Source organism: Rhinolophus sinicus, linkage group LG05 (genome assembly GCF_036562045.2).
Source record: "Rhinolophus sinicus isolate RSC01 linkage group LG05, ASM3656204v1, whole genome shotgun sequence".
Lineage (NCBI taxonomy): Eukaryota > Metazoa > Chordata > Mammalia > Chiroptera > Rhinolophidae > Rhinolophus > Rhinolophus sinicus.
In genome coordinates, this window is record NC_133755.1 from 70851492 (window position 1) to 70995670 (window position 144179).

The window sequence follows — 144179 nt, forward strand, 5'->3', positions numbered from 1 at the left end:
GGCTGAATGAAATCAAACAGTCAAGATGTAGATAATACACCCGAGGTAAAATTTTTATATATTTTTAAAAATCAGAATTGTGAGCTCGAGTATAATTTGTTTTATATCTAAAGAGGATATAAGCATTTAAAAATACAATTTGAAGAGCAAGATTCACAGAACACCCCTTCCTCTTACAAAGTCCTAAGAATATTAAAGGATATATGCGGTGAAAAAGTTTCTGAACACATTGCAAGGGGCGAGGTGGCTGCCGTGTTCAGTTCTGAGTGTCCTCACGTACACACTTCATCACAAGCCAATTGGGAGGACTGCAGGAAGGTTGTGTGTGTTGGGCTTACTGTGGGTTTTTTTGTGTGTTCTTTTTTTTTTTTTTTTTGCCCTGTTTCAAATTTATATTCATGAATCTAAATTTTTAACCAAATCTTTGTTCTCCTTCCTCTGGAAGATGCTTCACACTCCTGCCTACCCACCCAGCTGCACCCAGATCCATCACCCTCCCTCCTACCCCGACAGCCTGCACTGCTGTTCAGCCACAGGGTGAGACTTAATGGAGCTGAGCACACTTCCTCTCAAGCTTCCTGTGGAAAGCCAGTCAGCTGAGACTGGGAAAGGCCTGCCACCACATGCCAGAAGCCCCGTGGAAATCAAATGGGGAGCCCGGCATGGGGGCAGCTGGCCCTTTCAGGCTATTACTTTGATACCTTTGATATGGGCTTGGGTTTCTCTAGAAAACACTGCCACTGTCTCACTCACGCAGCTCTGAGAGGGCGCCCAGACCCAGCGTCGGGGCCAAGCGTGTCCATTGAGTTGTGAATTTCTGAAAAAGTAGCAATGGCTAGACTCAGGAAACTAAGAAAAATCTGTGGCGGGTTGATACATCAACTGAGCCCCTACATTAAAGCAACACTGTAACAATCACAAGGCAACAGAGACAATATTCTTATGATTTTATTTGAAAAGCACCATTCTCGACAAACGGGAACTAATTGATATAAATAGATTACGTATACACACGTATGTACATATATTTGAGAGAAAAGCCCACCCTGTTCTCAGGAAAGGTGACACTTGGGAGTGGGCACTTTCAGACTGATTTATGAGCTGGGTAAGTACTTCTGATTTTTAAAAAAAATTTTTTTTTTGCCCAAATGATCAGGAGGTGATGAAGACTGACTGCCCAGCCCTTCGCTGCCAAATCTTAACCGCCTGAAAACTTACAGAAATGCTTGATTAAAACTAGAATAAAAATCTCCAGTCGCCTTCAGCTAACCACAGCACAAGGGTGGGAAAAAACAGTGCCAGGTTGCAGTTTAAGTATAGTTACTTGGCGCCTGCTGAAAGTTCTGCTCCCTTCCTGTTTAATAATTAATTCAACTTTAAAGCCCCAAGGATCTGGACTCAGCACCAGCTTCACAAAGCCGTACAGAAACAAAACGCTTCCAGAACTGAACAGGGGACACAGGAAGACAGAATCTAACATTTCAAGAAACATCACCACATGGGGCCGGTGAGCAGGGGGTGGGCTCTGGAGGTGGAAAGAACCAGGGTGGAGAAATTCAAAATAAAATAAATACACACAAAAGCAAGGTTATTCACGGCCACTGGCATGAGGACTGGGAGCGGCACAGTGAGCCAGAAGTCATCCATTCGGGAAGCAGGCTGGGTGCCCGCAGGCTAGTGGGGACCAAGAGGGTAATGGGCTCAGTCTCTGGAAAAGGAGAGACCCAGCCTTGCTCTTCATTAGTGGCCTCTGCTCATTAGTCAGAGCATTGCCCTGGAAAAGGCATCAAAGGTAGGCAGTCCTCCCTGCCTGAGCCCCCCTCATCCTCCACCGCACCCCAGCCCCACGATTCTCCTACCAGGGGATGGTCAGGAATGCACTGATTGGGAGGGCACCATGGAGGGAGATGTGGACACACACACACACACACACACACACACACACACACACACACAGAGCTGAAGGAAGAGCGGCAGGACTTATTGAGCGGTAGCTGTCCTGTGTATTAAGAACAACATAGAAAACCAAGCAAGTTACTGGACTTCAATATTCAGTTTTATAAGTTAATGCTCAACACAGCAGCAGGCCACTGTGGAAAGGAGCCAGCCATCCAGCGGGGTGCCTTGCATTGTGCTTTGTGATTTTTTATAAATCACTTGCTTTCTGGAAGCTGGGGAATCCAGCACAGAACGCAATACACTGTGGACACATACAACCAGCAGAAGCCACTAACAGCTCATCAAGTCTCTCATCACACACAGGTAGGAGGAAGAATGTTTCCAGAATGACTGCATGCAGACCCACCTCCAGCCACACAATCCAGGATCAAACCACACGAGCCTTTCTTTTGTACACCAGGAAACTGAAGTGTCCCAAAGCATCGCAGACAGGTGGTAAGCACCAGCAATGAACACATTAATTAAGCAAAATGAAGGCCCGGGTGGCCCAAGAAAAGAGGAAAGCTTATTTAAACACTAAATTGTATTTACTTTTTGCTTATTATTATTATAAAGAAGACATGGCTTGGAACACTCACACATATCCTCTGAGACTGTAGTAGGGTATTTTGAAAAAGACATTTATGTGATTAAATGGTTGAGTTGAACAAATAATGATCTGAATGTTTTTCCTAATCCCTAAAACGGGGTGTTTTTAATACTCTCCAATTATGTATGGATTTCTTTGTATTTTACTTTATACGTAAGTTAGTTGTAAAATGTTGAAATTACACCTCCTTCCTATCTGTTTCCTCCAACATCAGACTGATGGCGTTGCCTAGAAAATGCAGCAGCTGACTTAAAAATAAGCCTTTTGTTTCTGTTGACTGACCCCTCAAAACTGTACCAAACTCAAGTTTGAAACTAGCTTCCAGTTATTAAAGAATTTCAAAGATCAATACATTTTCTTTATTTGTGAGTCAGTGAATGTCTAGCTGCTGTTTATTATTATTATTAATGTCAAGATCAGATTCAAGCTAATGTCGCTGTTTTCTTGTGAAGCTTATAGAGGGTTGGATCACGGAGGGACTTGACCTCAAGCAAGTTATAATACTTGACCTTGCCAGGCCTCAGTGTGTTGGGGATAATCACCTGTGCAATGGGGATAATCACCATTCTTACGTCACCAGGCTGTGATGAGGTATAACGCATGTGGGGTGCTGAGGACCATGCTTGCTGCACACACAGCTCCCTCAAATTTGAGAGCAGTGAAGTCCAGCTCTTCCTTGCGTGCCTGCAACACCACCCTGAGCCGACTCTCTGGGGTGTGACTGTTTAGCCAACTTGCAGTGTTCTGAATCCTTGTGTGCTCCCTTTCACTTTACAAAATAGGTGAGTTTTAAGGAGTTGTAAATTGAAATTCTGGAAAAGCCAATCATATTTCCAATATACAGGGGGCGGGGGGAGGGGCTGGCTTCCTATTTAAAGGAGCCACCACAGTGCATCCATTCTTAGAGTAGCAGCATCCTTTGTTGTGAGCATAATTATCTATCAGCCTGTCTTTTTTTTTTTTTAATAATATATCGAGATGCTTGTATGACGCAGAGTGTTATAGTGGAAAGAACACTAGACTATGACCCAAGCCAGCCTCTAGGTTGGTGTAGCCACTAATTGTGCAAACCCAGGCAAGCTACAAACTCAAGTAGAAAGCCCTGGGTGTCAGTTTCCACCACCACTTGAGGAGGATGACACCACGCTTCACTTCTCGGGGGCACAAGTATTTGCTGTGTAGAGTAGCCCTGACGGCACTGTGGGGAACCCCGTTTATTGGGGCGAGTAGTCATATCCACACCCACAGCCCACACTGAATTGGTCCAGACTGAGATAAGTACTGTAATAGAGCCAGGAAATAGAGCCAGGAAATAAACAGACCCGAGGATTTATAAGGCCCATCCAGCCCCACAATTCTGATTTCACGTGAATCATTCACCAACATCCAGGCCAGTGTTCCAATCACTGACCTCACTCGCCAAATGTTGACTTTGACCCATTAAATCTTGTCCAGCCTGGCCTTTTTCATGCAATCCACGAGGAATTGGTGGTGGTAGGTAATTTGGAAGGTTCCACCCATGGATATGAATGTGCCCTAAAGGAGAGAAAAAGGGGATTCCATGATTAAAAGAGTGGACATCCATCCAGCTTGACTCTGGGTATACACCTCAGGGCAGGTGTATTCTATTCAAAACTTACCCACACAGGTTTAAAACACTTTGTCAGAAATTTGTGGATAAAAGAGAGGACTACAAAACAAAAGCCACCACATCTTTTCTACCTAGCACCCTTTTGGTGATCCTCCCATCCTATGGTTTGTGTGACGGCCCACTTTGCATCGCAGCTGAGGGTGGGCCCTGGAGTCTGACAGGGCAGGATTCGTCACCTTGGTTTTCTCTTCTGGAAAGTGTGGATAACAACCTCAGACAGTTGTCTTGATGATTGCAGACGCTGATTTATAAATCTCCTACCAAGTTCTCAGTTGGTGACAGCCATTATTCCTAAGATGGAAGCGGCATGGCATGTAAGCATGCAACCCCAAGAGCCTGTGATTAGTACTTGTGTTACCAAGCTGGGAGAGTTTAGAACCTATATTAGTTTGCTAGGGCTGTTACAACAAACTACCACAGACTGGGTGGCTTAAACAATAGGAGTTTACTTCCTCACAAATCTGGAGGCTGGAAGTCTGAGATCAAGCTGTTAGCAGGGTTTGTTTCTCCTGAGGCCACTGTCCTTAGCTTATTGATGGCTGACTTCTATAGCCAGCCATCTTCGTATGACCCCCAGTATCTTCGTATGATCATCCCTCTGTGTGTCTGTGTCCTGATCTCTTCTTAAAAGGGCTCCAGTCATATTGGGTTAGGGCCTACCCATTTGACCTCATTTTAACTTAATTACCTCTTTAAAGACCCTATCTCCAAATACAGTCCCATTCCAAGATACCAAGGGTTAGAAATTCAATGTATGCATTTGGAGGGGAGCGCAATTCAGCACAAAACAGCCTCCATACCAATAAAAGCATTGTTTACATTCTGTTTTTAAAAATAGAAGTTCAGATTTGTACACACGGATATATAAATGAAAGAATGGGAAAACAGGCTCCACCCTAACACTTGATACACCATCCTGAAAACCATATGGGCTCTCTGTTTCCTTGTAAAGAATAGACCCCCAGTCTTTAGACACATTACAATCAAGCAAAGGTGAAGACTATGATAACACCAGTAGCGCTGATACAGGCAATAATATACTCGTTAACTCACAAAGCTTCGATAACATAAACCAACAGGAATTCTCTTGAACTGGGTGTATCCCGACCAGAAAGGAAGCAGATAAACTACCTTGGTCTTTGGCTGGCTCGACCTAGCCTTCCCAGTCACCTATATGTCTTTCATAGAGAATTTTGTGACTTATCGACTCATGAAGAGACAGAAGAAATGTTTCACAAATGCGTTCTCACTCTTGGTCTCCATCATTTTCAGTGCCTGATGGACCCTCGGCTTCCCACTGAGCTCTCCTCTGGGCGCGGCCCCTTAAACACCTTATCCATCACTGCCGTTTTGCGCCATGACTGTGTCACCCCTGCCTCAGTGCAGGACAGAACTGGGCTCATTATTTAATTGATGTCTATTTTTAAATATCTTCCCTTAATAAGTTTAAATGTCTATTCCTATCCCTTTCAATTTTTTTTTTTTCTTCTGGGCTTTTTTAGAGCCTTATTTGGAGATTTACTGAATATCCAAGTCCAAGGGAGGTATGCGAGCAGTATACGATTCTGTTAGATGCTGGGCTCCACATTGCTTGAGCATGAAACTTTCAAAGAAAATTAAAGTGAAAAAAAATCAGATCTGGTATTGGTTATTAACTTCACCTCAGGGTGACTCCTCTTCAGGGGCAATTAAATAACAGCTCTGGGCTGTTAAGTTTAGTGGCTTTACTTGTATGTGGTACCTCTTCTTCAAGGACAGCCTCATTTCAGATCTGCTCTGATTTTACATGATGAAGCTGATGCGGCCCCTGCATCCCAGATTTTATTTGAAACTGTGGGTGTGACCATACAGATGTGCTTCGACCTTTGTTCTTTAAGGAACAAGTTTTGCATTACCAGGTAAATGCCCTTTCAGTGGAATTCTCATGGAACACTGGTGACATCCTGTGGTCAGTTGGGTCTAAGGCAGCCAGACTTTCTCAGAAACTATCTCAGGAAATAAAGAAGTAAATGCCCCACAGAAATCCTAGTGTGTTTTGCAAAACCAAAGGGGGGAAAAACAAAATAAAACAACTCTTATACCTAATCATTTTTATAGTATGAATATCTCCTTTCTTGAGCCATGCAATATCTCAGTGAATGTGAACAAAACAAGTTCTGGCAAGGAGTATTTTTGGTAAGAATGGACATGGAAACAAAAGACAGTTTCATCAAAACTGAGGATGAGTGCCATGATGTCAGGCGTCACTCTGCGATCATACCTGTTCTTACCATCTGCTGTTGTAGGTCCCCTGTACCTTGGCTCACTGTTGGATTCTCGCAGGAGACAGACTTCTGCAAAAGATCACACAGCGTGGCTTAAAGGGAAAACAGTGGGTGTTTTGCATTTTTGCACCAATGACAATAAATTGAAGCCATTTAGTTGTAAATGTGGTATTACACTTGATGGTTTCCCCTGGCAAAGCACTGAGTGGCCCATATTGAACAGGCAAAAAAAAAAAAAAAAAAATGGCACTGGGGGGAGCAGAGTCAGTCACTAGAGTAGCTTACCAAAGGGGCTCATAAAAGCATTTGTCAGTCGTTCAGAACCATAACTCAGCTCAACACTCATGGTACCGGGAGCAACTGGCTTGGTTTAAGCTGAGGAGAGAAGGCAATGGAGTTTATGTTGTTCTTCTGTTTATTAAAAACGGATGGGAGCACTTGACAGAAAAATCAAACTTCTGGTCATGGCTCATTAATCCCAGTTGTATCTGTCAAGGGTATGTGTGTGTGGAGTTCCAAGAAGCCTCTAGAAGTAAGATCACTGCTGAGCTTTGGTATTTTCTCTCGTTTTGAATGGAAAAAGAGATGCCAATCACCTTAAAGGGGAGAGAACAGGAAGTTATTTTTAACCCACCCACTTGGAGGACTTTAAATATAAGCAAGTTGGTTTAAGATAAAAATGATTTTGATTAATTTTATCGCTGATATTTGTCATAGAGCTTTCTTCAGAAGAAGCAGAAAAGTGAAGATGAATGTGGAATAAAGCCTAATATTGTGGCTTTTTTAAGAAAAGCATAACTCTTGGAGATAGATCCTTGGGGGAACTTTGCAGACTCCTTATATTTGCATATGGCCATTGAAGTGTAATCCTCTATTGAATAATCTGTCTCCTCCCTGGAGATGGAGATAAGACTCCGGTCAATCCAAACTGCTTACATCCACCCAGAAGAAAGAACTAGCAGTATTCTAGTCCTTCCTTTGGGAAAAACGATCATCTGTAAGCAAATGCATGTTTCAAAGCCTTCACTCTGTGCCCGACGCATCTTACAGTTGAGAAAGACCACAGGACGAGCAGAAATGCTGTTTTTCCTGCTGATTTGAGGTCTGAACTGTAAAGTCACATTTCTGAAATCACCCAAAGCCTCAGCTTCTTTGTGCGTAAAAGGCGTATATGGACAATCATTTAGCATCTACCCCAGAGGATTTCATAAGAATTAAAGGAGATAATGCATGTAAATCACTTAAACGCAGCCCCTGGCTTATAGGAAGCACCCAGTAAAAGATGTTCCAGAAATGATTATGACAGCAGCATCATCTTCATTATGGACAGCATGGTTTGCTCTGAGTTGAGCTCTCTCCACCTCCCACTCTCAAGTGACGTGCCAAGAGTACATGAGGTGAAGTAGTGTGAGGTTGGACAAAGGTTCTGCTATGTCAACTTATTCTACCATTTGGGGCGGTTATTAAACAAATAATTTTGAACATTTTCTGGGCTAAGTGCTGTGAATGATACAGAGAAGTTTTAAATGTAGTTTCTGCATTTAATAAACTGAAATCTAATCATGTGTGTGGATGCAAGAAGTTCTCTATGAGTCAATCCTAACTCAGAACCTTAAAGCAAAGTAGGCGAAGCCCCCAAAGGGAGACCAGGACTGAGTAGAGTGAGAATTCAGGTGGGAGCAGAAATAGAACCTGGCCCCGATACACATTTGGGGTCACCCCCTGGGAGCTAAGGATCAGCTGACCTCATGCCCCCGAGGGTTTCCAGTAGGGCTCACGATCTCCTGTGTATCCCTGTAAATTTGTTTTCTGTTTAGAAACACAGTGGGTTCTTTTCTTTGCCTAATGTTCTCTGCCCACGGATAATTGAAACCAAATCATCTGAACATGGAGCAAGTCTGAGATACATTGGGCCCCTTGTCTATGGGGACACGTTCCAATGAATGACTGAAACCTCGACTGGTACTGAATCTTATACATAGTATGTTTTTTCCTGTACATACCACCTTTTCACTTAAAAGAAGCACTTTACGGCTTCTTTCTGGCATACCCAAATGCCAGCATCACTGCTCTGGCTCGTTGAGGACATTATTAGGTAAAATAAGGCTGACTTGCACACAAGCACTCTGATACCACAACAGTGGATCTGATAACCGCGTTGGCTGCTGAGTGACTACCAGACGGGGAGTATCTATCGCGTGGAGACGCTGGACGAAGTGATGATTCAAGTCCCAAACAGGACAGCTTGACATTTCACATTACTGACAAGGGCATGTAATTTAAAACTCACAAATTGTTTATTTTTGGAATTTTCCATTTAATATTTTTGGACTTCAGTCAACCACAGATAATTGAAACCCTGTCAAGCAAAACTGCTGATAAGGAGGGACTACTATAGAAGTTAGTAGCTCGGATAAGGTCTACTACTGTGGTCCTTTCATCTACCACCTAAATTCCAAGTAAATCCTTCTAAACATAGTTACTGAACACCCAGGATGGTGAGTGTAATAAACCATGATGCCAGAGACCCAGATGGCAGGGTTTCTCCATCAGGGAACCTACATTTCAGGCAGAAAGGAGCTTCACATACACAAAAGAGTACGACATAAGACAGTAAATGTTGGTGACACACAGGAAGAGCCAACAAAACAGGACAGAGTTCAGAGTAGAGAGGGAGCCTGTCTCTTGAAAGCCATTAGGAAGCTTTCCAAATTAAGAGATTTTGTTTTAACTGGGCCTTGGAAGGTGACAATTAGGATGTGGACCTCCTGGAGATAGAGGCGTCTAGGGAGGGTAGTCCCAGTAGAGGCACTAGCAGAGCAAAGGCCTGGCACCGAGACATCATGGGGTTTATGCAGGAAGAATATTAGGAAACCTACAAAGCATGCGCTGGAAATCTGTGCTTCATCAGGACAAACAGAAATATTTCAAGTAATGCGCTGCAAGGCAAACTTTATCCGGCTCATCTTTTTGGAACCAGTTCATCCCACTGAAAGAGGTGAATCAAGATTAGGGAATCTAGTGCCTGCCCAGTGGCTCAGGCTTTAGAGCTCCGTGCTCCTAACTCCGAAGGCTGCTGGTTGGATTCCCACATGGGCCAGTGGGCTCTCAACCACAAGGTTGCCAGTTCAACTCCCACAAGGCATCACGGGCTCCGCCCCCTGCAACTAAGATTGAACACCGGACCCTGAGCTGAGCTGCCCTGAGCTCCCAGATGGCTCAGTTGGTTGGAATGCGTCCTCTCAATCACAAGGTTGCCGGTTCCACTCCAGCAAGGGATGGGGGGCTGTGCCCCCTACAACTAGCTACAGCAACTGGACCTGGAGCTGAGCTGTGCCCTCCACAACTAAGACTGAAAGAACAACAACTTGAAGCTGAACAGCACCCTCCACAACTGAGATTGAAAGGACAACAACTTGACTTGGAAAAAAGGCCTGGAAGTACACACTGTTCCCCAATAAAGTCCTGTTCCCCTTTCCCAATAAAATCTTTAAAAAAAAAAAAAAAAAAAAAGAAAGTTAAAAAAAAATCAGGGAATCTAATTAACCCTGTGGTTTTTATTTATGCTGTGACTCAAACTGCTCACCCCTCCCTCGCTGGCTGGGCCAGAATGCGCGCGTCTAAGGACCCTGCGCAGCATCGTAAACAGGAGCATCTCGGCTGTGAGCCGTATTTTCAATTTTTATTAGCATTTCTTATTTGCCCACAGCCTGATTTCTTTTAGGCTTGACATAATTTGCATGATTGAGTTAATCCAAGTGTGAAATGCAGTAGGGACCCGATTCAATGGGTGGCCGGAAAGGCAGCATTATTAGGACATAAAAGAGATGGAGCAGGGCGCTGCCTCCAACGTCAGGTGCAGACGGACTATACAATAGGACTCTCAGCCTGATCTGCAGGACGGAGGCCGCAGGAGAATAAACTGTGCACTCGGCACCTGACATGCATTTTGCAAGGTCCGTCTTCACAGAATATATTACAGGCTGGGCGCGATATTTGAGCTGGGCAGACATTCTCCGTGTGCCATCAAAATGCCTCAGCCTAACTCCGCTAGCAGCCCCTGTGAACGGAATATTTTCAGCACTTTACTTACTTGTTAACCTTTCGTTTCAAGATGATTTTACATTTACAGAAAGGTACTACAGACAGCCCCATATCCCCTTCTCCTGCCTTCCCCTGACGTTCACATCTCACGTTACTTCCGCACGTTTGTCAAAACTAAGAAATTAAAATTCGTACAGGCCTACTAACTCAACTACAGAGTTCATTCAGATCTCCCCAGTTCTCTCACTAATGTCACTTTACTCATTTTGAAAGAGAAATATCACCCCTACTCATTTGGGGAGTTACTGTGCATCAACAGAGAAAGTCGTTCTTGATTCAGTTTTGCAACCTGAGGGCCCTGCTTGACCTTTGGGTTGATCAGGGAGCAAAGCACATTCGTCCACACAGCGGAGCAGGGCCCCAGGGCCCCACGTGTACCCTACATCCCTCCCGGAATCTCTGAGGCAGGTTTCCTGCTCAGCCATTCAGGGAGCACTACGAGTCCAGGAAGCCAGCTCCAAGAAGCAGATGTTAGTCCCCTGGCGAGGAAAGGCCTGGAAGGGTGGCACAAGGACGCTGGAGGAGGAGGGAGGGCATTCGGTGGAGATCTTACCAAGCAGCAGTTCTTGCCTTGTCCTTTTTTATTGTAAACTCCTTTAACGGTAATATAATAGTACTTTTAATCATAATCCTTGGTACTTTTTTCTACATAATTTCACTGTTCTGTGATGTTTCAGTTAAAAATATTTTATATCAATGTTATTAAAATCATCTTAGGATTCATATTTTACAATCTTTAAATATTACCTTTATTTAAAATATAAAATACATTACACCTTAATTTTATCAAGCTATAAATGACATGGGATGTTTCATTGGTTTTAAAGTATCAGTTTAAGGAAAAGCATACTTTATTGATGAATTAATTTTGAAATGATATGTTGTTTCATCCTTGGAGACTGAAGGTTGAGATTCTTAACACACTACTTTATCAAATGTACGAAAAATCCATTAAATGGCCCAATATTTAGAAATCTTGTACATTATCCTTTAAAAATTAACTGGCTTATTTTTATAATTTTTGTTTTTTATTTCTCAATGACAACATGAAGGAGAACATTTCACACTAATATCTATAAAAACATTGCAAATAATACTTGAGTGTATAAGTAGTTTTAGATTTTTTATTCCAAGTCAATTAAAAACCAAACATGTAGTTTTATCTTTTTAACATTGAATTTTGAAGTACTAATGACACAGTTGTGTGCAATTTAAGGCAGTCCGCAGATCAAAGCAGATAATCATAAGAGGAATTTGCAGACTCATTGTTATTTTGTGCTTCTTATTAATATTAATAAGTATTTTGCAATATCAACATCCCTTATGTTTCTCTTTTTAGCCAAATAACCAAATATAAGTATAAACTGTACAACATGTGACAAAGAATAAAAGTCAGTTAACCCTGCACAGTGGTGAGAAAGTCTGGAGTGAGATGTGTGCAGGGGGGTGACAAATCAGTTGGGTCATGAGCATGCAATCCAACGTTATCCCCAGGCATGCTCACTATATGCTCGTCAGAGGACTCACAAACTCTTTAAACAGAAAAATATCCCAGGAGTTATTTTATCTATTAAATCCATTGAACAATGTGACACTCTGGGACACTTGTGCATAGATGTCACGCCTTGGGTTTTGGAAAGGCCCAGGAACAGGGATTGCAAACTTTGGACATTTGGGGACAGGGAAGGGAGGAAAGTGGAAGGGAAGAGGAATAGGTTGGATGTTTAATATCTTGCTGTTGATAGCCTGCCTTCAATTTCATCACCTTTGACCCTCTTCTCTCCTCTGGTTCCTGTATGTGAATATCCTTATCCCCCAAATTCATAAGGGTTTCCTACCAGAACTTTCTGACAAATCACTCCACATGGGGAGAGACAGGTGGCCAGGTGGGGAGAAAAAAAAAGCAGATAGAAACCATGTAAACTCAAGGAAAAACTTACTGTAGTCTCTTGTCTAGAGAAAAATATGTATGAGCATAACCTACTTAATCTGGTAGTAAAGCCATTAATGATCAGCATGGCTAGATGCCTTCTTTTACTTGGGGTTGGAAAATAGTGATATTCTATCTCTACTATTTCTTGCAAACACACATTTCTTGAAAACAAGGTACAATTCTGAGTCTCGTCATCTCAAATGTAAAACGGGAATAATAACACCTGCCTTACCTACATCATAGAAATGTTGTGGGGTAGATACAAAAAGCATCAGGTAACTGAAGTCACCATACAAATATGTGGTAGACATCATGGTTGATTCCCTCCAAATCCATTCAACTTCGGAGGAAACACAAAAACCAATCATGCTTGTAACTCACTTGGGAGCGGGCTTGTGACCCAACTCTCATGGATGGGTCATGCAGGGAAGGAAGCATCCTGAGAAGCTTCTGGGGAAAGGCCCCTTCTCCTCATATAGAGCTGTAGGAAGAGACAGTAACTATTCTTTCCTCTAAACAATGTCATAGCTGGAATATCACCCAGAATGGGTGCTGTTACTTGTGACCAGCCTTCCTACTCCACTGAGAAGAGGTGGGGAGAACTCAGATCCTGGATGACACTATTAATCTGCTGAGTCAACCAGCCTTAGAGTCCATCTTTCCAATGAATCTCCTGCTTTGGAAGATAAAATATTTATTATTTATCGCTAGTTTGTGTTGGGGTTTCTGTTGCAATGGAAACTATCCTAACTAGTACAGAAGGTCAGGAATGATTGTGACGGTGATAGTGATGAATACAGAATTCTAAACAAAGTGCCAAGACAGACAGAAGTCAATATTAGAGGTATTCAATAATATTTGAACATGTAAACATTCACTCTTGTCAACATATATTGTGTATATACTCTGTACAAAGCACTGTACAAAACTACCAGTGAAATTTTACACAGAGATTTCCAGGAATGGTCTACACATGATTTCTAGCTAAGACACGTCAGCTCTGATTTCTCTTCTGGGAAATGGTACCAGCCCATGACTTCATGGTCCTTCTTGAATTTGGTTTTCTCTTTAATGAGGAACCATCTTGAAATCTCTTCGAAGGGTAATAATATTTATAACCAGAGGAAACATTGAATTCTGCGGCACCTCTGCACAGACTAGATGACTTCCTAAAATTGTGACTTGCCACCCATGACTTGTAAGACACTGTCAAAAGCACTTTCAAATGTACAATGTCTTTCTCATTTGAAAAATAGCTTCTTTTCAGAACACTGAGTAATAAAATTCTTCCTAAAAGATATTTTTAAGTCCCAGAAATATTCTGTATGCACATAATCTTGCATCTAACTTATCTGAAACATCTCCTCATCTTAGAGTGTTTTCCAAAACATATCATAAAACTGTATGTTTTGGGAAAAGTAGGAGAATAAAACTAAAAGTCCTTCAGAATATTCTTCAATCTCCAAAACACTGTTAAGAGGTCTTACTGGATGTGTGGATGTGTGTGTGGATGTGGGGGGTGGGCGTGGGCTTGAAACCACCACCAAGCAGAAAATACGAACATTCATCTCTTTATCTGGGGTGGGAAATACTACACACCTAACCCAAATGAAAAGAAAGGGTCAAACAAGGAAACAGTAGTGGAGGTGAATGTAAAAAAATGGGAGGAAGAAAAGGTAGGGTGGGAATTAGGACTTGGCTCCAGATAATGCCACATTTCAGGGTTAAGAAACATAGATGAAGCATAAAAATGGACACCAGGGTCCCTAGAACAAAGCAAAGCCGACAGTAAAGGCAGGACACATGATCAAAGATGTCTTGAATGAAGTGGAATGGCTCATGTTTGATCTAGGGAGACAGGGGCTTGTGGGGGTAACAGAGTTACCTAGGAAAGGAAACACAGAGGCCCAGCTAAGATGAGGAAGAGACTCTAAGGTTAGTAGAGATTTTACTTTGAACCAGTGTGACGATCCTGGACCTAAGGAAGTAGCCCTACTTCCAGGGCCCAGGCCCAGCATGATTTAGAGAAGGTAGTGAGTGTGAGAATGGGTGAAGCCTGAGTTAAGGCTCCCAAAGCATAAAGCCTGTGAATAGAAAAGCCTTGTCTCACTGTTTGGTGGAATCAAACCATTTAGGAAATCATGAGAGTGTTGGATTCAGATATCAGGAGAGCAAGATACCAAAAGAAGGCTCAATGACAGAAAAGATGCAGGCAGAGTCAAGGAGTAAGCCAACTAGAGGAAGCCAAATCCTTGCAGAACAATCTTAAGACAAGGTGCAGGGGAAAGCTAAAGCCACGGTCATTGGGCACCAACAAGAAAGAGGGCTAGGGCCAGGATGACTACACGGTCAAAACGATAACTGCTGTGGATGCCTGTTTGCCAGCGGACTCCCGTTGAAGGCATGGCACCTCAACTCTGCAAGTGCCTTTCTCTCTGCCTTAAAGTCCTTGGCAATGGAAAGAATAGGTAGTGTTTTGGACCCTCAAATCCTATGGCAAAGAACATACATGGGATTGGCCTATGACAAGCCTAGCAAATGTGACAAAGTATGTGGCGAGATTTGGGCTGAGAAATCTTCCATTCTCCCCCTTCAGATCCACTCTTGAGCCTTCTCAACCTGCTCAGTGACCAGGGAGGCTGACCTGCATGGACTGCATTAATGGGCTCCATTGTTCCCTGAATTCTGTTTTTTTTAGCCATTAGAAGACACCAGCAGGAAGTCAGAGGAAGGGTAAAGAGCGAAGGAAGGGCATGTATTCCCTCAACATCTTCCTGTCAAAGTCTTCTACAAAAGGCTACAACTCCTAACCAGATGGCTTACTCCATTCAGCCAACTTATACCAATACTTTCTATGAGCACCCCGCCTACACACACACACACACACACACACACACACACACACACACACACGGCAATCACCCTGCCCTTGTCACTATTCAAGCTCAGGTATGGTAAAGCTGTTAGAAGCCACAGATATGACACCATCCATTATTGCTTTTCCTAAACTTTACCCACGTCTTTGTAAAGAACCCCTGTATTAAGCTGTGTTCAGTTACCCAGCTCTGAATGTGCCACGAGACAGGATTCTTACTGATTCTTACATGGACTAAACTAACCATCATCAATATTTTGGGGGGTTGTTTCTTCACTTGCAGGATGAATTTTTAAGAGAGTTCATAAAGCAATCTCCTTGCTTATGATGAAAAAGAAAGGGCAAGATGACCCCCTTGTGGGAGTCAGTGGGGGGCAATGATTGAGGGCTGAGCAGACAGCCAGGCCCCCTGCCTCCGTGCCATGCCAGAGTGATAACAAGAAAAGTCAGCCTGGAGACACAGCTGCCGGCTCCAGAGACCGTCACATCCAGTACACACTTTGGTGGCCAGGCAGGTCCATTCTTGCCCTAATGCCTGGCAGGTATTATTTTAATTTATACTATGTAGACCATTCTTGCATTCATTCACTCATTCGACAAATATTTATGGTTTTCTAGATACCAGAACTGTACTTTATTTTGAGAATAAATAAAGCCATGATACCTGTCTGAAAGAACTCCAGCTCTGCTCAGGAAATGGAAATATCAACAACTGCCTGGAACACAGTGTTTTCAGGACCCAGGGAGCCTGTGAACAAAGAGCAATGGAAGAACAGAAAAGGGAGTCACTGATTCTGCTGTGATGGGAATGGGGCCAGTGGAGTCAGAAAAAGCTCTCAGAAGTGGCAACATTTCAACTGGGTCTTGAAAGATAAATGGGATTTTACCAGGCAAAGAAAGAAGAGAAGGGCATGCCAGACCAAGGGAATGGCAAGAACAAAGGCATAATGATGCACCTAAGCCAACCCACCTCTCGTCCTTCTCTTCTATACAAACTTCAAACACTGAAGGCCCTTGAGCCTTCGTCCTGAGTTCTCTTCTATTCTCTCTCTCATGTGTTCTCACTAGTGAGCATCGCTGATCTAGTGTCTTTAAATCTCGATCTCTACAACTCTCCTCAGTGCTCTAGATGACATATCCAACTGTTGACTTGACATTTCCATTTGGGTGTCTACATGCACCTTAAGATTATCCTACCCAAACTGGCTGTCAACAAAGGGCCATACAATTTTGAAGAAATCTGTCTCCTTGCATTCCTCTCTCATCCTCCGTCACTCCATCTAATCTATCAGCAGGACCTAGTGGTTCCACTGCCAAAATATACCTTAAATCCGTCCATTTCTCTCCATGCTCATTGTCACTCTTTGTGTCTAAGCCACCTTCATAACTTGCTTGGACCTTTGGAATAGTCTGACAACTGGTCTCCCCAATTCTATGCCATACTCCATATGGTATCCAGGCTGATGTTTTAAAAGCACAATTATTTTACTCCTGGCTTAAAACCTTTTAATGATTTCCCATTGCACTTCAGTTAAAACTCTGCACTCCGCAAGCTGGCTTATGAGGGCTGCAGAACCTGGTCCTGCCCACTTCCGTCAGTTCCTAGGATCTATGGGGTTCTTGCTAGCTTCAGGGCCTCTGGGCTGTGTCTCTTCCTCCCAGAGCTTTATGTGACTGACTCCCTCTCACCTGTCATGTGTTAACTGAAATGTTTCCTCTTCAGAAGGGTTTTCCTTGACCACCTTGCCTAAAATACTGCCCTCTCCACTTACTCTCCATGATATCACGTTGTTGATTTCCTTTACAGAACTCACAACAATACAAGCAGTGTATGGATTTTTAGCTCAACAATTACCATGCATCTCCCTCACTAGAAGGCAGGTCCCTGGGATGGAAACCCTGATTGTCTTGTGCTCCATCCAATTCCTAGGCTCTGGCTCAGTGCCTTGCCCAGAATAACTGTACATAAATACTTGTTCATGAGAAAATGAATGAATGAATGAATAACAGCTTTCTTTCTCTCAGCTCTCCCTAGGTCCTTCATCACTGAACCCTTACCCTTTCCTGGGAATTCAATCCTGCACCAGTCCTGCATCAGCTGATGAGGCAGCAATGGGTTCCCTTCCACATTGCAGGTGTGGGGCTGACATCACAACATTTGAAGTTCGAAACTTCTTTCCTTGGCTGTCAACTTAGAAAAGTCCCAGTGCCGAACAGAATATCTCCTGGGTTTGCTTTTGGTTTTTAAATTTTTAATCTAAATCAAAGTTTCCCCCTCTTTCTGTTCCACATATTCCACCCACTTTCCATGATGGCTCTGGGCCAGGACTAACCTACTGCCTTGGTTCTATGCCCGACCTGTGAGATTGAAGTGCTTTTGATGAGAGATAAAAAAGGTGGAAGGAGCTGGTGAGTCACCTGTCTACTGGACAAGGTCCCACCAGGCAGTTGGACTTTTCCGATTCCTGTTCTCACCCTGGCCCAGCTGAGTAGAAAAGGATGGCAAAAATAAAGAAGAAAGGTGAGTAGATAAGGCAGGATAGTGGATTTTCATATAATTATTTGCTCCCCAGCAAGACCTAAGAGCAGGCTTCTGCTGGTTCCATTTCTACTTCCAAATTTTTTCAAATATACTTTAATTTTCAAGGTGATCATAATGAACTGAGAAGAGGGAGATATCTGTTTGGAAAATATGTAATTAAATACAGTATTTAATCTAACTATTGACTGATAGTCTCCTTTCTCCATTTATGTTGATTATCACCTATTTACTGTATGTGTGTATGGTGTAATTGACCATGGTTCAACCTTCATCGCATATACATTATATGCTGGGTAATAAGCATATCAGCCATGAGGCATCCAAAGATGAATGAAGTCCAGAGGGCAGGCAAACATGTAAACAATTAATTAAAACAGTGTGCGGCCTACAGTGGTAGGAATGTGTGCAAGAGAGGGAGCAGAGAATGTATTTTGCACATGAGAGAAATACAAATAATCTGTGGCCAGAGATCAGACTCTGACCTAAAAATAAAAGGCCTTTCAAAGTATTTGTTTGAGACTAAAAAGAACAGCTTTTTGGGAAACATTGATTCAGGCAGAAGCCCAAATAGTGTTCCAACTGGTAGACAAAGGCAAGAGGTATTTATGAGAAAGGGAAGGGGAACAATTATATCCATAGAAGCAAGGCATTTCTATTAGTGCAGGTAACATAACAGAGTGGTGTCAATTCTAAACAATGTTTTTAATTTTCAGTCCGGTCGTCATCAAGCCAGAAGTCATAATATCTGCTTTCTTTGCAAACAGTTCTTTGGGACACAGTGTTGCTTTAGGTTATTTTGCCCTGTTTTAACATTCCAATGGTTTGAGGCATAAGACATGCAAGGCAATTCCTCTGTGATGGCAGTTCCAACTCCATCTTAAAGTGGTTCCATTTATATTAATTTTTTAATAGCAGTTTTCAAACATGGCGCCTGAATCCTTTGAGACATCTCCTACTGAGAGAGAGGATCTGTGTCTCCTGCCCTCGAACCCGGGCTCTGTGACTGCTTAACTGATATAGAAGACAGTGGAAGTGACACTGTGCCAGTGTCCTAGCCTTAAGGAACAGGCAGCTTCCACTTCTTGTCTCTGAGGATGCTTGCTCCTGGAAGCTGACTCCATCCTTAGCCCACCTGGAGAGAACATATGCCCTCGGACCTCATGAAGAGAGAGAGATGCTGGCCAGCGCCCTGCTGCTCCAACCCCTCACAGTTCCGGCGTCAACCACTGTCTGACTGAGCTCTACCAGGGAGTTCTGCTGCTGTCACTGGGGTTTCTCACATCGTTACAGTCAGTAGGCAGCTGGGGCTGGAGTCATCTGAAGGCTTGACTAGGACTGGATCTACCAACCAAAGCTGGGGTGGCTGGTCTCTCTCTTTCTCTATAGTCTCAGGACCTTTGCCTTCCTTGCAGGATGGTAGTGGTATCAGGGTAGTTGGACTTTTTACATGGCTGCTGTCTTCCCCCAGAGTGGGTGTTCCAAGAGAACAAGACAGAAGCTGCAAGGCTTGCTGTCAGTCTGGATTCAGCACCAAAGGAACTACACAGGGCATAACTACCAGGAGATATGCGATTGGGGGGACATCTTCAAGACCACATGGAAGCTTAGATATTATCTGTAGAAAATGGGGAGTCACTGAAGGCTTTGAAGCAGGAGAGGGATTTGATTCGAATTTTGTTTAAAACATTTATCTGGGACTAAGTGGACTAGATCAGGAGGGAATGACCTGTTTCCTTTCCGGTGACACCAAGGGTATATGTGGAGGCTTGGAGATCTTGGAAGTGCCTGGAGAGGGTGCAGGACTAGATGCCTTGTGGCCCCAAAGCAGAAAATCGCTGCCCATATAAATATGGCAATAAGAATGCCTGGCTAGAGAAGCTTAGGTATGACACATTCTCTCCACCACAACACAGTGTAACTTCCTCATTCCCAGAGGAAGCAAAAAAATGGGTGACAGTTGGAAACAAAGTGGGATGAGAAACTAGCTACATAAAATGTAGAATGTTTTCTTATGAGAATACTGCCATTTACGACAACATGGATGGATCCTGAGATTATTATGCTAAGCAAAATATGTCAGACAGAAAAAGTCGAGAACCATATGACTTCACTCATATGTGGGATATAAAACTAAAAGCAACAAAGGAACAAGACAAACAAAGAAACAAAAATTCATAGACACAGGCAACAGTTTAGTGGTTACCAGAGGGTAAAGGCGGAGGGATCATGGTAGAAGAGGGAAAAGGGGGTCAAATATATGGTGATGCAGTGTAGATGTGTACACTTGAAACTTATATAATTTTACTAACCAATGCCACCCCAATAAATTTAATTTTAAAAATGCAAAATATAGGTCTTGGTTCTCCTTGTCGCAAGACAGTATGAACATGGTAAAGATAGGGTTGGGCGGTAAGATAAAGACTAACAGCAAAGGACTGTTGTGAACCCTAACTCATGGTAAGAGTCTGCACCTCATCCTCATACCAACCTGGTCTATTTTGCCTCTGAGGAGGTGTCAGTCCAGTGGGGACCCAGGTGGATGAGGGAAGATGCTGGGGTGGGGGAGGGCTGCAGGCAAGTATCACTGTTGTGATTTTTCAGGTGAGGAAGCTGGAACGTCACTCATTCAAGATTATCCAGCCGGTAAATATGGGAGCCAGAAACCACGGCTTTCTGACCCCACCTCCTTGCTGTGGACTACATGGTTTTTTATAAGCTCCTCTTCAGCATTTTGTTGTCAGATTGTTTACAAATGAAGAACAAAAGGACTTTACAGCAGTTCTCTGAGTTCTAACTCAGAGAACTCTGGCCACAGGAAGTATAATGACGGCTTCTGAAAGCTAACCTAGGGCTTGGAGCTGTAGTCACCCAAACCCAAAGTTTAAAATTATTTTATATTATCAGCTCCTTTAAGAAAAGAAACCCCTCTATTCTCCTGCTTAAGAATTCTCAGCAGCAGCCAGCTGGAAAAATTGGCAAATGCAACTTTTATGGCTTCAATTTCTATCATTTCTACAGTTCTTCTTTTGCTGGACTTTTTCAGCCTATGAAATATAAAGCAAAGTTTGGCCGGGCCAGACATCTACTGCACTAGGCGGCCGTGTGTCTTCCTCGTCACGGAAGTGACAAGTTTCCATCTCAGGGACACGAAGTTCTGATCATCACGGTCTCGGAATTCAGAAAGAGGCTGAAACCTCAAAGCCCACAAATATCAGTCACTCTTAGTGGTTCCACCGGACCTATGTGACATTCAGTGTGCACCCAGGAGGTGGAAACCACATCAGCTATTTTAACAGAGATAATTTAACATAAAGAACTGTTAACAAGATATTGAGGGAGCTGAAAATGCGAAGAGGGAACATTAAGATGTCGTAGAGGTAGCAGCTTTAGGAAGCACCTCCTCCCCTAGGATTGGAGGTTGAGATTATTTCAATGTAAAAGCTTGAAGGAACGTCCCCACAGAGCTGGGACTCGGGCTTCCAGGAGGGGGCGCTGGCCGGCTGGTGCTGGCATGTCTGAGGGAGTGAGATGAAGCTGGTTCCGGGAGTGTTGAAAAAACTACAAACTAGATTCAACGGCTGCTACTTGAATGAACAGCTGCTGCGTGAGTGACGAGATGAGGCTGGGGTGACATTACAGGAACAGGTAGCAAAAGGAGAGGAACCAGCATTCACTTCCACCTCCAACGCACCTCTAGCACCCCCTATTGGCAGAGTGTATCAGGGAAGCACCGGGAAAACCAAACGTGTGGTTGGTTTACAGAATCCCAGCTCCGGTACCATAAAATAATATGCAAGTGGGTTTGAGAGGAGTGGGTTGACAGACAATAGCTTAATAACTGCACATTTAGTGAGACTTTGAAAATAAAGTTGACACCAGAAACGCAGAAAAATCAGAGCATTAAAAGACATTCATTTGGGGGAAATGTTTTGAATTTAACCACTTGCTTTTTATATTAAGCCATTGCCTTGCTACTGGAAGGGAAAAAAAAGTGTTCCGTTATTATTGGAAAACCTGCATTCAAGTAATGCAAATCTGTCTTCAAGTTCATTTAACAAAGTGACATTTAAATTACTAAGAAGAATGGAATAAACTCTATGTTATTTGCACTCTCCCAATACAGTGGGATGAAATTGTCCTGGGATCAGCAACTGATTAAGCTGATTATATACCTTATACATGTAGGATGTGGTTTTTCAACCGGCCACAATCAAAATACAATTTACTTCTGTTAGTATAATAATGTAGATGCTATAAAAGGCATCTCTCAGTAAGTGTTTTCCATTTACATTTCCACAGTCTCGCTTTATCTTCTCCCTGCCATCAACTCCACATTCTTACTGTGGAAATTTCTGGACTTCTCTGGGTCAATACTATATGAGAACCCTGATGTATGATGGGAAGAGAGGGGCCCCAACAAGGGCTGCTGGGAAACCACACAACACATGCTAGTCTGGAAAATGGTAGTAAAAGGTGGGTGGTTCCTAAAAAGGTGTTGAGTGAAAAAAGGTATAGACCAGCAGAGCAGCTCAAACAGAGTCAAGCGGAAATGAAAATACCAAACGAAAAAAAGGCACTCTCTGTGTGCACCTGTTCTAAAAGGAACATGGTCATGAGGGCAGGGATCCCCATGGGCAGTGGTACATCAAAAAGGGAGGAAACTGTATTTACTCACTCTTCATTCAGATGACAGGTCTAATGTCTATTGTCTCTTCTCTAATCAGTACGGCGGTGATAGGTATACCGCAAACCTCCTCAGATTGTATAGCGGAGATGCTGCAAGAAGTTATAAACTGTGGGACAACTCTTCTGATTTACTTCTAGTCAGCCATGCAGGGCCATGTGTGTATTCCTAAGCCTCTCAGTCTCCACAGTCACAACTCAGTCTTACCTATTGCATGATCCTACACTTGTCCCTTTCAATTGTTCTCCATAAAGCAGCCAGAATGAGATTTTAGAAACTCAAATTGGATCATGCCCCTTATTTAAAAGCTTTCAGACAATTCCATTTCGCTTAAACTAAAATAAAAAAATTTTTAGTAGAACTTATGAGGCCCTGCATGATGTCATCCCTGTTTAACCCCATGACTTTATTCGGTGCCATTCTCCTTGCTGCTCATTCTGCTCCAACTGCAGGCCTGTTGCTCTAACCCACTTCCATGTCCTGGGGATGTTCTTCCCTCCACATCTTGCTTGTATAACCCTTACTCATTCTTTATTTCTGAGCTCAGAAGTCACTTCTTCAGAAAATCTCCCCTTGTTCCACACTTTCTCCAATTCAGAGAAGGTCCCCACATTGTTGATTTTCTTCCTGATCCTAAGACTAACTCATAATGCAAGTGCATTTGTTGAGTTAATATCCTGCTATCTACTAGAAATTAAGCACCAGGAAGATAAGGATGCTGTCTTTTTCTTTTTTTAAATAATTGTTGTATTCCTGGGGACTAACATAGGGCCCTGACATGCAATAAGTACTCAGTAAGCATCTGCTGAATGAATTAGTGGTACAATAACATTTTGCCTGACATAGCTGTCTTCAAAACCTATTGTCAGCCCCTGACTCGGAGAAAGCCAAGTTTGTCCCTTTGGGCCCAACCTGTTGGTATCTTTTCAACCCAGCTTTCCCTTTCAGGCATCCCTGTTCCCTTTCCTCCACTCTCTGGCTGCCAGCTGCTAACGTCAAAAGTCGTATTAATTTATTCTCTGCCTCAGATAGGTGTTGCATTAGGACCCTAAACTGAGCACCGGACCTGCCTCTCCACATTAAAAAATCCATTAAGGTGATTTGCTAACAGCTCAGTCTTGTGGTCTCCACCCTTTAACACCGCTGGGAGAAACCTGAAACTGAGAGTTTGTCCTTTAGCTGGGGTTCCTCAACAATATTTATGCAAATAAACAGGAAACCTGTGGTTTTTAAAAATGATTATTAAGTTCTTTTCCTTTTTTCAATTTCCAGAGCAATCTCATAGAGTCATGAAAAATTTTACTTCCCGTTACATGTGTAATCTGTGGGTGGTGCCTGGATCTAGTCATCAAGATGCTGCTCATAGGACAGGAATTTCATCCCAGAAATGAGAAAAGCTTAGCCACTTTGAGTGGAGCCTGGGTCCACTTATTCAAAATGCAAGGCACAATTCTGGTAAACCAAACAGACCTGGCCGCTGCCACCTGGGGCAGGCCTTCTAGTGGGTGATGGAATAGGGGGAGGGGCTTTCCTTTCCCAGGTATTTGGTGAAAAAATGGAAAATCTGATTTTCAGCAAGGAATTGACCTCTGTTAAAATTCCTAAAATATGCCCAAATATTTTAAAATTAAGAGCTGTATGCTTTATGTCATGAATATTTCTCTTCTTATTTTTAAATATCCTAGTGAACATAGGTGCTGTGGAGACTATTTTACCCTTGATAAGGAAAGAGCACATTTGCATACACATAAAAAAATATCTAAGACATGCATGGGAACCTTTGTTACATCAATAATGATAACAATTTCTCTAGTTCTGTGGGCAGCTGGCAGGATCATTATATCTCCAAAAAGAAGAGTTCAAGGCTTTATAAATTAATGGCCGAGGTAGGATTAACACTTCAGTATTAACTAATACTAAACTAGTAATAATTCCTTCATCAAAAATCGGATGTGCTTTCCTCTGCTGACCACATTCCCACCGGAACTTGTCAAATGGACTGCAATCCCATATTCACGGTGATATGAGCAAGCTCCTCCATGAGAAATCTGCTGGTGTGATTTTCTGTGGCTCTGGATCCTAAATGCAGCAAGGACAGTGACAGAATTCATCAGACCTGAAAACAGAGAAAGAATATGTCATTATTTTTAAGCCACCATAAAATGGAAATGTTTGGTGCAACAGCATTGCAAAGGCCTGGGACCACTATACTGTTCACCTGAAGCTAATATTGAATATTATTGAATATTAATAATATTAATATTAATAAAGAAAGGGGGCATTTCAAAATAATATTGAATGTCAACTGTAATTGAAAAATAGAAGTAGTAATAACAACAATAATAATGATGATGATGATGATGATGATGATGATAACATAATAATAATAAAGGCCTGGGAGTGGAGTGTTCACTGTGACTACTGTAAATGACGTGGGGTTTTTTTGTTTTTTGTTTTTTTGCTTTTTTTTAGTTTAAATGCTTAAAACAGAGACAATCCGAATGGGACAATCATACATAAGCCCCTTTCTTTCAAAGCTTTTTGCTCTCTTGATGCTGTCTTGAGCTCTAGGTAGGCAATATGAGCGAAAAAACCGTGATCCTTCCCAGGTCACCCGGTTATCAGCTGAGTTGGAGGCAGGACCGTGGCTTCTCACCTTTAAGCAAACACCTTGGCCATTCTTCACTGCACCTGCCATCCCTACTTCCACAGCACTCAGGGAGGAGAAAGGGGGCATTTCAAAACAGCCCAGGAGAAGCCTGAGTGGTGTATAGAGGCTGGTTAATTGCATATTCTGCAAGTTAAGAGAATTTTTAAAACAATTTTTTTATTAGGAGGATTCTTAATTTAAAGAGGTACTAGTTCAGGAAGTAATCAACTATTTTACTATCAAATTGAGATAATAGCTACTTCTCAGCCTATATAAATTTAAGTAATATTCACTGTGCTAAGTAATATTCTTGTGCTAAGCACAGGAGAATGAAGCATTTTAGAACATACTAATGGGAAAGGGATCTTTACAGCTACAAACCTGCAAGACTCACTGATCAGGAGAGAACACGTACTGATCAAGGAGATGAGATAAGAGGCGAATTTTATCGACATCAGTTTTTTTCTGATTAGTCTGTAAATGAGAAAGAGAAAACAAGAGTAAAAGGAAGCTAGAGCAAGGGCAAGACAGAGAGAATAAGGAAGAACAGGGGATGTAAAACAACCCCACAGTGGTGTCAAATGTAAAACATGTCTGTATTATTCAGAAACTCCAGGTTAATTTAGACAATTTACTCAATTTAAAAGAGTCATTTCAAAATACTTTTGTCAGTATGCTTCCTTTACTGATGATTTAATTTTCTACCTATTTCTAAAAATATGTCCAAATTTTGAGATGCAGAGTTTTGGCTCTTACAATGTTGATTCATTTACTGAAAGTAGGTCCATTAGGATGGAGCCAGACCCATAAGGCCTTGAGAAACATTCCACCACTGCCGCCACCACCCCAGAGCTTTTGCTTGAGTCAAAATTAAAGCAAAACAATATTTCTTTTGTTTTGGCTAAATGTCTCGTAGGTTTGTTTCCTCAGGGAAGGACATAGTTTCCATGCAAATAAGCAGAATGTCTCAGAATGGAGTCACACGGCAGGTGTCTGACAACTGCTGAACGAGGAGGGCCACCACTCACATGGGGACGATCAGGACGCTTTACAGAAGGAGTTACACAGGTAAGGCTGACTGAAAAGATTATAATCCAAAACAAGCAGCAACCCACATGTAACCTGAATGACTTCTTTAGCCCTCTAGGGTCACACTGTCCTTTACTATGTAGATAAAATGACTGGAACTCCCAGTCACATACTGATGTATGACAATTAAGTTCGCGAACTTGTTGCAACAATGTTGCTAAGCTTTTTTTGCCATCAGAGGGATTATTCATTATGAATTTGTACCAGCTGGGCAAACAGTTAACTAAGTTTACTATTAGGAAGTGCTGAAAAGGCTGCAGGAAAGTTAGATGACCTGATCTTTTCACCAACAATTCATGGCTCTTGCATCATGACAATGCACCAGCTCACACAGCACTGTCTGTGAGGGAGTTTTTAGTCAGTAAACAAATAACTATATTGGAACACCATCTCTAGTCACCTGATCTGGCCCCCCAGTGACTTCTTTCTTTACCTAAAAATAAAAGAAATGTTGAAAGGAAGACATTGTGATGACATTCAGGACATCAAGAGTAATATGATGACAGCTCTGATGGCCATTCCAGAAAAAGAGTCCCAAATTGCTTTGAAGGGTGGACTAGGCGCTGGCATCGGTGCAGAGCTTCCCAAGGGGAGTACTTCAAAAGTGACTGTAGTGATATTCAGCAATGAAGTATTTAGCATTTTTTCTAAAATGAGTTCTCAAATTCAATGGTCCGACCTTGTATGAGTCCTAACAATTCCCTCTCCTTTCACATCTGGGATACATAATAGCACTTTACATTCACTTGTAAATTTCTTCCTCAGATTTTAAAGTATTTTTACCTTTCCCAGCATTTGTTTATAAAACATGACAACATTCCTATAAAAGACCAGTAATTGTTCTTCTTCATATTTTGCAGCCTGAAATAAAAAAAGTGATGGGAGTTCCTTGAAATCTCTGATCAAATTATTGGCAAAGGCAGAAGGGGAAAATAAAAAAAAAATACACCAAAGCAAACAAACAAAAATTCCTTTCCACCAGAACATATGGCCTCCAAACCTAATAGCATCATTGAAATTCTATTCTGAACTCAAATTAACATAAAATTAAGAATTCTGTACTTATAGAGAGCTTTGAAAAAATGAGACATGTTTCTTACTTAATTTAAAAACTTCCTAAATGCAAGGAATTGCTGTATAAAACGTTTCAGCTCATTTTTCATTTAGCAAGTAACAAAAGTGGAAGGATGACAAATTGATACAACCAAGCCATAGACTCAAAAATAAGACTTCTCTTGCCTTTCAGGTTCTATAGACATATTGTACGTGCCCCTTTAATTACGCTTCAACACATAGGTGAGCAAGAGCTTAATGCAAATAACTACCTTTCTTTCTGATGAAAATAATGTTTACATTTCACGCTGCAGCATAATATGTTGGTTATATTTACAGCAATAATCATTCTAGAAATTTTGACTTAATTTTTTTAGCAGTGGAAATGTTTGCAAGAGCAATTACATATTGCTTATTTGTATGAGGAAGGATCATTACTTCAATCAAAGGAAATGTACACTTTCACTCATTGAGCCATTCATTCATATATTAATGGAATGCCTACTATGTGTTCTAGACCCTAAGGATATTGCAGTTTGGGGAGGGAGGAAATCATGTACATTTACAAGTCTGACGCCCTACAGTCTAGCTTGGAGAGACAGGCGATACATAAAATAAAAAAGTATATATTAAGAAGGTAATAAGTGCTTTGGGAAAGAAATGTAGAATGAGGATAAGGGCTGTACTTCTGATACTGTGGTCAAGGAAAATCTCATTGAGAAGGGGACATTTGAAAATATTCTTGAGGAAGAAAGGGGGCCATATGGATACCTGGGACAAGGCTTGGATATCTGGGGCAAGAAGGGCCCAGTAAGAGGTGAGGAGCAAGGGTTGATGGAACATCCCTGGCCTTAGTTTGACCTGATGCTTCCAGAAGCAGGGAGAGTGATGCTGGATACACCATCACATAGATCACAATTGGTGAAGTGGGAGAGAGGAGGAAGTCCCAGCTTTATGAACTGACTGCAGTGCTGATGTCCGGGTCCAAGGAGAAATCACAACTGACGAAACTCTCACACAGGTTCTGTCACAGGAATTCTTGCCAGCCTGGCGAGCGACCATGACCCTGCCTGCTCTCTGACATACACCTTCCATAGGTAACGGTGCAGGAAGAGCTCATCTCATTCCAAGGGGAGCAACAATCCAATGAACTTGACATCAGTTATATGCAGATATGTACTATGCCCTATATGAGGAAACCATAGATAGCATAAGAATAAATAACCAAAATTCTAAGAAAAAACATCAGCATATATAGTCAAGCAGTAAATTTTTAAATAATATAAAAATAACTAAATAGTATTTATCTTTGGATTGATAAGAGGCTTTGACATTAAAAAGAAAAACTCAAAGTGTTACATTAATAAACCAAAAATAAAAGCCAAATATCTGGTTGTGATTTTATTTTTTCCAGTAGATACAAAATATTTAATAAAATTGTGTATCCATTTTTTAAAAATGTTTAATAAAAGAATTAACTTCAATATTTTAAACAGTATTTATCAGAAATCAACAGTAAATAATTCTGAACATTTAAAGGCATTCTGACTAATGTCAGGAACAAGGCAAGTGTGCTCACTATCTGTAGCTTCAATACTACTTTGGGTGGTCTATTTAATGGAATAAATTTAGAAAACAAAATGAGGGAAAAGAATGAAGAAGAGATTTTATTTATATAAGATATAATTTTATACATTAAAAAATCCAAGTGAGATAACTTAAAAAATCACCTGAAACTAATATATCATTATATGTCAATTATGTCTCAATTTTTAAAAATATAAGTATTTATGAGTTAATGTCTTTGCTTCCAATTCATCATAACTAGTTAGAAATGAAATGAAACTCATTCACAAAAATGACAACTTAAAAAAATTCAGCAAGGAATAAAAAATATATAAACATATAAAGGAAACAATGCAAATTTGTTGACAAACAAAAAATGAGGCCACAACTGTATGGGAAAACATACCATACTCCTGAATAGAAAGACTCAAATAGCATGAAGATGTCACTCTTCCAAAAGCAATATAAAAACATAATGCTTCTTCAATCAGAATATCAAAGTAGTTTTTTTGAGGGGATGGGGGAAATATTGGAGAACAGTGCATTTCTCCAGGGCCCATGAGCTCCAAGTCATTGTCCTTCAACCTAGTTGTGGAGGGCACAGCTCAGCTCCAAGTCCAGTTGCTGTTTTCAATCTTAGTTGCAGAAGACACAATCCACCCTCCCATTTGGGAATTGAACTGGCAACCTTGTTGAGAGCTTGCTCTCTAACCAACTGAGCCATCCGGCTGCCCATCCAGCAGCTCAGTGGCAGCTTGTTGTCTGCAATCTACTTGTGGAAGGTGCAGCTCACTGGTCCATGTGGGAATCAAACCTGCAACCCTGTTGTTCAGAGCTCCTACTCTAAGCAACTGAGCCATCTGGCCTCCCCTCAAAGTAGTTTTGAAGGAACTTAATCAATTGATTCTAAATTTCATCTGGAACAATAATTACATAAGAATTGTCAAGAAATGTTTGAAAAACAGAATGAGTGAGACATGTCTTATCAGTAAAATGTCCTTGGGGTGGCCGGTTAGTTCAGTTGGTTAGCGTGCGGTGCTGATAACACCAAGGTTGCCGGTTTGATCCCTGCATGGGCCACTGTGAGCTGCGCCCTCCTTAAAATAAAAAAAAGTCCTTAAAAATGAAGATAATTAAAGTAGTATGTTATTATATCAGGAATAAACAAATAGTTCATGACACCAGATTATAATCCAGAAATATATGTGTATGCATTGAACACATGAAAAATGTAACATTTTAAATCAGTAGGTAAAGAATGGATTATTCAATATACGGAGATGTAGGGCATATCCATTTTGAATAAATTAAAGTTAGATTCCTACCTTATGAGATGTATAAATATGAAACAGTCATGTTTTATAAACTATTAGGGAAAAATTTTAAGGTATTTTTAAAGTCTTTATTAAAGAATGACTTTCTGCATAAAGTCCAGGAGCCAAAGAAAATTGAACACAAGTCCTAGGTTTTACTATTAAAATTGTAATGTTTCTCTATGTTGAAAAAATACCATAGGCAAAATGAAAAGGTAAATGACAGATTAGGAGAGAATGTTTGCAACTCAGAGAACACAGAGGGGAGAGCAGGGGCGCTGCAAGCACTTTCACCTTGAGGGCATTTGCTGAACCTGGGGAACCTATCATCAGTTTTCAATAGTTCAGGGGTAGAAGAAAAGGCCCAAAGCAGGAGCTACTAGGTAGGACACAGTTCCCCGCCCCATGGAACATAAAGGGCCACACTCTCACCGTAGAGTTAAACTAGAGCTAACACTGGCCCTATTACATTGGACTGTAAAGATAGTGCCAACCTCAAACCAGGTTGTCAAGTAACGTAGCTATAATGCATCCTTAATGTGATCATCCAAACTAGGGGTTTCAAAAAGCCTCAAGCCAAGAATGTAATTTAGAATGGTCCTGGGCTGATAGTGTCTTCAGAAATCTGGTAAAAGCAAACACAATCCTTCCTTCCTTCAGAAATGAAACTTTATCCCAGGACCCAAGTATTTCTCTCCCCGTCCTCAAAGAAGGAAGGAGAGAGAGAGAGAGAGAGAGAGAGAGAGAGAGAGAGAGAGAGAGAGAGAGAGAGATCATCCAGAATAAAAAATAGGAGAAAACTTAGTGACCTTAAATTCAACAAAGTGTTCTTAAATATGACACCAAAAGTATGAACTATAAAAAATCAAAACAATTGAACTTCATCAAAATTAAAAACTTTTGGAAGTGGTTAGATGGCTCAGTTGGTTAGAGCATGAGCTCTCAATAACAGGGTTGTTGGTTCAATTCCACACGGACCAGTGAGCTGCACCCTCCACAGCTAGACTGAAGATGATCAGTTGCCGCTGAGCTTCCAGAGGGGCAGCCGTGTGGCTCAGTTGGTTAGATGTGAGCTCTAAACAACAAGGTTGCTGGTTCAAGTCTCACATGGGATGGTGGGCTGTGCCACCTGCAACTAAGATTGAAAACGGAGACTGGACTTGGAGTTGAGCTGCGCCTTCCACAACTAGATTGAAGGACACTGACTTGGAGCTGATGGACCCATGAAAAACACACTGTTCCCCAACATTCCCCAATGAAATTTATTTTTAAAAAATTAAAAACTTTTGCTCTTCAAAAGATAATGTTAAGAAAATGATAAAGCAACCATGTACTAAAAGAAATTATTTGTAAGACATGTATCCCTTAAAGGACTTGTATGTAGAATATATTAAAAACTCTAACAACTCCAAAATAAGACAAACCAATTTTTTAAAAGTAAAAGATTTGAACAGATACTTAGCCAATAAGATATACAAATGGCAAATAAGTACATGAAAAGATGCGTAGCATCATTAGTTATTAGGGAATTGTTAAGTTTAAACCATGAGACAAACTTTCATAAACATCAGAATGGCTAAATGTAAAAACCTAACTATACCAAGTATTGACAAGGATCCAGAGCAACTCGAATACACTGTGGGTAGAGGTAAACTATGTCACAAATACTTTGTTAAACAGTTTGTCACTTTCTTAAAATGTTAAACATACATCTACCATGTGACTCAGCTATTCCACTCTTAAGTATTTATCTAATCAGGAGAAATGAAAGCACATGTCTACACAAGAACTTGCACACACATGTTTACAGCAGCTTTATTTATAATAACCCAAAACTGGAAATAACCCAAGTGCCCATTAGCTAGTGAATGGATAGACCAAATGATTAATCTATACCAAGAATATTATTCAGAAAGAAAAACAGATGAACTATTGATACAAAGATATATGAATGAATTTTTAAATAATTGTCTGAGTTAAAGCAACCAGACCTCTACCCATGAAATAAGAGTACATACTGCGTAATTCCATATATAAAGTTCTAGAAAATTCGAACTCATCCATAGTGACAGAAAACACTCAGTGTTCGCCTGGGCCAGGGCTGGATGGAAGGATGACAAAGGGGCACAGGAAATTCGGGGGCATGATAGATGTGGTCATATTGTGATTATGAGGGTTTAATATATATATATATATATATATATATATATATATATATATATATATAGACACATATACAGAGAGTTGCAAAAAAATGTATACACATTTTAAGAAAGGAAAAAGCTGTATTAAAGTTGTAATACTCAATATACACCAATAACAAAAAGTCATGTTTATACACTTTTTTGGCACCCCTTGTCCATACATATATATCTCAAAATTTATGAAATTGTATGGTTTAAAGATGTGTAGCTTATGTATGACAATTATACCTCAATAAAGTTGTAAAAAAGAGAGCTATTAGTCACTAATATTAGGAAAAAAGTTAAAATAAATACATGTATCACACACAAAAAAGAAAAAGGTTTATAGTTCATTGTGCTGGGTGATGGAGAGACTAATTCCGCTTGTGAAAATGCTCAGAGTCTCAGTAGGAGAGCTCTTCATGGCCTAGAAGACAGATGAAGCCCGCCTGTGTACTAGAAAAGTTCAATGAAAGGAGGTGGGGTTAAGGAGGGGAATGCACATCTAGTCCAGGAATAAGAGAAGAAGCAACGTTCAAAACGAAGCCTAAAAGATTCAGACAGAATGGAAAAGAACGGAGTGGATACCTGCTAGACCAAAGCATCTAGACAAACACATAAATTTGGATATGTTTTTGGGTGGGGTTTGAAAGCAGTATTCCCTTTTCTAAATAGCATAATTTTTGCTCTAAGGATATTCAGACCAGTAGTCATATTACTAATCAAATAGTTTGTTTTTCAATGTGAGCATATGTTTGAGTATCTGCATTCCTTGTAGGACACTAGTTCTTTTATTGGCACTACAGGGTTTATATTGCACACATCTGTCCATAGGGACCTAGTCCCTGGAGGAATTTCTTTGTATTTTAAAAAATATTTTTAATTAAAATTTCATTTTATTATTTTGGGGGGTGGGCTGAAGGAGTTCTTTTTATTTTGAAGGTCCCTTCAAGGTAGTTAAATAAGACTGGTGGTGCCATTGGTTCTGTGGGTACACTTGTAGCTTCCTTTAAGTATTCAAAGCATTTTAATATAAAGCTACATTTTTCAATTATATAAGAATTACATGTTCAAATAAAACGGGAAGAAGGAAAAATCTCCCACAGTCATGCCACATTAAACATCCACGATTAACATTCTGGTGTTTATTTCAAGGATTTAAGTGCACTTCTTAACACAGTGGTGATTACAATACATATACATTTTTGTTGGTTGTAAAGAATATTTTTTATTTCCATAAAGATAATTAATTAGGTTACTGGGTTTATTTCCACTTTATATTTGGGAATTCTATCTTGTCAAGTGCAAGGGATTTATCAGTGCGTTGTGTCATTAAGAGACGGCCTACCGTTCTCACATGGCTGCTTGTCTGATAGATAAAGGACAAAAATTAAAACAGTATTATTTACAGATAGCTTTCACTAATAACTTAATCAATAGTAACTATATCCATGTGATCCATTTTAAATCAGCAAATAGAGAGTTAAGCATTAGCAAGGCTTGTTCTGAGAGTTAACAAGAAACATCAGGTTTCTGATAGGCAACTTTTGGGTTGAAGAGGTTTTTCAATGGAAATGTGTGCATTTGATGAATGCTAATTACATGGTTCCAAATCTTCTTTAGCCAATCCGTTTGCAGCTGTTATCCAAGTTATTTTATAAATGTCTGAAACAGCTGTCAACATTCTGAGGGGGAAGCTCTTCAATCAATGAATTGACAGAAATGCAATACTTAGATTTTTCTGAGCAGAAGGCAAGAGAGCATAATATACATCTATTTAGTTATGTAGCCAGCAATGAAAGGAAACGATTGATACCGCTATTGTGTTTTAAAGGGTTGAAAATTTTCATGCTGGTGGGCATGGAAAATACATTATAATAGCACACTACTGGTGGGGAGGGCCTCAAAGTCAAATGGGACTCGAGTGTCCTAAGGATACAAGCAGTGCAATCTTATTTCCTATCAATAAGAATGCTTTTAGTGGTGCAGAGAGACATTGTAAATCATATTTTAATTAAAATTTTAGTACTTGTTGATGTTATTTGTTTATTGTCTCAATAAAACATTTTTAACAGATGACATCTGGCCATTTTGCTTAATTTCTTTTTTTCTCTATAAAATTCTTTAGTAAATCTGATTGTTGAGAAAGGCATCAAACTGACAGCTCTGGAAAATGAAGCCTTTTATTCAGTCTCAGAATCTGTGTTTTCAGAAAAGAACCGCCTTCGTGCTGCTATTGGCCTCAGTTCCACACTAGAAAGACAACTTCCTAAGAGAAGGCTTAGGTCACGTTTAACCTTGATCTAACATTTGCTTCTTAGCTAAGGTTGCAGCCTTAAGTGTAAGAATGAGCAACTTGTATAGCAGTGCTTTCTGGATCCTCATGTGTCAGAAATAAGATTGAACCCACTGTGTCTTTCCATTTGCAAATGGTCCAAAAATGATTCTTGAACTACCATGACCTACTTAATAGTAACCTACTATTTCCTTTGTGAGAATGGAAGAAAAACCCTGTCTGCTCTGACTTTTCATGTCACCATGTCACTGAATGGGCATGTCATAATTTGTCTCATGCCAGTAACCATAGAACATAATTAGGATGTGTTAGTTTGCAAAAGTCTGCCTGGTTAAGTCATGCTGGCAGAATACATATACTCATCTCTGCAAATTTGATACTGATACTCAAACATATGAAAACATTTTGATGTTGGTGCTGTTCACTAATAGATGGAAATATCAGTAGTCATGGCATGATATCCCCAGGCAGTTTTTAAAAAACACACAAAAGAAACTTTTAACTTTCAAATGAAAATTAAAAATAGCAAGTCCTCTTTGTTGACTCTGAGACTTCTTCAAGCTCTGCTGAATAAGTTTGTTTGTTTCCAATTAATATTTCATTCCTTATTATTTTATCTTTCCTTCTTTAACTAAGCAACTTCTAGGGTTATTTACTCCATGGGTCCACCATGGAGCCATAGACCAGTTTGTGTTCCCCAGAACAGATCCTGAGACAAGGGTATGTATGCAAATGATTTATTCGAGAAGTGCTCACAGGAGAAACCAATAAGGGACGGGGGAAGCAGGACAGAGAAGGTGAAAAGGCAAGCAAGGGTATGATCTCAGGCGAAGTTTACTGGAGAGAAGAACCAGCCTGATTTTGCAAGGGAACTGGATTGTTTAGTTTTGCCTCAGTTTATCCTCACTAAAGGCAAGAAATCTGGGCTTTCATTGGCTGCATCAGTCAGCCATTGGCTAAGGGCTTCTCTGAAGAGACCTGAATTCCCAGGCATTTCCTCCTATCTGTACTTGTGCCCAAAGTGGCTTCTGCAGAGCTTGGGCAGACCTCCAAAGAAAGACACAAGTGTGGTACAGAAGCAGAAGCATACAGAAGCCAAGGGAGAGTTGCATAAGAATAAAAGCAATCCAGCTAAATCTGGCCAACACCCAACAGTGTCTAATACACGTAGAAATGTTAGACAATATGCCTGGAATTGTAAAGTGAGGATAAATTCTCGTTCATAAATCATGAGCTCTGTCCTAAAAGAGTATGAAAATGTCAGAGCAGTCATATTTTGAATAGCATGCTCATTGCCATGAGAGAAAGAAGGCATAGAACAGAAATTACCATGCTCATTAGAATCACTTGAGGATCATTTAGAAATTCCAAAGCCCAGGCAATTCTGTGCTCCTGACCATTCAATCAGAATTGCTGGGACTGGGGCCAGACATCAATGCTTTTTCAACATGTAGCCCACGTTAAGAACCTTTGGCATAGAGTAGGGACTTAATATCGATGATATTCCCAAAAGGATGTGGTTGCCTTTTTTAAAATGTTTTTTGTTTATAAACAAAACATTCTTCTCCTTGATATAATAACATGCTAATGGGAAAAGGCCTTGCTTTTGGCAAAAACATCATCCCTTTTCCCCATTAATATATTACTTATTTAGTATTTATTTAAAAAATTTTTAACTGGTGCAGAGACAAGCTATTAAGAGTTTTGCAGAAATCTACAGGAAAACTTTTTATTGTTCTTAAAATACAAAACAAAGAGGACTATTTCAAGAAATAATAATAAGTCTACCTTCTATCTTATAAAAATAAAGGGGGGATTCTTAAAAGATGGTAGACTAGGAAGCACTAGGAATCCATCTCACCACCTAGACAACAATTGTACCAGCAGAATCTGTCTGACATAACAATTTTGTAACTCTGGAGTCAACTGAAGGCTAGCAACTTCTAGGGGGAAGACTTAGATGGTAAATTGCAGTTAATTTCATGGTAGCAACTACCCATATCCCAACCCCATCCCCACAACAGGCAGCTGTGCACATGTTTCAGGAGCAGCTTGCGCACAGCTTGAGGGAGCCAGGGTGCATAATAAGGACCCTACCTCCAAATATCAGGGATCTGTGCTCTGATCCCTGATTGCTACTTCTGATCACAGAGGTGCAGGCACAGAGAGTCATTGTTGCACTCCTTCCACAGTTACAAACCTCTCTTCTTCAGGCTGAAATGACTGTTAGAGTGTTTAAAGAGCCAGCATCTTTTTAAAGTTTGTTTTGTTTTTCTTCCCCCTCTCATATTCCTCTTTTTTTTTTTTTTCCTCTTTTGAGACCCAGGCATGTAAGGTCAAGGACATCCAAAAGCAAACACGTATATGGAGGAATTTAGAAAGTCATCATGCCTGCCCAGGAAGAGGCACAGGCTCAGAATAGACCCAAGAAGACCTTAAGTTTTTACCTCAAGCTGACCCCAGCACAGGGACTGTCTGCAACAATAAAAAAATAAAAACAACAACAAAAACAAAAATCAGCAAACCCTGGGGAAGAAGGAGAATCTAATTTCCAAAGTTAGCACATTATTAGTTTCAAAAGACCAGTTTTCAACAACAACAACAACAACAAAATTTCAAGGCATACAATGAAACAGAAAAGTATGGCCCATTCAAAGGGGAAAAAAACCAACAAAACTGTCCCTGAGAAAGACCACTTGGAGGACTTCCTAAACAAATGCTTTAAAATACCTGTTTTAAAGATGCTCAAAGAATTAAAGGAAGATATGGAGAAAATCAAGAAAATGATGTACAAACAAAATGAATATAACAATAGAGATAGAGAACCAAAACAAAAAGAAAACGACATTCTGGAGCTGAAAAGTACAACTGAAATGTTAATTTCACTGGAGAGATTTAAGTGCAGGTTTGGGCAGGCAGATGAAAGAATTAGTGAACTTGAAGATGGGGCAATTGAAAATACTGAGTCTGAGGAAAGAAAAAAGACTGACAAAAGGTGCACAGTCTAAGGGACCTATGGGACACCATCAAGCAGATCAACATATGCACTGTCAGAGTCCCAGAAGGAAAAGAGAGACAGAAAGGGGCACAGAGATAATTTGAGAAAATAATGGTCAAAAACTTTCTGAATTTGATGAAAGACATGATTATAAACATCCAATAAGTTCGATGAACTCCAAGCAGAATGAACTCAAAGAGACCCACACCAAGACACATTGTAATTAAGCTGTTGAAAGATGAAGACAAAGAGAGAATCTTGAAATCAGTAAGAGAGAAGTGACTCTCCACAAACAATGATCCTCCATAAAATAATCAGCAGTTTTCTCATCAGAAACTTTGGAGTCAGATGGCAGTGGGCTGACATACATATTCAAGGTGCTGAAAGAAAAACAAAACTGTCAATCAAGAATCCTATATTCAGCAAAACTGTCCTTCAAAAGCGAGGGAGAAATTAAGACATTCCTAGAGAAACAAGAGCTGAGGGACTTTGTCGCAATACACCTGTCCTGTAAGCAATGCTAGAAAGAGCCCTACAGGTTGAAATGAAGGACACTAGACAGTAACTCAAAACCATATGATGGAATAAAGAGCTCAGTGAAGTTAAATACATGGGCAATTATAAAATATTAATTTCTGTTTGTAACTTCACTTTTTGTTTTCTACATAATTTAAGAGACTAATGCATAAAAATTACTAGTTTTTGTTTTTGGACACAATCCCAAAAAAATCTAATTTTGCAACATCAAAAACTGAAAGGGGGTGGGGATGGAGCTGTATAGGAGCAGAGCTTTTGTACATTACTGAAGTTAAGATTATACAATTTCAAATTACAGTGTTATAATTTTAGGATGTTAAATATAATCCTCATGGTAACCACAAAGAAAATATCTATAGAATATACATGAAAGGAAATGTGAAGGGAATTAAAATATTTTACTACAAAAAAAAGTCAACTAACACAAGAAAGTAATGTGGGAAATGAGAGACAAAAAGGCTATAAAACATATAGAAAACAAATAGCAAGATGACAGAAGTAACTCCCTCCTTATCAGTAATTAAATATAAATGGATTAAACTCCCCATTGAAAACACAGAGATTGGCAGAATAGATCCAACTATGTGCTGTGTACAAGAGACTCACTTTAGATCAAAGACACAAACAGGTTAAAAGTGAAAAGATGGAAAAAGATATTCCATGCAAATAGTAACTACATAGCAGCATAAGTCACAATAGCTAAAATGTGGAATCAACCCAAGGATGCATTGATAAATGAATGGATAAACAAAATGTGGAACATTCATAAAGTAGAATATTATTTGGCCTTAAAAAGGAAGGAAATTCTGACATATGCTACAACATGGATGAATCTTGAGGGTTTTATGCTAAGTAAAATAAGCAAGTTACAAAAAAGACATATATGAAGTTGATTGAGTAGTCAATGAAAATAGACAGAAAATAGAATGGTGTCAGGGGTTGCAGGGAGGGAAGAATGGAGAGCTATTGTTTAAAGAATCCAAAGTTTCAGTTTCCCAAGATAGGAAGAGTTCTGGAGATGGATGCTGGTGATGGTTGCATAACAATATGAATGTACTTAATGCCATTGAGCTGCAGACTTAAAAAAAATAAAGATGAGAAATTTTATGTTATGTGTATTTTGCCACAATAAGATAAAAAAGAGACATCATCATCAAGCTAAGAGAGAAAAAGTTTATGTGGAGAAAGTAAAGTTAATGAAGAAAAATGACGAGAATATGATAGAAAGTCTATCTTAGCCAGTTGTTTTTCTAAATCCTCATTTTTACTCACTCTTACTCTGAATTTGGGAAATAAGCTTGAGCCCCTAGCCAAATGAGCATTTTATGAAACCTGGATATAAATGATTAGGACAAATTAGTGTTTGTGGTGCTGTGATTATTTCAAAAATTATTAAAGGGTATTTTCATATTATTTAGGGAAATATGCATTTACTCTGTGTGTGTGCATGTGAAGAAATTAAAAGCATCTAAGAAAGAGGTAATTGTTTTCAAAACCAATATTTCAAAACCTAGATAATGTTTTATTTTTTCCTTTGAAGTATTTCACTTTCATGGTATTAACAGCTATTTTTTCATTCTACAGATAAAATAACACTTTTCCATTGTTAGTATGTGCTCTTAGCATTTAAAATATGCAAAAGCCAGTGTATCCAAACTTGACACAGTTTCTAGTATGCTTAAAATCTGATTAGGTTGTTGTGAGAATCAAATGAGGTAAAATATGTAAAAATGCTTTGAAAAACATAAATTATGGAATAAATGTAAGTTATACATTTTGTTCTAGATATGGTTATAAATCTAATTTTGGAGAAAACAAGTCTTACAAAGTAGAAATTTGTAAAATAAAACATGGAGTTGTGTGTAATGTTCAATAAATTCACTTTAATTAATTCCTAAAGGTGTTGAACTTTGGGTACTTCAATTAAATAATTGTTACAATAATTCATTTATAGAAATATGTACACACTGGGTCTGCACACAAAGTAAAATTGAGGTTTCTACAGATCTGAACAGAAAATGAAATACCAATGATATTTTTTATAGGACAGGAAAAAAATCAGAGTTTTAAAAATAAGGAATAAGGGGCTGGCCCGGTGGCTCAGGCGGTTAGAGCTCCATGCCCCTAACTCCAAAGGCTGCCAGTTCAATTCCCACATGGGCCAGTGGGCTCTCAACCACAAAGTTGTCAGTTCAACTCCTCCAGTCCCACAAGGGATGGTGGGCTCCACCCTCTGCAACTAAGATTGAACACAGCACCTTGAGCTGAACTGCCTCCCGGATGGCTCAGTTGGTTGGAGCGTGTCCTCTCAACCACAAGGTTGCCAGTTCAATTCCTCGTGTCCTGCAAGGGATGGTGTGCAGTGTCCCCTGCAACTAAGATTGAACACGGCACCTGGAGCTGAGCTACTGCTGAGCTCCTGGATGGCTCAGTTTGTTGGAGCATGTCCTCTCAACCACAAGGTTGCCAGTTCGACTCCCTCAAGGGATGGTGGGCTGTGCCCCCTGAAACTAGCAATGGCAACTGGACCTGGAGCTGAGCTGCACCCTCCACAACTAAGACTGAAAGGACAACAACTTGAAGCTGAACAGCACCCTCCACAACTAAGATTGAAAGGACAACAACTTGACTTGGAAAAAGGCCTGGAAGTACACACTGTTCCCCAGTAAAGTCCTATTCCCCTTCCCCAATAATAAAAAAAAAACTAATAAGGAATAAAAAAATAAGAAGGAAAAAACCCTATTATAAATATGGGAATAAGAGAGGGAGGCATTTGCTCAACAACTGGCAGTTCTTATTATCCTTCACCCTAAATCACAGAAATAAAGCCACAATAAGGACACGCTGTTTGGAAAACTGATATGATAATCATTATTTTCTGATTACTCATGTTGTATTTGCCCTGCTTTAACAGCTAAGGTGCTATTTTCTAAGGTTAGAAGGAGAGTATCTTCTGCTGGTATAAAAATCTTCAATGATACTTTTCTGTACAATAAAAATAGAAATGGATCCATTATAAAAGTACACTGGTATTGTAATGACCAGCTTTACACTGAGTTAACTAAGCATCAAAATAAATTTAGCTGCCAGTATAAAGAGAATGTGCACAGAAACATACTCAAAAATCCTCATTTGTACACATCCTCAATGTAGGAAAAGAAAATCAAACAACAAAATTATCAAATATAATATCTAAATGACATCAAACAAAAATTGGAGAATAATCAATGTATGAATTTTGACCACTGAAGAAAGGTGGAGATAGGAGAAAAAGATAACTTATGTTTTATGCAGTCATTCATTCAACCAACAAGCATTTATTGATTGCCTAGCATTGTACCAGGCACAGTCGAGCTGGGGACACAATATGAGAAAAACAGACATAACCCTGCTCTCAAGAGAATTGAAAAGAACTTTAAATTCATTTCATCTAAGCATCTACTAGATGCTTAAGCCCCCTTTAAAGCAATATCCCCATTAACTGGTTGTTGCAAAAACCATGGCTTAGCTTGCTCAACATCCCTTCCAATTTCTTCCATTCAATAAACACTTATGTTCCAGGTTCTAGGTACTTGGTACTGTTTGGAAAACCATTAGGAATGGAGCAGCAAGCAAAACAGTTTTAAAAAATTATTTGCCTTCTATACTGCTAAAGCTAGAAAGTGAAAGACTCCCTTGCAGCTAGAGTATCATATACAATTTAGTGTCTGCGAATCAGAGGCACCCACATAAGACTTAAATTTGTAAACTGGATTAAGTGGGAATAGATGGGCAGAGCATGAGGCATCCACTTGATCCTTCAAGCTCAGCTACAGCTTGATTTACTTTAACTCTCAGTGATATTTGTAAATTAGTTAATACTTGGTAAAATAAAACAAAACAAAACAAACAAACAAAACAAAAAACCAGATCCCACCTGCATTGAACACCAACTGATAAAGTGTTACTAACGCAGTGCTTGTACCCATTGTTTAGCAGGATTCTCTCCCTGCTGCTAGGAAGGTGTGAATCTAAAATTCTCAGTATGTATATGCAAAAGACAATACATGAAAATTAAAACCCCATTTCTTTTCTTATGTTCCCACTTTTTAACGATAGGCCAAATGTATTTTTAAAAATCTGGAAGTCATGCTAATCCAACTATCAATTTTATCTTCCCTGTTATATGTATAGATTAATTGCATGAGTTGTTAAATTCTTAAACTGAACTCTTGATTTTGACATAAAGAAACACATTGCTCTGGTTAGAAAAGAAGTTTTCAAAAATATGAATATTTGACAAATGCATGCCTGGAGGTCAGCAACCTATATCGAAAGAGTGCCAGACATATAGATTTAATGACAGGAAATCATGGCTTTACCATATAAACATGAATATTTTTGAGCTTTAGTGGTCATTAAGAAGGTAACTCTTAGCTCTGTTTGAAAACTCATATGCTTATTTCAGGAATCTGTATTTCCCAGGGTAAAATGATCCTTTGAGTCTAAAGTTAAAATAACACCATGCAGGTTTTACCATCTAATTACAGCAAACTATATTCATAAAGAAATGATATAGTTCAATCATACACTAGGCTGTGATATGCTTGCTGAAATTGGACACAATTGCAGATTTCAGATATATTTGATTTTGGAAAACACGTGGGAAAAGGTCAGAAAAGTTTCTTCAGTGGAAATAGGGAATGTGGCATTTAGATGCTTACGACTCATTTTAAGGATGTTAAATAATAATTTTTAATCACTTGATTAGATAAATTGAGATAGAAAATTCTACTTTGTAGGTATTATAAAATGGGATATGTTAATTACTTTCAGAGAGAGTTTAGAAGTGGTTCTGCATAATAGTAAAGAAATGAGTTAGACGGTTTCCTTATTTTGATTTGCAGCTCTATAAAACATTTAGGAAATAAAACCATCTTTTTTTTAAAACCCAACTCTTTTTTTTTTTTTAGATTTTATTGGGGAAAGGGAACACAACTTTATTGGGCAACAGTGTGTACTTCCAGGCCTTTTTACCAAGTCAAGTTGTTTTCCTTTCAATCTTAGTTGTGGAGGGTGCTGTTCAGCTTCAAGCTGTTGTCCTTTCAGTCTTAGTTGTTGAGGGCGCCGCTCAGCTCCAGGTCCAGTTGTGCCATTGCTAGTTTCAGGGGGCACAGCCCACCATCCCTTGAGGGACTCAAGGAGATGAACTGGCAACCTTGTGGTTGAGAGCCCACTGGCCCATGTGGGAATCGAACCGACAGCCTTCGGAGTTAGGAGCATGGAGCTCTAACCACCTGAGCCACCGGGCCGGCCAGGAAATAAAACCGTCTTAATCCATTTGACAGGAAATAACATTTTCCTTCTCGAACTCCTAAATTACTTTACAATTCTTCCATGACTATATCACAGTTTTTCTTGAATAGTCATATTTGTGGAAGTGTCTTTCCCCCCTTTAAGTTTATAGGCTGCTGAAAGGCAGGAACCATCTTAGTACCCAGGCTGTTCCTATCACAGAGCCTTGCCAAGTATGTAGCAATAAATACTGGGTGATAAAGAAAAAATACACTGTGTGGAGAGTTAATTCTTTAATTCCTAAAGTACCAAAATTCCACGTTCCAGGTGGGCAGCAAAGTCAGAAAAGATGTTGGGCAGGCTTATCCATGTCTCCGAATTATGAACTATCCAGTTCCCTGGGTGGCCTTTCTGAAAGAATCATTTGGGTCTCCAAGCCCCAGCATTCCTATCCTTTTCGAATATGCACAATCTGAATAGTGTGGCTTTCATGTTTATCTCAGAAAGTATGCATCAAGGATATGTGTGCAGCACTCATGGAGGGCCCTGTAGAAAGTTGGGGTGTAACAGGAATGTGGGAACAGCCTGAAGTATGACACCAAGAGTGGTGGGGACGTGGTAAATGGAGGGTGTGTAATCCATATTTAAATAAAGCATCCATATTTAAATTTCATACACATATAAACACCCTCCCCCCCCAAACACACACACACACCAAAGAAAACATATTTGAAGGACAGTTTTTGACCTCTGAATAGCAACCGAGGCAAACGGAATCTTGCTTACGTCCTTATACAGAAGATAGGATAGGTGAGAACAGTGAGAAGCAGAGCTAAGTGGGGCCGAAAGCTGAAGCAAGAGGACGAGTGAACTGGAGTGAATGGTAGTAACAGTGAGAAGATGTCATGGATACCGGCCAGAGTGAGGGCCCTTAAGACACCCTTGCCTAACTCCCAATTCTGCGTAGGGCTGGGCATACTATGGAAAAGTGGTGTTAGGTGTGGGTACTCCTGAGCCCCGTTGCCTGGCTCCATCCCTTCCTAGTTGTGGGACCTTATGTAAGTTATTTAACATCTCTATTTTTCAGCTTCATACGTCTCATAAGAGGATAATAATAGGGCCTTCCTCATAGAGGTCTGATTGTGATTAAATGATATAAAACTTAGAACAGTGCTCAATTGTTGCCTTATAATGTTATATAATTCTCTTTAAAAATTTTAATGTTTTATATGTGTATTTAAGTGTATAAGCATGTAGAGTTTATATAACTCTCTTAGAATTGTATCCCACGGTCCATCTAAATCCATACGCTTTCTCTGATAGAGACACTAGAGACATGTTGTTCTTAGCTTTACTTCCTTCCACAAGAGTAAGAATGAAAATTACACTTCAGAACATCTCTAATTTTTCAGGTCTGGATAGTAAACTTCTATTTATTTACAATGTCAGGCTGCATCAACTTCTTAGGGGCAATGCACTTTTTAAGTTGCCTCCCTACGGTGTAAAGTGGTACTTCCTCTAGTTGTCTTAAAATAGTCTGTTTTATGCTTCAAGAAATTCACATTGGATCTAATTTTCTAGCATCTGATTATTAAGTCTGTGTTTATTCTAGTTATGTCCTTAGTGATTTTATTGATTTCAATTATATTCTATCTTAACATTTTTTCATTATGAAAGACCTAGTGTCTTGGCTATATCCAGTCTATAATCTTGGCTATTTAGTTCTCTTTTTTTCTAGTTTAGTTGCCCCTCCTTACCTCCACTGAGCATCCATCACAGAGGAGACCTATATGGAGCTCACATCTATGCTTTGGGCACAGGTAAAAGAAAGAGCCATAATGTCACAAAACATTTTCTACACACCATGATTTCAAACAGGGGAACTACTCATAATCCAACTGCCCTATAGGAATAACTACTTTCACCATCTACATGACCTTTTAAAAAAATAACATTATCTACACTAAATAATTATAAACATGGTCAAGGGCACACTAGCCCTTAGCATACTGCCCCTAAAGTTGTGCCTGTTTGAAATAATTTTCAGTGCACAGCAAATGGTGTGACTAATCCATCTTTATGTTCCATGTAAATTTGTTTTATTTTTGATAATGAAGCCTGGAGAAAAGACTCCTGAAGCATCATAACAGCATTGACTGACAGCTCCCCAAGTGCTGAGTCTTTTACAACAAACATAACTGACAGCTCGTAGGTAAAGAGCATATGTAGATGGATTGGGCCCATATTGAACACAGCAGGGGAAAAACAAAGAAGGTATTTGTTCTATTTGTTATTTATTAAAACTCAGTTAGTATGGTGAAAGATATGTATTTGGGAGAGTAGATTTAGTTTATAGGCTGAGATAGATTCAGTTCTTTTACTATTATAGAAGTTTTATATATAGTAATTATGTACTAAAATTACCTCTCATAAATATTTTTAAACTCTGGTGAAATTTACATTACTCATTTTCCTACCCCATGTATACTGTTTATTTAGCTGGGAATGGTCAAGATAATGAAAGACTTTTCAAGTTGTAGATTTAAATTCCATTCAAGTTATCTTTTGTGGGCACTTGTCTGTGTAGATTAAGTTAAAAATCTTGTCACATTAAAAACAGGAATCCTGCAATGCCACTTCTAGCTATAGACTCAAAAGAATTCAAAGCAAGGACTTAACCAGAGACGTGTACACCCACGTTCGTAGCAGCATTATTCACAATAGCCCAAAGGTGGAAACAACTCAACTGTCACTTGACAGATGGATAAATGAAATGTGGTATATACATACAATAAAATATTATTTAACTTTAAAAAGGAATGAAATCATCATATGTGCTACAACATGGATGAACCTTGAAAATATTATGTTAAGTAAAATAAAGCAGGCACAAAACGACAAATATTATATGATTCCAGTTATATGAGATCCCTATAATAGTCTAATTCATACAGACAGAAAGTGGAATGGTGGTTACCAGGGGCTGGGGAGAGGGAAAATGAAATTCATTTAATGTGTTCAAAGTTTTGTTTTGAGAAGATGAACAATTTCTGGAGATGGAGGGTGGTGATGGTTGTACAACAATGTTCTTAATGCACGATGGAAAAGTAAATTGCCACTGGATTAAATGTAACAGAATCGGACTACAAAATAACAAATGGTAAACTCAAAAAATAAAACAAGAATTCTGAATTATTTGTGGAGCTTTAGGCTGGGCCTCACCTATAGATATAATAGGTCTGGAATGGGACCCAAGAATTTGCACTTCTCACCAATTCCCAGGTGTACGAGTTATTATTACAGCACAACATGTTAACCCACGTTTTAGTGGCTTAAAACAACATACATACACTCTCAGAATTTGTGTGCTGAGGAGACTGCGATCAGCAGTCCTGGCCCAGGTTCTCATGAGGTGGCAGTCAGTATGTTCACGGAGGCTGCAATCATATGAAGACTTGCCTGGAGGATCCTTTCAGCTCCCTCTCATGGCTGTTAGCAAGAGGTGTTAGTTCCACACTAGGCAGTCATCTCCACAGGGCTGTCCCACAACATGACATCTGAGTTGCCCCAGAATGGGTGCCAAGAGTTGTACACCATGACTTCCGTCTTATTCAATTCTTCAGAAGTGGGTCATCAAATCCAGCTCACACTCAGGGGGCGAGTATCAAGGAAGGAGTATCAAAAAATGATGGACATTTAAAAACCAATGCACTGGGTGTATTCCTGAAACTGCTGTATGAAAATCCAATAAACTGGGGGACTTATAAACAGAAATTTATTGTCTCACAATTCTAGAGGCCGGAAGTTCAAGATCGAGTTATCAGTAGGGTTGGTTTCTCCTGAGGCTTGTGAGGGAGAATTTGTTCCAGATCTCTTTTGTTGCTTCTGGTAGCCTCAGGTGATCCATGGCTTGTAGATGGCGCTACATCTTTACATTGTTTTCCCTCTGTACATGTCTGTCTCCATATCTAAATTCCTTTTTTTTTTTTTTTTACAAGTATTGCTGTCATATTGAATTGGGACCCACCTTAATGACCTCACTTCAACTTGATTACCTCTGTAAAGACCCTATTTCCAAATCAAGTCACATTATGAGGTACTGGGGATCAGACTTCAACATCTTTTGGGGGACACAATTCAATCCACAATTCAAACAGGTAATGCTGATGCTCCTGCTGTGGGCATCATGCTTTTGAGAATCACTGGTCTAATCCACCCCCACCTTATCCCCCTATTACACTGATGAGTAATGTTTTCCATAAACTGAATGAACTACCAAGTGTCAAAGAGTGAGTATATGCCAGGCCTCAGATAAGCACCCTGATGGGTTTTTTTTTTTTTTTTTTTAAGATTTTATTGGGGAAGGGGAACGGGAACAGTGTGTACTTCCAGGACTTTTTTCCAAGTCAAATTGTTGTCCTTTCAATCTTAGTTGTGGAGGGCGCAGCTCAGCTCCAGGTCCAGTTGCCATTACTAGTTGCAGGGGGCGAGCCCACCATCCCTTGCGGGAGTCGCACTGGCAACCTTGTGGTTAGAGGACGTGCTCCAACCAACTGAGCCATCAGGGAGCTCAGTGGCAGCTCAGCTCAAGGTGCCGTGTTCAATCTTAGTTGCAGGGGGCGCTGCCCACCATCCCTTGTGGGACTGGAGGAATTGAACTGGCAACCTTATAGTTGAGAGCCCACTGGCCCATGTGGGAATCCAACCAGCAGCCTTCCGCGTTAGGAGCACGGAGCTCTAACCGCCTGAGCCACGGGGCCGGCCCCCACCCTGATGTTTTGATCCACATTTAATGCACTTTCCACGAACCACGCAGTGTTTAGTCACCTTTGATCAAAAGTTCTCTAAAGATCTCACTTATCCGCGAAATCCATTAAGCCTTTGTGGTTTTTCCTAGGCTAAGATTTTTCATATTAATCTACAAAGCTCTGCAATTAGAAATGTTTTCTAGGAATCCTTTAAAGGTGTGTGTGTGTGTGTGTGTGTGTGTGTGTGTATTTTCTGGGGACTACATCATTCAGTATTTAAGCTATCACATTGGGTAGGAAAAGAGAGATAATAGGGAATGAAGAGATGACAATAGAGAAGTAAGGAAATGAGGTATGAAAACCATAGGAAAAAAATGACAATTGCACCAATTTACACTCCTGTCATAGCCTGCCACATCTTTCAATGAGTCAGAGTGGATGAGAGATAAAAATCAACTCTTCCTGTTATACGCGTATGTATCTATTACATGTTTAGAAATTCAATAGTAAAAACATCCCTGGATATTTACCATCCTGAAGTTTGTATTTATCATTCTCTTGCTTTTCTATTTGTCTTACTAAATAGAAATAAACCCTTAAACAATATCTTGTTTAGTTTCACTGATTTTTGAGCTTTATGTAAATTGAATCATACTATGTATGTATATGTGACTTTCTGTTTCTCCCCCCACCTGTTGAAACTCATCCATATTCATATGTGTAGTTGTGGTTCATTTATTGTCATTATTTTATGGTGTTTTTATCCATGCACCATCCTCCTATCAATAGATAAGTTATTTTTATTGTTACAAAAAATATATGTCTCCTGGTATATTGTACAAGAATTTCTGCAGGGTATATACCTAGGAATGTAATTGATGGGTTGTAGGGTGTGCTCACCTTAACTTACATTGATTAGTTGATTTCAGGAGGGTTGTACCAATGTATAGTCCCACTAGCAGCATCTAACAGTCCTTGATGTCTCACATCTTAGCAACCAACACTTTTCGTTAGTTCAACATTTTAACTCTCCTTATGTTTATCTTAACCAGCTGACTTTAGAACCAAACCCTCACATTAGACATGACTCCATCTTATTGGACTTTTGGGTCTTAATGATCCTGATAGCTAGGGTGTTTGATGTCTATGCCATAATAGGTGGTCAGTATATGAGAGGAAAAAAACGAACATAAGCTTTAGGTGTTTGGTAAAATTACAGGGTTTTTTTTCATATTTTAAATGTTTATTGGACATTCCTCATTCTAGTGTTTCCTCCTCTCTTCAAATTATGTACCCAATGTCAGTCTATAATGGTGTATTTGTTCCCAAATTCAAAGGCTATACAGGAAATTTAATGCAGTCGTCCAAGTGTTGCCCCTAGAAGTGGGAAATGTATTACATTTGCTTTAATATCATATAGTAAAAGATTGTAACATGAATTTTACAGGAAAAAAAATAATAAAACCTCCACAATCCCTAGCCTAATTTCAGTATTTACTTAGTTCTTATATGCTCCAACATGTCACTTTTTTAAAAAACGCTATATATGCTGCTTCTACATACCTATTTGATTGTTTTCTACTTGGTTAAATTTCCACAATTAAGTTTTAAAAAATTTTTTTACAATGTGTAGGAACTGCTGTTTAAAGCCATCTATTTTAATAAGCTATAAAATTTGTTTCCCAAATGTTAGTTCATGTACCTTTGCCAATTTCTAATGAGTTTCACAAGCCTAAAAGGTAATAACAAAAAGAACAACAGATTTTCGTACAACTAAATGCATTCCATTTAAAGGACTGCTCTTTATTCTGAGATGATGTCATTTCTACGTTTTTAATGTTAAAATGTATTTTAAGAAATGATGGTGAGAGTAGATAGCAATTATTTGCTTGACAACTTTGTGTGACCTTAGATTTTGTGTGTGTGTGTGTCTGTGTTTTAATTTTACTGATCCTTCAAATCTAAATGTTTGGAAACCCTTTCAGAGCAGTTTACTACATCATTTAATGTGTAGTCCGTGTAAAGCACCCTGGGAGTTACTGTCAGGAGGACAAAAGTCTCAGAAGGCAAAGCATACTCATTTCTATTTAACACCTATTTATTTTGTTCTGATTGGGTTTCAAGTAAGGCTTAGTACTCACACTACCGGGAGTGATGTGCAAAGATGAGTTAAGACGCGTTTCGTCCTTACCGCTTTTCAGTTTAGCCTGTTAGCATTATACAGCTAAAAACGTTAAGAGTCCCAAGGAACCTGTGAGTGAGTGGTCTCGGAGTTGCTGGAGGACGATGGAGACCCTGGACGCTGAAAAATGTGGCACAGTCGAAAAGAGGGAAAAACCTATGCTAAGTGGGCAGGTAGCAGGAACCAAGGCTTGGAGTCCATTCTTGCTGAGGACCAGAGGAGCGTCTGTGTTAAAACGTGGTAAAGACAGAATAGGGAGGGAGGTGCTGGCGGGCTGCGCAAGTTCTACGGTTCAGGGATAGCCGGCTGTAGGTGCAACAGTGGACAGGAGAAGGAAGGGTTGATTAAAAAGTCACATGTAAGTGAGTACCAAGGAGACTTGGAGAACGACTTAATTCAAGAAATGCATAAGACGAAAGAAGCCAAGACGAACGACCCAGTCACTACCTTTGCAGCTCGCTTTGAAGGAGGGCTACAGAGTGGATTGGACACGCCCCGCGGACTCACGCACCCTATCAGGGGCCTCAGATCTCAGGACACTCCCCCTCTTTCGAACGTCCCTCAAGAGCTTCCCGAAAACCTCAGGAAACACGGCCCACGTGCGCCTGCGCCGTCTCTAGGCCCCGCCCCTCCGCTTCCTGGCCCCACAGCCAATATGGCGGCTCCCTGTGTGTCCTGTGGCGCCGTAGTTTCCTACAGGCTCTTTCTCCGGGGAAGAGTTAACTTGGCCTGGAGACAAGGCCTTTGGAAAGGCGCGGCTGCTGAGTTGCAAACAGGCTCCGGATCCCAGGTAAGGCCTGGGAGGGGTGGAAGCGCTGGTCGCTGTAGCGCGCGGATGTGGATCCTGCGCCTCCACTTTCCCCTGGTGTTTTGGGTGCCCACAGACGAGGTCCCTAGGGTCTTAAGTACTTAGTGGAGGTCTGAGGTTGAGAGAGGAGAAGTGGGTATTGCTTTGCAGCGGCCACCCTGGAGGTTGTTGCTAGATTTCGCAGGACGCAGTGAAGGGGAGAAGTTTCCTGCAGAAGGAACTAGAGCAACCCCTCCCTTGACTTGGTTGCCAGGCTAAGGAGAGCCCCGGCCTAGGTGTGGTGTTGCGGCCTGTCCTTCCCGCGTGCCCCGCGGTCCAGAAGGCAGGAGGGTCGCGGCCAGAGGAGGTGAATGAGAACTGGACTCCTGCAGTGGCCTGGAAGACTTAATGGAGAAAATCTTACAGTGGAGAGGTTAGATAGTGACATTTTTCAAATGCTTTGCACCTGTGCAGTTTCTGTTTTCTTAATTTTCCCGAAACTTTGTCTATGGAGAGATGGAGACCAGAATTTGTACATTTCATTTGACCCTAAGGACAGTGGGAAGCTGCCTTCCCAGATGGTTGGATGATGATGCCATTCACTGACATGGTATCTTAAGAGGTTGTGGGGACAGAGCCCCAGAAAGCAGTTTCCAGGCTCTCGGCCTCACATAGACAGGTGCTGGCTCAGGTAGTAAATGGCCATCAATGTGATTGGATGGCCATCAGCTGTGGCTAGTTGGCCGTCAGCTGTAACCAGTGAGCCATTGGCCACTAATATAACTGCTGTGGCTATGCTAGCAGAGAGAAGAGAAGAGAAAGAATGGGGGCTAGCAAGAAGATGGCGGTTTGCGGACAGTGTGGATCCAGCCTCCAGTGAGAGTATAGTGCCGCCAGAGAGAATATAGTGGTATGACTCCCCTACCTATGGCTCCGTGGGTGTTCCTTTTTGGCCTCACCATATCCTGCGTTATGTGGGAGGCGGGACCAGAGACCCCGCAGGCCGCCCTGCACGACAGAGGTAGTACAGATTTTAGAAGATGAAATCGAGTTTAGTTTTGTATTTTAGGCATCTGTGAGATGTCCAAGTGGAGATTTCTGGTAGGCCCATAGGTAAGCAAGTCTATAGTCAAGAAAAGAACTAAATGATTTACAGGTCCCCTCTTACTTTGTAGATGGTAATTGAAGCCTTGGAAATGCATTAGATCACCTAAGGAGGGTGTACTGAATGGGGAACAAACTGAGAGACAGAGGAGAGCCCTGAAGGACAAACCTCCAAGGAAGACGAGGCCCCAAGAGATTGAGAATGAGCAGAAGGAGGGGAAAAACCAGACCGGTGTGGTATCATAGAAAACAAGAATGTTTCAAGGAGGGATAGACCCGGTCTTATAGTAAAATAATGTAATGTAATATAAAATACCGGGTATAATATAATACCGGGTCTTATATTAATTTTTGCTCCAAAATACGCATTAGAGCTGATTGTCCAGGTAGGTCTTATTTTCGGAGAAACATGGTAGTAGTTGCTCAAATTTGTTATATGCACTTGTAAAATAGTTTACTTTTTAGAATTTTGTTATGAAAAGTGAAGCATATTCAAGCATATACAAAAATAGAATAATATAATGAACCCCATGGCTATGTCAACCAGCTTCAACAATTATTAATATTTTGCCAGTCTTGTTTCATTTGTCTTCCTATCTTTTTGTTTCTGGAGGCTTTTAATGTAAATCTCAGACTTTATGTTATTTTACATATAGGTACTTAAATGTGCATATCTAACAGGTAAATATTCAAAAACAACAACGTAGCTTCCATGCTACTATGAACATATCCAGCAGAATGAATATATCTATTACCCATTCCATGTCCAAATTCCCTTGGTTGCCCCAACAATAGCTTTATAGTTGGTTTGTTTAAATCAACTATACTAGGATTTAAACAAAGTCCATATATTTTATTTGGTATGTTAAATCTCTTAATTTATAACAGTTTGTGGAATAAATACAAATGGTGAATTTTGCTTAAGTAATATAGTAGGTTTCCTTGTTTGTTTAACCTGGCACCCATTTCCCCTTCATAATGGCACCCCAGTATTCTCAGGAGGAATGAGTTCTTCCCTATTGGGTACAATACAGAGGAACCACAATCTGCGGCACCTGACCCCAGGTGGCCCCATTGTGTATCCCCTCCCTTGAGATCTTGAGCAGAGACATGGATGGTTGTAATACCATTTTACCTTAATGGCCACCTTTTGACTTCATTGATCGTGCTGTGGATCATTGGAGTTCCTGCTTTTTAGCTGCCACAGATGCTTTGGACCCTTCCTGCTTCATGTATTAGTCTATGGACCCCTATTAGCCTTCTAAGAAATGTCCCTTTTGCTTAAGTAAAGCAAAGTCAGTTTCTTTTGCTTGCATTCAGAGGCCTCTAGTTGATAAAGCCTGTTCAAAAAGATTACTGTAACCTCTCTCTTGGAGTCCTTGTATTATTTCTATGCACATTTTCTCAGGTCTGACTTCAGTCCTTACCTTCTCTTATTTCTCAAAGTATTATTTTTGTCTTTTCTATTCCAGTTAGGAGCAGATTCTTCTTCGTTCCTTTTTTATCCAACTGAACAAAGGAAAGTCCGCCATACTCTGTAATACCATTAAAGTAGTGTATAGCGCTGGCATGTGGCCAGGTTTAGTACATCACTGCCTTGTCAGGATGTGGCTGCTTCTTTGGCATCCTGCTTAATTGAAATTACACTTGTTTGGCCCACTAATTATCTTTAAAAGGAAACATATCTGTCAGGTTGTATCTATACAATTCCATAAAAACAAAGTCTGATGAAAATTCGCTGTCATAGCTTTTCACTTGGAAAAGAACCTGTAAAAAATTTTGCTGGGAATTGTATTAACAGTGGCAAAGTGAACTCTCTCCAAGAATTTGTACTGTCCTTAGCTAAAGATCTGGTCATTTGACACTCAGTTCTCATCTCACTTAGTGGATTGTACTAATAAGTAATAGACTCCTTTGAAAGTAAATATTTTTATGTTTCATTGCTAGCATAATTCAGAACATTTAATAAATATATTCAATAGTCCGGTACTGATGCCGTGATGGCTTTGTAACTTTAATAGGAGTATGTATAAATATTTTTGAAAAGATTTTAAAGATCCTGAAGAGATTTTATGAAAAATAGCAAATTAGGGACATATTCAATAAAGGAAAGCTCTTTCTAAATGAACAACAATAAATAATTTTACCTATTTTCTTAAGCCTCATGTTGAAAGTACAAGAGCTGTCACCTCATGTCACAAACTCTGGAAAATATAGGCAGACACAGAGTAATTTTAAATCAAGTGAAAAATGAGTTTTCAAGCCAGTAATCAACTCTTTTACTTGAAGCAATGCTAAAATGTTTTGATAAGAAAAGAAGAAAAGGAGCAATATGGAAGAGAGATGACGAAAATATAAAGAAATGTTTACTCAACAAAATGGAAGAATTATTTTATTACAGCTACTTCACACTGGCAAGAACATTAAATAAAAAGTTGGATGAGGGAGTGGCCAGTTAGCTCAGTTGGTTAGGGTGCAATGCTCTTAACACCAGGGTTGCTGGTTCGATCCCCATGGGCCAGTGTGAGCTGTGCCCTCCACAACTGGATTGAAACAACTACTTGACTTGGAGCTGATGGATCCTGGAAAAACACACTTAAAATAAATAAAAGTTTAAAAAAAAAAAGTTGGGTGAAGGAGAGTTCTATGAAACAGGGTAAGGTGTAAAAGAAACTGTTAAGGAAAGAATTTTGAAGATCGACTGATGATATAAGAAGCTAAATTCAGAGTGGCTGTAGAAAACTGGAAAAAAAACATAAAGTTAAAAATCATAGAATGTAGGAAAAAGGGTCAAGAAATAAGACTAAGAAGCTGATATATATGGAGGACAGAATAACAGATCATTACTATAACTGAAAAAAACAGAATAAGTAGGTGAAAATTCAGTGCGTATTGTTTTATTTCTGCAGTTGGTAGGAGAAATACATGCAAGCATTGTATTCAGAGACATGGATAATCACTAGTAAAACAAAAGCAGGCTGTATACTGTCTAAATTTCCAAGTCAAAAGATAAATTTAAAAAACCTACAGAGACCATATAGTGAAAGAAAGAAAACAGGAAGGAAGCATAAAAAAGAATAAAGGTAAAATAAGATGAATAATATCTATTAAAACCCATTTAAAGGGGACATTCTCATGTATTTAAAAAGTCAGATTGAGTCAAAAGAGCAAAACCTAAAATGACTCACTTTAAATAAAAAATATGGGCAGTGATATTCTGGGGGAGTACAAATGGGAGTTTAAAAGGGTTTGCAATATTATGATCCAACAGAATTTAGTTCAGGATAAAAGTATTGCATGGGAATGGAGCACTTTAGAATGCTGAAGGGTACCCTGCAGACAGAACTCTCCTGAACTAAGTAGTGCATTGAATATACCACTGAAACATACAAAGGAAATATACTGGGGGTGCCAAAAAAGTGTACACACATGACTTGTATTCATCTTTTGTTATCAGTATATATTGAGTACTACAATTTTAATACATTTTTTTCCTTTCTTAAAATGTGTGTACATTTTTTGGGTCACCCCTGGTATAGGAAACAAAAAGAAAATTGACAAAGAAAATATTACAGATAGTGTGTAGATGTAGATTCCTGTCTGTTTCTTTGATATTCTCTTGGCTTACATCCAGTATAAATGGCTACTTAAAATTTTTTCTTAATTTTCTTTGCTTTAATTTTTCTGTCTACCCTTTACAACAGCTTTTTGGATGTGAAGGACTGAGTCCATCAAACCTATCACCCCTTACTCTGCAGACCGTCTCCTGTCCTAGAAAACAGTGGCCATAAGATATAAGTAACCTTATCTCTGCCTACTGTCCCTCACAAACTACTTTGTTTCTTTGCATAGAAAATGTTTCTTATTCTAACACCAATGCCTGCCATTTCCCCTGTTCTGATGGTGTCAGTATCATGTCCCATGCTGACTATTAACGTACTGTATATCTCTAGCTCAGATCTCTCGGCGCATGACACACACACACAAAATCACACACACACGATCACACACACAGCCTGAGATGCTCATCAGCCATCTCAAGCTCATCGTGCCAAAGCTGGGCTCATCACTTTCCTCCCTAACGCTGCTTTCCCTCTAGAATTCATTACTTGAGTGAATGGAGACATATTCCCTGGGAGACTCATTTTCTCCTTCTGAGGGTTGTGGTTGGTGATTGGTGGGAGGTGTAGTGGGTTTCCCTGTATTATGAATGGGTTGTTTTAGCTATGGACAAAAACTTTGTCATATTATTTACAAAACCAACAGTGTAATCGTTTTGGCAATGGAACATTTAGGAGAATTACCTCTACTGTATGACTGCTACTTTTCTCCTTCAAATTCGTACCTGTGCCGTGATTCTTGGGGCAAAAAAGCATTTACACTTGAGTATGGGAAGCAACTTTCTCCATTGTTCACAGACGACATGGAATCATTAAAGGGAGGGAGGCCTGGAAAAAGTGAAAACAAGATGGTAAAACTTCTGAGGTGGGGAGTTGGTGCTGGTGGCTGGGGAGAGGTAGCAGGTTATGAAAACAGGCTGTGTCTATAAAAGGGCAGGCTAACTATACATAAGCAAGTTTTTGTCATGTTTTTATTCATTGATAGTAACTGCATCTTTATAAAGCATTGGAAGAAAATACAATTACTGACTCGTAATATAAAGAGAGACTCCTCTGTGCTCTCCTGAGGAAAAATGAACCATAAAGTTTCATGGAATTTTAAATTGCCCTTACTCATTAAAAAGCAGCAAGACACTATTTTATCACTGGTTTAATTTGTGAGAGTTTGAGAACATAATGTTTACTATTAATTGGTATTTTAATGTCCTGTATTTTTTCTACTTTCTATTGTAACTGTGGTGACAAATTATCATCGAGTTACTTGAATCTGGTTCTCGAAAGGGATATGGAATGGATGAGGGATGGATGGTGCTGTTGTGTGTGAAACATGCTTTTGTATTTATGAAAAGGGAAATGCATGAGTTACTAAGAATTGCAGCTCTTAAAGTCTGAATATTGCTTAAGAGTGTTAAAAATTGTTGACGCAGGGATGAGGTTGAGAACCACAGATTTAAGATTTTGAGAAAAGCCAGGACAACAAAGATCTGTTCTAGTCATATCCAGCTACTGAATGTGGAATGGTCACTTGAAACCATTCTTCTGGTTCATTCCCTGTATCGCAGGTGAAATATGAATGCCTTGGGGGGAAATTCCTAGTGCCCCTGCCTAAAAGGATCAACAACAGCAAGTGTGGTGTCATAACCGATAGTTTAAAAGGATGGGAAAACCCTTATTTTTACCCTTAGTGTATTGAACCCAATTAATCGTAAGAAATCGCCATATTCAGTGAAGCAGTTTCTGCATTGTGTCAACTTAAAATAAGGACCATGGAATAAAGTCTCAAGCTAAGCTAACTTTATCATTTTAAGGCATTTAAAGACTGCATTTGTACCCTCAAGCAAGGCGAGAGCCTATAGTCTAAGGGTGCTGTTCCCAAGTACATGCCCCTTTACTCCTGTGTCTCCTGCTTGCTGGTTTCTGTCTGCAGGTGCATTTACCTCTTTTTAAGGGAGTGGCATATCACTCTTCATTCTATGTGTCGAATATCACAACTAGCTGACATTGACCGATCAGTATCAAATATAGATGCTTGTAGTAGATAAGGAAGTGGCATATCATGTACAAGTATTTTTTTTTTTAATGTATTGAAATGCTAATAGTTTACTCTGTAAGCACAGGCTTTTAAAAGCAAGCTTTTGAGCAAAGGGTAATTCCTAACAACTTTAACAGGCATTTATCCTGATTTGCAGCCTCCTACCAACTGTGTACCATAATAAAAAGAGAACTGTTTGAATATCCTGTTTTATTTAGAGACAAGATCATTATTTAATTAAAATTATTTTCTTTCCATTTATATTTTCTGCTAGGTATTAAGGCTCAGACATACCACAGTTGTAACAACAAAGAAAAATGTGGCGGCCTTAAGACGTGAAACTTATACAGCGGATTTTATTAAAAAGCAGATTGAGGAATTCAACATAGGAAAGAGACATTTAGCCAACATGATGGGAGAAGATCCCGAAACTTTCACCCAAGAAGATATTGATGTAAGTACAGTTACTCTGTTGGAAAAGTAATTTCTGTAGAGTTTTAGATATTGAAAACACTTTTCTTCAGCCTGAGCCCTTTAGCTCTGTGTAAATTTTAATCAAACTGTCAGAAAAAAGGAAAAATGCCACTATACTTTGTAAGTTGAAATTGTGGTTTCAAAGAGTAATGCTACTCTGTATTTGAAGCATAATGAAATATGGTGAGTTTTGGATTTTAACTAAAAATGGATCCTTTCCTTGATTCAAGGTCATAGGAGCCCTTATGAATGCTTGCTAATATATGATTTGGAACACATTTATCCTGCTTAAAGCATAGTCTTAAACTGGGTTTTGTCACAAAATGATAAAACCAGTAGTAGTGGAAATACAGTCAAGTTTGTAGGAAATCCCATAAGTAAACCTAAGCCCAGTGTTTTTATCAACTTAACTATATATTTGAATTTTCAAAGTGAGGGCATGTTCTAAGTAATTTGAGAATAAGTTAAACAGTATTCCTGCTCCACTCTTGAATTACTATGATCCTGATAAAAGTATTAATAAATCAGTATTACTTTTTTGCTAGACATGCCAGAATAGCTAGCAAAAGAACTTAAATTTAACGATTTTGAAACTTGTTCTAATTTTTTAAAAAGTAACATAACATCTCTTGGTGATTTATATTTAAGAGCAACAACATCGTTCTATAGATTTAACATTTTATATGATTTTAAATATATTATCATTTTAATCATTTTGTATTTTTAGGCATTTTAGTTGATTTCCCGTCTTTTTGTATGCCTTTCCTAATTGTTTGTAAATGGTACTTTAGTATCATTTTTAGGCACCAGACCAACATTTTTGACTCAGAAGGATTTCTTATTGTCCTTGTAGGTCTAGGTGATTTGGAGTTATGGGACTCGCAGCTGCTGTCCGGTTTTTTAATATTACGATAATCTGGACAATACTTGAGGATATTAAGAAAACTATTTTTATAACACTAATTTTATCATAGGTAGTGCATATTTCTCCATTTTTAGAAGAGACTGAGGCACAAAAAGGATAAGCCCCATGTTCAAATATATAAGTATGGATAAAGAGAAAAGCTTCAAAACTTTAAACTTTGAACCTAGTGTTCTTTCTTCATATCTGTCTCGTTTCCTTAATAATGGACACCTGACAGTATCCAGAATGTATTACATAATTTTTAGCTACACACTCAAAAAATTAGGATTTTCAAGAAGAATTGAAGAAAAGGATAAAAAGTAACTAGCTGTAACTAGTGTTTGCATACTCAAAAAGTTAATTTTTTAAAAAATTTTATTGGGGAATATTGGGGAACAGTGTGTTTCTCCAGGGCCCATCAGCTCCAAGTCATTGTCCTTCAATCTAGCTGTGGAGGGCTCAGCTCCAAGTCCAGTTGCCCTATGCAGGAACTGAACTGGCAACCTTGTTGTTGAGAGCCCACGCTCTAACCAACTGAGCCATTAGGACCCCCCAATATTTTTTTTTAAGAAGAATTGAAGAAAAGGACCAAAAACAAAAGATCTCCTTCCCCATTTAATACCATGTTTCCCTGAAAAGAAGACCTAGCCAGACCGGGTCTTATATTAATGTTTGCTCCAAAAGACGCATTAGAGCTGATGGTCTGGCTAGGTCTTCTTTTCAGGGAAACACAGTAACATTTAACCTTTAAAAAGATCAAGCAATAATGAGCATCTTGGCATAATAGTCATACTGTAGATTTGTGTTTTCCAAACAGAAATATAATGTCTGCATCTCTGCTCCCCTAAATCTCTCTTGAGACTAGTTCTTTTGCTGTTTCCTTTTCTTTCTTTGTTCCTTTCTTCCTTTATTTCTTTGTTTGTTTGTTTGTTTGTTTGTTTTTTGACTACTTTATAGAGACATAATTCACATTTCATCTAAAGCAGGGGTGTCAGAACTGCGGCCCGCGGGCCAACTGCGGTTTGCAATCCATTGTTAATTGGCCCGCAGCAAATTCCAAAAATATATTTAGTTTACTTAAATAAACCAGGTGAGGCAATATGTACTTCACCTTAAGTGAGTGGCCCGGCTGTTTGTGTATTTTACTGCATATGGCCCTTGGTAAAAAACGTTGAAAAAAGTTTGGACACCCCTGATCTAAAGCATACAGTTCCCTGGTTTTTAGTCTGTCCCCAGAGTTGTGCAGCCATCACCAGTCTAATTGTAGGACATTTTCATCACCCTATAATGAAGCTTTGTGCCCTTCAGCAGCCACTCTGCACTTTCCCCCTCCCCCCAGCTCTAGACATCTACTTCCTCCTTTCTGTCTCTGTAGATTTGCCTCTTCTAGATGTTTCGTATAAACAGAATCATACAGTATGTGGTCTTTTGCAACTGGCTTCTTTCATTTAGCATACAGCTTTCAAGATTCATCCATGTTTTAGCATGCATCAGTAGTTCATTCCTTTTTATTGCCAAATAATTTTCCATTATATGAATAGACCACATTTTTTTTTAATCTATTCATCAGTTGACAGGCATTTGGATTGTTTTCATTTGGGGCTATTATGAATAATGATGCTATATACATGTTTGTAAAAGTTTCTATGAGGTCATATGTTTTCACTTCTCGTGGGTATATACCTAAGAAACCACTGCTAATCCAAGGTCATGAAGATTTATACTTAATGCTTTCTTCTGAGAGTTTTATAGTTTTAAGTCTTACCTAAGTCTTTGATTCATTTTGAGTTCATTTTTATATGTTGGGTAAGAAAGGGGCTCAGCTTCTTTGATATCCAGCTGTCCCAGTGGCATTTGTTGAAGAGACTATTATTTGTCCATTGAAGTGTTTTGTCACCCTTACCAAAAATCAGTTGGCTGTAAATATGAGGGTTTATTTCTGGACTCTCGATTATATTTCATAGTCTATATATTTATCCTTACGCCAGTATTACACTGTCTTGATTACTATAGCTTTGTAGCAAATTTTTAAATTGGGAAGTGCCGGTACTTCTACTTTCTTCCTTCTTTTCAAGATCATTTTGGCTATTCTGTCACCTTTGAATTTCCATATGCATTTTAGGATGAGCTTATCAGTTTCTGCAAAGAACCAACTAGGATTTTGATAGGAATTGTGTTGAATCTCTATATCAATTTTGGGAGTATTGCCATCTTAATATTAAGTTTTCTGATCCGTGGACATAAGATATCTTTCTATTTATTTAGATCTTCTTTAATTTCTTTAATGATGTTTCATAGTTTTCAGAGTTTAACTTTGGCATTCCTTTTAAATTATACCTTAGGAATAATTTTTCTAATGCTTAAATTAAAATCATTAATTTCTTTTTTAAAAAATTCTATTAGGTAGAACTGTTTTCTTAATTTTATATTTGGATTTTTTTTGTATTGCAAGTGATGGAAGTGCAATTAATTTTTGAGTATTGATCTTGACTCTACAGCCGTGCTGAGTTTATTTACCAATTCTTATAGTTTTAAAGTTTTTAGTTTTTTAGTGGATTCCTTAGGATTTTCTATATACAAAATGTTACCTACAAATAGAAATAGTTTTTCTTTTTTTATTTCTAGTTTGGATACCTTTGCTTTCTTTTTCTTGCCTAATTGCCCTGGCTAGCACCTCCAAGAAAGCTGAATAGACATGGTGAGAGTGGATATCCTCATCTTGTTCCTAATCTTAGGGGAAAGCTTTCAGTCTTTAACCGTTAAACATGATGTTAGCAATGGGTTTTTTTGTAAATGCTTTTTATCAGATACAGGAAGTTCCTTTTCATATACATAGTTTGCTGAATGCTTTTATCATAAAGATATTGTCAAATGCTCTTTTTGCTTTTATTGAGATGATCATCTCTTTTATTGGTATGGTGTGTTATGTTAATTGATTTTTTTCCTTTTCTTTATTAAATTAAAATAGTAACAAATATTTTCATATTATTGTTAGGATTAAAAAGACAAACAAGCCAAAAAAAAAAAAAAAGCTGATGACATAACAAATCACAAAGTCAACCATAAAACAGTCTTATTTTACCTATACATTTGTTCTGGGAATGATAGATGCAAATGCACATTTCTGTTTATTTTTTACATTGTTCAATGAGACATTACTTATTACTAGTAAAATTTTTAGTATGACCTCAAGCTAACAAAGTTTTAGATGTCAATTAAGATTAATAAGAATCATAGATTTTATCCTATATTAAACTTATACTTTAAAGGATGAAGGTTATTTGTTTGATTGTTTATTTTTCACATTAATTGATTTGGGTATTACACCAATTTATATTCCTGGAATAAATCCCACTTTGTCAGTGTGGATAATCTTTTTTTTTAATGTGTTTCCAGATTTGGTTTGCTAGCATTTTGTTGAGGAGTTTTGCTTCTAATTGATTTGTAGTTTTCTTGTTATTGTCTGATTTTGACATCGGGGTAGTGTGGGCTTCATAGGATGAGTCTGGAAGTGTTCTCTTCTGTTTTTTGAAGAGTTTGTGAAGAATTGGTATTAATTCTTTAAATGTTTGGTTGAATTCATTATTGAAACCATCTGGACCTGGGATTTTTTGGGGGGAGACACTTTTTTTTTTTTAATCACTGTTTGTTTTTAAAATTAGTCTTCCCCTCCTTGTAACCTGTGTGTCAATCCCACAATCCAGCTGAGTTTACCACTAAGGCATTTTTGAGCATTTCTTTACTACCATTTTGGATGTACATTGGGCATATTTAGCTGACGGAGAGAAAAAGAATCAGTTAACAGTTTTGTAATTCTGTCTGAAGGGATAAACATTTTCACAACATAAGATTAAAAATGAATTATGTTGCTTGGAGTGGTTCATTATTTGGATGTTTAATTAGAATATTAGTTTGGGATGTTAAAATTATTTTCACGAGAATTTAATTTCTACAGAGTAGACATTATATATACTTTTATTCAATTACCTAGTTAAAAGTCTAGGCTCACTGTACAATTTTCACATAGGTAAATTAGGTGCCCTGTATTTAGACTAAGCCATTTATTTATGTATTAGAAACTGGTTTTTCTATACTGCTTATTAACCAATTGCTAAAATAATGATAACCAAAACCATCTATGAAATGCATTTAAGCAAGCCTTTTTAAGATTTAAATGATCTGTTTTCATATATTAATATCTGTGTGCTTTTTTCTGTTAAGGTGTTTGCAACAGACACACATTGGTGTCTCCATCTAGAGTATCCTTTTTATATTATTTAGAGAAATCTTAAAGGATCCTATCATTCAAAGCAGGTAGAAACAGTATGTTTAGTTCTGGTTTTTAAAATATAAAATTGTTTTCCAGAGAAGATACATTTAACATCACTATGTAAATATAAGAAGTATAGCTTTTCTGTACTTTTAAAACTGCTTGTGTGTATATATCCAGTGAAAGTAAGTTGATGTTATTTTGTGTCATTGTGCTAATAGAATATAATAAAAATCTCCCTTGGATTTAGCCAATAAAGTAATGAAATCATGAATTTATGTGAAAAAAACATCCAATTGCTTCTTTAAAACATGTGGAATCTTTTAAAATGAAGCTGAATTTCTTGTATTATGAGGAATATAGATGCAGAACATGTAGAACTTTGTTAAATGGCTGTTAAAAAAAATGATAAATTCTTTACAATTGAAGTGATGTTGTAGGAAGATGCAGAACCCAGGAAAAGGAGATTTGTTGCAGTGTCACTAACTAGTATTGTAATGTTTAGCAAGTCAACAGCACTCTGTCACTTGATTTTCTCATCTCTAAGCTGCTTGCCTACCTAAGAGTGTAACTAAGGAGCATGAGATTAATGCAATGTGTTATTGTTCTCATTACTATTAATTGTAATAAATAAAATCTACCATAACTTGAATTACTTACTTGAATTATATAATTTGAATTACTTACTTCTAATTGCCTTTGTCTCACAAATGTTCCATACCATCTGAGACTGAATGTTGGGAGAATAATCTGAAATACTGTTGAGCACATTGATTTATCACTGAGTGACTTAAACTGGGGGTTGCATTATATAGTAGGTTCGTGTTTTGTCTCACCTCACTCACTATCTAAAAGCCTGCATGGGAGTAAGTGTTAGCCATTTTCCTTGACACCAGTGACGTCATTCTGCTGTGCTCTACTTCCCTGCAAGTGATTGATGTGCTGCACTAGTCTCACATACTGTATCAATGAACTCTTTCGGCATTTTATTAAATTTAGTGCACTCCCTTTGGCATCTGAATAGGTATAAAAGCAAAGAGGACAGTGGCAACCAACAGTTACCAAGACATTAACATTTATATACCCATTATGATTCCTGTTTTCATTTATGTTTTTGAAACTTATTTTAGTAAGAGTCAGCTGTGTGTGTAACCTGAAAGAGAGACAGTATAGCTGAGGAACCTTGTTTAGCATTTCCATTTCTAAAGACAAAAATAAATACTTTGATATCCAAAATCAGGGAAATATTTTAAGGTTCCAGGTAATCTTTGGAAGAGCATTGTGATTACTGTTATATATTTAGAAGTTATAATGCTTTTTATAATGTGTTTGGCTTTTAACATATAAATTAAGCTAGGTACAGTAATTTTTCTGTTAATGTGATCAGGAAATTAGATACACCACTAAAAGGGAATTTTCCAGATAAGGGAAACCTATTTTTAATTGTTATTTGTAATGAAAATACCACCACTTACTAAAAACCTCTTATACGTGTGCAAGGTGCTGTCGGGAGCCTGGTATACATTAGCTCATGTAATGTTTATAAAAACCTGTGGGGTAGTACATATTAATTGTTGAAGAAACCAAGGCTGTATGTACACAGTGATTCTGTATCCAAAGTCTGTTTTTTTCTATGCTTTTAAAGATTACTTTGTTTTGGTTCCATTTTCTACAATAAGTGGTGGTTTCCCCAACCTTGTAGAGTATAGCGAGTATAATTCACCTTTATACTGCCTCAGGATTTTCATTTCCGTGTGGTTGTTAAACTGTGATACGCTGACTGGGGCACAGGTGCATGTTTGTCCCTGTCCTGAATGTCCTGGCTGTGCTTTGTTTTGCATCCCACCATGTCCTTTCCTCTCAAGATGGCTGGGTCTGTGCGTCTGCCTCTAGCTGCTCTCGCCTGCCTTCCAACCTTCTGGCATAACTAAACTTGTTAGGCATGTGAATTAAAACTAAGAGCAATTGGACTCAGCAGAAGGACCTTTGTGCCCTTCCTGCTAAGCAAAATCATGAATTTATTATGTCAGCTGTGTCTGCTCTTCATAGGCCTTTTCTTGTTGATTTCTAGGTTTACCACTTTATTCCAGAAAGTTGCATTTGAATAGAAATACGGCCTCTGGCCTCCCTGAGTGCAGCATGTATAACTTATATGTGAAAAATATACTTAGCTAATTTTATATGCTAGTGTTTCCTTAATTTAATATGGCTTTTAAAAGGAGTTCAGAAGTGGGTTGGTAAAATAAAAAGAAACATCACATAATTTTATGAATAAAAGTAATTCTGCTTGTCACTGTTGATATTTACTTTAAAGTTACATTATTCAGAAGATTTTTAATGATTATTAAGGCTGTATATCTGCTAAAAATTTTTTTGCAAAATTACTTTGCTGTATTTAATACTCAATCTTGGTATTAAATTAATTTAAAATATTATTTTTAGTTGGTAAAATACCAAATTAACAAAAAAATTAGTCATGGACAGATACAGATTTTTCTCCGTTTCAAAAAATTTAATTTTGCCTAATTTTTAAAAGTATATCAAAAAGAAAGAAACCACCTATTCTTTCCCACTGTATCGCTATGTGCTACCAATAACCTTCAGAAGATCTAATACAAGGAAAAATAGGTCCCTTCTAACTATCAGAAGTGTATAGGGTATGATCAAAAAATATGGTGAATGTTTAAATTTTAAAAATGATTACAGTGAAAGACATATTGCTATTAATCCCCCTCAAAATACTCCCCCTCCCTTTGAACACACTTATCCCATCACTCTTGCAAGTTTCTGAAGCAGTTTTGGAAGTCCTCGTTCATGAGTGTCTTTAGTTGTGCTGTCGTGGCTTCCTCGATGTCCTGAATCAATTCAAAACATTTACCTTTCATGGTCATTTTGACTTGGGGGAAGAGCCAGAAGTCATATGGTGCCAGATCCGGTGAATAAGGTGGATGAGGACACACCATCATGTTTTTATTTGACAGAAATTGCCGTACCAGAAGTGATGTGTCACATGGAGAGTTGTCATGATGGAGGGTGAAGTAAAGACGCTCATGAAAGAGGACTGCCAGAACTGCTTCGGAAAATGACAAGAATGATGGGCTAAGTGTGTTCGAAGCAAGGGGGAGTATTCTGAAGGGGATTAATGGCAATGTGTCTTTTACTGTAATAAATTTTTTTTATTTAAATATTCACCGTATTGTTTGATCACACCTTGCATGTGGTGTCTTGCTGAAAGGACTTAAAATGCATGCTAAATATTTTGAAAATAGGTCTTAATGCAGTGGTTCTCAACTCCTGTTCCATAAACATTTCACAGGTGACTGCCAAATGTTGATCAGTGAATAAGTATTTTGGGCTATGACAGTATATGTTACTGTGAGGAGGAATCCGTCAAATGAACACTGAGCTGAGTCTGTTTTGTAGTAATTCAGCATAAAGCAGTTATGCTTTGGTCAAAAGAAGATTCTATGTGTGGAAACTATAAAGAAATACGCCCCATAGCAGGGCAGAAACAATTGTCCTCAAATAGTGACCCAAGGCTAAATGCAAGACTGGCCTTGTGAACAGTGCCCATGGAATTTTACAGACATTGTAAAACATTGTTATATTCCAGTGGATGTTGGGTTACAATTATTGCTAATCTGTTTATTATCATAGTCTTTTAATCCTTTCACATGTACCATCAAAAATTATTTTTCTTGAAATTATGCTGTAAACACACAAAGTTGAGAACCACTGATACTTGCATTTTACTTTTTGAAGTAAGCAGTATCAGTTATACATTTTTTAAGTTGGAGAAATTTCAGTTATATTAAATATTATGAATACAGAATTACACTTGCATTTACTAATGTCTCTGGGAATTAAAAGTTAACTTCGACATTACTATAGAATTTCAGGAAAAAAGCCAGCAAATTGATATATAACACTGCTGAAGTCTACCAATTACTTTTTAATTGGTATTATAGACCTCATTCTGAAACGAGAATGTTTTATTCTCCTAAGTGTGAATATGCCGTATGAAGTTTCTCTAATTGATTTGCTGTGCCCATTCCATTTGATGTATCATTTTTCACAATATTTCATAATTTGTGCTCACTTCTAATGAACAGAGTCGTTAGGACAGGCATGTCTAAGTACAACTGACAGCTAACATTAGGTGCCAGATGCAGTTTATAAAGCTATGTAGAAATGTAGAGAACAGTTTAAATAAATTAGCACCTGTACATTAGTCTCACTTGCTGGTAATTTATAAGCGAATCAGTAGAGATGACATTTAGGTAAGTCATTGATCAAGTTAACAGCTGCAAACCCACTGCCCAGCTGGGATAGCTAATTAATTGAGATTGCATTCCTGACCCACTGCTTCTCCTGGGTTGTCTGCAATGCTTTCACACTTTGACATAAACCAAAGGATATTGTTAAATACTTTGCCTTCATTTCAGGGAACCCTTCAATTACCAATATTCTAGGTAAAATCTAAAAAAGGAAGAAACGTGTGCAAGTGAGAATTACCTTACTCCATGACTTATTTAGATTAATTTTAAAAAATTTACATTCCTTGTTTTTGTCGGTACTTTTTTTGTTTTGAATTTCGATAAACATGCTGTTGCCTAATGAATTTCTAAAGGATTCTATCAATACTTACCATTAAATGTATACAGATGCTTTTGGACTTAATGGTAAGGCTACATCTTGATAAACTCATTGTTAAGTTGGAAATACCGTAAGTCACAAATACACACACTCACATACACACACACACACACAAAAGACATTAAATACACCTAACCTACCAAAACTCATAGCTTAGCCGCCCCACCATAAACATGCTCAGAGCACCTCCGTTAGCCCACAGCTGGGCAGAATCATCCAACACAGTGAACACACCGGCGTGTGTCAGTTGTTCACCCTCGTGATCGCGTGGCTCGCTGAGAGCTTCCGGCACTGCCACAGCCCAGCATGAGGAGAGTATTGTACTGTACATCGCTAAACCAGGAAGAGAGCAAAATTCAAAATTTGAAGTATGATTTCCTGCTGGATTCATATTGCTTTTACACCACTGTAACATCGAAAAATCATTAAGTTGAACCACTATAAATTGGGGACCATTTGTATTCCATCTTTTTTTTTTCCCAGAAGAAGTAGGGGTTTTTGTCTTTTTATTTTTGTGACAACCAACCATTGAACCAAAGCCATATTTATAACAATTTTTCACATGTGAGATTAGTTTAAAATACCTAAGAACTTGGCCAAATTGAATTCCATACAAATCAAGAATTGAATATAGGAATTATTAAGGTAAAACTTATTATGGGAAAACGCCCTTTGTTTTCCTGTGGCTAGATTTTCTTCTGAGTGAATTTAAAATTGAAAGATTAAGACATCAACATCAACAGCCTTAAATCAGAATAAGGCCATGATTTTGTATTTGGTTCAGGTATAAGTTCTTAGATGTTGTGATGTGTGAGTAACTCTGTTAGCTATAGACACATCCAAAGGCTGGTTCCTAGGCTGAGAAAAGGTCTCTTGAAATACAACGAAGCCTAAAACAAATAAATATATTAGACTAGTAATACTGTTTTCAAGCTTCTCAAAAAAATAATTGAGTCCCAATGGGCACACATGTTTTTGTTTTTATGGAGGGATTCGTTTTCTTAGTCTCAATAATATATTTTCATGTTGATTGCTTAGAAGTGAAAAAGTACTTATTGTAGATGAGTATGAAATTTGTTAATTCTGTCATGGTCGATAAACTTGGTCCAAATGGGCCAAACCCCAATTCAGATGTGAGATGCCAGTTTCCCTCTAATTTTAAGGCACTCGAGGGCCTATGCCATTTCCTGCTGTTGCTTTTTGTCTAGTGCCCGGTCGGTGCCACACACACGCACAGGGTGTCACAGGACACAACAGATGACAGGTAGGTTGGCATTAGCAGAGTCAGGTAGCTCCCTCACCACCATATTCCCGTGGCTTTCTGGTTGACTTAATTTCGCCATCATAATATTTCAATTTTCTGTTGTTTTTTATCATGCTGATATAGATATTTGTGAATAACATATCAGAAAATGGCTTTAAAAAAAGCATTTTAACACTTTCTTTGCCTTTCTGTTTCTCATTTTCTTGTCTGGTTGTACTTCTGAACCTTTCCTAACCAAATCTTGACCTTAATTTAAAATTTTATGTGAAATCGTCCAACTGTCCCAACCATTTGTCTTATGTATTCTTTATTATCATCATCTTGTTTGAGATGCCCTCCTTAGCTGTATGCTGAGTTGGGAAATTGTATTTTTAGTTGCAGTATAGTTTGGGAAACCCCAAGGACTCAAGAAGTCAGCTCATGGAAAACTGGATCTTCCATGAATTGGATCTTCCATGAACTGTTTCCAGAGGCTGTCGAGTGGAAGGAGTGAGGGTGAAGTTGTCTTCCATCTGCAAGGAGAACTTGAGGAAGTCTCTCGAGCCTGTAGCTTTTGAGAAACTGCTTGAGGAAGCCAAAGGGGCAGTGGGGATAAGGGTATAGATGGAGAGTTAAATTTGTATTTCAAAGGGCTTGAACAAATGCCTTTCTACTAAAATAAATGTCAAGTCACACCACCCTAATAGACCAACTTCGGGGTGTAGGGTGTACCTGCCACTGGGCTAATTTCTCTAGACATGACCAAGGGAAAATGAGAAGATTTGATGACAGGGCATGAGAGAAAGAATTGGTAGAAAACAACAAAAGTTTGGATGTGGTACTAGGATACTTAAGTGGGGAAATCCTAAAGTCAATTCATAGTTGGAAATTGGCACCAGAGAAATAGATTTAGTCTCTCTGTATATAAATTTGCTTGAAAGGAAGAGGATCAAAGATGGCACTCTTGAGGGAACCAACATTTAAGGTAGGGGCAGAGATGTGTTTAGAATAGACCAAGCAGGGACTTGCAGAGGCTGGAGGGGGACCTGACCACAAGAGAGGGGAAGACAGCCACCTCAGATGGAAGAGACCTGAAAACAGTCACGAGATCTGAAAAGAAGCCTTGGTGATTCCTGTCCAAGCAATTGTAGAATTGGAGTTACGATGAGGCCAGATTTAAATCTGCAGGAGAGAATGAGGTATTTCAGGAAGTGAGTCAGTGCTTGTAAGGGATGTGAATGGGAATTGAGGGTTGTTTAGTGGCCTGGACCCCAGGAGTCTTGTTTAGATGGCTCGTTCACTTGAGCACTGGGGTGGCTCACAAATATGGCAGCAATTGGTATGTAGAAGGAAAACACCGAGCACATCAGCCCTTTGTGATTGCTTCAAGTAACATGGAAATTGAAGGCAGTTAAAGGATGGGAGAGAATGGATTAGCTGGATGGTATGGGTCCTGAAGCTGACCTCTCTGCTGTTTGACCAAGGTGGCAGAGCAGTAGAAAAGCATGGAAAGTGCTCTAATATGGTGGAAATAGAGAAGGGAGATAACGGAGTCCTGGTGTCACAGGCAAGGTTGCCTTTGATCTGGGTCTCAAAAGACAAACAGAAATGTGTTAAATGGAGAAAGAGAGAAAACAGTATGTAACAGTACTTGTTGAGAAAGGAAGAAGTGACTGTTAAGAAAAGCCAGAGGAAAAGTATCACTGAAAAAGATGACTGACCACCCACCTTTTGACATAAATAGTTCAGTCACACGTTCTGTGTGTATTATTTTATTATGTCTCATTATTTCATGTATAATCTTACAACAGCCCCCCATTGGAGATTATGTGTGCATCTGTGCCCACTGCTAGGAGTCAGGAGTCGTATCTTACCCATCTTTCCAAACTAGCAGAGTTCCAGGAACTGAGGTGGGATGAATATTTGATGAATAAAATTTATCAGGGTAAATAAAGGGTCAGTTTCTCTTCCTTTGGGCGCATTTGGCTTTTTCGTGTAATTTTTACCATTAAATAGCTGAAAGTCCTTGATGTCAGTGAAGAATACATTTGTTTTCTGAAAGGACTAGATTGGTTCCCTGTAAGAGGCAAGGGAGAGCACATTGCCAAACTAAATCTCAGAAGGTTCTGCTGCTTCCATCTGTGAAATAGAGCCAATGAATGCATGACTGTTTTGTCCGTCCTCAAAGGATGTGGGGAAGTGCTTCACATAGGCCAGACGTTTTTGCGTAGCTAACTTTCACCAAGTGCCTGCTGTGCTCCATGCTTTTATGAATACCTCATTTAATCCTCACCACAAATGGATGAAGTTGATGTCTTTACAAATCAGAATCACTGGAAATGGTGCTACTTGAGAAATATTTTTATGATTATGAGCTACAGTAAGCTTTATGTTATTTACACATTCATCCTATTTTCATGTTTACCACCCCCTTTCTTCAGAATTCAGAAATGCAGTGAAAGTAAGGGTTGATAACATGTAATGCTCTACTCAAAACATAGCTATAGGCTGTTCAACTTCACATTCAAACTAATCTTGTTGTTAGAAATTTGTGCTGTTTATTTCAAAGGGATATTCACCACGTGAGCTTTAACTGGGAGTTAAGCAGACACAGAAAGCAACAAAATTATTTATTTCATAAAATCAAGGTAGTTCTTTGTTTGCTTCAGAATCTGTAAGAAGTCTGTTTAGAATGCCCATCGGAGATAAATGGAAGTCAGGTCACATTAGTGCCAGTCTACGCATGCTCAACAGACGACAGATAGCATGCTGGGAATGTGTCTTTTCTATTTTGTATATTTTATTTGGTTGAAAAACAACTGGTTTGTCTTATTTACTCTTCCCTCCTTTTTTCCATTTTCATTGTTTTTACTGAATTTGTGATTTTGCTTTTTATCTGAAATGGTATCTTTTGCTCTGTGAATCTTCTCCACAGTACTTGGTATAAAACCTAATATAGTTTGGTACAAATACATATAATATAGTTGGTACAATATACCATAGTGTATTGTATATACTATAGTAGTAATTAGTAATATAGTATATAGTATAGTATAATATAGTTGGTATAGTATAGTAGAGTTGATTATTATTGCAACCTAATATAGTGAGGAATTATAAATTAGTAAATATGTATTAATTTACTTTTAGCTGAGAGTTTTTTTTAAAAGGCAAAGCCACTTTTCCTGATCCTTTCAGATGAATTTCAGAATACTTCCAGCAAACTTTTTGATAGATCGTTTTCATTTTTTCTTTGAAACACAGGTCGCCTTTAATACCTAGACATCCTTGGCAATTGATGGTTTATTTTCAGGTTCTACCAATTAACTGTATTGTGGCTTTTCTAAGCCTTCATTTTCATTGGAAATCCACTTGTGTGGCGGAACTCTTCCCAGTTTCATTTCCCTCTAGGACTCTATTTGGTCGGCACCTAAGGTAGTAGTCATTTTCCTATTTGAAAACGATGCTTGTGGTGGCTTGAAACTGACTTAAAAGTCAGTTGGATTTTCCTCTTTGTACTTATGGTGACCTCACTCTAAGCTGAAGAGTTGAACATAGTCTTCCACGCCGTCTAATACTCTCACTTAGGTCTGGGAGTCAGCAGCCATTTTCCTAAGACATCTGAGCAGCTTTGGGGTGGCTGTGTGTGACTGAAAACAGGCCTGCTGTCCAGATGACCCACACATACTGTGGCTCCTGACAGCCCTGCTGAGACAGGTTGGCTTTGGGAAGTCCTTACATACTTTTAAAATTTGTAACATTTTTCCACCAACTTTTTATTTTAAAAAGTTCAAAAATTCAGAACATTTGAATATTCAATGAATACACACGTGAATGTCTGTACACCCTTCACATAAGTTTGCCAGTTGTTAACATTTTGCCACATTTCCTTTATCTCTCTATATAAAAAAAATTTTGAGCGAGCCGTTCAAAATGTAGATGTAACACTTAACCCTTAAGTATATCATCCATTTATTTAACCCCTGAATACATACATCCTTTATCCCACTGTTTCCCACAATACCACTGTTAACATCTAATGCAGTTATAATTCTGTAATGTCATAGTCTATATGTAAATTTCCCCAGTTTCCCCCAAAACGAACTTATAGCTAGCTAGTTGTTTTGTAGAATCCAGGCCACTTGTTGTGGAGAGTTGTCCCCGGAGTTCTGGCTTTCTATTTGCTGCCTCATGATCAGATTTAGAATGTATAAATGACCCTACTTACATGATATTGGAGCCTTCTCATTGCCTCACACCAAGAGATGCATGGTCAGTGTGTCCACTGTTGTCTGTCTGACCCCTTGGTTAAGGCAGTGGCCACTAGGCCTCCTTATTGTAAAAGTTGCTTTGCTGCCTCTGTACCTAGTAATCTGTAGGGTGATTTTGAGTCCATGTGAATATTCTATTCCCCAATAACCTTTTAGCTACTGACTTTGGCATCCACTGATGATCCTTACCTGAAATGAATGATTACCTGGGAAGTTGTAAAACACTGATTTTCTACTCCTGTCGTTCCTTCCACTTTTATTAACTTTTATTAAGGTATGATTTTATAAAGTGGCTTTCTTTTCTTCGTGTGTGTGTGTGTGTGTGTGTGCGCGCGCATACACATGCACACTGGTAAACATACACATACCCATACATACTGAGTGTGTTATCAGACATTGTCGTTGTTCTTTTTGATGTTCAAATTGTCCCAAGTTCGGCCAAGTGTGGGAGCCCCTTGAAGCTGGCCTCTGTGCTTTTGAGCACTTCCTTGTTTTCTAGCACAGGAAGTGACCTCAGCCTCATTTTGCACTCTCCTTGCCTTACACCTAATCAGCCTTTTCTCCAAGATACTCTGTTTCTTAAACTAGGAAATTGTATTTAGAAACCCCTTTGGATGCAAGGGGCCACCCAGTGCTCCTGGAATTCTATTGCTTCTGTGCTCTTTCAGGAGACAGAGCTGAAAAAAAATATTTTAAAAATATTACAGGAATAATATAGGAAATAATGTTTTTTGAGGATCATGAGTTTATGTTGATTTGTCTGATTCAAACTTAGCATTACTTAACATTCCATTTCTTTTATATTTATATTCTACAATAAAATTTTGGTCATTATAAAATTAATATATTTATTTATTTCCTTTATGCTACAACATGCACATATTTCAGAATTATAATATTAGTATTCCTACTGACAATAAGCCTACCAAGTAAAGTTGAAGATTTATTTGCAATTGTTTTTGTCGTTAGAAATTAGGTTTATTTGTTTCTGTTTGCAATAAGTATTAGAGTTTCTTTTGAAACTTTTAGTTTTTAACGTATAAAACATTTACATGCTTCAAAGTTCAAGGGTATGAAAAGTATAATCAGAGGAGTCTTACCCTCATCCTGCTCCCACCCCATCCTTTAATAGATAAATATTTCTATTATTTTTCACTTTATTCTTACTGTGTTTATATTTGGAAAAAAAACAAAAGCTATGTATGTTTTTCTCCTATTCCAACAAATATTTTCTTATTTCTGTTTCTCTTACACCAGTGGTCTCATTCTAAGTACATTTCTTTTGCATCTTGCTTTTCTCAGTATATACATTTTTTTTTTTTTTATGGCTATAGAGTACGTGAGCACGTAGATGTACCACCATTTATCCAAATGAATTCTTGTACATGGGAATTTGGTTGTTTCTAATATTTTGTTCTCACAAATCAATGAATAACCTGTGCTTATGTTGTTTTGTATTTGTATGTGAGGGGTATATCTTCGGGGTAAATTCGTAGAAGTGAGATTGCTTGGAGAAATGTATATGTAGTTTGTTAGGTAATGCCAATCTTCCAACCTTAGAGGTGGTATCGTTTGACACTCCCAACAGCAAGGCATCAGAGTGTCTCTAATCTGGCTACCAGTGTGCTGTCAAGTTTTTAAATTTTTGCTGGTCCTATTAGATGAAAAGTGTTATCTTGGTGGTTTTAATTATACTTTCCTTATTATGAATATATTTGAGCCATATTTTTCATTTTTTTACTGTAGCTTAATTGGTCAATCTTTTTTTTTTTGCTTCTGAATTTTGAGTCATAATTAAGACTTTCCCACAACTACATTATAAAGGAATTCACCCACATCTTCTGTATGAGGGTTTTTTGTTTTTGTTTTTGTTTTCTATGTTTAGCTCTCTGACTTATTAGTTTATTCTGGTGTATGGTGTGAGGTTTGGATCCAGTTTTATCTTTTTCCAAATGGCAATCAGTAATCTCACATCACTTATTAAAAAGTGCCCCCTTTGTCCTTCAGAGAAGGAAGGGAGAGGTATCCCTAGTTTTAGAAAGAAAAAGTTCAGAAAACAAACACTCTGATTTTTAAGGGTTTTTTTGTTTTGTTTTGTTTTTAGTTCAATTTCATTGGCAAAAGGCTGAATGAGAATGAAGCTTGACCCAGAGACACAACTGGACTCCCTCATATAATTGAATTTATATCCCCAAATTATAGGCCCCCTATTTTCAGGAGCAGAATGGGATCCAGCACATCTGCTGTTTGGACGAGCAGGTCAGGCCCATCCTGAGAGCAGACTCTCCAGAAGGGGATTGCCTTGCTTACATGAGCTGCCAAGTTCACTTAGAGTTCAGATATGCTGCTGAATCCAAGGCCACAGGCGTTTCACCTGACCATGGTCAACAAAAATGAAAGTGCATTCTGTGTGTGTGTGTGTGTGTGTGTGTGTGTGTGTGTGTGTGTGTGAGAAAAGGGGTGTTGGAGAAGACACACTAGTGGCTAACGCATTTCTGAAGTTGGTGGCAGTACTGCACCCTAGCAAGTAAAGAATACTTGGAAATGTGTAAGGGTGAGATTCGTCACAAGCACTGGGATATCGCTGGCACAGTTTCTTAGAAAAGGGCCAGGAATATTAAATGACCTGCAGTGTCAGGGAAAGTTGCCTGCAATGGAGCTGTCACAGAGTGCCAAGAGCATCCCCATTGAGAAACAGACATTAAAGAGAACTTGTTTCCCCACCTGTTAGTTACCTAGTGGTCCTATTGGACATGGTATTGCAATGCTTGTTTTCAAGGCACCCTTATTTTACTTAAAAATGGCCCCAAAGTACAAGAGTAGGGATACTGGCAATTCGGATACCCCAAAAGAAGCTTTGATAAAAGTATAGGGAGAAAAAACACGTGTATGTATATAGTTTGGTACTATCTGTGGTTTTAGGCATCCTCTGGGGGTCTTGGAACTATCCCCCTTGGCTGGGGGGAGTGGGGACTCCTGTAGTTACATATTTTTTTCTTTTGGGGGATGTGTATGTGGTAATTTATTCATTCATTTAAATAATTTTCAAATAAGATAATGTATATGAAACTCTTAGTTTGATGTCTGGCACATACTAAGCACTCAATAACTAACTGTCATAACTAAGTCATAACATTAACTGTTTCTTATAACAATTGTTAATTAACCTTTCTGTGTATTTTCAGAGAGCTATTGCTTACCTTTTCCCCAGTGGTTTGTTTGAGAAGCGAGCCAGGCCCATAATGAAGGTAATTATCTTAATTAATATTTTTAAAAATTTTACTTAGGTTTATATGATACAGTAATTATCTAATGCACTTTTCATTTATTTTACAGCATCCTGAAGAGATTTTTCCAAAACAAAGAGGTAAGTAAATGTGATCAAGAATGAAATAAACAGTTCTTTTATTCTACAGTGTTCTCTATTTTTTATTGGCAGTCACTCACGTGTTACGGAGATCATATCTGTGTCAGGTCATGGTAGTCCTGAAGTAGGTCAAAAATATTTTATAACTAATAATGAATCACCAGAGTTAATGGATTTGTTTTTTATTAAATAATATTAAAATTAGATCCGGTTAGAGTTTAAATCCTATACTAATGTCAACTAATTTATTTGTATCCCAGTATATCTTTTTTAGGAAGAGTTTGGTACAGATCTGCTGGAGACTAATTCAACTTTTTTCATATGAAAATTTTAAATTTTTCTTCATTTTGGAAGCATATTATCACTGAATATAGATTTTTCTCCCCCTTTTTGATCTTTCATTACTGATGTGATTCCTTTGTCTCTTGTTTTACATCATTTCTGATGAGCAGTTAACCATCATTCTTGTCTGCCCCCCTGTTTTCTCTGGGTTCCTTTAAGATTTTCTCTTTCTTTTAAACCTGTAAAATGAAATCTTGGAGAAAACATCCAACAAGCTTTAAGGAAATAATATATTTACTATTTTTTAATGTAAATTGAAACCTCTTATTCGTTATGGACCAGTGGTAGTTGTCAGTTAATTTAAAAAGTATTCAGCAAGAAACCATTTCTTAAAAACACTCAAAATATAAATCTATATTTATTCATCAGTCTTTTGCTATCATCCTGCCACTGATGCATCATCAAAGTTTTGTAGTTTTGATTTTCTTACGATGGAACAAAAACTTCCTAAGAAGTCTGCATGCAGAATATTTCTGTATTATTCCTACAGATTTTTCCCCTTACCACACTGAAGTTTAACAAATTTGTTGTTTTAATAACTTGCCTGTGAGTCTAAACTATTCAACTCAGTTGTCATAGAAGCAACAACTGTCTTTTCTGTTTTCACTCATATTATGTTTTTGTAATGTTTGGTTGATGTAATCACAGAAATAAATACAGTAGTGATAAACAGGTTTAGGAATAAACACAACTGACTCTTGGTAAGCATGTAACTCAGCAGTAGAAATGTGTGGCTAGATTAGAGAATAGCCTGGTAGCCACAAATGCTCAGTGTGCAGGCAGCATTAGTCCATATGTTTGAGTCGATTAAACATAGATCGGTAAGAGAGCATGTATTTCTACAAAAATTTATTTGTTTTGCATTGATGTTTTTGCTAAATGTTGCTTGTGTTCAAAGCTAGGCATTCTGCCGTTCTACTGCTCTAGTCACTCTTTGAAATAACTTACGTTGAATCTTGTTATGAATATTTTTAGTCTTTTTGTACATATGTTCTATCTCATATTTCCTCGATTCTTAGACGTGGTTGATTATAAACTATAACATAATTTAATTAATAGCTTTTGGGGAAATAAGTGAAGATTATATTAAAACTGCACATCAATTTTAAATGTGCAGCTCAGTTTTATAGAAATAAAACTGTATGCACAAGGCACAGTAACTTACACTTACTGGCTTTTCTGTAAATGTAATAACTGTGTTTTTTTAAAGTGGCACCTCTATTTCTCAGTGTCTCAGGCTCCTCATTTATGTCTCTTCCTCACTTTGTCCTATATATCTCTAATAGTTGCATCTCTTTTTATATATCTCTTCCTCTGAGACTGTTTCTCTGTGTCATACCAGCTTCTCAGCATTAGAAGTTAATTATTACTGTTAGCTGTACTGTAACAACTGGACTTCTGTACATCCCTGCAAAATGCCCATGTGTTATGTTAGAAATATGTCAGTGTTGGTAAGATTTCCTTACTTTGCAGTTAACTATATTTAACCATATGTAAACAGTAGTTCTTCAGAATCAGCAACATATTTTTTACCACCTACCTATCCACCTACCAATTTTGCTGTACTTTGTAAATATAGGAAAAACTGATTTTTTATGTTAAAAAATGTTAGTGAATTTTAGATTTGAATAGATTATGACACTTGTAACTATCGCTTCCCTTGTTAAAAGATGAGTGCTTCCAGATTGAGTTAACATAAAAATCCTGCTTTACTATTTAAAGCAAGTGATGAAAATATTGGGAAAAACTAAGATTATATAGATGGCAGAAGCAATGAGTAGTACCTAATACTAGACAAAATGGAATTCAAGATCAGGGAATCATTCAATGAGACAACAATGCTAGTTTATATTGATAAAAGCTAGTGTGCAGTAAGTGGATCTGAGGACCATGAACCTTTTTTGTACCAAGGATTTAGCGTTGAAATGTTTAAAGCAAAAGCTGTTAACTAAGGCTCTAAAGAATTTGAATAACACAGCATGATTTTATAGCTACAGATACAAGTGCAAAGAATGCATTTGCTATGAGGATGCCAATGGACTATTAATAGAATTATGATGTAATAGGTAATAGAGAAAACCTAACAATTTCCAAAAAGTAGGTATAATATAGATTAGATTTTTCTGACTTAAAATCAATGGAACCGTAAAACTTCTGGGTTAAAAAGGAAATCAAAATTGAGATTACAAACTGTGTAGAAATATATGACAATGAAAACATTTCCTATCAAGCCGTATGGGATATGGACAGTGTGTTATCAGAGGCAAATATAATTATTAGGCATTAAGAAAAATTAGAAATAACTGAACTAGGTATTTAGTTCAAGAAGGCAGAAAAAAGAACTAAATTGACAAAATGAAGAAATTTAAAAGAAGTGGTTGGATAAATAAAACCAACTAGTTCTTTGAAAAAGCCAATGAAATTGTTTAACTTCTGGCAAGCCTGGTCAAGGAAAAAAAGAGGGAAAACATAAGACAATATTAATAATTTTATTTGGAAATTTTTTATTAAAGTATAGTTGGTAAATAATACTATATTAGGTTCAGGTGTACAATATAGTGAGTCAACATTTATATACCTTACAATGTGATCACAACACCCTAATTCTGGTAACCATCTGTCACCATGCAAAGTAATCACAATATTATTGACTGTTTTCCCCTTCACCTTTTTCACCTGTCCCTTCACTCCCCTCCTCTCTGGCAGCCATCAGTTTGTTCTTTGTTCCTATGAGTCAGTTTTTGTTTTGTTTGTTCGTTAGTTCTGATTAAAAAAAAAAAAAATTCCACGTATAACTGAAATCATGCAGTACTTGTCTTTCTCTGACATTTCATCTAGCATAATACCTTCTAGGTCCATCCATATTGCAAATGGCAGGTTTGTGTTCTTTTTATTGCTGAGTAATATTCCATGGTGTATATGTATTACATCTTCTTTATCCATTTACCTATCAATGGACACCTAGGTTGCTTTCATATCTTGGCTATTGTAAATAATGCTGCATCATTTCAAATTAGTGTTTTCATTTTCTACGGCTAAATACCCAGAGTTTTGCTGGGTCTAATGGGAGATCTATTTTTAGTTTTTTCAAGAATCTCCATACAGTTTTCCATAGTGGCTGCACCCATTTGCAGTACCACCAACAGTGTATAGGAGTTCCCTTTCTCCACATCCTCGCCAGCACTTGTTATTTGTCAACTTTTTGATAATAGCCATTCTGACAAGTGTGAGGTGGTATCATTGTGGCTTTGATTTGTGATGTTGAACGTGTTTTCATGTCTGTTGGCCATCTGTATATCTTCTTTGAAGAAATGTCTCTTCATAGTCTCTCCCCATTTTTTTGATCAGATTGTTTATTTTTTTGTTATTGAGTTGTATGAGTTCTTTATATATTTTGTATATCAACCCTTTATTGGATGTATCATTGGCAAATATCTTCTCCCACTTAGTAGGTTGTCTTTTCATTTCATTGATGGTTTCCTTCACTGTGCAGAAGCTTTTTAGTTTGAAGAATTCCCATTTGTTTATTTTTGCTTTTATTCCCTTGCCCAAGGAGACATACTCAAAAAGATATTACTAAGACTGATGTCAAATAACTTACTACCTATAAGTTTTATGATTTCAGGTCTTACATTTAAGTCTTTAATACATTTTGAGTTTATTTTTGTGTGTGGTGTAAGAGAGTGGTCCAGGTTATTTTTTTTACATGATTTGTCCAGTTTTCCCAACACGACTTGCTGGATACACTGTCATTTCTCCATTTTATATTCTTGCCTCCTTGTTATACATTAGTTGACCATATAAACAAGGGTTTATTTCTGGGCTCACTATTCTGTTCCATTGGTCTATGTGTCCATTTTTGTGCCGGTACCATACTGTTTTGATTATTTATAGCTTTGTAGAATAGTTTGAAATCAGGGACTTTGATATCTCCGACATTGTTCTTCCTTCTCAAGATTGTGTTGGCTAATTATTGTCTTTTGTGATCCCATATCAATTTTAGGATTATTGTTCTACTTCTAAGAAGAATGCCATAGATATTTTGATAGGGATTGCATTGATTCTGTAGTTTGCTTTGGGTAGTATAGACATTTTAATGATAATAATCCTTTTGATGCAGGAGCACAGTATGTCCTTATATTTACTTGTGTCTTAATTTCTTGTTCAATGTCTTACAGTTTGCAGAGCACAGATCTTTCACCTCCATTCTTTCTGATGCAATTATAAATGGGATTGTTTTCTTAATTTCTCCTACTGATCATTTGTTGTTAGTGTATAGAAACATGACGGATTCCTATATGTATATTAATTTTGTATCCTGTTCTACTTTACTGAATTCATTTATTTGTTCTAATAGTTTTGTTTTGTTTTTTTGCTTTTTTTTGGTGGAATCTTTAGGGTTCTCTATATATAGTATCATATCATCTGCAAATAGTGACAGTTTTACTTTCTTTCCAATTTGGATGCCGTTTATTTCTTTTTCTTGTCTGATTGCTGTGGCTAAGACTTCCAATACTATATTGAATAATAGTGATGAGAATAGGCATCTTTATCTTCTTACTGATCTTAGAGGAAAAGCTTTCAGCTTTTCACCATTGAGCATGATGTTAGCTGTGGGCTTGTCATATATGGTCTTTATCATTTAGAGGTTAAGTTCCTTCTATATCGTGCACTTTGTTGCGAGTTTTTATCATAAATGAATGTTGAATTTTTTCAGATGCTTTTTCTGCGTCTGTTGGATAATCATATGATTTTTCTCCTTAGATTTGTTGATGTGATAGATCACAATAATTGTTTTGTGGATTTTGAGCCATACTTGCATTCATGATATAAATCACACTAAATTGTGGTATATAATCCTTTTAATATATTGTTGAATTTGGTTTACTATATTTTGTTGAGAATTTTTACATCTGTGCTGATCAGGGATATTGGCCTGTAATTCTGGGTTTTTTGGTAGTGTCTTTGTCTGGTTTTGGTAATAGTGTAATGCTGGCCTTGGAGAATGAGTTTGAAAGCGTCCTTCTTCATTTTTTGGGGAATAGTTTGAGAAAGAGAGGTATTAATTCTTTAAATGTTTGGTAGACCACCTGTGAAGCTGTCTGGTCTTGGGCTTTTGTTGGTTGGCAGTTTTTGACTACTACTTCAATTCTATTGCTAATAATCAGTCTGTTCAGACTGTTTGTTTCTTCCTGGTTTTGTCTGGGAAGGTTGTAATTTATTTTAGAAATTTATCCATTTCTTCTAAATTGTGCAATTTGTTGGTATATAATTGTTCTTCATATTTTTTAATAATCTTTTATATTTCTGAGGGGTCAGTTGTAATCTCCTCTTTCATTTCTGGTTTTATTTGGGCTCTCTTTTATTCTTGATAAATATTGCTAGAGGTTTGTCAATTTTTTTTTGTCCTTTCAAGAAACTGGCTCTTAGTTTCACTGTTCTTTTCTGTCGTTTTTTAGCCTCTATTTCATTTATTGCCGCTTTGATCTTTATTATTTCTTTCCTTCTACTTACTTTTGTATTCGGTATCTGGTGAGAGCCTGCTTGCTGGTTCATAGACAACAGTGTCTGCCCCTGTGTCCTCTCATGGTGGAAGGGACCAGGGATCTCTCGGGGGTTCCTTTTATGAGGGCACTAATTCTATTCATGAGGGAAGAGCCTTAAGTACGTCCCAAAGGCCCCACATCCAAATACCAACACACTGAGGATTAGTTTAATATGAATTTGGGGGGGGGGACGTGGCACAGTCTATAGCAAATATGTAGTGTAAATACAGGTTAAAACAATTTGTGTTTTGGGGCAGGCTGTTAGCTCAGTTGGGTAGAGCGCGATGCTCATAACACCAGGGTTGCTGGTTCTGTCCCCACATGGGCCAGTGTGAGCTGCGCCCTCCACAACTAGATTGAAACAACTACTTGGCTTGGAGCTGATGGGTCCTGAAAAACGCACTAAAATAAAAGTTTATTTATTTTTTTTAAAAGCCATTTGTGTTCTTAAAAAGCATGCAATCTTTTATATTTTAGTAGATATATATATGTGTGTGTGTGTGTGTGTGTGTGTGTGTGTGTATGTGTGTGTGTGTATATATATATATATATATATATATATATATATATATATATATCTACACAATACACCGAGGGAGTCTAGAACAATAAACTCTAACCTGACCTCTGGTGAGGGAATTCTAATATTTAATCTTTATAAGAGGAGTGAACAAAAGCAGTGCTTAGAGGGAAATTTACAGTATCGAATGCATATATCAGAAGAGAAGAAAGATCTAAAAATCAATTATCTCTAAGTTTCTATCTTAGGAAAATAGAAAAAGAAGAGAAGATTAAACCCAAAGTAAGCAGAAGAAAATAAAAATTAGGGCAGACATCAATGAAATTGAAAACAGGAAATCAGTGGAGAAAATCAGCAAAACCAAAAGCTGGTTCTTTGAAAAGATCAATATAATCAATAAGCCCGTAGACAGGCTAACTAAAAAAAAGAGAGATGACACAAATTACTAGTATCAAAAATGAAATAAAGGACACTGCTACAGATCCCATGGACATTAAAAGGATAATGAAAGAATACTATGAACAACTCTATGCCCACAAATTTAATAACCTAGATGAAATGGACCAATTCTGTGAAGGACACAATCTGCCAAAACTCACACAAGAATAAGTAGACAATTTGAATAAGCCTCTATCTTTAAAAAAAAAATGGAGCATAATTAATAACCTAGAAGACCTTGGGTTTGGCCTGGTTTTTTAGATACAACACCAAAGGCATGCTCCATTAAAGAAAGAATTGATAAGCTGATTTTATTAAAATTAAAAATGTCTGCTCTGCAAAAGACACTGTCAAGGGAATGAAAAGACAAGCCACAGAATGGTAGAAAATATTTGGAAAAGACATATTCAATAAAGGACTGTTATCCAAAAGATAAGGGAACTCTTAAAACTCAACAATTGGAAAGCAATTCAAATATGGGCCAAAGATCTTAACAGATGTCTCACTAGAGAAGATATACAGGTGGCAAATAAGCAGATGAAAAGATGCTCCATGTCCAGGATATCCAAATTAAAGCAACAATTAGCTACCACTACACACCAATTGGAATGGCCAAAATCCAGAACATTGATAGTACCAAATTCTGGCAAGGTTGTGGAACTACAGGAATTCTTCACTGCTGTTGGGAATGCGAAATGGTACAGTCATTTTGGAAGATAGTTTGACAGTTTTTACAAAACTAAATATATTCTTACCATACGACCCAGAAACCTACACACAGTTGTTTATAGCAGCTTTATTCATGATTGTCAAAACTTGGAAGATGTCCTTTAGTTGGTGAGTGGATAATTAAACTGGTACAATGGAATATTCAGCAATAAAAAGAAAGGAGCTATCAAGCCCTGAAAAGACATGGAGGAAACTTAAATGCATATCACTAAGTGAAAGAAGCTAATCTGAAAAGGTTACTTGTATGATTCCAACTGTGTGACTTTCTGGAAAAGGCTGAACTATGGAGACAGTAGAAAGGTCAGAAGTCACCAGGGTTTGGGGGGAGGGAATAATGAACAAGCAGAGAACAGAGGACTTTTGAGACAGTGAAAATAGTCTCTGTGATACTCTAATGGTGGATACATGTCATTATACGTTTGTCCAAACCCATAAAGTGTACAACACCAAGATATAAACAATGTAAACAATGGTGTCTGGTGATGATGACCTGTAGGTTCATCAGTTGTAACAATTGCACCCCTCTAGTGGGTGGGGAGACTGATAAAGGGGAAGACTTGCATGTGTGGGGCAGGAGAATAAGGGAAATCTTTGTACCTTCCTCTTAGTTTTGCTGTGAACCCAAAACTGCTCTAAAATATAAAGTCTATTTGAAAAACAATAAAAGAATGTATTACTTGTGGAATTAAAGTTAATGTTGTAGAAAATTTAGATAACTGGGAGCAGCATCAAGAGTAACAGAAACTAAAATACAAATAAAACTTACAAAAATATGAAGGCGATTTATATAGAAAATTATAAAACTTAAAGATCATAAGTGAAAATCTAAATAGCTGAAAAGTGATTTCATGTTCCTGTAAGAAAAGATGATATTGCACAGAGCGTACTTTTAAAATTTTTAATAAATTTAATATAATTTCAATCAGTGTCCCAGTAAGACTTTTGGGAGAAACCTGTAAAGTGTATGTGAAAAAGCAAATGTGCAAAAAAGCAGCAAGAAATTTTTAAAAAGAAATAAGGATAGTGAAGAAAGCTTAGCCTACCAGGTATCACAATACAGCAAAAAGTTGATTTTAATTAAGTGACGGTAGTGGTGCAGAATAGACAGACCTGAATAGAGCATTCAGTGTCAACATTTGTTTGTTTATGCCATATTTTGTGAGTTCTAAGACTCGGTTTTCAAATTTTAACATCTTTGACAACAGGATTCATTTTACAATCAATGTAAACTATGAAGCATGCCATCAACTTTTTTTCTTTCTTTGTGTAAGGTACGTGATGAGGCATCTTATAAATCTGTGACATCTTAGATTAAGTGAAATAAGTGTATATATATAGTATATATCTAATATATAATATACACACACATACATTATAAAATCAAGTACACACACACAAACACACACATACACTCACACACACTCACATATACTCACATGAAATGAGACCCAACTCAAAAATCGCTCCAAGCTTTACATCTGCAATCATGACGTTTGTCTTTCTTCGTCACTTTCTAACTGCTGTAACAATACAGTGAAAATTAATTGCACAGTAAAGTTACAAATACTGGAAAATATGCAGGATTTCATGAAGCTTATGAAAAGGATGTTGGAGAAGTATTTAATTCATCCACAGATCATTGGCAAATAAGAATCTTGTTTTATTTTTCAAGCTAAACTCCCTAGCGGCACTCTTTTCCACCATATATTATGAAATTTTGGTTTCTGTTTTAAGTGTTTCCACTTAAAGTGGCCCGTGTGTGATGCCAGTTATTCTCAGAAGGGAAAGATAACCTACATTAATTGTACAGGCAGTGTTTCAACAGAAAAGAGTATAGTATTTAAAAACACTAATGGGTAACAACTCTTTCCTGGACAAAATACTTGGATTTCTGCCTCACAAGTATAAATTCCAGTTAGATTAAATTTCTGAACATAAAAACAAATAAAAATTGCAAAAGAAAATACAGGAAAGTAATTTTTAGGAAGCCCGAAGTCTTAAAGCATGCTTTCCCAGTGGGGGTGATGTTTCCCACAATGGGGCATAACTTGGTTCACAGGAGATGAAAAACATTTCAGCTGTTGCAATGTTGGGCCCTCCAAAGGGCCACCGTGCATATCAACAGATGTGCAGTGTATCTGTGGTATTAAAATTTTATGGAGAGGGAGGCAATTAGAGAAAAACTGTCTAAAAAGGCTTCTTAGTAGGGATAATGGAAAAAAAAAACAGTTGAGAAACACTGCCATAGAGGAAAAGTGACATATTCTACAAATACATGTGTTTTAAACTTTTTGATTATGAAAGACACAAAATTAAAAGACATGTGACAGACTGGGAAAAAAGAGTTTACAACTTATGTAATAGAGGAGTGTAATCTTTTATCTGTTAGAGTGCCTACAAATCGTTAACGGAAACAACTCAATAAAAATATAGGCAAAGGACGCGGAGTTATGTTTGGTTTATTTACTACAGAGACTCCATTTCTCAGTTTGTTTGGTGTTTATTAGATGTGAATGACCATCTGTGTTTCAAAAGGAATTACATGTGACACCTTTGGAGGGGGGGCACTTCTGGTTTAGACGTTTTAAACTCTCAGAGGTATGTCACCACGGAGTTGAAACAAATAATGTGGCATGGAGAAATCCATTGTGTTTTTCTTTGTTGTAGTTTGCCCATTTCTGATTTCCTGAATGAACTACATTATTGACTTTCCTCAGTTTTCCTTTTTAAGAATGTGAGAGGGCATTGTATTTATAGCCAAACCTAATTTTTTTGTTGTTGTTCTAACAGAATGATTTTGGCTATTTTATGTGTGCACTTAAAACAAGTTATAGAAGTTCTCATGATGAGACATGAAGGAATGTTTTATCAAATAGAAACATTGTTTTATGTTAATAGGTAGTAAATATCTTAAAAATTCACATTATGCATACTAAATATTAAAATTCTAAATATTAATGTTTTGTGTTAATTTTCAAAATTAAGCAGAATGATAAATGTTTCATAACTGCAATTAAATACAGCTATTTGATCCCTGTGTATATTTTTTGTTGTTTATTTGTTTTCATCTGGCTTTTTATTAGCAACCCAGTGGGGAGAAGATGGCCGTCCGTTTCATTTTCTCTTTTATACCGGCAAACCATCGTATTATTCACTAATGCATGTAAGTATATTACATTTATGATAAATAATAGGAACTGTAAGCTAAGTAACTATTTATAGCAGAGATTTTACTCAACTTCAGAACTTACCTAGTATGTTTCCTAATGGACAGAAAGAAGACTTCCAGAGGTAAGACAGTATGTTTGAAAGGCTTCATATTTCATTAATTCAATTTTGCCAAAGGCAAACATTATAGAATTTATAATAGAATGATTTGTCCTCAAAATGCTTTCCCTTACAAATTGAGATCCTGTGAGGAGACAGATGCTCAGCTCAGTGACAGGCACGTGTGTGCAGTCCAGGTAAGTCATGAAGCAGGAAAAGGGCTGAGTACATAGCATAACCCTGTCGGGCTGGAAGGCATTCACCTTGAGAGTCTTCCTTGCTTTTGTTATTCAGATACAAATTTTGCTTTTCATAGGCTAATGCACTGTCTGAGACTAGAGTTGGGACCCCCCCAAAAGACCTAAGAAATGATTTTATTACACTTTGGCTTCCCACTGCATTGACATGTACTGGAAATTTTTGTTTTAGAGCTGTAGTGTTTGATAGCATGCAAATTTGGGAGTTCCGTTGAGTTACTGTGGGGAAAACGTGTGGATGCATATACCTAGTTTTAAGCAACAGAACCCATTTTATTCTCAGAAGTCAAGTTTTATTTTATTCATTGTATGACTTTTTGAAGTTACAGAAATAGTCACTGGGCTTCCCCCATCCAGTCAGATTTCAGGTTGCTTGAATCTCATGCACGCATTTCCTCTGCTATTTATTGGTGTTTGTTTGCGGCCCACAAACCCAAAGGACAAAATCCCCACTTGTCAGGTACATTTATTTCTTGGGGGAAAAAAAAAGAAAACCTTCTTTTCGTTTTTTGTTAACCTTGGGCAAATGAGCTTCTTGCCCTGGCAGAAATGAAATGAATGATAAATGTAGAGTGTGTCTTTGCTGAGTAATGGAGCTGTGGCGCTGGCTTTCCACTGTGGTTGTCTCTGCACAGCCCGAGGCTGCCCGAGGACCCCTGCTGTTCATTTAAATAGGTATGTCAAATCTGCCTGCAAACGCCGCTGGTTTGATCTGTGGTAATATTTGTGAAGGTTCCATATGGACTTGAGCCCCCTGCAGTGCTAAGAAATAATGTACAACGCTTCATGGTGCAGACGCAAATTTTCTCTGAAAAGGGATGCAGCGCTGCGTTTTAGCTGTCGGAGGGGATGATGGAGCTGACGCGCTAGGCCTGTCAACTTGTTACACGGATGGGTTGCACGCAGCGGAGCTGTGGAAAATCTGTGCCTTTTAACTTTTCTACTTAATCACGGTTGTAGCATCGCCTTTAGACTGTATGCTACATTAATTCTCTTCCTGCCTTCTGCCTTTCATCCCAAGCTTCACGGAAAAAAGTAAAGCATGCAGGTCTTGTACAGGAGCCTTATCAGACAGCTGTCAACTGACAATCCATTTGCATTTGTTTGGTCTGAAAGTGAGCAACCCAAGGGCAATATATTTTGTTGCATTCCATCATAATGAAGAAATTACATATTGTAGAAGAGGCCTAACTTTATTTTTAGTTTGTGTATGTGTTTTAAAAGATATTGCAAGAAACTGGTTGGTTTCTCAGTGAATAAAACACTACTATACTCTGACTGAAAAGGCCAATTACATCCGATGAATAAATATTCTTTCTTTTTCAGTAATATAGTTTCTGTTACACATAGGAGAGTTCTTTGGGCTTTCATGTTTTAGTTAAATTTATTTTCTTGGGTGTTTTGACTCTCTAAACCGTGCGGGGTTTAGCATTTATTTTATTGCTCTTCAGAACACTTTACACATAGGAATTACAGATATTTTGGTTTAACGTGAGTATTTTAATTCAGATAATTAATAAAACCTTGTATTTCCAAAAATGTCTTATGGCATTTCAAAATAATTGTATGTATGGCAAAAAGGGATAAATGTTTTCCTAAATATATGCCAACCACCTTAGCTTCGTGTATGGCGAGTGTTGTTAATTACAACTATAATCATACCAGTCTCATTTCCTAGGCGATGCAAACCAGCAGCATCGTAGATTCGGCTTGTTACTTTAAAATAGTATGTGACTGAATATTCACTGTTCGGCTTATGAAAGTGGTTTTTTAGCGAAGCCAAGCATTGTATGTAAAGTAAAATGATAAAACTTGAAACTGCCTCATGTGTTTGCTCCTTCCTTTGTTCTGCCTTCCCTTGGTGGTGACGGGGCTGCTGTTCCATTCTCTGTGTGACAATGAGTCCACTACTGCTGTCCCATTGTGTCAAGGGAATTGGCCCCGGAAGACAGGGTTGGGCATTAAGTACTTGGAAATGAATCATTGTTACCATTTGTTTTTGTTGATATAATTTCTTCCCATTGACAGGGTGAAAGACACTGAGCCAAACTCTGTTTTTACCATGTCGTTGACCAACTATAATTGTGTGAGCCATGGCAGTCATCAACCAAGCTTTTTCACAAAAAAAAAACACCAACAAAAAACAGATTTAGAGCATCTATGCAGTTCTGCCAGGAGACCTTACTGATGTTGATTAATGTTTTTGTCTTCTATGCCAGATCTTTTCTTTTTTTATTAGTATTCCCTCACTGCCTATTAAGCTTATGTATTACATTGTAGCAACTGATAAAAGATATTACTAAGTAGTGACTTAGTAAAGCATTATACATTATCCTTAACTAGTGAACACTTTCCAGTTGGCCTATAATTAGTCTATCCGACTTTTGCAGAGAAGTGGGGAGGTTTTTGAGGGAAGATGAGGATAAGAAGGAAGAAGCAATGTATTGTTCCTGTCCAGAAATGAAGCATGGTAGGAAAGTATAAAATGAAGAAAAATATGCTGATCCATGGAGCATCTCAGACTTTGTAAATGTGTTACATTCTAAGGGTTCGTTAGCAGGTCGGTTGGAACTTCCGTTTTCCTGTGAGTACAATGATACCCGTTTTCAGCTTCCTGGGAAAGTCAATAACAGCCCATTTATTTTATATTTTAGCGAGTATGATGTACATATGTAATGAAAAAAGTATAAAACAGTACTAACAAGTAATTTCTTCAGCAGTAAAAAGTAGTTTAAGAAGAAATGAGAAACTTAAGGAGTTTCTCAGAGGATCGTTGAATATTGACAAGGGAGCTCCACGCTCGATGGTATGGGCTCGTGTCTTTTTTCACCCAAAATGGATGCTTTTCCATTTCCTTAACAGCCACTTAACCAGTAGAACTTGTATGCTTTTCAGACAGTATTTAGAGTTTCAGTTTAGGGGTTCAGGAGCAGAATGAGAAATAGAGAAAGGATAAAAGAAGTTTCCTGAAATAGCTGAGCAAACGCATAAAGGAGAGGGGGAAGAGTTTTTAAAGAGGAATGTCTGCAGTAAAGAAAATGCTATACCATCGAACAACTGAGTTGTAAATAGCCCAGGTCTAGATGAAGGACAAGGAAGGGATAGGCCAGAGGGGTGTGCCCTTTGGGGGGGCAGCCTGCCAGGGGTGCCCCTTGCCCACGGCAGCTGAAGCCTGACCAGGCCAGCCAAGCTGGTGGTGAAGGGGAGAGTGGGCTATATTCGTGAACAAGACGTTGGCAACCTGGGTAGTAGTTGTGGCTGAGTTGGTATAGATCCTTTAATTTTAAGAAAAGTATTAATTTAGTTTTAGTCACTTTGTTAATAAATATGTTTCTGAAAAATTTTAAATTTACTCACTAGAAATGAGTTGGAAATGACTTAAAACTCATTAGTGGAAGTGATCATTTCACTCTGAAGTGGGACCCCTTTCGTAAAATACGATTCATTAAATCATCTATAATGCACGTCTATAATGCAGCCTTTCCCAGAGTGCTTTCTGAGAAACACAGGTTATAAAATAATCTCCAAGAAAGGGTCTCTGAAATTAAGTTAGTTTGGGGATGCTGCATATTGTGTGGGGGGGAACTCTGATAAGGAGATCCTTATTAGTATGATGAAACCAGAGCTTGGGAAAAGCTGTAGAAAATATTGAAAACACTGTAAGTTGTCAAATATATTAAGTATTTATTGAAATTTGACATAAGGTGCACTCCCCAATCTTTAAGATAAGGTTATGCATCTCTAAAAACTGCACTGGGAATTTAGCATCATGTGAATTTTCATTTATAGTTTAGGATGAGTTTTAGAGTAAACAATGGAGTATTATGAAAGGGTTTCTATAAATTGAAGGAATTACATGCCCATTGATGAAATTTCTACCCAAAATAATAATAATAATAATGTATAAAATTAGGGAATAAGTAGGTCATGATATACTTAAACTGCTGTGCTGAATTGAAAAAAAAAAATTTTTAAACTTGAAAGAAAGCCAAGTTAATTCTAATTCTGATAACTCAGGTATAAACAGGATTCATTTGCCTTTTGAAAGAAGCTCCTGGCTTATTTAGAAATTCTCCAGTTTGTTTTAAATGACTTAAGTGACCTTCCTTGTTCGTGTTCATGGAGCATGAGAAGAGCAGCCCCAGGAGAAACGTGTGGCTTCATTAGGGGAACATTCCAGACTCCATAAAACACACGTCCTGGGGACTGAGTCACAGAATTCTTACTTCGTTTACATCTTGCTCGTAACCTTGTGGTGAATATTTAAAACTCTTGATATATCGCTCATATGTTAAAAAATGGAATCAAAATAGTGACCCTTCTCACAGTGAGGTGTTGTGAAATAACTACTTTACAACTATGTAAAGTGCTTATTTTTAGAAAGCTACAGACTAGTGCTGACATATCTGCATGCTGTTTTAAGACTTTTCTTGACAGCAGGAGTTAATTCAGTAATTAATTCAGCAGTAGAAATAGCTGTTCCAGAAGTACCTTTAATATACATTTTCCTCACATAGGAATAATTACCATTGTATATCTTGCATGTTCTAAATGTAACAATTAGGAAAATTATTTTTTAAAAGCTGATTCAACTTACTGCCTCTGTTGTTTTAATCAGATTACTTCTTTATAATGGTATAATTGTTATTATAGTATATGGTGGAGCTTTAATTTGAGTAGTAAAAATAAATGGTGTCTGAGTTACAAGCGCTTTTATGTAATTACTCCTGGGTGTGCACTTTCACAGAGTACTTTTCTATATGACCTATATATGAGACTTTCTGTTTTTATGTTGACTAACATTATATGATGTATTAACTATATAGTATATTGTATTTACAAAGAGATAGCAAGGATCTACAACAGAAGTATCACTTGGAACTTTAGATAAATAGCAGAAACCCTGATAGATGGATTATATTTACATTTATTTCACTTGATTTTGTATATGCCAATAGCCAGAAGATTGAGAAGATTGTTATGTAGGAAATTGATTTTCTGTGATTCTTTTATTTAAAAAAAAACATATTTTAAGTCAGTTATTTTTCTGTTATTGAATGAACTAGTATCTAAGATGTTAATAACTATTAGTATGTTATTGTGTATTCGCATATCAAAATACAGTTGCCTTTTCCTATACCACTCTCCCAAGAGATGTTATTTGTTTACCCTTCCTAAAATTGGAATTTCCACATGATTAATATAACCAAAACAGATTTTAGAAAACTACAATCAGATTTTTAGACCAAAAATCATATTGCCCACACTCTTGGAAGGGTTTAGTTTAAGCACTTCTTTTCTGCAACCTGAGCATCTGGTATTTTCAAATTAGGCACCTTCTAAATTTGACTCATACATTATGGAAATCTGATGACACGAGGGGTGGATAGGCTTGCTTTGATTTTATGAAATATTAATCATAGCTGTGATTAATGATTCAGCATTTCACATCTGGGTTATTCCTGTCATATTTGAAAATTATACCATTAAATACAGTATATAAACTTAGTGTAGGTGGGTCATACTAATTCTCTAGTGTCCCTTAAAAATTAAGCGGAAACTTAACAATATAACAGAAGCTACCACTGATAATCTGTGATGTTGACAGTTCCTGGCATATTTTATACCCTCAAGGATTCTTGGATGTAAATTAGTACACATCTCTTCAGGGAGTTGAAGCTATAGAATCTACTTTGCAGGGAACTGTTGTTTCTGAGAAACCACGATAGAATCTCAAGAGTGGTTTTATTGTGTAGAAGAGAAAAAAAATAGAAATGATACACCAATAAAATCATTTCTCAATTATTTGACTCTTGAATGCCATCCCTCATCCCTGCTGTCATTTCTTGACCATAAGTATAGGTCAGGCACTGTGCTAAGTAGTTTACATATATTTTATTTAAAGAAGTGTATGGGGTGGCTTAATGAGCATTATGTAATTTGGTGGATTACAGTCATCAAAGTGTAAACATTTGTCATAAATAAATAGAATTTGCCATGTTTGGAATTTGACATGTACTATTCATGGGTTGTTTCCTCATATTCCACATTTTTTCTGATTATGTTACTTGCACTATTGATAAAATAATATGGAGCTAAATATAACACTGGATGATAATAGCATAGTAAAAGAAAATTTTAAGAAAAATACAGACATAAAGTAAACATTGCCCAACAGTCACTGGAAAATGATGGTGAATTTAGCAGCCCAGAGTTTGACTTGAAACTTAACTATGAAGCAGGTGAGTTACTTTTATTTTAGTTGCCTTGGTTATTCCAGACAATTAAGTAGACCCTTATAAGCAGGGGAGGGTATCCTATTACGGTTGTTGGTATTCTCTTGGGTTCATATTTTCTTGGCTAGATTTGAGGTATACATCGTCTCTGACTTACGCTCTCAGAAGTTGAAGACTCTGGAGCAGACCAGCTGAGAACTTGGCATTGTCCTGTCCCTAGGGTCCCCAGATGTAGCATTCTGGCTGGAGTCCTGCCTGCCGATGGGCCCGTGCTGGGTGCACAGAGATGCTGTTTGCACTGTGTCTGCACCCACTTACACAAGTGGGGTAGGAATCAGTGTGTGGGATCTTTTCCTTTATTTTACCTGTTCAAAGCACTTGAGAATTGCTTTCTAGAAAGAGGTGCATAGAAATTTCTCTCATATATTGTTCAGTTGGGGTCACAACCCACTATCTGAGCCTTTCGCAATGAGTGAAAAATACCCTGACCAGAAAAATAAAATGAAGCTTACCAATTCTTGGAAGACAAACTGTAAAGTTTTATTTTGAGTGCAATAGCAGGTATGTGTTCTATATGTGGGTGGTTCACATCAGTTCTTGCTTTCCTTAGGGTGGAGAGTTGTTTGTTTTAAACTGTCAGGTCCATTCTTCTGCTGCTACAGCTGCTGGATTTGTGCTTCAGATATGGCTGTAGGGATAGTTATCCTTTATATGGACACTAGAATGGAATTAACTGAATCTGTCCCTTTGCTATCGTGATGAACAAGGCTCTCCATAGTTCCACCACATAGATCCAAACTTTAGTGCACATCGTTAACACAGATCACTGGGCCCAGCCCAGAGGTTCCTTTTCAGAAAGTCTGGTGTGGGGCCTGAGAATTTAGATTTCTACCCAGTTTTAGGTATGGAAGCTGTGCTGCTGCTCTAGGAACTTACCTTTAGAACTCCTGAGCTGGATTGTTTCCCTTTGTTTGAAATACTCGTGTCCACTGTTAGAATCTGTAGTTCAGCCCCAGTTTTACTGCTTCTAACTGCTGCTTCTCTTCTTTTTCTTTCTGCTTCTTTTCTTGGTCTCTACTCAGCTATGAATTCTACTTCCCTTACTGAACAACAAAACAAACACTCTTAGTCCCGCAGCCATGAGAAATGAACTTCTGTAATCTTATCACTGAGAAGTCTCAGCCTACTGAGTACAGCCTTTTCTCACCTATAGTTATGAAACTCAGAGGCCCAATCTTTATACATCCTTGTTTCTTTCCTTTATTTTTCTCTTTTAGCCTTTTTCCCATGAGAGAAATGGATTCCTTAAAAAGAGGTGGCAGAATGACAATAATAATAAAATGCAGGCACCTCTAAATACAAAGACACTGGCAAAAGGACACTTCTGTTAGAAAAGACTCTTTCCCAGCATCACTGGTGTAATGCAGCAGTCTAATCAGAGCCTGTAAGGAGTTTCCCACCCTCCAACGTCAAATGATTAAGACGATTTTGAGATATGGATGAACATGGTCTATCAGTAACAACTTGTATCTTCCAACATCAGCTAATGATACTGGAAGGTGTCATGATGAACATGAAAGAATGTCATTTCTTTTTTTTTTTTTTTTAATTAAAATTTATTGGGGTGACAATGGTTAGTAAAATTACATAGATTTCAGGTGTACAATTCTGTATTACATCATCTATACATCACTGTGTGTGTTCACCACCCAGGTTCTCCTTCCATCACCATATATTAGATCCTGTTTACCCTCATCTACCATCCTCCTCCCCCCCTTACCCTCTGGTAACCAGTAAACCATTGTCTATATCTATGAGGTTTTGTTTCGAAAAAATGCCATTTCTATCATCTCTAATCTTTTGAAAATGCCTGTTTGTTCATTCGGTATTAGTATGATAGGTTATGTGTAAATTATAAACCTAAAGGAATATGCGTATTGGGTGTGAGTCTTCAAACACTTAAGTTTGCTCAAACAAAAAACTGGGTGACAGTTATGTTATTCTGCTTGTTGTAAACTCATTTCCTGGAGAATGTATTTCATTGATAACCTTTATTGCCAAGTTTTAGCAAAATGGAACATTTCCCCTACTTGCATTACAGTTTAACAAGTGACATGCATCCACAGACTTTCTTAGAAAGTAAACTAACAAAAGGAATCATATAATGAAAAATAAGTATAATAGAAAATTGTTTTTAAGATACAAACTACATAGTGAGGACTTAAATATTATGTAAATACTAAATATTAGATAAGTAGTTCAGCTGTAAATACCATAACTTTTACTGATTAATTCTCTAAATTTAAAGTGTGTATTGCTATATAAATTAAGCTTTTTTTTTCCTAAGGAAAATAAAAAATTTTTTTTAATGAAATGAGAGAAACTTTTTTTTTTTTTTTAATAAATTTTATTGGGGAATGTTGGGGCACAGTGTGTTTCTCCAGGGTCCATCAGCTCCAAGTTGTCCTTCAATCTAGTTGTGAAGGGCGCAGCTCAGCAACAAGTCCAGTTGCCATTTTCAATCTTTGGTTGCAGGGGGCGCATCCCACCATCCCAGGGGTAATTGAACCAGCAACCTTGTTGTTGAGAGCTCACACTCTAACCAACTGAGCCATCCAGCTTCCCCTCTGGAGGCTCAGCGGTAGCTCGTTGTCTTTAATCTAGTTGTGGAAGGTGCAGCTCACTGGCCCATGTGGGAATCGAACCAGCAACCCTGTTGCTCAGAGCTCACACTCCAACTGAGCCATCTGGCTGCCCCTCTAAGGAAAATTTTTATTCCTGTTGGTGGGACACTAAGGAAAATAAATAGTTTGTAGCTTTGGTCTATTTTTACCAACTTCACTGGAGTTGATTCTTAGAGAGTTGTTTAAAATTCAGTTATTTAAAAATCAGTTAATGTATGTATGATACTAAATTCTCATTGAAATTACTCTCATCATTTAGTTTGAATGAGAAATAGTATTAAAAATCATTTTCAGTATTATCTGCTATGCAACAGGATTATTTGAGGAGGTCATTTTTGAAATGAGGGGTACTCAAGGGAAAATATAAAGTAGACGTAATAATGTACCATCTCTCTTATTTTAGCATGTTTTGTTTTTTGTGGGTTTTTGTCATAGGACACATACGGAAAGCTACTTGAAGTAGAAAAACATCACAATCAGTTGCGAGCCAAAGGTCTGTTTCCAGAAAGACCTAAAACCAAGTAAGTTCTTTTCTTGCGTTAAAGTATATAAAAGATTTGAACTAAAAACATGCCACTTATCATTAGTGTTTTTTAAGCATACCTTAAGCCTAAAATATTGGTTCAGTATTTCAGCATCAATCATTAAAATTAGGGGTCAAAATAAGAGGTGGTTTTTTGGTTTGAGAGGAAGTAAATATTAAGGTTATTTTATGTTACTTCGCTCCATATTTATATATTAAATGGTATTTAATTACTATATTTGAGTATGATATCCTTAGAAGTTTTGTATATATAACTGCACATTTACTTAACTTTTACATGCTTTAACTTGGGGGAGTATTTCAAGGTTTGTGCTTCCATTTAGCAAACAATAATAGATTAGCTCCATCAACCCGAGCCGCCAGTTTTCAATTTCCACCTGATTATTCCTATATTTCTTCTAACGCAAAAGATGCGAGTCTTTGAATATTACCCCTAGCCCTTTATTTGGACTTTATTAGTACTTTAGCCCATTGACAGGTTAACTTTGTCACCACAACATCTCCTTTGAAGTAAATTACGAAAAACAAGTGACATTTTAATTTTTAAGAAGTCTTGTTGCTTTTAATACCAAATGAGTTCCAGTGGCATGGTAACTCTTCAAACAAAACATTTGCTAACTGGGTATCTTTTCTGAAGTAAATTGAGGAAATGAAATAATATGTCTGAAAAATAGTTTACTTGGATGAAATTTTACAGCTATGTAATACAAAAATGTATTTACCCATCAAGAATCACTACTACCTGTGGGATCTTTTGTGATATAACTCTAATTGCATGGTTAATTTAAAAGAGAATATATATGATGTTTTTAACAGAGACCTGATTGCCAGCAGATGGCTGATTAAGGAGGAACTAGAAGAAATGTTAGTGGAAAAACTGTCAGAGCAAGATGTGAGTAATTAATCTTTTTAGTTTAAGGGGACCTGTGACATAAGAATGCAGACAATTGCTGTATTTAATAGTAATAGGATCTTAATAGCACTGTTCCTCAGAGGCAGGTGCTTCTAAGACAATTTTCCTTTTTAAAACATATTTATAGTTGATTTCTGCCATGAGAGGGCCTTACCTGTAGTCAGGAAGGTGACATGCTTGGTCTCCAGACCCTCCTTATGTAAGTGCCATCGTGTCCTCTGCTAGTCGTTCTAGGGAAGCGTGACAGATGTCATTTTTCATCTCCTTCAGTAAGGCAGATAGCTAATTTTACAAGCTCATAATAAGTGTAAGGAGCTATTACAGGTTCAATAGTAAAGGAATTAAGCTCATGGTTACTTTCATACACTTTGCTGCTTCCTGGCTTACTTACGTACAGTATTGCTAAGGCCACCATTTTTCACCTTGGAATCTGCAAGACTACCTGTATCAGAATCACTTGGAATGCTGGTTTCAAAATACTATCCTAAGACATGATGTAGCTTAGACGTTCTAGGGGGTGCCACCCAGGAATCCATATTTTTCACAGGTGAATGAATGTCATAGCCTATAAAGTTGGTGACCTCTGCTTTATGTCTCAATTGGATTCTTATTTTGCTAAATGTTCTAATGAATGCCAGTATCATCAGAGGGAATTTGATGTTTAAAATATTTTGATGTTCTAAATTTAAATTATTCCTGGAAGATCTGAGTGTACATAAATTTCAAAATAGTTCCAAGAAGAGTTTTTCTTCTTCCATGGCAGTGGCTAACATTGTTAGTACCTTGCCGCCATGTAGATTTTAAGTCATGTACCCAAATTGCCCTATTTCTCATTTAACATATTGGATAAATTAATGATTTGGAAAAGCTGCAGTTTGCTCAACCAAGGTGTCAGGCATTTAGTGAGCAGTAGGCCTGGAGTTAATTTCTAATATCCTACCCACCAAGTCGGTATTACTGCACGTGGATCTAAAAATCTCCTTCTGCTTCTGCACTGAACACATAATTTTATTTTTGCCTCTGTTTTCTGGCTGCTTTGATCTTTATAATGCAGGTTTGTTTATTTGTTTTTTCATTTTGAAAACATCCCAAGGACTTTATTATAGGTGTGCGGCTATGAAGACAAAACAAACATAAGCATGTGTGTGTGTCTTCTGTACTTTTGGAGTGTACTGCCTGTCAGAAGAAATGCTGCAGCTGAGGGCTGGTATCCAGATGAGGGAGGCAGGGGTGGTCAGTGACTTCTTCGACCGCAATCCTAGTTCTTGAGCGAGGCTATGTCATACCTGCAGTGAGCCCTTGGTAGGTTCACCGGTAGTCACAGAGTGTGAGAGAATAGCTGAGAACAAAGGACATAGGCCTATAAATGGAGGGGACAAATGAGCTTTGTCAGGCCAGGTACCATAGGTAGCTAAGTGTCTCACCCTTACTTAGAAAATTGTCTTCTCTTTCATCGTAACATCACAGGAAGCAGTAAATGAAGCAATCCTCTTAGTCTTACTGGTGAGATTTTTATATATTTCAAATTATTAATGGCAGGTTTTCATGCGAAAGGCAATGGTAACAAAGGTGGGTGTGATTTTTAGGGTTGGCAAAAACATTAAATAAGGTTATCAAAAACTGGGTTTCACACTCCATATTAACTAAGGATCTCAAGTATTAGTTGTTTCCTTCTGCATAAACACTTTAGAATGATTATTCTGGCTTCCAATTTTAAGGGGTTAATACCAAGTTGTTTACTTTCTAATCACATGTTCGAGAACTATTAAAAAAAATGCACAGAGTAGCAAGGATAATTTATTTCAAGAGGTTGCCCTTTAAGTCAAGTATCTCTTGAATTTTTAAATAGCTTGATTGTTCGGTTTTAAAGGAAATCATAAACATTAAAGTAACACAGCTTGAACAGCTAAAGATATATTTGCCAAATGTATTATGAAATACACTTTTAAGAGGTGCATTTTCTCAAAATCAAACTCTTCCCATTTTACTATACATAACTTACTGAAAATTATTTCTGAAGCTCCTCTTGATACAGTTCTAATAAAAGAGTAGAAATTACACTTGAAGATCATCTAAATTTTTTTTGGAAATGAATTTAAATCTCAATTTCATGTAATCAAAATACAGAGAAACACACTTTTCTCTGAATGATAAATCTCTTTGTTTCTCGAAAGAGAAGACTGAGCACTAAAGATCCACAGGGCAAGTGCATGCTGTTTGAAAAGCTGCGTGAAGGTGCAGACATGTCATCCTGTCAAAATTCATCAAGAAAAGCAACATGGGAAAGACCAAGTCTATAAAAATAGAAAAAATTCAGCAAATGCAATTACACTTGCGTCTTCTAATGAATTTTTATTGTCTGCAGTATGGGCATTTCATTCGGCTGCTAGAAAGATTATTGACATTGCAGTGTGATGCTGCTGAAGAATTTGTACAGCGCTTTCGTAGGAGTGTAACCATTCAATCAAAAAAACAGCTGATTGAACCTTTGCAGTATGACGAGCAAGGAATGGCCTTCAGCAGGAGCGAAGGTAATGACATTCCGTGGAGAGAGAATAAATTCCATGACGATTGAGAAACTACAATTATTTTTCCTTCCTCTTGCTCTCTGGTATTCATTTGATTTGTTTGTGTATTTTTGCTCCAGACACACTGGATTTCTTCATTTTTAAGATTCTGTTGATGTTTTTAAAAACAGATCTTCCTAATGGCGCAAGAACAAATGTGGACACAATCATATGAACGCTGTTTATTTTCACATATTTGTGTGAAGTCCTTTTATTTTCACATTTTCAACTGGTGGCAACAATAAAATATTTGTAATAAAGGTGTCTTATGTAAAATGAAAGTGCTCAGTGAATCAGCATGTCAGATGTGAAAATTATAGAACACGTGAAAATTTCAGGTCTGCACTCACATTTTCCTAAGGATGTACAAAGACATTTGACATGGTGTAACTTTTAAAAATCAACTTAATTAAATGATATATCTGCAATTCTTAAACATTTAACATCAGTTCTTTGTCATTTTCAACTAATGTTTTCAGAGAAATGTGACCTTTCCCGAGGATTACTTTTCATGTCTATCAATTATATTTTATCATACTTATAAAAGAACACTATGTAAATTGGTTGATTTTTTTTTTTTTTTTTTTAGTAATGTAAATAAATATAAATTTCTTTGTTGCTTGTGAAAACTAATTTAAAAATCATTGTAGTGGTCCTCACATGAAATTGAAGAATAAAGTTACCTCCTAATTAGCTTTATTACATTGATTATGCTGTAGTTTCCCTGTTTTATTTTTGTTTGACTTGTAGTAGTTCCAGAAATTTCCTATATGCAGTGCTATATATTGTTTTTCAGGGGAAAAAAAATAATGTAGCTTTACTGTCTCAAAGCATTGGTCTTTCAGACGTTCACTAATAGAAATTTTATATTTTTAAAGGTAAAAGAAAGAGTGCGAAAGCAGAAGCAGTTGTTTATGAACATGGAAGTGGAAGAATAACAGTTAATGGGACCGATTACCTGCTTTACTTCCCCGTGACACAGGACAGGTTAGTGTCTGGGTTTGCTTTTGCTTTTTGTTTTTAAAGAAAATATGTTGCACAATACATCACGGTCAGTTCATTAAGGCTTGTGATTTTCTGATTATATTTGTCTGAATGATTATTTCTCTTGACCAATATAATTTATCAAACTCACTAGAGGGAAGCTATCACTGTTTTTTGTGTAGTTTCCCAGATTTTTAAACAGCGTCTCTAGGATTCCTCATTGAATGTCCCTCTTTTCATCAGATCCTACTGGAATTTGACTGTTTCAGATGTATCTTACATTCTGAAATGCAGACTATGCCAGTGTCAGAAAAGTAGATTTCCACATTCTGTTTCTCCAGTTTAGGGGTGGGTCTGCCCAAAAGAAAACAACAAAAACCAGCCTTGGCACTTGCCCTCATAAGTACTAAAAAAAGTCTGTTCTGTCACTTTGGGTTTTTCCCTATTCAGCGGAAATCGATTATACTATATTTTGAGGAGGCAAAGACACCTGCCATGTATGCGTGAAAAGAAGAGCTCATCACGCTTAGCTTAGTTTCCAGTGCTAAATATGGCAGTTTTATTTTTTGAACTTTCTATCCCATGGAGAAATAAACATGGGTCATAAATGGATGTTACAATTCAGATCCTCTAAATATACTCATCTTAGGTCTCTGTGCGTCCCAGACAAAGGCCTCTTCTTGAGATGGTTATTTTTCCAGTAGTTACTGTCATTATCCACAAGTAACAGATCTGCATGGTTAGTTCCTCCTCCTGTTCCCCGAATGTGTAGTGGTTTTAAGGTCGATGGGGCAAAGCTCTTATGCTCCCAACGCTTGTGTAAGGAAAAGAGGACCCTGCTGATGTAGTGTAAGCTTCTGGACAGAATAATTACTTCAGGAAATGGATGTTTATTTTATTTGTGTGTTTGTGTCAAGAAGTAGCCCACTCTAACTCCATTTAATATGAAGTAAACTTCTGCCATCACCCTCACATCTTTTTCATAAGCCCTTATTCCCTTATGAAAAGCCAGAGAGACCTATAACTTCAGCATCGGGGACTGCTCAGTTTGGGCTTGCTCTCACAGTTAAATTACATTCTTAGAACTTACTCTTCATCTTGAAATCAGCCGGCATTTACTATGGAGCATGTATGAGTCCAGTCTTCTCCTGGGCATTGTGAAGGTATCATAGCTACTTAAGATTGATTTCTATCATCAAGAAACGTCCTGTCTGTTTGGGAAGCCTAGGGCTGGCCTTTGTGGGAATGGGCCCCATCTGTCGTCATCTTGAAGTAGTTGTGGGGACTTAGGGCAGCAGTGCTAGCTGTGGCCTGGCCTTTCCTCTCGCGGGAGCGACTCGCGAGCTTACAGATTCAGCAGTGAGGTGACATTGTAGGAAGATTACTGAACCCACAATCAGATGATCTTGATTCTAGCTATTTCCTGGCTGTGTGACCTTAGCCACGATGCTTAAAGGTCACTTCCCTAATTGGCAAGAGGGAGTTGAACTTGATCTGTAAGACTCTTACCCGAAAGTCAGCTTAACTGCTTACTTATCTTTCTAGGGACCTTTCTTTAGGCTGTTTTTACACAACCACAGATTGGGAATGGTGACTATGTTGCCTTCCCAGCATCATGAGAAGTTTTTCATTCATTCATTCATTCACTTACACAACAACCACTTGTTACTATGTGCCCAATCCTGTGGAGCGCAAAGATTAATAACCATCCTGATTTGGAAAGGCCTTTGTTCTGTCAGTCAACCAATAAAGCTATTCCTAATTGATCATCTGCACAAAAGAAATACATTCCTCACACAGCACTAACCACATAGCAGATAATATAAGGTTAGCATTTTAAGCAATTAATAGAAAAATAAAAGAGTATGCAGTTGTATCTATCCCAAGTTACATGCTAATAGAATTTGTGGCATAGGAGCAGCGTTCAGACAAGATAGAAATAACATTTTTTTCCCAAAATAACTTTTATTATAACAAGGTACAAAATAATTTTGATTTTTTTTTTAACTTGGTTTCATCTGGGATCCCTGAGAGGAGAGAAGATGAGCTATGAAATATTTTCATGTCACATTACTGTTTTGGCATGTGCCAGTTTGCAGTCCAGATTAACTAAAATCTATAGCTATATAATCACTTTTGATTATTACCCTTTAGGTATTTTTTCATCTATTTATAAATTTAGTGTTGTACCTCAGTGTACACCAACTTCCCAACTGTCCAGACTCTTCTTAATGGTTCTTTCTTATCTTGACCACTCCAGTGATACAGCTTCAGTAAATTAAAAAGAATTTTTTTTCTGAATTTTAGTCTAAGTTTCTTTAGAAACTTAGGGAATCTTAAAATTGTAGGAATTAAGACAGATAAATGTTTAAACTCCCAAGCAAGTGGGTGAGCAAAGCTTCTCATAGTAGCATTACTATGTCCCTGACTCACGTAACTGTGTTAGGCAGTGCAGAGACCTCCTGTGACGTGGACACGTGATAATCCCACAGAATCCATCTCAGCCTCTGTTTCCTTGCTGGAAAAAGGAAGTGATGGAATTAGATTATCAGTCTCTAAATTTTCTTTAGTTATTATGATAATATGGTCATTCCTTGTAACCATACAATTTTTATAACATTCCTGTCTTTGATTTGGTGGTTTTGAAACGTTTGTTCAGAAAAGCAATGCAGATTGATGTGTTTCCCTATTGAAGCAACACCCCTATTGAAACAGCACTGTTACAAGTCCAGTGAATATGCTGGGGAAGGTTCTGTATCGTACACCTCTCTGCGAGTGATTATTTTGCTGGTGTAGTCCAAGGAGTAACACTTGAGGGTCCTGTCTGTATCCATCTTTCAGCTTCACTGTGTTACATATAATAAGCTCTATTTTGGGTCTAGAATGCTACAGTGTCAAACAAAGCAAAACGCAGTATCAACCAACTTTTCTAAATAAAAACTCAACAGAAATATTGAGGCAAAATCAAAGTACTCGACAAGGGAGGTGGTGAACGTTGAACCTGGCACGTAAGTGGTGTTCAACAAACCCTTGTTCAGTTGAGCAAGTGAAGGGCCAGGGCCACATTCTGTCTGAGGTCCCTCCTCCAACCCTGCAGTGCCTGTCCGGGACCTTGTGGGCACTCCCGACTGGGGTGTGCAGTGTGTCACCAGGCAGGGGCAGGGTCCTGCAGCTCGGAGAGCTAGTGATAGGAATATGTGTTTCAGTGTGTGTGGGGGCCTGGGGGAGGAGGGGGTTGAATGTGGTTTTGGTGACTTTAAGAACTAACGGCCAGGATGAGCGTTATATATACATTATACAAAGCATGCTTTATTTAGTGATTCCACATGGCATTTAATAACTGCTTGGCAAAGCCTGTTAATACTATATCTGATCATTGAATGCAGAAGGTTCCATTGATTAATGGAGTTTCCCAACTTTAAGGCTTCTTTATGAGGTTATTTCTAAGGCTCGCAAAGTTGTCATGATGATAAAAGGAATCCAAGTGAAATACATTGCTATAGCCAAGAAAAAGAGAAATAAACCTTGCTCTCAACAAGGCATTCTGAATATCAGAAATATCAGTGTTTCTTCACGTGCTGGATTGATCAGAAAGTATGAAAAGTGTAATAATAATAAATTGATAGAGAAGTATGAACGCTGGCGTACATCGTATGGTTTTCATAAATGGTCCGAATGTGACCAGTTTTTAAAATCATGTGTTTTATAGTGAACTTAACGACATTTCTTGTGATGTGTGTGCTTTAGAGAACAGTTGATGTTCCCGTTTCACTTCCTTGACCGACTCGGGAAACACGATGTGACCTGCACGGTCGCGGGGGGTGGTCGGTCTGCGCAGGCTGGAGCCATACGCTTGGCGATGTCCAGAGCTCTGTGCAGCTTTGTCACCGAGGAAGAGGTTGAGTGGATGCGACAAGGTATGAGTTGACGTGGGAGGGGCAAACTTGTCCCCATAACGTCCGTGTTTGTTCTTGTGCTACTTACCTGAAATCAGTGAGAAAACAGTTAAAGATGCAGTATTGCAGTTTGCTGGCTTCTCTTCTCATGCTCCAGACCTATAACATGATTTTTCAGTTTTGATTTCTACAAAGTGAACTTGAATTAGAAAAAGGAAAAGGGAGACCCTCCCCGCCTCAGGGGAAATTTATTTTGACCTTAAGGCATAACCTTTTGTCCAGCTTAACAAGTGCTGCTCAATCATGTTTAACAGATGAATTGGCTGTTTTTGTTTTGTCATAAGAAGTTGTAATAATTATTTGATTAACTGGTGAAGCCCTTCAGGTATTTCTTTCCAAAATTATTGGAGATTTCCATTTTTCCATTGTGATGTTGGAATGTCCTATTGTCTCACTTTTTTGTGACTCCATCATCTGGTCATGAATACAGGTGTCTCTGCAGTGTGACAATGAACCATGTCATCAGTTTCTTCCTTCGGGCTGTGCTCCAGCACTTACAATAAATCAGGGCGCTTCTCGCTGAGGATTTTCTTCACACTGTTTGTGAAGGGAAGATGGTGCTGAGGGTGCTGCTAAGGAGCCAGTGGCCTGGGCCAGTCATTCACTGCCTGGCCTGCAGCCCCTCTGCTCCTTTGCCCTCACCCCACTGTCCCCGCCCTTCCCCCACCCCTACCCCCAGCCGCTGGGTTCTGATTCTGTGCTGCACAGAACCGCCGCTTGTGGCTTCGGCTAGTTAGTTTGTTTAAGCCTCTTAAAAATCCATTTGCTTGTAAACAACTTCATCAGTTTGTGGGATTCGTATCTGGTCAGTAAAATAATTTGATAGGCTCGTACTTACCATTTCTGCTATTTTGAGTTACTGTGCATATTGAAAAGTCATAAAGCAATATTACTTATCATTTAGACCAGAATTTAGACAGGTCTTGGCTGCCTTTTGTTCAAAACACTGTTCTATCCTATGCCCTTTAAGTACAAGTAAATTGCAAAAGCTCTGGATATGTAATAAGCATTTGAAGTTTCCCTTTGCTGTATGGCCATTGGAAGACCCCAGTGAAATGCTTAAGCCTTGTGTACAGTGTAAAGAAGTGCTAGTGTCGGAAGAATGAAAGAAAAAAACAAAAACCAATGAAAAACTGTGGTCAGTTTACATAATCACAAAAGTAATTTAAGAGCTTTCTCCTCGCTGATATTTTTGAAATCTGTGGTCTTTACTAACATACTCCTGTTCCAGCCACTACTGGGGTGCTTCCTCTGGGCCATGTGTGGGGAGTAGCTCGTTAGCTGCCGAGAAGTCATCATTGATTGTTCCTGGTGGTTAGGGGTGTGGAAGCTTCCAGCTTAAACGGACTTTATTCTTGTAGAATAAACTGCTTATGCTGAGAATACAACCGTAAAACTTACCTTTTAGATGCTGAAACAAAATACCTGGGATATTATTATCACACAAATTAGAATAATACGTTTCTTTTCTCAAATACGTTCAGAAAGTCCTATTTTATGTGTATGTATATTCATGTATACCGTTAAGACATGGTGTCTGTGTACTTCCTCGCGTTTCACCGGACAACATGTGTCTTCTCTGCCACGTGTCTTCATTAACACTTTCCCGTCTAATGACGAGGGTGCCAGGTAAGCTCCATCGTGGTAAATAGTGACTGCCCACCCAAGAGCATTTCCATCTGATGTTGAACAAGTTTAAAAATCAAAAAGGAGTCAGTCCTCCTGGGATAAGGAAATAATGTAGTTGGCATTTGTCTCAGAAATTAGAGAAATATCCTAAAAGAGTAAAAGCAAACTGCTGTCAGGCTGATACATCATTCATGGGCCTGGTTGCTTTCCTCTAGTGTTTTCTCTCATAATAGTGCCTACATATTCTAGTGTTTTCTCTCGCAACAATGCCTACAAAATCCATGCATTTTTTTCCTGCCGCCTCTGCTGGGCATTGCACGTTTCCACTGTTCGTAAAGCCTTCTCCTTTTGTGCTGCAGCTGGACTTCTTACCGTTGATCCACGCGTCAGAGAACGGAAGAAGCCTGGCCAGGAGGGAGCTCGCAGGAAGTTCACCTGGAAGAAGCGCTGAGCATGTTTTCACAGGAAAGGAGAGCAGACGCTGTGCGTGTGGCTGCACGTGGCGGACACGTGGTAAACGTCTGCTGGCCACGGCGAGGGCAGCACTGTCAGCCATTTGAGTTGTGAGAGGATTTATTTTTAAATGCTACTTTGTAAAAGCTATCTTTTAAAAATAATTTTTTAAAATGTGTAGCTTCCGTCTGCTGCTTTATTTTTTAAACTTTTTCAGAAGATAGTTTTCAAAGCATCATAATTCATAGAATCTTGACCTCTTAGACCTGAAGGGAACATTGGGCAAAACCCAGTCAAGTAACCTCCTTTTGCAGACGGGGAGGCCCAACCTTAAGGATCAGGTGACCCACTAGAGCCAAATTGCTAATTTAATGATTGAGTTAGACTTGAGTTCATTTCTCCCAATTCTGTTGTCTTCCCATATGGCGACTATTACAACCCAGTTTTCAACACTGAGAGATGGGAGTCCTTGTCCAGAAGAATGAAATAAGTTGAGCATCTTTGGGCTGAGCTGCCAGGTGTCCAAGTAGCCAATTAAGACAACGAGCCCATTTCCCCCACCCTCAGCCCCTGGCAACCAACATTCTCTTCTCAGTTTCTGAGTTTGACTTGTTTTTACTTTCTACACATAAGTGATACCACACAGTATTTGTCCTTCTCTGTCTGGCTTATTTCACATAACATAATGCCCTCCAAGTTGGGTACAAATGTTCAGTTACAAGGTGAATTAGTTCTGAGCATCTAAATACCCAGCATGGTGACTATGGTTGATGATACTGTGTTGTATCATTGAAATTTGCTAAGAGGGTAGACTTTTAAGTTCCCACCAAAAAGAAAAAAACAAAATGATAACTGTATGAAGTGATAGATTTGTTAATGAACTTGTTGGTGGGACTCCTTTCACAATGTATAGCAAATCATCACATTGTACACTTTAAATATATTATAATGTTGTCAATTAAATCTCAGTAAAGCTAGAAAAACAATGATAAGCTAAATGAAAATAGCCAAGCCCGTAATCACTTACTGCCATTGTATAAGAGACCAAACCAGAAAAAGTGCTCTTTTGCCCTGGAGCTCTCAACAGAGGCACCTGAGGAAGGAGCCACAGAGGCTTCTAAATGAATGGGGAGGGTGTAACAGGCGCTGAGTCCCTGGCTGCGGCTCCCTCTGTCACGTCACGGGAGGGTCGTGCCAAGAACTCAGAACACTGGAAGAGAAGTTGCTGGGGGAGGGGACAGTGACACTAGAGGGCTTGACTTGGGTTTGGTTGAGTCTCAGGTGTTTGCAGCCCACCCAAGTAGAGAGACTGTGACAGGTTCCCCAAGAGCAACAGGCACAGAATCGTAACAATGAAAATCATCACCATTTCACAAGAATTATTGCGATGTCCTGGCAAACAACAGAACTTTTTATTCTAAGCCTTTGGTTAAAATACACACTAAACCCATTTTTGAAAATTGGAAGTAATCTTTGAACACTAAGGTATAAAAACTACCGAACTTCAATACTGTGAGCAAAATCTTACCAGAGAATTTTTTCTACCATTTCACAGAAAAATATAAATTAAACTAATCAATAAAATGAATGTCCTATCAAAAAAAGGAACCATAGATAGAATGAAGAACTTCATTAGAATTAGAAGACAAAGGTCACGATTTCTGGAGTGGTTTCTGTATTGACCATGTGTCTCTGATGCTTTGACCTCTGGGACCTGGCTGAAGCAGCGACTGCCCCCTCCAGGGCGAGGCCGTCCTAGAGATGCTGTACAGCGCCTGCCTTTCTTGTGCAAACCAACCAATGCAGCGCCCATACCCCCAACCGTCGTGTCCTGCGCAACGAGGGTTGTGGGGAGCAAGAGGGGCAGCGCAGGGTTAAGAAAAGACAGTAGCCGTGAGTAGAGTGCAAGAGGGGCCAAGGGTCTCCAGCCTCAAGGACTGAGTCCCGAATTGGGCCTATGCATAGTTTTTATTACTTAGGTGGGGAGGTAAAGGAGGTAAAGCTTGTGGATCTCAAGATCTGCGAATCCTATACATCATAATAAACTGATTCAAGCCAATCACCCTTGCCTGCAGGCAGCTGAACCATGTCTCAGGATGTGTGTACTTCCCCAAGGGACAAAAGCTATATGCATATGAATAGATGGAATCTCTTCCCTTGCAGGTTGTGGGAAAGAATGCAGCCACAGAGGCAGAGGCTCTCCTTAGCCTGGGGAAGGAGGGTGGCTGTGCTCACCTCTATGAACCCCGTGGATTCTCCTGTTGGTCCCCACTGAACTGCGCCTGGCTTGAGTTGCCCCTCCCCCCCGTGGGGAATCTTACTCGGCATTGGCTGACCAGCCATCTTTCTGGGGCCAAACAGGGAGACATAAGGAGCAAGCATAAAGGTGAAGCAAAGTCCCTGAAAGGATCCGTCTCACAGACTGTCCTATTCTTTAGGGGCAGGTACGAGGGAACAGACGGGTAGGCTGCTGCGTGGCAACACCCAACTACCTCCTGTATCTGCTCTCACACTCCAGGCCACCGTCCGTTCGCTCTGATCACCCCAAGGCCTGGCACCAGACCCATCTGGACAGCCATTATGTCCCAGAACCCACTGAAATTATTCAAACTAGCTAGTCCTAAGCCTGCTGACCCTGCCTTACGTGCCCCATCCCTCAGAAACCACAATAAAGGGTCTTGCCTGAGTTTCCCACTTGCTCCCTCTGCCTCCTGCCCACCCTGTGCTTTCCTGTGTACCCATCCCTACTTCCCACGGCATGGCAGTGCCCCTTCTTGGGAGCTATGAGTGACAAATTAGCTTCTGAATGGCAGCTGTCTCCTGATCTGTTGGCTTCACCAGACCCGAAGAATAGTAAAACCTGCATTTCAAACAAGGCCTCAGCCTTTGAGGCACTGCTACCACAATAGGAGGAATACAGAGGTCATGGTGTGACTTGCTGTGTTAATCCCCTTTTTATTTGATTTTTACTCATCAGACACTTATTTACCAAGGTTATAAACATGAACCAGACAGGTTCCTTCTAGGAAATTTGTTTTAAGGATGGGAGGCGACCCCTTTATTGGAGTGATAAATTCATATTACTTTTCATTAAATCACTGCTACCATGTTTCCCCAAATATAAGACCTAGCTGGACAATCAGCTCTAATGCATCTTTTGGAGCAAAAATTAATATATGCCCCTGTCTTGTTTTACTATAATATAAAACTGGGTCTTATATAATGCCGGGTCTTATATTAATTTTTGCTCCAAAAGACGCCATTAGAGCTGATTGACCAGTTAGGTCTTATTTTCGAGGAAACACGGTACTTAAGCGTCAACAAAAGTTAGGAGCACTTTGGGGTGTTCTATGAAAACTGTTCGGGAGAACTCAAAATTTATTCCTTTTTCATTTTCCCTGGACTTGATTGTACTCCTTCTAAGAAAGATTGGAACCTCCCCAGGGGGCCAGCGTCACAGTGTGAGGCCTTTCTCTCCCCATCCAGAATGAAAGGTTAATAGGGAACTCTCAACTGTATCCAACCACACAGCAAACTCTCTCCACAGAGGACACCATCATTACTTTTGTGGAGTGACCCCACTATTAGGTTGAATTTCTCTTTCATGATTTCAGAATATTGCTGCTTCAAAGTGAGGGAAGCAAATGGTGGAGAGAAGGTATTTTTTCATAGCGGTGTTCAATAGATAAAGAAAGTTGAGCGTTGCATGTCATTTGGTGGTTGTATTATATTATATTAGGACTCCCTTAGTTGCAGGTTGCAAAAGCCCCAAACTTGGACTATCTTTAAACTGAAAAGAGGGATTTGAGGGGATGGTAGCTGACCTACTTGAGGGAAGAGGTGACTGGCCATCCTGCAGGAACGAAGCAACGGCTCGGGTTTCAAGGGCAAAATGCTCCCAGAACTCACCACCTTCAGCTTCCTTCCCTTTCAAGCAGAACTGCTGCTTCTGCCTGGCCAGAAACACTCCCCACCAGCTCCCATACTGAACATCTCACTCCATGTCTCAGGATTCTTCCAAAAGATTCCAGGAAATCACTCCTCAGCCTATCTGGAATTGGCTGGGATCATGTTAGAACAATGGCGGCTCCCATTGGCAGCAGAGGGCTGACCTCAGACACCACCGACTGTACCACCTTGGCACCTCTGCCCCAGCTGGGCTGCCACCTACATGCCCCTCTGCCCATGAGCTTCTTACTTTCCAGTCAGACATGCTGGAGGCCTGGCCCCACATTCCGCAGCACCCTGCACCTCCCCTCTGCATCCTAACACTAGCTCCATCCATGCCTGTCACAGTGCTCATTACACAGTAGTCATTGGTGTCTTTTTCCCCTCAGAGCTCAACAAATGGAGACTGTCTGCTCATCTTTATGCCCAGTAGTTGGGACACAGAAAGCACAGGAGTAAACACTTGCCACCTAGTTCAGGGGCTTCGTTACTGATTCCTCATACAAACGTTCGGGTAAGTGAGAAGGTGGCTGTCTGCCTGTCCATCTGCCTTGTGCACTCTGGATTCTATCAGTCCTACCTACTGACTGATGACTCCTTTGGGGTACAAAAAACAGCCAACTCAGAGTTGTTTACCTCCAAGCTTAGAGTCTAATTGCAAAAACACAACAAACACAGAAAACAATCAGAAGACAATTAAGTCCTGCTGGGAAATGTTGACTGAGTGGATAATGACTGAGCTGAGGGGCTCCTGGGCAGATGCTGGGACCTCACCTGTCAGGTTGGGCTTGGAGCGCGCAGTCTTTCCAAGGTGAGCCTCCCTGCTCTCATCTCACAGGGCTCAGGTGGGAGAGGCCTGGCACAAAATAGGTGCTCAGGAAACCATGACACTGCCTTCACTGAGCCTTGGCTTTCTGGCCTAAAAAATGGAGACAGTAGCCCTACTTTGCAGGGTTCTGTGGATCCCTTAGAGAACTTAGGTGAGGTACCTAGCCAACTTTCTGAAACAGACAGGTCCTTGGTAAATAGGTGTTACCAGTGTGGACCCAAAAAGTCAAAACTGCTTCCAGGAGAAAGTGAGCCCTGACTCACAGGTAGTGTTTAGAGAGGCGTGTGACATGGATATTCATTGTCGCCTTCTTTTCAACTGCCCCACCTTCAGTTTTCCATGGCCCTTTTCTTCCTGAGAAAAGCACTAGGAAAACAACTCTGTAACTTGGCATGTCACTAGATTTCTGAGTACTCGCTGTGATGATTTCTTCATCTGTAACATGGCGTGGCTTGTTTGGAATTTGTTGATCCCTTCTTTTCTAGGCATACTCTTTGATCTTATTTCTCTTCACGTTCGCTTATCTCACAGACTGTGAGGAGGGGTTAGTTAGCAGTGGCCTGACACACAGGTGTTGGAGGCTTTGTCTGTAGACACCTTTGCAAACATGTCCAAGCTGGAGGCCATTATGCACACCATAAGCCATGTGTTTTCTTTCAAAATGATACAAATTTAAACTGTAGAAAAGTTCTACTGACCCACATTGGAGTAATGGAATTCGGTGAAAGGACTCTTGCCTTGGAAAGACATTAAGTACAAGCAGTACCATACTGTGAGCCCCTGAAGTCCATTCAGTTCATTACTATGATGGGGCAAATTCAAAATTTTAGTCGACTTATTTAATTTCTGATTTTCTTGCTCCTACCTTTAAAATAGTTGCTTAAAAAGCACAGTGGATTAATTTTGGTCTTTACATATAAGCTCCCTGTATACAGTAAGTCCTCACTTAACATCATTGATAAGTTCTGTGACTTTAACCAAACGACATATAACAAACCAATTTTACCATAGGATAATTGATATAAATAAGAATTAAGTTCCTATGCATCTCATCAGTGTTATAATGAAACATCATTTGAGGACCTGTTGGATAAGCCACAGATACCATCATGTGGCATTTGTACCTGCCTGTAAGGCATCACCATCTGAGGTCTCTCCCCGTGTAAAGCTACTCAATTCCCTCCCTCCACTTTCCTGCCCGCCAGCCCATCACCTGCATTTGGGATCCGAATGGAAGAATGGGTGGTTCGTTGGGCAAAGGGGCAGCTCACCAGCAATGTCTTACCCTTGTCGCCACACACAGCTTCTCCAGGACTGCCAGGCTTATTGGTAGAAATCTTCCTGGATCTCACAGGGTTGGAAGGGAGAATTCAGAGACCAATAAGAAGTGCAAAACTCCAAAGCAGCGTTTTTTTAAGTTACAAACTTAACTTCTCCCCACAGAATGGAACCCACACACAGGTCACCCAAGAGTGGGAGCTGAGATGTCATACTGTGCAGGGAGCGTGACACAGTGGAGGGGTCACAAGACAAGAGTGACTCAGGAGTAAATTGATGAGAACTTTTTATTTCTAACACCCCTGGTGTATGTCTATTGCTACTCATTTCATTGTACAAGTCGTACTCATAGTACCAAAGTCTTAGAATATGCTTAAACGATCTGCTGAAGTGCTGAGCTCAATAAGAGTAACAATAATTGGCCTGTGGCTCAGTAAATCTATTTCTCTTAGAAAAATAAAAACATTTTAAACATTGGATAGTTTATATCGTAGTCTGTGCTTTTCATCTAACTAGCGAAATAACTCGCCAGCCTTATTATTCAGGTGGAGTGACCATGAGAAGGAAGCACAGCCTGCCCACACCCAGGTTAGAGGCCTGTGAGACTATGCCTTCTAACCCACAGAACTGTGAAGGTGTGCTGTTTTCGGCCATTGAGCTTGTGGCAATTTGTCACAGCACCCACAGAACATGAATACAGGTATGTACAGAGTATATGTTATTGTTAATCCTAGAGGCTCAGTTAGAATGAAATCAGGCTGGTGCAAGAACAGGGTGCAGGCAGAGGTCCCAGGGAGCTGTTCTGAATACCTCAGGGTCGTGGCAAGGACTCCTGGAAAAGATCTGTATGCATTGAGTTGCCAAATAGAACCAGGGACTCAGCCTTCTCTTAGGACCTTTCTGTGGTCAGGTGGCCTGAGGGAAGAGCTTGTGTGGGTAATTTTACACCTTCTGATGGCTCTACCATAAAGACTTATTTAAAAAAGAGATTCTGTGATGTGCAAATTTTGAATTAAAAACAAAATATAAGAACCCCCCCATATATTACACCATTAGCACCTCTCGGCTTAAGTCCTAGGCATGGCTCATAGATGGACTAACTGGGTGTGGCCACCTGGACCTCTAAACTGGGAGGATTTCAATCCACGTAGGGCTGGACAGGAAGGGGCCCCTGGATTTGAGATAATTGCCCCAGTCGGGGCAATACCGTGTCCTGTCCCCAGTCTGACGTGGTCTTACAGTTCACAGGCTGACGCCCATCCTGAGAGAAGGAGTGGGATTCTGCTCAGCCAGAGCTCCCCCTACGCTCTTGCATCCATCCAACACGTGCTTGGTCCTACCGCCTGCAGCCGGCGTTAGTGCTTGAGGAGGTTCCCGTGAGCAGAAACAAAATCCCGGAGGGGAAACAAAAGCAAGTACCTGGTGTTGCATGTGGTGGAAAGTGTCATAAAGCAGGGAAGGGGGGAACAGGGATGGGAGAGTGGGGCGGAGAGGCTGCAACCTTTAATAGGTAGGTCAGGGGTCAGGAAGGGCGATTTAAGCAGAGACAGGAAGTCAGCGAGGGAGCAAGCAACGCATTCACGTGGGACCAGAGGGCCCTGGGCAAAGGGCTGAACTAGTGCAAAGACCCGAGGTAAGACAGGAAAAGGAAAAGGCAGGTGTGGCTGCAGTATAGAATAGGCGGAAGGATGGTAGAAAGTGAGGTGAGAAATGGTAGGGGCCCCCTACAGGGCCTTGAAGGTATTTAAGCAGTGGTTTTTCTTGGAGGGAAAGGGGAATGCTTGACTGTTCAGCGCCCGATTTGCTGTGCTTGTGTTAAGGAGTGACTGGGAGATGCGGGTGGGATGTGGGTGGGGGGAAGCAAGGAGGCCTGATAAAAGACTTCTGCACCAAATCAGGGGACAGGTGATGGTGGCTTGGACCTGAGTGCTACCTAGCAGTGGAGGTAGAGGAAGGGGTCTGACCCTGGAGTTTGAAAGCCAAGTTCAAAGTCAAGTCGTTCTTGATTTATCTAAAGTTTATGTTGCCCCATCCTGTTCCTTTATCAATATTGCCTATAACTGCCAGATCAATTAATATTATAACCCATAGTGTGGACAGCTGAGCTGTAGTCTGATCCTGTGTGGCGGGAAAATTTTGAAAATTAATAATGTGAAGGTGAAAGCTAAGGGACTAAGAAAGAATGGGATGTTTGCATTGATGTTCTAGATCAGCGGACCTCAAACTTAATCACCTGGAAAGCTTGTTAGGACGGTCAGAACCCACCCCCTGAGTTCTGAGACGGGAGGTCTGAGAGAAGGCCTGTGATTCGCATGGCCAGGTGGTTCCCGCCTGATGCTGAGGTGGCTGGTCCAGGGACCATGCTTTGAGAAGCACTGCTCTGGTTTATTACGAGTTCTCAGCATAGGAACAGAATCATTCCATGTCTCAAGTGGAGGGGAACTTACGGAACATTTAATCCAACTTTGCAAACTAAATGCTTCCCCAACAAGGCCACACAGAGGCATAGAACAATGAATGTGAAACCATGAGCACCCGAAGTTCTGGGGGCTGGATTCAGGGTCCCACTGGTGTGCCTCCCCCCACTTTAACAGATCAGGAACCCCAGGCCCTAGAAGGTTGTGGTTACCCTAATTTCTATAAAAATAATCCAACCTGCTAACATAATCCAAACCTGATTAGCTTTCATTCCAGAATTATGTTGAGATGGTGATTCATTTGACCTGAAGAAGCAAATGGTAAACTATTTCTCTTGTATAAAAGAATATGCATGTATTCTATACCTATATTTGACTTTTAAATTTTATGTGTATGTAGAAATCTCTAGACAATGAAACTGATAATTTTTACTTTCTTCTTTTGTGTATGTTTTGAATTGTTTAAAGCTCATTCGTAACTTATAATAGAAGGGAGAATACAGTGATTTGATTTTTTGCTGTGAAAATAAGAGCATCTGGATTTTTAGGTATTAGTTCCCTCAGTTAACCACAAGATGGAGCAGTTTACAACCTAATAAAGGCAGAGAAAGACGGAAGGGGTGGGATTCCTGCCCCCTTCCTGAATATAACCTAGATGATTCCTGTAATCTGTAATGTATCTTGAAAACATCAGGCATGTTTGTTATATCTTTAAATCCGCCTAGAGATGAATCTCTAAATTCTGGTTTATGTTTCTTATGCGTTCATTTGAATTTATAATTATCTTACATATTAAATCCTGAGGAAGGAAAATTCTTGCAAACGAAAGTCCAGTGTCCACTGCTTGCACCTCCAGCTGCCCTGCCCCCAAATAAAACTGACCACCGTCTGACTTCTAGTCACCATTTCAAAATGTACATTTACATCAATGTTTTGAACCCTGACAAGGAGAAAATTCTGAGATGCCTTAAATTAAATTATAGCAGGCCCGAGGGTGGAAGGAAAGACAAGAAGAAGTTAACCAGTTAACAACTGCAGGGCAAAACCAGCAAAATACTGCTTGCATTCCTAAGGCTATATGGGAACTTTGAGTTAACTTCCAGGTGGCCATTTTGCAATTGACGAAAGAGAATAGCCAGGCACCACGGACCACCAGGCGCCTGTGCTTCTTGCTTACACAGGAACTTTCTGGAATGTTGCCAACATCCAACCCCAAGGAGCTAACATTTCTTCCTTACAGACTCTGTACCTATCCCAGAACTGGCCCCGCTTCTCCTTCTCCCATCCCTTTTATCTAAGCCAATGTAAATTCTTTCAAAACAACTTACATCTTTCTTCCCCAAACTGTTTTCATAAAAGAGCCTGTAAGCTCCCAGACGGCCACTGTGGCCTTCCCCACAAGTGATGCTGCTGGTGGTTAAGCCGCATGCTCCAGGACTTGGTCCTTTTCTGGCTAGCACTTAGCTCAGTAAACCCTTGCTTACAGAAAAGCTTTCAGTCATGAATGGTTTTTGTTTAACAACCATTAATAAACTCTTTAAATGTTAGTGTACAAAAAAGGAGGAAAGTAGAGAGAATTTTTTTTTTTTTTTTTTTTTTTAGTGGTTGTCAGAGGGTAAGGGGGGTGGGGGGTGGGGGGTGGGAGATGAGGGTAAGGGGGATCAAATATATGGTGATGGAAGGAGAACTGACTCTGGGTGATGAACACACAATGGGATTTATAGATGATGTCATACAGAATTGTACACCTGAAATCTATAATTTTACTAACAATTGTCACCCCAATAAATTTAATAATAAAAAAAAAAGTAGAGAGAATTTAACTCAAAATAGAGGAAGACAAATATTAAGAGACTGATTCAAAACCAACACATTTCGGACTGCATTCCACTCTGAGAAAGATGTGGGAACCAAATGAGGGCGGGTTGGTGGGCTCTGCTAGGGACGTGCTCCAGTAGAAGGAAAGCTACGCTGGGCATGTGCTAGGTACAGGTGGAAAGAGCCCCCTCTTCCCTTCCCTGCCTCCCACCCATAAGCCATCCTGGCTTGACATGTGGGGCAAGAATGTTCTCAAGTTTAGCCAGTGCCTTTTTTATCAAAAGCATCGAGCACACTGTGCACTGCAGGGTGAGTGAGGCTGCAGGGTAGGGAAGAGGCACCCATCATTCAGCCTCGGCATCAGATGGAAGGGAGTTCTAATGGATTTGCTACATCACATAAAAAGCATCTTATCAGACCTCAGTACCATCAGAGGACAGAGAGAAAAACTCAGTACGTTCTCTTTTGAATAGAATAATAACTAATAAGACATAAGGCTACGTTTTTGTTTTTCTGACTAAAATTGTAGCACTGGGATTCAAAATGCGTTTTCCAAATGGGGAAAGAAAAACATCGCCCATAATCTGACCATTATCCCCAACCAATAGCTAGCATCATTTTTAGGAATTCTATCGTATTATATTTTCATGGGAAAGCATATGTCACATCATTGTAATTAGAGTATACATACAGTTTTAAAACTGATTTTCTATTTGCTAGCATAGCCAGTTTTTTGCTATGTAGCTATAAGCTTCATAATTGTAATTTAATGACTTATAATATTCCATCATAATATTCCATCCATTGAGCATATGTTTCATAATTTACTTAACTAGTTTCCATACCGTTAGCCACATGTGCTTTTAAAAAATAGTGTTGTAAATAATGTGCCACAAGCATATTTGTAAGTACGTGTGTTTTTTCATTCATTTATCCTGAGGGTAAATTCCCAAAACTAACTTCATGGAGTCAATGGGCACACACTGTGACTTTATACCTGTTGCCAAATGACTTCCCAAAAGCAATTTGCCATTTCCAGGTGTGAGTGTACCCGCTTCCCTGTGTCTAGATCAGCACGGAGCATTTTCATTTTCAAAAGACTCTGACTTTCCCACAGTCTGCCCAGTGGCTGCACAGCCATTCCCTGCCCTGCTGTGTCCAGGTGTCCCTCCTTTGCTGGAGGTGGATGTTCCCGCGTGTGCCTCCGTCTCATCAGCGCGTTCCCTGACCTCTTCGGTTACCCTCTGCACCAGTTCCTCGCCCTCAATTGTGAATGTACTCAGCGGTCCCCAGTAGCCCCCCAGCAGCCCAAGGCCTTACTGATGCTGCCTGTGCCCTCCCCTCCCCAGGTGCACGTCCCCACACTTCGTACCCCATGTACACTGCACCTCTCTGTCATGCCTCAGTCCAAGGCAACCTGGCTCCTGCTTCCACCTCTTCGACAGAATGGCTCTTTTGAAGGTCACCAGTAATGTTAACTGCAAAAATCAGTGGACATCTTTTAGCCTCTTTTCGTTTGGTCTCCGTGAAGCATTTGACACCATCTTTCTGGAAACTTTCTCCTGGCCTCGACTTCCATGTCCTCCTACCCTTCTGATACTTCTGTCCAAATGTCTGCCATCCCCTTTGTTGATCCAGCCCCCAACCATTGGTGTTCCCCCAAATGGGAGCACAGTGAGGTAAATGGCACTTGGGGAAATGCAAAAGGGCCTTACTCCATGCTGTCATGTCGGTTCTAAAATCTGCACAGCCTAGTGTGCTCTCTACCTTGGCTTTGTGACTCCGCAGTCCCTGGGGTTCAGTCTCCACCTTCTTCTTTTCATTCTACACACATGATCCATGGACAAGCTCATCTGCTTCTAAGATTCTAACCCTCCCCTATGCTAATGACTTCCCAACCTGTGCCTCCAACAAGATCTTTCTACTGAGTTTGACTCTTTCCTAACTCCTATTGGATACCTCTATCCGAATGTCCTACGGGCATCTCGGATTCAGCAGGTACCAAATCATTATTTCCCCTTCACCCTACCTGCTGGTTTACCCACGTTTTCCTGACGAATCTTACCACGCTCCACTATTTGATCCAGTTCAAAAACTGTCCATCACTTCATACTACTTCCCCTTCTTCACGTCCATGGTAACTCACTCCCTGGGAGCTTGTCCAGTCCACCCCTAAAGCTCTCCAATATCTCTCCTCACATCCATCTATCCCTGTTTCCTGAGTTCACTTCACAGCTCTTGTCAGCTGCTGTCTGGATTATTCCAACTGCCCTGCAAATGGCCTCCATTCTATAGCCCATCTCCCCTAGTCCATCATCAGAGGTGATGTAATGCAGTGTGAGCGGGTAGGCTCTGCAGGCAGACGTTCTGGGTTTGATTACACTCTGTCTTCATCTATCTGTGCAACTTTGGGCAGGTTCTTTAACTTCTCTCCATTTGCTCACATGTAAGAGGGAGACAGCAATAGCCTCTGCCTCAAAGGAGAATGTGTGAAGGTGGATGAGGATTACAAGAGTCAAGTGCTTGGGACAGTAACTGGCACTTAGTAGGCACCCATTAAATGTCAGTTGCTTTCATCTTCTGTTCTTCTCTTTCTCCTTCTTTCCCCTCTCTCTCCCTCTCCTTCTCCCTTTCCCAGTGGAATATTATTCAGCATTAAAAAGGTGGGAAATTCTGACACAGGCTACAACATGGATGAGACTTAAAGACATTATACTGAGTGAAATAAGCATATCACAAAAAGATAAGCACTGTATGATTCCACTTATATGAGGTCCCTATAGTAGTCAAGCTCATAGAGACAGGGAGTAGAGTGGTGGTTGCCAGGGGCTGAAGGGAGGGGGGAAGGGGAGTTAATGTTTAGCGAGGACAGAGTTTCAGTTTGGGAAGATGAAAAAGTTCTAGATATGGATGGTGGTGAGGTTGCCCCAAAATGTGAATATACTCAATGCCATGGAACTGTACAATGAAAAATGGTCAAAAGGGTAAATTTTATGTAATTTTTACCACAATAAAAACATTTTAAAAAATAAATAAACCTTCAGTGTCTCCCCATTGCCTACAAAGTTGTAACAGCAAAGTAGGTGCTCCAAGCTCTTCAGGATCCTTGTCAGCTCATCTTTTCTGGCCTCTTCTCCTCCCTGACCCTGAGCTGCAGCCACACAACACTACTGTGATCTCTCAGGCCATGAACTTAAACAATGCTCAGCTTCTTCAGGGGTCTCAAATGCCTTGCCCTTCTTGTCTGTCATAGTAGATTCACACCCACTTCCTGTATTTCTGGTCTTGCTGATGGACATTCAGTTGGACAAATCAAAACATAGAATTGTGGAATATTAGAAATCATTGTAGTTGAACTCTCTTATTTACAGATGGGGAAATCAGTCATAGGTTTACCTGAGAATATGCAGCAAGTGGGTGGTGCAGCCAAGAAAAGGACCCAGGTTTCCTGCCTCCCAACACTGAACTCCTGATATTATACTTCAACAACCACTGCATTCATGGAAAACAAAACAAGTCCTGGATCAGAAACAAGGCCAGATGCTGACATGCAGAGGCCACAGACAGGCCCTGAACCACAGCTCTCCCAGGCTAAGGGGGATCCTATTTGTAACTGATGGCCACATTAGACAAACTTGTTCATTTGTTCATTGAATCATTTATATATATCCATCCATTCATCATCTGTACATCTGTCCAATCCATCTATCCAACCATCCATCACCCATCCATCCATCCATCCATCCATCACCTCTTTCATTCAGTGGGAGGTGACATAGCTCAGAGTCCAGATCTGGACTGCTTGGTCTGAATCCTGCCTCTGCCACCTATTTATGTGACTTTGAGCTGGTTATTTGCCACCATGTGCCTCATTTTCTTTATCTGTAAAATGGGATAACAATACTATTTACTTCATAGGGCGATTATGAGGAATAAATTAACATGTAAAGTGCTTAGAACAGTGCCTGGTACACAGTAAGTTGTACACATATTTAAGTCAGCAATAAATTGAAGGAGAAATACCTCCAGTTCTGGAAGAAGTAATGCACAGGCTGGTCTGTTTGAGCCGTTCTCCCACTGTTGCCATCACGAGTAATAATGATGGTGAGCATGTCTGCACGTCAGACAGAGAGGCCCAGGTTTCAGAGGGGAGGGGCTTGGAGCCACAGCAGGTTTCAATTCACCTTAGTGCCTATGTGTCTCTGAGCTTGAAATGAACTAAGATAAATGCCTACGATTTCAGACAATATTTTGATATTATGCAAATATGATAGTAAAGATTGTTTAACAACATGCGCATAAGTAAAATTTAAAATTTATGGGCTTTTCTAATGAGAAAGGCAAGAAGTAAAGCCCTGTGGTAATTTCTGATGATCCATCTAAATGATAAGAGGCATTAAGATGTTGTCAGGTAGGAGGTGAGCTCCTCTTGGCTGAGGTTGACAGAGCCTCTGCATTTCAAACAGAGGAATTTCTCTACTTCTACCTCTTACAAGTCATTTTAGATGTTAGAGAAATCTTCTTTAAATATAAATTAAACAGGAAACTTCCCTCCTTATCATACAAGAGCTTTTCCTGACCATCCACTAATTTGCATCATCTACAAAGCAGGAAAAAATTTCATAAAAGACAGTTTTAGCTACTTACTTTAATTTGTTAAGTGGGGAGAGGTAAAGTTATTTTTGCAAGCATTGATAGATGAATATGGCTAACTTAAAATTTTTTCTCTAAGTTAAAATAACGTTTCCTCCCATTTGAAGCCGAGAAAAACTGCTGTGAGTATCTGTGTACATGTTTCTGTGTGAACCTAAGTCTTCGTTTGTCTGGGACAGATGCCTAAGAGTGCAATTGCTGGGTCATGTAGTATTTGCATGTTTGGTTTTATAAGAAACTGCCAAACTGTTTGCCAGAGTGGCTGAATCATTGTACATTCCCACCAGCAGTGAGTGAGTGATCCAGTTTCTCTGCATCCTTGCTAGCATTTGGTGTTGTCACTATTTTTTTTTATTTTAGCCATTCTGATAAGGTGTGTAGTGATAGTTTATTGTGGCTTTAGTTTGCATTTCTGTCATGGTGAATGATGTTGAAGATCTTTTCATGGGCTTATTTGCCATCTGTGTACCCTTTTCTGTGAAGACATGTCATATTCCATTCGTGTCTTTTGCCCATTTTCTAATTGTGTTGTTTGCTTTTTACTGTTGCGAGTTCTTTATATATTCCAGTTACAAGTCCTTTATCAGATATGTGATTTGCTAATATTTTCTCCCACTCTGTAGCCTGTCTTTTTATCCTCTTAACAGAATCTTTCATGGGGTAAAGTTTTTCCTTTCAATTAGGTCAAGTTTTCCTTTTATGGATCCTGTTTTTGGTGTCAAATCTAAGAACTCTTCTCTTAGCCTTAGATCCCAAAGATATTCTCCTTATTTTTTCCTAAAAGTTTTATAATTTTACATTTTTTACATTTACGTTTTTAAAGTCTGTGATCCATTTTGAATTAATTTTCATTGTATAAAGTGTGATGTTAAGTCAAGGTTCATTTTTTTGGCCTGTGGGTATCCTATTGCGCCAGCATCATTTGTGGAAAAGACTATCTTCCTCCACTGAATTGCTTTTGTACCACTGTCAGAAAGTTTCACCTTTGATCACAGACATCCACAGCAGTGTTTTTTGCTGAGGAGGAATGTAAGGTTAGCTGATTACATATTGTGTGCTTTCCCTCTGTTTTCCTCTCGGTATCAACACAGAAGTTTCGATGAGGTGCTGGCATGGTAGCAGGAGTGGTTTATGTACTAGGAGATCCTATTGTGGAAGGAATGCAATAGGACAGGTCTGTACAGATGGTATTATCATTTTAACCAACCTGAAGCTAACATTCCACCTGCATGCTGAGCCCTTCCAGGCAGTCACCCTGGGACCATTTCTCAAACCCTGGACCCCTTCTGTGGACTTCCTTTCAGAGGCAAGACAACTGAAGAAAATCAATCTCACTATTCATTGTGCTGTCTTACTTTTGGTTTTAATCATAGCTGGTGTTTCCTATCCTGATTACCCCCCCCCCCACACACACACACACACATACCTTTCCCCTTATTCACAAGCTGACTTTTGCATGTCACTATGATCATGTGCAGTAATTAGGACGGAGTTTCACAGTGAAGGACTTGCCTAGCTTTGCTTCTAAAGGCCAGACTTACTTTGCTAAGTCTCAGTTGCTTAGCTATAAAATGAACTCAGAAAGTGAAGACTAAGGAAGCTATAAATTCAGGGTGTATAGCACAGGCACAACTCCTCGTGGTTGAGAGGACGTGCTCCATCCTTCTGAGCCCTCTGCGAGCTCAGCACCACCTCTGCTCAAGGTGCCGTATGCAATCTTATTTGCAGGGGGCGCTGTCCACCATCTCTTGCAGGAGTCCAACCGGCTACCTTGTGGTTCCAACTGAGCCATCTGGGAGCTCAGCGGCAGCTCAGCTCAAGGTGCCGTGTTCAATCTTTAGTTGCAGGGGGTGCAGCCCACCATCCCTTGCGGGAGTCGAACCAGCAACCTTGTGGTTGAGAGGACGTGCTCCAACCAACTGAGCCATCTGGGAGCTCAGCAGCAGCTCAGCTCAAGGTGCCGTATTCAATCTTAGTTGCAGGGGGCGCTGCCCACCATCTCTTGCAGGAGTCGAACCGGCAACCTTGTGGTTGAGAGCCCACTGGCCCATGTGAGAATCGAACTGGCAGCCTTTGGAGTTAGGAGCATGGAGGTCTAACCACCTGAGCCAGCGGGCCGGCCCAGAAAAGATAAATTTTTGAGTTAAGAAAAATATATTTTAATGATGGAATGAGCCAAGTGAAAAATTGGAGTTTCTGTGGAATTTTTGTACATTCCTCCACCCTCAGAAATGCTGAGCATATATTGAGGATGTAACATAGGTCAGTGGTGTGCTAGATACCTTCATATGTTCCCTCCTTGGAGATGAGGAATTAAAGCTTGAAGTCAGATGATATGTTCATGTGAACCTCAAATCCTTCTCACTGTACCTCAGCACCCATCACCATTGACAAAGGAAAAATATTCAATCGATCAATGATGCTATTGAAACTCATGAGTGCTAATTGTTATTTTTTTATCCCATTGCCTAAAGGTAAAAAGCTTTGAGACAGCAAAAATTCATTTTTGCTGACTACAAATAAGATGAGTTGTAAAAGGTTATCAGTGAGCTTAGACTAAATTATGCCACAGTAACAAGTAGTGGTTTACAGCAACTCACCTCACATGTCCATCGTGGGTCGGCCATGGCTCTGTTCCAAGAATTCTTTACTCCAGACCCCAGCCACCACAGCGACTCCCAGCAGGGACATTGCTCATCTTGTGACAGAGGAAAAAGGAAAGATGGCAGAACCACACAATGATTTTGTGCTTCTGCTCAGAAACACATGGGCCAAAGCAAGTCACATGGCCAAGTCTGATCCCAATGGAGTGCGCAGGTATAATTCTCCCACAGGAAGGGGTGGTGAACTTTTTAAAAACAATAGAATCTAACAAAAAGAGTAAAGCAACAAAGCCAGAAATAGTCTCAGAGAAATCTGGGTAACAACTTCAGTTTTGCCTTGATATCTTGCAACTTGAACAAAGTATGAAAAAGAGTAAGAGAACGCCAAAGAATGCAAATTCTGTTCTTACGTGATTTCTCTGATACCCCTCATTCATAAGAGAGGACTGAAAACAGGCAGTTGCAACTGGAGATAGGACTAGTGAAAACGTGAATGGGCGAATATGTAAAATTTAGTGCACAGAACTGGTGGCCATGTAGACAGAAAAGAGTGTAGCCTTTTAGATAAAACTTCAAGTCCCTACAGCCATTATGACTTGGGTAAATACTTTAACCTCTGACCTTCAGTTTCCTAGTGTGTAAAAGTTCTTCATTTGTTTCTCCGACTTTATTTAGCATTTACTATGTGCCAGGCTCAGGAACAGCAATGAGATGTTGTGGAGAATGAGGGAGGGGGGATCTGTTTTGCAGAGAGCTTATAAGCTTGTGGGGTGCAGATACTTGTGGTTAGAGTGATAAGTGCTATGTAACATATCACCTGGAACAAAATGGTAAACTAAACCCCAAAGGATGAGTAGGTATTGGCCTGGGTATAACTGGGGAAGAGTGGGCAAGGAAGGAAGTAGACTTATTCTAGTAGAGGGCACATATATTATCTAATAAGTTCCCTACTCCATCCCTCAGAGATTTAGGTAAATGTAGCCTAAATCTGGTGTCCAGGGCCTGGCCGCTCAAAGCCCTTCACTCAATTTTCACACTTAACTCCCACATGCTCATCTAGATTCTTCTGTATCACATCTGAAGGAAACTTTTGGCTTTTTCTCTTTTTCCTATGAAACTCAATCACACATCATTCTGTGCTTCTTCTTTCCTCCCTCTCTCCCTTTCTTCCTCCCTCTCTCCCTTCCTCTCTTCCTTCCTTCCTCCCTCTCTTCTTTCCTCCATGCCAGGCAGTGTTCTTGGTGCTGAGACTATGTCAATAAACCAGGCAAGGTCTCCCTCTCCCATGGAACTTATATTTTGGTAATAAAGATAAATCATTAACACTTACTAAAAGAGCTCATAAAGAAATATTGCAATTGCATATAATAATAAGTACTGTGATTAGTAGCTTTTTGGAAGATTCAGTATATTCTGGAGTGTTGTCTAACACCATCAAGCAATTCTCCCATTCTCAGTGGACAGAGTGGGTGTCCCACAAATGTAACTCAATTTGGATACTGTCTACTTGGAGATAGCATCAGATCCAGGAGTAAAGGGCTCGGTCCCACAGACTACTCCACTCAGACACCAATCACAATCCCAGGTTGTATTCCAAATGACTGGTTAAAATGAAAGTTTCCACAAACCCTCTCCTCAGGTTTGATAATTTGCGAGGATGGCTCACAAAGGTTAGGAAAACATTTACTTACATTTACCAGTTTATCATAAGAGACACAGATGAACAGCTAGATGAAGGGGTACATAGGGTGAAGTCTGGAAGGGTCCCGACCACAGGAGCTTCTGTCTCCATGCAATTGGGGTGCACCACCCTCCAGGCATGTGGACACATTTACCAATCCAGAGGCTCACCAAATCTCACTATTCAAGAGTTTGTAATAAAGTTTAATCTGCAGCCTCTCCAACTCCTGCCCCTTCCCAGAGGTTGGATGGGGGGCTGGAATTGCCAATCCTCAAATCACTCGGTCCTTCTGGTGACCAGCCCCAACTTAAGTCACCTCATTAGCATAACTCAGGTGTGCTCAAAAGGGGACTCTTTATGAATAACCAACAATACCGTTATGGCTCTCATCACTTAGAAAATCCCAAGGTTTTAGGACCTCTGTGACAGAAACAGGGACAAAAACCAAATGGCATAGACTAGCGTAGCAACCATGGAAAGAAGTGGATGGACTAGAGAGATGATTTAGAAGGTAGACTCCTCTGATGATGGCAATTTGATTGGACATCGGAGTGGGAGAGAGAGAGGAGAGGAGTCAAAGATGGGTGCCAGTGTTTCTGTGGAGGCCACTCACTGAGCCATCCACATGAAGGTATCTGACAGGTAGAGAGGGGAAGGGTCTGGGGCCCAGGAGAAAAGTTAGAGCTAGATACATGAATTTGAAGGCATACAGGTGATATTTGAAGCCATGAGAGTGAATGATATCTACTAGGAGAGGAGGGTATGTTGAGTGAAAAAATAAAGGTGTGGAACAGAACTGTAAGGTCCACTAACATTTAAAGGGCAAGAAGAGAGAGAGACAAGAGAGGAGAGAGAGAGAGAGAGAGAGAGAGAGAGAGAGAGAGAGAGAGAGAGAGAGAGAGAGAGAGAGGAAGGGATTGTCTTTATACAAGGATCCATATGTAGGAGGTAAACACATAAAGAAAAGCAACTGTGGGGGAAGAAGAAACTTTTCCTCTACCTTTTCAAAGTTGTGTCAGCTGGTCGAAGAATGAAATCTATATGAGAGATTAACAAGAGAAAATAACCCCATTTAATTACACACATATGTATGGGAACCTCACCTACAGGAGAGGTTCAGAAATAGAAAGGGAAAACGAGGTATATATGGCTTCCTGAGCTAAGGGGCATCAGAGCGGTGGAAGGTCACTACAGGAAGATAAGAAGAGCAGACTTTCAGTGTGGGGACAGAGCCAGAGTGCAGTTTCCAGGCTCTCACCCTCACGTGGAAAGGTGCTCACTCGAGTAGTAAATAGCCATCAACTGTGATTGGACGGCCATCAGCTGTGGCTAGTTGGCTGTCAGCTGTAACCAGTGAGTCATTGGCCACTAATATAACTGCTGTGGCTGCGCTAGCAGCAAATGGGGGCTAGCAAGAAGATGGTGTGGGGAGCCATGGTTGCAGTTAACTTTAAAGCCTTAACAGAATGGCTCAGTTTATACTTAACCTATTTCCTCCCCCTGAAGCAATTGTCTCTGCCTGCATCTGGAGAGTGCTTGCATGCTGCTCAGGAATGTGGTGGGAGTGGCCAGTTCCCAGAACAGAAGGCTGATGCCTATCAGGGCTATTGATAAGATAATTACATTTGGGAGTTTCAGTAAATTTTGTGTCTCCTGTGTTAAAGTTAAAGTTTTACTGTTAACTAGGTAATGCATTTTTGTACTTGCTAAACTGCACGTCCACAGAAGGTATAAATTCTGGGGACAGAATAAACTCAGCGTCTCCAGGAACACTGGGGTCCGCGATCGCCATCATCAAAGTGTGAGTGCCTTTTTTCATTCCCACTCCCCTTGTCAGGAACCGTTCGACTCGTGGCGGCTGGCCCGCTACAGATGGTGGCTGAGCTAGCAAGCAAGGAGTGAGGATTGTGGATTGCGGATTGCAGACAGGTGGATTGCAGTTGTCAAGTGAGTTTGGTTGGCACAGAAGCAGACGGCAGGTTGCGGATCATGTGGCTCCCTCTTCCTGTGTTTCCAACCCAGCCGCCAGCGAGACTAGTGATATGACTCCCTTATCTATGGCTCCATGGGTGTTCCTTTTTGGCCTCACCATGTCCTGCGTTTTTATGTGGGGAGCGGGACCACAGATCCCTCATGACACCCTGCATGACATTCAGTAATTACACTGTTTGCCCTGCTCTGTAGATAGGTCATAAAAAGCTATTTCTGGAGATAACTCATTGTGGGCAAGACCCCTCCTTTAAATTCTTTAAGGGAGAGGGAAGAGTTTCTCTTGAGCCTGTGGGTCTCAATTACCTTCAGCTGAAAATAATCCACATGCAACATTGGGACATCTGGAGTGGCCTGTTCTGAACCCCTGCACAAAGAAATGACTGTTGGTGAGGTCAGGTGTATGGTGAGGGGACCAGCCCAGAGTGAGCTTTAGAGAGGCTGATAATATTCTGTTTCTTGATCCAGGCAGTGATCATATCTATTCTTTACTTTCAAATTATCTGTTAAACAGCACATGTCTGTTATGTATTTCCCAATAAAAGGTATACTTCTGTGTTCAGAGAAGCAGCAAAAATCCAAGTAGCCTATTTAAAAATACTATTTCAGCCCATGAATTCCATTTCTCTAATTAAAGCATCTGTTAAATTTGACAAGAAGAGACATATATGTAAATAAAAATAGAATTCTTACATAAATGTTATCCAGCAAACCACTTTTTCAAATACAGATAGGGTTTCTTAGATAGTCCAGGATGAGAAATATCAAGTTGTCAGAAGAGAAATTGCTCTATAACAATTTCTCACTCCTCATTTTACAAGGCATCACAGATTCCTCAAGCTATAAAATGTCTACCCTTTTCTGAAAATAGACAGAGGGAACGGAATAAAGAATCTCCTTCATTTGAATTAACAACCAGCTAACTTAGGGTCTTAAGTGGGCTGCTTTCCCAAGCTCTCTCAGAAAATATTAATCAAGTTATCAAAAGCAATTTGATTTTCATTTAATAAGGAATTTGATTAGGACCTTGAGGAGAACTGATTAGTGTCTAACGTGCCCCAAGGTTCATGCCGGGACCCCAGCAGTGCCCGGTTACGGCTAACTGAAGACCGCCACTGTTCACTTTTGCTTTCTTTATTTTTTCTCCTCCGTCATGTTCTGTATTCCTCCATCATTACCTTGATAACAAAAGGCTGGATGATAAAAATTGAAAATAACAGGCAGATTTCATTTCTCCAGAACAGTGTTGGGTGAAAACCTTTTCATCTTCAGAGGATTTTTTTCCCCTTCATTTTAACATTTATTCCGCTTTGCCCAGAAAATTATTTTGGTCTCACACAACTCTTATTTGTTCTCTCTGGTGGATGAAAGCAGAAGCCTGGATAATGCAAAATGATACAAATCCAGAAACCTTTTATATTTGACTTTCAAATGTGGGCTTTTGGTTATGCTTATGTTTAATAGTCTGGGGATTCAATTCAGACAAAACAAATGAATGCAGGGTAAGAGTCTAACTGGAAAATGTGTGTGCTACTCCCCTGGGTCCGCACTCCCTTCGTCAGCCAACATCTAGCCCCAGGGGACAGGTAGTATGACTCCTGACAGAAGACAGATAAAGACCCCCTCTAGCCCCCAACTTCTCACCCTCTTCCTTAACTCAAGGGCCACCCATGCTCCTCGGGGCATCCTGGGTCCTCTGTCCACCCCAAATACTGCTCATGGTCTTAGAGCAAGTATAGTGTGTGCTGCTAACACCTGGGAAGGGAGCTTCACCACTGAGAAGATTGCTTTCACTCCAAAGAATTCATTGCTTTTGCTGGCTTTCCTTCCTGGCCAACCCTGAGTTTCAGTTGTTGGCACAGGTCCCACTCACACCGACGGGGAGCAGATTACACACCAGGAGGCCAGGATCACCAGCGAGCACCCGAGAATCTGTCCACCACAGTTATCTTATTTATAACCAATCTGTGCCCATAATGGACAAATTGGGTGAAACAAACAGGAGCCAGCAGCCAAACTCTGAAGTAGCCTGTTCTGAGTCTGCATCTCTGGGCCTCTCTTCCTGGAGTCTCATCACGTTATGCCACTGGTCCTTTCTGGTCAACCAGTATGTCTGTGTGGCAGCAGCTTCCTTCTCCCCTGCGTGCCTCCTGTTCTAGAAACTGCAAGGCCAGTACTCAATTTCCTGGATTTCTTTGTGGCAAAGATATGTGCTGGGAATTTATACGAAAAGGACACGATAGACATATATCAGTGAGGGGTCAAATTTTACCCACAGAAATTAGAGTTTGAGGGGGCAAAGGAAAGAAAGGAAGGAAAAGGAAGGAGGAGAGAGAGGAAGGGAGGGAAAGAGGGAGAAGGGATGGAGGAGGGAAGGTGGGAGGGAGGGGCCTTTTCTGTAACTGACCTCTTATTGTCTTCTCACTTCCCACCTTTGGACTGACTACGGGGCAGGGGAGGAGGTAGGAAATACTTGCCCATGTTGAAAGTACCCTTCCAGCAGCTTCTCTCCTCTTAGGGCATTTCCCTTACCCTTCTCCCCACGATTTGGTCTGGGTGCAGGGAGAAGCTCAACTCCCCTACCCTCTTCACGTACTTCCCTCTGAGTCTTGCCAGTCTGTCACTCTTCTGGTCCTTGGGTGACTCAAGCTGTTGGTCACTGAGACAGGCCTTTCAGGTCTGCATTCTGGATATCAGGCTGGCAGCAGTCACCCAAGTTCACAGCCTGACTCAGCCTCGTCCGTGAGGTCCTCACATTTGAGACCTTCTCAGCTTGACCCTGGGCTTTTCCAGTCCTCAGTTCTCTCAGCTCGCTTCTTCCCCTCACCTGCCATGAATGGGAACTTGGAGCCAGCCTTTTCTAGAAAGAGTTCTGTTGTTAAAACTGTCCAAAGGATGGAGAAGAAACCCTTCTCTCCTGTGGTTTTCTCCAAAGCTGTCTAGACGTTTCCGTTGGGGGTGGGGATGGGTGAGACTAACTCGAGGCTTAACTAGAATCCCCACATCTGAGCTCCTGCTCTGAGCTCTCTTCTGCAGTTCCCTCTCCCAACTCCAGAAGGGCTCCCTTTGGTCCCCCAATCGGGAAATCTCCTATGTGAGCACCTGAATGGCTGCCACTCTATGTTCTCAGCAAACCGTGCTTAGGACTCTCAGTTTGGCTCTTGTTGTGCAATAGAATAATTTTAAAACATTGAAATAAAAAACAAATAATGCTTTTCTTTCGCACTCCAGTTGTGTTTATAAGAATATATTCCTGCCATGGATTTATGTATCTCATTTATCATGCAGCCCTAAGTAGCTATCCCTTTTTCTAGGTATTTTTCAGCCTCCCCCTCAAGCTCTGATGGCCACAGATTCAATGGAAGGAAAAACACATTTGTTTAATATCACATAAATATCCCTGCAGAGTTTTTCAGAAAGATCCCTCAGGCTGCAGTGTGCGAAATGAATTGAACACAGACAAGACAGGAGATAGTGAAGCTGTTTAGGATGCTGTTGCAAAATACCAGGCAAAAGATGATAGTGGATTTAACTAAGGCAGTGGTGGTGCAAAGGAAAAGAGATAAAGTATTAAGGTATTATCATTAAGATCGAGATAGTAAGGCTTCACCCATGGTTGTTTGCTCCAGGAGGAGGTAGCTTTTGCACTGAAAGAGTGAAGAGGCAGGGGCAGGAGCACGGCTGGATGCAGTAGGCTAAAAGGAAAGAAATATAAGACTCCATCAGGTTAAGCCTATTAACATTTGGTATCAGGGCTTAATGTGTTGTCTCAATGTTCCAGACTGGATTTTCCAGAAGCAGATGGTGAGATAGAACTTGCAGTGCACGATGTTCATTAGACATGTTTATGGCCTGAATTGTGTCCTCCTCCTCGCCCTCCACCCCCCCACCCCCCCACCCCCCCACCCCCGCCTCAAATTCATATGTTGAAGCCCTAATCCTTAGTACCTTGGAATGTGACTGCATTTTTAGATAAGGGCTTTAAAGAGGTGATTACATTAAAATGAGGTCATTAGGATGGGCCTGAATCCAATATGACTGGTGTCCTTATAAGAAAAGGAGATTAGGGCCAGCCTGGTGGCTCAGGCGGTTAGAGCTCTGTGCTGCTAACTCTGAAGGCTGCCGGTTCAATTCCCACATGGGCCAGTGGGCTCTCAACCACAAGGTTGCCAGTTCAACTCCCACAAGGGATGGTGGGCTCTGCCCCCTGCAACTAAGATAGAAACACAGCACCTTGAGCTGAGCTGCAGCTGAGCTCCCAGATGACTCAGTTGGTTGGAATGCGTCCTCTCAACCACAAGGTTGCCGGTTTGACTCCCCCAAGGGAAGGTTGCTGGTTCAACTCCCCCAGCGGAAAGATGATATGATGGCACAGGAAGAAGATGGCCAGCTTTAAACCAAGACTTCCATCCTCTAAGAATGTGAAGAATACATTTTTGGTTGTTTAAGCCCCCCAGTGTGTAGTATGTTGTTATGGCAGCCCAAGCTGACTAATACTTAGATTAACACTTATGAAGAAGAGGAGAAAGGATTGGGCAGAGAAAGAAGTTGTGTAAGCCCCACAAAGCCTTAGCTAACCTGGCTGGGAACTCTGGAGCAGGAACAATTCACTTTATACTCTACCTTATTCAGTCACCAGATGAGGGCTGCCATTGTTAAGGGTGTGTCCTCAGGAAGGGTGGCTCTCTGCAGCTGCGGAGGACCCTAAAGGAGCAGTGAGTGGAGGTGGTTTGCTTGCCATGTTCCCCACCAGGGCATGGGTGCTGCCATGAAGCGAGTGGTACATCTCCACATCTATCAGGTGCATGCTCTCCATGGATGTTCAGGGATCAGGAATTTCAAGATTCCAGTGGACCCCTGTCCCTGAGAGGAAGCTTAGAAGAGGGAAGTTAGTGAGAAAAACTATACTGCTACATTTGGTCTCAGGGCCACAACTAATACTTGTCACCATCAACTCCCTTCTCCATTATTTACCTCAGTGTCTTAGTAAGCTCAGGCTGCTGTAACAAAAAAATACCATAGACTGTGTGACTTGAACAATAATATTTATTTCTCATGGTTCTGAAGGCTAAGAAGTCCAAGATCGAGGCACTGGCAGATCTAGTGTGTGATGAGTGTCTACTTCCTGGTTTGTAGACAGCTGCCTTCTCCCTTTATTCTCACATGGCAGAGAGAGGAAGACAGGGACAGGGGGACTGAGAGAGAAAGCGAGCTCTCTCATGTCTGTTCACATCAGGGCACTAATCCTACGATGAGGGCTCGACCCTCATGACCTAATCACCTCCCAAAGGGCCTACCTCCAAACACGATCAGATGCGCAATTAGGGTTTCAACATACAAATTTGAAGGACACAAACATTCAGCACTTAGGTTTCTCTCACCCTCAGTTGCCACTTCTTCTGGCCTCAGTGGCCCCTGGCTGCCATGCTTTCCTCAGGCCAGGCTGGCTGTACTCTGGCAGGGAACTCTGGAGCAAGACCAATTCACCAGACTCACACAAAACAACAATAGTAACAACAACAACAACCTCCATTTGCAGTCACAGTTGGGCAAAGGAGTGCCAAGAGGAACACAGGTGATCCACCTGGATTCCTCGCACATCCTTCCTTGTCTTCATTGTGTTAAGAGCCACTCGAGAGTCTCTTAATGATCAGGATTAATTGTTTTTGCCAAGATGGTAACTTTTCTTGTGGTCCCTAGAAACAAGAAACCCAAAGCTGCAGACACAACTTATAACTCAATGGGATCCTTGCTGTGCCCCTGTGTTCCCCACTTAGGGAGCAGGACCTGTAACCCCACTGAGCCCAGAGTTGTAAGGACAGGAAGCATAAAGTCCTTCAGTAAGTTATTGGAAGGATTGCCACTGGGACCACCTCTACTTCTCCCCCTTGGTCCTTCCCATTGTGTCCCTCCCACTGGGACACGGCTCCATATAAGATCTTCAGTGCATATACTGCATGCTGGAGGATAACACTTCACCCTCACAGAATATTGTCTTTGACCTGGTGCTTCGACTATTTCTTCAACAGGCTGGCAGCCTCTGGGTGGTGTGATTTGTGATGCAGTTGGCAGAGTTCATGATCATGGACTCACTCCACACCTCCTTTTCTGTAAAGTAGGTCCCCTAGTTATGTGGGATCTGGTTAAAATGTAGACTTTATTATTATACAGGTATGGTGAGACCAACAGTTCAGGAAATGACTGCCATTGACAAGATAGTTCCCAAGAAGAGGGGGCACCACACCAGGTGGGGACACATGCAGAGGCACCAGCGCTGGTCAGGAGGCAGAGGGGAAGGAAGGAGGCTTGGGGAGATGTGGGAAAGTGCCTTTAGTGTGGTTTCTGTGAAAAGCAATGGGCGAGGCAGGGTAGGCAGGTGCAAGATTGGCTAATTGAATAATTTCAGAGGGTTCTGTGGTGTAAGGCTTGTCCTGAGTTGTTCAGTACCTGTCCCTGGGGTGATTAGGGCAGGGGAATATCAGCTTAGTGTTGGAGGAGGGCTCTGGATTGGTTGGCTTACATATGAAAGGCACACTGACAGACAAGTCCTTTGCTACCTCTAGGAATTAGCTAGCCCTGGGAGATGGAGTCTTCCCACAGTCAGCAAGGCTGCAGATGTCAAAACATCAGAATACAAAAACACACTTAATATGGGATCGCACACCAGTGAATCAAACACTGTGTAAGCCCCTGGGTGGCAGTGCTATGGCTGCATGAGCAGAAAAGGCAAACCCACATCCCGAATGTTTCTTGCCTATGTAAATGAACTATTGGCCTTTCCAGAAAGAGGTCTAATGTGATCATCGTACCACAAGGAGAACAGTTGGGCTCTTTGCAGAATGGTGCCACATTGGAGGCTTAGCATTGGTTTCTGTTGCTGGCAGATCACATATTTGGCAGGGACAGTAGCAAGATCAACCTTGGCAAGTGGGAGTCCATGCTGTTGTGCTGTTGTGACCACGTGTAGCATCCATCTCTGCAATCATGGTGCTCCCTAGGCCAACCTCTGCTGGTCGGTGATAGTGACTGATGACAAAGCTGGGAGATGTTTATGTCACGCGTTATAATGGCAGGAGCAGTATGGAATATGCTGTGAAATATGCTATCTCCAAAAACTGAAGAGGTCTACTATGCACTGTGCTTCCTTCTTCATTGTGCGAGGTGCAAGATGGTGTCAACAAAAAAACATCCAGCCTAAGAGAAAGCTATGTAATTTTACTAACAATTGTCACCTCAATAAATTTAATTAAAAAAAAAAAAATAGAAGATCACCAGCTAAACCTAAAAAAAATAAAATAAAATAAAATAAAATAAAATAAAAAGAGAGAGAAAGCTTATAAGAGTTTATTCGAGCCAAATTAACAACACTTGCCCGGGAAGCAAAATCTCAACGGATTGAGAAAATGCTTCAGAAAATGGCCGTTTTGCAACTTATTTTATACATTATAATCAAAGGAGAGACTTAGGAAGGTTACATGAAATCCATTGGTTGTAGGTTAAAGGGGTGGGAGAAAGCAAAGCGGGGAAATCTCTGGGATTGGATAAAGAGTAAAATGGAGAGATACCAATGTCTTTTACATTGGTGGGTACAGGATAGCTAATAGCATTTTATAGCACCTAGAGATAATATTTGGGGAACAAGATAACAATGAGGGAGTTTGTAGTTTCCTGCTCTGGTGAGGTGGGTTGTGCCCCCTGGGCACTCTGGAATGGGATCACTCTGACATTCCAAGAAAATGTTATCTGAGATGCAATAAGACAACAGACAGGCTCACTTAAGGTAAAGATTGACCTTTGTCAAGGAAGCTACAGACCAAGGATGTGACTTCCCACCATGGCCCACCTTAATTAGGAATTTTTATGCTCACTCCATCCTATGTGGTTATTTTCAGTCTCCAGTGCTTGTCAGGTTTAACATGTGGCCCCTTTTCCATCCACAATGGAGTAATTTCTGTTTCATTTTGAAAGTGATGTCCCACTATGACCCTATTAACTGAACCCCTAAAAATGTTCCTGATGAGGCCAGCCCTTGAAACTTTGTAGGGTTTTTTTTCTTTTCTCCCCACTTCTGGAGCACATGTGCCTCACCAAGGCCTCCAGTGTGCTAGCCACATCTTGCTTATCTAGCCCAATCAGCATAATGTCATCTATGTAACAGATGGATATGGAATGTATAGAGAGTCCATATATCTTCAAACAATATTATGACAGAGGGTAAGTGAGTTACCATACTCCTAGGCAAAACCACATATGCATATTGTTATCTATTCCATATGAAGAAAAAATATTTCTGATACCCTCTAATTATGATAGAAAAGAATGAATTCATCAGAGCAATGGTTGCCTAGCCTGGGCCTCAGGCTGTATGACGCCATGTGAGCAGAGCCAATACATCTGACACAGTAACCGCAACTATGGCAACTGCTTGATTGATCCTGTGTTAGTCTATAGTTTTCCTCCAGAATCTACCCAGTCTAACTGGTGGTTGAAAGCAGGTATGATAAGAGATTACCATTCCTGTATCCTTCATGTGGCACTAATCTCAGCCACCCCATGCAATATTATTTTTGATCGACTATTTTGACTGAGGGAGGGGTGAGTAACTTCAGAGGTTTCCACTTGGCCATCCACACTATGGTACCTCCTACAACACAGGCCAAGGACCCAATGTGAAGGTGGCATCAACTGCCAAATATGTAGATCCAATTACACATTTGGGGAATGTGGAGAGGACTGCTGGGTCTGTGGACCCAGTGGATCCACTGATAGATGAACATTGTCCTGGATTTTGTTTATCATCTGGCCTCCAGATGACTCCATCCTCACACAGGGCCATGATAATGCTTCAGGTTTCCAATTATCGGTATTAATTCAGAACCTGTTTCCAACAGTCCTCAAAATGTCTGAGTATTCCATTTTTCTATGTGTACAGTTACCTGAGTAAATAATTGTAGGTCCCTTTGGAGAGGGACATTACTGTGGTGTTACAGCATTTCTTTTAGGAACCTGACTGTCTCTTCAGTCAGTGAGGTCTAGGTCTGAAAACTGGCTCAGCACAGACTGGGATAAAATGTTTGATAAAGGACTGTTATCCAAAATATACAAAGAACACTTAAAACTCAACAAGAAGAAAACAAACAACCTGATTTTAAAGTAGGTCAAAGACTTTAGCAGACAGACACCACACAAAAGGAAATATACAGATGAAAAGATGCTCCATATTATGCGTCATCAGGGAAATGCAAATTAAAGCAACAATGAGATACCACTACACCCCTATTAGGATGGCCAAAATCCAGAACACGGACAACACCAAATTCTGGAGAGCATCAGGAACTTTCATTCATTCCTGGTGGGAATGAAAATTGGTGCAGCCACTTTGGAAGAGACATTAAAGGTTTCTTACAAAATTAAACATGCTGTTACCATACAATCCAGCAGTTGCATTCCTTGGAATTTACCCAGAGGTGTTGAAAACTTTTGTCCACACAAAACCCTTCACATAGATGTGTATAGCAGTTTTGTTCATAATTGCCCAAACTTGGAAGCAACCCAAATATCCTTCAATAGGTAAATGAATAAAGTGTGGTCCATCCAGACAATAGAATAATATTCAGAACTAAAAAGAAATGAGCTATCAAGCCATGAAAGGACTGGAGGAACTTTAAATACATATTACTAGGTGAAAAAAAAAAAAAAAAGACAATCTGAAAAGGCTACAGCCTACAGATTCCAATTATATGACATTTTGGAAAAGACAAAACTGTGGAGACAGTAAGAGGTCAGGGGCCACCAGGGGTTGGAGGGCGTGGAGTGGAGTGGGGTGGGGTGGGGGGATGAATAGGCAGAGCACAGAGGATTTTTAAGGCAGTGAAACTACTCTGTATGAAACTATAATGATGGATACATGTCATCATACCTTTGTCCAAACCCATAGAATGTACCACACCAAGAGTGAACCTTAATGTAACCTATGTATTTTGGGTGATAATGTGTCAATGTAGGTTCACCCATCATAACAAATGTATCCCCCTGGTGGAGATGTTGATAATGGGGGAGGTTGTGCATGTGTGGAAGCAGGAGATTTATGAGAAATCTCTGTACATCCTTCTTAATTTTGCTGCAAGCCAAAACTGTTCTAAAAAACAAAATCTTAAAATAAAATAAAAATTAAAAACTGGCTCAGGTCAAGAAACTAGGTAAGGCATGTGACATTTTATTGGGACTACTGCCCTCTACTTCCTTCTCATCCTTTGAGTTTTTCTGCTGATACCATCTGAATGTTTGTTGGTGATCCATCTATTTTGCTTTGAAGGACGCCAAATTCTCTTAATTATCTCTGTAATGCCGTGTGAGTCAGGCCCCCTTGGCTGCCATTTCAGCCTTGCCAATCATTTGATAATCGATACCCTGTGGCTTCTGGATGTGAAGCACCACCACCTGGCCTCTATTGTCTTGGGGTTATCAAGGAGCCAAGTTCTGTTACAGCTTCTCCTACTACAGCCTTCTCCTCTGTAGGCTGTCACCTACAGAGGAGAATCACTGCAGTGCAATTCTGACACTAACTACCCAGAGTTAGGTGAAATTTCATATGATAAAGGCACAGTGGTGCACAGGATTGCCCTCACTTCAGACACCAGCTGCAAGCTCAGGGGTTTGTAGGCCACTTACACTTTTAAAAAACTGACTGCAAATTTGGGGTTCCCATAACCCCCTCATGCTCAATAATTTTCTGGAACAACTCATAACTCTAGAAAGTGCTATACTTACAATTGAAGTTTTGTTGTAGCAAAAGGATACAAATCCAAACTAGAAAAAGGGAAACACAGAGGGTGAAATCTAGGAAGGTTCCAAACATGAAGCTTCCATGTCCTTAGGACACATCACTGTTCCAGTGTAATGACGTGTGATTACCAACCAGGAGGCTCACCTGTGCCTCAGTGGCCAGAGTTTTCATCACATAGGTATGACTGATTGAATCATTGGCCATGTGATAGAACTCAGTCTTCAGCCCTTCCTTCCTTCTCAGAAGTTGGGCTGATATTACTTGGCACAAAGCCCCAACTCTCTAATCACATGGTTAGTCCTTCTGGAATGACCATCCCCCATCCTGTCATCTCATTAGCATTAACTCATGGTGGTCCAGTTGTCCCACCATGACAAACAAAGACACTTATCACTCAGTAAATTCTGAGTTTGGAGGTTGCCTCCTAGGAACCAGGGACAAAGACCAGACAAATTCTTTGTTATGCAACAGCCAGAAGTCAACTTTTTAGTGAGGCTGCTGCCCCTCAGACCAAGTATTCTCTATGGTCTTGGTCAGTGAGGTATTCTCTAGGATTTCCTGTGGAACACAATCATCTCCTGGGTCTTCTAGCCATATAATAACCACACAGTATGCCTATATCCTTAACCTTTTAATTCCTTTCCCCACTATTTGACAGAGCAAAATTTTGCTATTTCGAGTTCACTCAGTGTGAGTCACTGATTTTTGCATACTTTTAAGAGCCATTCAAGTAGCGAGTTCACACTGTCTTCTGGGGTTCTTGCCAGGGTGTTAATATCTATATTTTAGGAGAGCTTTTTCAAGTCAATGAACTCTTTCCTCTCTAATTTTATTTTCTGGCCCTTGAGATAATATACTAAGAATACAGTCTCACATATTCTCTTCCAGTTCCTACTAGTATATGTTGGCCGGGTCTGGAAGCACCTTTGGAAATACATGTTACCAGTACCACCCTCCATCAGGCCCAGCACATTCTTGGCCGTTACTCTATGACAGTCCTAATTATAGTCATTGTGGCCTAGAGGCAATGGGGTGGGTTCTAAGGGACCCATATGTTATTTTGTTGGAGAAAGGCCTCTTCATTTCTTTCCATCTCATGGTTACGAGAAAGTGCTAGTTCTTAAAATGGAGAATTCGGGCCATGTCTGCAGGCTCAGAAAATTCAAATGTGTCTCATCAGTCATCTGTAAGCATCTACTTCAATGTCCCTATCTGATGTCTCAGGGCCCTAACTAGGGCTTAGACCTTGACATAACAGATCTGCCTTGGTTGGACATTGAACTACATTTGAAGTTCATCCTATCTGACTATTACATCCTGGTCTTCGTTCCTCAGCTTTCTTGGCCTTCCCTCTGCTACATATGACAGGTCCCTATGAAACAAGAGGAGGGAACAGGAGTTACATTAGCAAAATAGAAGAGTAAGCAGTTTCATGCTCTCATTCTTCCACTGAAGTTATTACAAAACAAGTAGGAATTGTCAGAACCAATGTTGTCAAAACTGGAAAATGGTTGAAGGTTTGCAGTATCCAAATGAACATTGCATCAAGACAGGTCAAATTTAAAGCAGTAGGAAAATTTTGTGGTGTTTTTACTTGCTTTTGCCCTAGCCCTTCCCTGGTCAGGTGGCAGCCTTGAAGAGGAAAGACCATGTTGCCAGTATGGGATTCTGGGCCCTGGTACCAGAGGGAGCAGACCAAACCTTAGCTGCAAGCTATTAAATATGTCTGTTCTAACCCATCTGGGGAATGTCTAAAGGACTGATGCAGGGTGCTGGCCTCTGTTTCACCTTACTCAGACCTTGAACCAGAAAGTTGGCATTTTTCAGAGCACTGCAGGCCAAATAAATAATTTATAGAAGGCTGGGGCAAAGGATTATGGTCAAAACATACAATAGATGGTTTAAGGCCAGGGAGCAAAAGCTGGAAAGTTTCTCTGGGAAACTAGGGTATTTAAAAACATCATGTATGTGGAGGAATTTAGGAAGCCACACACATCTCCAGGGCAAGATCAATGCTCAGAAAAGACCTGAGAAGACCCTAAGCTTTTACCTTTGGCTGATCCCTAGTCTCGATGCAAATCTAGTTAAGTGAAGGTGTGCCCCAGCACACAACTAATCTACAAAGACTGGGAGCGGTAATGTGGTTTTGCTTTGTTTTTTTATTTCTGGCATTCAAAAAAATTTCTGTCAAAATATGAGCTGAACTCAAGCTAAGGTACAGACACTTCAGTGACCACATACAACAAGAAATAAGTAACTCCTTTAAAAACTAGTTGAGGAAAGTCACAAAACAAATAGGCTACTACAGCCTTCAATTAAAACAAAACAAAACAAAAAAAACCTCTGAGGAATGGGAAGAACCTGGTTTGCACAGCTACCACATTATAATATTTAAATCTCTAATTTTCAAGTGAAAATTCACAAGACATACAAAGAAACAGGAAAATATTGTCCACTCAGAGAAACAAAATAAATTGATTTTCTTAAGATGTCAGAGTAGGTAAATGCTGTGCTTGCCTCCTCTCATGATCACATTAAAATGACAACTAAACTATAGAACAACCATCGCAGAAATCTCCTGAAGTCTAGCTGAACTAAAGTCCTCCAGCTTAGGACAAACAGAAGAAGCCAACTTGAGACTGGTAGGAGTGCAGAGATGTGGAATAGGCTGGTCCCATACCCACAGATGACTGTTAAAAATCAGGAGGAATGCCTCAGCTGCAGAGATCCCCCCTGGAGGAATGGGAGGTCCAAGCCCCACACCAGATTCCCCAGCCCAGGGTTACAGTGCCAGGGAGAGAAATCCCCATAATATCTGCTGTGTGAAACAGTGGATATTGTGGCTGAGTGAGACATAGGAAGCTGGAGTCCCAGATGCTCCTCTTAAAGAGCATTCTCATGGACTTACTTGCTGACTGACTCACTCAGTCTGAGTTCCAGCGCTGAAACAGCACCTTGAAAGGTGCAAGTGACATGCGGAGAGGAACTGAGTTATCTGACTTTGGGGAAGGGCTGGAGGGGCAGGTTTCTCCCAGACAGAAGTGCTGTCAGAATCCATTGTTTCTGTGTTGAGCGCTTCCCACTACTGGTGTGCAGACACAGGCAGGAACCACATCTGAGTCTCCATCAACCTGAGTAACACCATTCACCCTGCCCTGGAGATTCCCTGAAACCCTGCCCCACCCAACTTGAGGGCCCAATCAAGTCATTTCCAGTGGCTTTTCCATATAAACAGACTGCCTTTGTTCATGCTATGGACTTTCCTAAAGTCTCTCAAAGGTTCACAAAATCCAAATAAGCAGCTTCTAGCTTCAGCATGTCCCATACCTCTTGCTGAGCAGCCCCAAGCTTGGCACTATCAAGAGCTGGCCTCAGTTTGCGGCTTGGCCTCTCAAGGCACCTCCAAGCCCAGCACAGGTGGTGGCCATCTGTGGATGCTTTGTGGTTCATGCTAAGTGGACCCCATCAGGGCATAGGCTCCAGCTGAACTTGACCTGAAGTGGGGCCTCTCTCAAGATGTCCCAACCCAGAAAACCCTGTGGCCAGCTTCAGACTAAGCCAGAGCATCACTTGGGCATCTCCAAGGATGACACACCTTAAGTGCTGACTGGGTAGACACCAGAGCCCCGCTAAAGTGAATCTTGCTCCACAGGGTCAGCCCCTGCACAAGAGTTCCTCCACTGTAGTCACAGCCAGTCCTCCTAACCAACCTGATGGGCAATCCCTCCTATTGATTTGTAAACAACAACTAGGGCTCAACTACAGACAGGAGAGCACACACAACCCACACAAGGAACACACCTGCAGCACCAGGTTCAGGTGACCGGGGAGACTGTGCCACTGAGCCCTACAGCACACCTATTACATAAGGCCATTCTACTAAGACCATAAGAC

At 39.6% G+C, this 144179-nt stretch overlaps 1 protein-coding gene and 1 long non-coding RNA gene across 8 annotated transcripts in view; both read left to right on the forward strand.

The window, feature by feature from the left end:
- Positions 1-7949, forward strand: part of LOC109458223 (uncharacterized) — a 9257-nt gene extending 1308 nt beyond the window's left edge. For 3 of the 7 annotated variants that reach the window (XR_012496452.1, XR_012496449.1, XR_012496453.1), the window contains exons 2-7: positions 446-537; positions 1383-1507; positions 2263-2394; positions 3129-3330; positions 5995-6097; positions 7181-7949. This is a non-coding gene — a long non-coding RNA (uncharacterized LOC109458223). The other 4 variants (XR_012496450.1, XR_012496447.1, XR_012496448.1 and 1 more) reach the window with 4 other exon arrangements.
- A 43163-nt stretch (positions 7950-51112) lies between these two features.
- Positions 51113-108463, forward strand: MRPS9 (mitochondrial ribosomal protein S9). The gene is made up of 11 exons (XM_019751696.2): positions 51113-51280; positions 58308-58487; positions 77037-77099; positions 77188-77218; positions 87877-87956; positions 97673-97758; positions 98598-98673; positions 101060-101225; positions 102140-102248; positions 105993-106162; positions 108190-108463. Exons 1-11 carry the CDS (start codon positions 51146-51148, stop codon positions 108279-108281), a joined length of 1188 nt encoding a protein of 395 aa, XP_019607255.1. The 5' UTR covers positions 51113-51145; the 3' UTR covers positions 108282-108463.
- The last annotated feature ends 35716 nt before the right edge of the window (positions 108464-144179 follow it).

Coding starts and splice junctions, on each gene's coding strand:
- MRPS9 (XM_019751696.2), top strand. CDS start 51,146: ATGGCGGCTCCCTGTGTGTCCTGTGGCGCCGTAGTTTCCTACAGGCTC. Junction 87,957..97,672: donor CGTATTATTCACTAATGCAT/GTAAGTATATTA, acceptor TTTTTGTCATAG/GACACATACGGAAAGCTACT. Junction 102,249..105,992: donor TTCCCCGTGACACAGGACAG/GTTAGTGTCTGG, acceptor TGTGTGCTTTAG/AGAACAGTTGATGTTCCCGT.